Source organism: Mugil cephalus, chromosome 12 (assembly GCF_022458985.1).
Source record: "Mugil cephalus isolate CIBA_MC_2020 chromosome 12, CIBA_Mcephalus_1.1, whole genome shotgun sequence".
Lineage (NCBI taxonomy): Eukaryota > Metazoa > Chordata > Actinopteri > Mugiliformes > Mugilidae > Mugil > Mugil cephalus.
Window position 1 is genome coordinate 15,549,973 of NC_061781.1, and position 129,908 is coordinate 15,679,880.

The 129,908-nt window shown below is 41.0% G+C and overlaps 3 protein-coding genes and 2 long non-coding RNA genes across 6 annotated transcripts; 3 read left to right on the forward strand and 2 right to left on the reverse strand.

Annotated features, from left to right (window-relative positions):
- Positions 1 to 10,445: 10,445 nt before the first annotated feature.
- Positions 10,446 to 14,837, forward strand: dct (dopachrome tautomerase). Its single transcript, XM_047601242.1, has 8 exons — positions 10,446 to 10,959; positions 11,063 to 11,362; positions 11,666 to 11,766; positions 12,152 to 12,318; positions 12,877 to 13,056; positions 13,156 to 13,291; positions 13,402 to 13,603; positions 14,002 to 14,837. The coding sequence occupies exons 1-8, from the start codon at positions 10,671 to 10,673 to the stop codon at positions 14,175 to 14,177; spliced, it is 1,551 nt and encodes a 516-aa protein (XP_047457198.1). The 5' UTR covers positions 10,446 to 10,670; the 3' UTR covers positions 14,178 to 14,837.
- On the reverse strand, positions 14,737 to 92,644 carry gpc6b (glypican 6b). Of its 2 annotated transcripts, XM_047601240.1 has the most exons (10): positions 91,860 to 92,644; positions 74,558 to 74,716; positions 64,764 to 65,155; positions 59,227 to 59,392; positions 44,526 to 44,656; positions 43,729 to 43,872; positions 42,707 to 42,736; positions 19,479 to 19,615; positions 18,357 to 18,532; positions 14,737 to 17,025 (listed from the first exon to the last, which is right to left on the reverse strand). In XM_047601240.1, exons 1-10 carry the CDS (start codon positions 92,008 to 92,010, stop codon positions 16,820 to 16,822), a joined length of 1,692 nt encoding a protein of 563 aa, XP_047457196.1. In that variant the 5' UTR covers positions 92,011 to 92,644; the 3' UTR covers positions 14,737 to 16,819. The 2 variants fall into 2 exon arrangements, with proteins under 2 accessions (XP_047457196.1, XP_047457197.1); XM_047601241.1 differs by lacking the exon at positions 42,707 to 42,736.
- Positions 39,771 to 41,091, forward strand: LOC125017767. Its single transcript, XR_007113883.1, has 3 exons — positions 39,771 to 39,901; positions 40,400 to 40,462; positions 40,546 to 41,091. It is a non-coding gene; the product is annotated as an uncharacterized LOC125017767 (long non-coding RNA).
- A 22,270-nt stretch (positions 92,645 to 114,914) lies between the features above and the next one.
- LOC125017795 lies at positions 114,915 to 118,771 on the reverse strand. The gene is made up of 2 exons (XR_007113884.1): positions 118,424 to 118,771; positions 114,915 to 116,236 (listed from the first exon to the last, which is right to left on the reverse strand). It is a non-coding gene; the product is annotated as an uncharacterized LOC125017795 (long non-coding RNA).
- Positions 118,772 to 122,099: 3,328 nt separating this feature from the next.
- LOC125018244 (FAST kinase domain-containing protein 5, mitochondrial) lies at positions 122,100 to 125,417 on the forward strand. Its single transcript, XM_047602030.1, has 2 exons — positions 122,100 to 122,214; positions 122,772 to 125,417. Exon 2 carries the CDS (start codon positions 122,784 to 122,786, stop codon positions 125,190 to 125,192), a length of 2,409 nt encoding a protein of 802 aa, XP_047457986.1. The 5' UTR covers positions 122,100 to 122,214; positions 122,772 to 122,783; the 3' UTR covers positions 125,193 to 125,417.
- Positions 125,418 to 129,908: the final 4,491 nt, after the last annotated feature.

Sequence of the window (129,908 nt, forward strand, 5' to 3'; positions counted from 1 at the left end):
GGTGTAATGTGCTGGAACAACCATGTGGATGTCTTCGTAATGACAATATAAAGAATGCGAGTGTGCGCACCTTGATGACAGCAAAGCAATAATTTGTGTGGGCACCTTATCACATTCAGCAGAAAATCCCAACACGCGCGAAACACGTCTTTAATCTCGAAAACATGGCTGCTTGGTGAAACGTGCCATTAGTTATACTGATGAAGGAGCATGACTTCCTGCCTTAATTGGGAAGTAATGTGAAGGTCCTCAGAACAAATCTATTATGTATGGTCCTAGCAGAAATCACATGCAGGGGTGCTTTAGACATACCATACTCTTTAGCCACACCATCACGCTGCGCCTAGTCAAATTGTGTTGTGGAAATTTTCCATGTCCTTTGTCAGTGCAGGAAAAAAAAAAGGGGGGGTTACATTGAAGTTAATGGCTTTTGAACGTAGTATTTATACGTGCTTTGTTTGCTTGTGTCTGCGAAGAAAGGGCCTCTATAAAAGGATGAGAAACGGGGAAAGCAATCAAAAGTCTGGCCTTCACTCTCGCTGTGCTGCCAACAAAAACGATACAAGGCTAGGAGCTGCTGAAGTACCTGCACACACAGAGAGACATCTCTGTTCCTCCCTTTTGAGTCTTTGAGAGGTCCCTCTTTCTAAATGTTTTCATTATTGCCATTGTAATTATTGTTCCACAGTGTCTAAGTTACGGATAGCAATTAAAAATATGGAATGAAATGGAAAAAAGAAATGAAAAAAATAACGGCGCGGTGCTGTGACATGTGACATGTGACACGAGATCCGTGATCCGTGATCCGTGGAAACGTCTGCAACTTCCCGCGCGTTGATTCAAGCACACTGAAGTTGTTTGTATGGAAAAGTAAAATAAATGGGTCAAGTGGAACAGTGCCCTTTGACAGTCCTTTTTAGAAAACGAAACCTTGGAATAGCACCGTGTTTTTTTATTTATTTTTTTATTTTTTCCCTTCCCTGTAAACTCTTACAGTTCAAATGAACTTGAACGTGTAAAAGCGAACCTCTACTCTTTGACACTGGCGTAGACAGGTGTAAAAATACACATGGCTAACGCGGAGCAATAATAATAAGAGATTTATGTATGTAGGACGCAAAAGAGACGCCGGAGAAATGCCTGGTGCTGTCAGGTTCGCTTTCCTGTTGCGTCATTCACCGTGCCAGCGCGCGCCGAAGCCAAATATGGCAGAAGCCTCCATTCCCCCGTAACCACGTGCTCCGTGATCTCTTGTCAGGCGAACAGATGTCTGAGCGTAGTGGATTGTTGGATGTTTGTATGCATGTAAGAAATGAGTAAACAAGTTGAAATATTCCCCCCTTAATTTGATGCACAATGGATCCTGACAGCTAATTCGGTTCATGCAGATTCAAGAGCCGGTGTCACGTGTCACGTCTCCTTTCTGCCTCAGATAAATAAGTTAGTTTAGCGGCAGGTACGGCTAATAACGCCGCGTCCGCGCTCGCCGCGATTAATCAGGCGCTTTCTGTTTGTCCTGTAATATTATCACCTCGCTCTGACCCCGGCTAACCTTTTACCTGTACAGTCAATACGCTCAGAGGTGATAAAAGACCACGAGTGAATGGAGTGTGTGTAATGTTGCAGCCAGCAGCGATTACAGAGGTAACATGAAGACTTGGAAGCAACACTGAGACCGGGCTTTTTGTGCGTACTAAATCGCTGGACAGCTCCGGGGCTGACATTTAAAACATAACATCACCAAACAAAAACACATTAAAAGAGAAAAGCTGAGCAGGGGGCTTTGAGGAAAACCTGAAATTCAAGTTTTGGCGACGGCGACTGACCCAAATTTCCTGCCCCTTCTTCTCCTTAACATGCTTCTGCAAGCCTGGGCCCTGGGGTGACGTATCCCTTACACAGGGATTGCCAGTGCATTTACATAGCATGGTTAATGAGAGATCAACACCAGGAAAGCGCCTTGAATATAAAGCTTTCTTGTAAAAAATAATGAGCGAGCGATTGATCCATACTCAAACAAGCCGGTTTGCTGAGTTAATACCAAAGGCAGATTATAGCCAGTGCCAAAAGTGCCCTGGCGTGCGACGCCTTTTGCTTAGAGGGTCCCCAAACTTGTCATCACATTAGCACATGGTCAAGGAGTACATCCTGCCACTCTCATAATCTGCTTTCCTGCACAATTAGCCTTCTATAATAAGGCAGCTGTCTGACAGCCGGCAGGGAGAAAGGAGGAAAATCACTGAGTTTCACATAGGATGGATGGATCATTTGCTGCCGCTGAAATATAGACTCCGAGGTGATCCTCTCTCCTCCTCCGAGTCATCACCGGTCCTCGCATTAGGTCGGAACATTATGACAACACGGAAGGCTTGCTCTCCTTTATTGTGCCGAGCATCTATTGCACTTTGATGAAGCCGGACAAAGGAGGGCAAGAGGGAGGAGGGGGTGGTGGGGTGGGGGGTGTGGGACGGAAAGAAAGAGGGAGCGAGAAAGAGGGGGAACACCCGTGGCCGGGGCAGATGTGTTTTAGCGCGAAAACTCTGGGAGAATCAGATGTTGAAGAGGGTGGAATGGCAGGGGATGACAAGTTTTCTGAATAAAATAATGGATAATTTCATCCCGACAAAGGCGAGGAAACTATGGGCAAGGGAGCAAAATAGCAGGAAGGGATGGAGAAGGGAAGGGGTTTGAAAAGAATAAGAAGAATTCAGTGCTGCTTCTTGCAAGGGAAAAGAAAAAAAAAAACATTGATGACACCCGGTTCCATTCTTCCGCTCTCCCCTTTCTCTGCTCCTCGCCTCGCAGCACGGCGGGCTAAGCTGGGAGCTGTAATGTCATTAAATTGCAAATGCTTTTTTTTCATTTCCGACACACACTGTTTACTTATCTGGCAAAAACATATGTTGGAAGGAATCCGTTAAATTCTGCCCATTGCCTTGGGTGAAAGTGCAATAGAAACGGGCCCACTGAGCTCCTTCTGTCGTCTCCTTTTAGCACTTTGCCTTATCTACAAGGCTGCTTAGCAGCAAACTGGCGAGTTCAATGAAAAATGAAGATACAGTGCGAGATTAGGGAAGAACAGTGAGGGGAGAAATGCTTGGAGAGAGGGTCATCCCATTGCAAATGATTTCACTCCTCTCCATCTGCATAAATGACTATTTTTAAGGCATCTCCAGCGTCTGTATATTTTTCTCACTCTGCCACACATTTAATTTCACGCCCCGTGTTCTGAATATGCTTAAATGCATATCTCTGATGCACCTTTAAGCCAGAGGAAAGAGGATGGGGTGGGGGGGTTGGGGGGGGGGGGAGTGGGGAGGGTACGAAAGCAAAATTAAAGATAAAATGGTGTGATTTGCACTACAAGTCTATTACTTTATGGCATTTACATATAGTTTACCTCTGCAATTCCAAGATTTTTTTTTTCTACCACCTTCCTATCAGTATTTGGACTTGTATAAATATGTATAAATCTTTGTTGAGAAAAATAGAATTCCTAGCACTGCACTGGAAAGTTTGAAGGGTGCACTTTCTTGCTTCAACTTCTTCTGCTGCTCCCGTGAGACTGTCAGCATATCTGTTTGGGGGGTGGGGGGGTTGTTCTCCACCGGCTTGCCCCAACAAAGGCGCAGGCTTCGAGCACTTTGTGCCCCCATGATCCTCAGATACTCCTCCCCTCTGTTGGCTGAGCCGGGGAGAGAGATGCTGGGTCAGGACTTGGCCGCAGCTTTAGAGGAAAGGCCTGGCGCGGGAGAGGGACACCGTCCCTGTCAAACAAGTGGATGAGCGGCGCGGGCTCCTAGCACGTCGGGAAGATCGTCATAGGTGATGTGCGCGGATGATCCCCGACTCCCGCACCGACTCTCGCGCGGTGACGCGATGAGCGGTGTCTACGTGCGCGCTCGCCTGCTTGCTTGTTGTGCTATCAAGTGGATGCGTTGTTCTACGGTGGCGAGGAAGTTTGAGCTGCGAGTGGGAAGCCCGCCCCCCTAACGGCAGAGGAGAAGGAGGCTGTGGATTGGCCTGGGAATGAAAGGGAGAGAGAGGGGCTATTCAGAGCACGATTCCTTTCCGTTATTGTCTGCCCGCTTAGATTTGAATACGTTCACTCAAAGACGACGAGAGAAATGCTTCAGCCCCTCGCATTGTTGGCTTTCTCTCTCTTCTTTTCTATTTGCAATTAAATGCATTTCAAATGGAACAACTGTACAGAAAGCATTTCTGATAAGAAGGAATTCCATTGCCTTTAACCTCCTTTGTAATGGCTTTGCAATTTTTTTAGCACCCCTTATTATGAGAACCGCACAATCCAAACATATCTTTTGAATAGGCAAATGCCATACAACTAGTAAGTATTGCTTCATTGAAAATTAAATTGCATTTAAAAAATCATTTTTAGTCCCTCTGTGTTCCTCACTTCCTAAGCCAATCTCGGTGTTTTCTGTTTTGCCGCTTTGTGCGCGACATTGTGCCTTGACAGGACCCTTGTGTCCTGAGCAGTATCACACACACTGGTCCTGAGCATGGGATGAGATCAGTCAATTAGAATTAATGTCATCTGGTCATTTACAGCTAAACACCCTCCGCGTGCATTGTGTTTGCTTTGTGTGCAAAGCATCAACTGCAAAACCAATCTCATCCTCCAGACATGAATTTTTGAAGGATTTGAACGCTGTAAATAACTCCAAACCCTCTCTTACGAGGTTTACCCCTGGAGCACTTTGTAACTTATCAGGGCTGCCTTGTGCCTCCTCTAATGCTTGCATTATGCTCAAATGTAAATCGGTAAGCTGCCAGAGTGGTGGGCGGGAATCACTGAAGAAAGAATCACTGAAGGGTCTAGCCAATATTCTGATTGGGGCATAGCAAAATAAACAGTATAGTTTTGTTTTTCCCAAGCCAGCAGAACAAAAATAAATCACACTACTCTCTTATATTCGCAAACAATTGTTCTTTAGTGTTGCACACCACCGGAGATATTGGCTCAATAATAAAAATTTAAAAAATTAAAAAAAGGAAAAACGCACGCTTTCGACTTGATATAATATTTTAAAAAGTTTCAAGAGTTGTAGGCTTGCGTATTCAAAATGCCAACTCGAAAGGAAACTCTAATATATTCTTAGTGAATGATGCCCAGGGGTCTGTTTTGTATTTCTAATTTCCATCTCTAATGGTACAAGAGACTGATTAGTAATTAGGACAGACCCATTTAAACGCATGTAATGAGCGTTATAGGTTTTCCATATACTGCGCACTCCGCGCTGATGAAAACGGATAGCATCTGCGTCAATTTGAACGCGTGTTGACCTTTAATGGCGATTAATCTACAACACAGTTCTTCATGCTGCTCGTCCTTGAATTGGCTTTATAGCGTAATGAGTATATCATCGGAATCTCCCCCAAATAATTTGACCTGAAGCGTGTTTCGCAGCATAACTATTAATCTTATTTTCCAGTGAATAATTCGATCAGTTTGCCAGAGAAGTGGGTTACGCGAGTACAAACTAGTGCAGAGGGTTGTGTGGCCCCTAGATATTAATTTGGAGATGGATAGGAGTCTTAAAGAGGATTAAAACTCCATACAGGCTGCTCATTTCTCATGGCTGCATACCACCCAGTCCACTGTATATACTGTCAGTCACTCCTTGGCATGGTTGAGATTTGAAATGGTGACAGTTAAAGTACAAAGATGTCCAATCCTAGACTATTTCATGGCATATTTGGCGGCGCGTCCTGAAGGAAATGCAAACTGTGAGGGCCAGTCATTCCAGCGAGCAAAGGCCACCGGGAACGGCAACACTGCCCCCCTGCTATTGTCTACAGACACTGCATGTACCCCTCTTTTCTCTCAGACTTGAATTAGTGTCTATGGGGAAGAAACTCAAACATATATACCACGATTACCACTAGTTTTTGCATTAGGTCGTTTATTATTTCTGCACTTGTGGTGTCCTTTTGAATGGAATGAACAAAGGGTCGTGCTTGGAAATTGCCTCAGCAATGGAGACGTTTGCATGGTATCAGAAAAGAAGCAAAAGAATCAATCAAACACTAGAAATACTTCAGTGTTATGGGTGATCTTTTTTTTGGGGAGTATGAACATTTTAATCCTGTTCAGACAAATTAGATTAGATTAACATTCTGTTGTAAAGTAGGACACGTTTTTATGAACTAGGTGAAATAGGACGTTTTATAATATGATTATACATTCAGAGTGTTTTATGCAAATGTGTGTGAGCGATGGTGTCTGCCACTAAATTTGTTAGGTAGCTGTCATGAACATATTTAGGTAAATAATATGTCCTGCCCTGTGCATAAAACTGTTAAACACTCACTGCATTTTTGTGGAGCTTTTATTTTGAAATATCATCCTATTTAATTTGTATTTGTTGGGTTTCACAAAAGAAAACTTCAACCAGGGTTTTTTTTTTTTATGTTCATTCATATCTGCACAGAGTAACGTTCACTATTGGCCGATTTAAAAGACTGACATGAATATGGAGAAGAAATCTCAAAAAGCCCAGCAAGGGGCTGTGGAGTGGCTCCTCTCGTTACACGCCATTAATAAAACGCAAAATAGAAACAAGCGAAAACATTTAAATTGGTTGCTTCTCGCCAGTCTCCAGGACGCTGAGGTTTGTTCTCTGTAAATGTAACTGAAGTGGCCTCAATTAGAAATTTTAAAAGCCCCCTATTGTTCTGCCAACACGTATTCCTATAAAACATATGCAGAGTGCAATATCCACAGAGGCGTCAAGAAAATGGATGCATTTCTCCATCCACATGGCAACAATTGGTTAATTTCTCCTCGACCTTTAGTTGAAAGACACAGAGTGGGCTCACTGGTCTTATGCACTTCAAAGATTCATTATGGACTATTGTGCACATCGCTATGTTGAACCTGAGGAGGCTATAACACTCAAACTCCATGTGAATAGAGAAATGACGTTCAATAGATGCGATAAGCTTTATAACTACTAAGTGATATGCAAATCAGTTTCTCTTTCTCCACGTTCTTTCCGCGTTTGCTCCTCAAAATCTTGTTGCAGAATATCGACAGAAATTCAAATGTGACTGTATGATTCCCTTAAACTGATCAGCACAGCTTCAAGATTTGTATATATATATATATTTTTAAACTCATTATTAAATTAGTGGAAATATTTTTCTCACAATCATCTCTTGCATGCCGTTTTATGTACTAGCTTGTTTCTCCACGGCTCTCTGGCTCCATCCTGTGTTTCAGTTGTATAATAATGTATTCTGTTTATTTACACACTTGGAAAAGGTTCAAAAAACAGAATCTAAACCTCTCTAATAGATAATAATGCATTTGTTGAGAGGATTCAGCAGTATTTTGATGCTGCTTCTCTGTGGAACAATTCACTTTAAATTAGTCAGAGAGTGACGGATGTTTCAGTGTTATTACTTTAAAAAAGTGCTGAGAATCTTTTATTGAGATTTGGATTCAGTAATGTTTTTAATCCAGTGTAAAATATATATATTTTAAATATTATAGAATGGACTCTGGCCTGGCTTGATTCTTGTTTATATCCACTCTGACATACACACCTTTTTGTGCACTTTTTTTTTCTTCCAATGTCTGATCAATACAAATCACATTCATGTCTCCCCCCAGTTCACTTCCAGATTATAAACATAATTATGGACACCATACAGTGGGAGCCCCAGTTGTAGACATACTTGTTTTTTCGTCCTATTCCAGTGGTTATCACTGCAATATATGCCGAGAGCTGTACATCTATAGGTCCCCATTCGTCTTCTTCTTTTTTTCTTTTTCTTTTTTAAATTTTTTTTTTTTTTTACACCTGGCGTCATTTTCATGTTATAATAATAGTCCCTTCAGTCAACTCATGACCACGAACCACGCTCCCACCTTTAGGTTTTAAGATTTCCCTTAAGTCACAATGTCTCACTATTAAGTATTTATGAATATTTTTGTCCGTGTTAGTTTATAAACTTTGTCACAACCTTTACCAGCTACGTTTTTCTTACTTGCTAGCGTTTTATGTTATCTTTTCTCTGATTCAATTTAACTTTCTTTATCGGTTTGTGAGAGTTTTTTTTTCACCCCATGAATTTCAAGCCATGACCGTAACAAATAAACCATAACAAAAAAACAAAAAAAAAACACTGGTGAAATTGTCAGATTCTACACATGCTACATGTTCTTTACTGAAATTATTATGGAGTAATTTCCACAGAGAAATTTCCATTTTACTTCCAGGAATCCAGCACTCTAATCCTGTTGAGTGCAGTGAAGCGCACAGGGCCTGTTGTGTTAAGACTCTGTGGTCACACTTGAGTTTTCTCATGGAGTCACATTTACGTCTGCTCCATGTACAGACTCAGGCGTTTATCTGATACTTTACCTCGTATTGTTTTCCGAGGAGACAGATTTTAAATCTGACACTTTTTTTTCTTTTTTTTTAGGATTGTAGCAACTTCCAGAAAAGTCCTTTTGGTGACACGATTAAGGTACGAAATTTACATTTTATGATCTAAAACGAATCTTAAAGTCAAAGCATCTTCCCCTATTTTAATCTTGAGTCTCACATCATATAAACAGCACATTCCTTTTGTTTTACTCTTAATCTCAGTAGACTCGCTATTGACATCTTCCACTGGACCAGCTAGTTTAACCACCGGTTGACCCCCTCCCCCTCTCTCCCCCAGGTACTTAAAATGTCAGCAACCACATGACAAGCCTCTGGTATGCATCAGGAGTATGGCCCAGAGAAATGTAAAGGTCCAGTGGTCTCACTTGTTAGAGAACGTCTGTGATGAGCGCTGCAGTGGGGCCCTGGCTGATAGGGTAGCTGCTCAGGATAGCTTAAGGGCAGCGTGAAACACATCATGTCAGCATCATTTACGCCACCCTACATAATATGACCACTACACATAGGAAAGTGATTGTCTTGTTTTCAGCCACAAGTCACGAGTACAGCCCTTCAACACAGAATGACGTGTAAGATTTGACCCTTTATCATTTAAATGATAAAAGAGATATAAAAAAAAGGTGTATTTCCTGGCTAATTGGCAGTATGTGACTAAATGCAATTTGTGGGAGTGGGTACAGGCTAAAAGAAAAAGACAAGGGATGTGGAAAAACACACACACACAAAAGAAGTAATCCATAAAAACAGTGCCCATCGTGACGAACTTAGTCACCATCCTCAACAGTTCTTTGAAGAGCACTTCGATGAATTTAAATCACAGACTTCCTCTGCCTTTAGGGGTTTTTAGATTCTGGTGCTGCTTTCTAAGAAAGCAAACTTTGAGCTCTCTGTTTTCAGAGGAGCCCTCCATTGTTTATTACACCAAAAAATTACTACTGCATATGCATGCTACGTAAATCGCTGCTGACTCACTCATTTGATGTCGTGTCTGCTTTGGTCTGTTGGCAAACACTATGGACTGTAGTACCATTTAGAGATACGTTAGCTTTGAGCCTTGCTGAGGATTTTTTTTATACTGTTTTATACTTTCCAGCATCACAGTTTAGAGGCAAAAATGATTTACATGTATATGCAAACTACAGTTACTCATTGCAGATTTAGATGAATACTATAAACTTATTATATATTATTGCAGCTTAAGAATTAATTAAGAATTAATTAAGCTACTTTGACAAATTGATTTCCCTTGTGGATCATTCAAGTCAACGCTATGAGTCCGTAATTATCCACATTATCACACGCGTGTTATTTGGAGTTTTTCACTGCTTTACCTCCTTTCCTGACATTTTTGAAGAGCACATGGATAAATCAGATCAGACTCATACGGAACAAAGTGTTCATCGCCTAAAAAGTACACAAAAGAACCACAGTGAGCACTTTAAAGTTTTGAAGCAATACATCTCCCCCGGCTGAATTTTGTTTTGTTTTATTTTAGATTAATGCATTCAGTTCTATTAATATTTTTTGGTGGGTTGAAAAAGAACAGTGAGTGAAAAATAAGAAATTATACTGGATCACAGAGTCTGATTATGCAGCCGCATTGTTCTCACCTCACATGCACAGTAAAGGGTGTCAGCTGAGACCTGGGGTGAAACGATAAGTCGGCAAACTGACCTTCTCCAACCAAAACGCTTCTGAGTATTTCTCTATAAATAAAAGTGATAAATCCATCATTTGGATTTCGCGCGCTTTGAGTGGGAGCACTGATTTAAAGGCTGATTCTCCAGTTTTTCATCAGGATAAGAAAGCTGAGATAGACTTTAGGGAACTCACCACAATGACAATTAACTCAGTGATAGAAAGTAGCTATATAAAACGTTATTGTCCCCTCAGGCAGTTTCTTGATAGCCATACAGATCTCATTTCTGCAGCTCGCAGCTCTGTTGTCAGGTGATCGTCACAAGGCACAGCCTTAATCCTTCGCTGCTCTACAAAAGCAAGAGCAGAAATTAGAGGCTTTCTTAATGTGCATGTAACTGACTGGAACACAACATGATTTGGCTGTAAGTGTTGTTTCCACAGACATTACAACTATCACTGAATCTAATTTAAAGGTACACAGCAGGGGACCGTAGCAGAGTGAGATTCAACGCTCTCCACCAGGGAACTAATTGACTATTTTACAGCTGAGAGCTGATCTGCAAACTGATTTCCTCACCGCCGACTGAAGGAAAACAAAACAGGTGAAATATGGTGATCGCGCTCAGCCTCGGTCTCCTTTGTCTGCTCTTCTGTCCTGGGCCAGCGGAGGCTCAGTTTCCTCGGGTGTGCTGCACAGTGGAGGGAATCCTGTCCAAGCAGTGTTGCCCCGCTCTGGGCTCGGACCCCGCCAACGTCTGCGGCTCTCTATCCGGGAGAGGAAGCTGCTCAGCCGTTCGAGTCGACAACAAACCGTGGGGAGGACCGTACAGGCTGAGAAACGTCGATGACAGAGAGAGGTGGCCGACCAAATTCTTCAATCAGACTTGCAGATGCACTGGTGAGTCTTTTACAGTTTTATCAAGTGTCAGTTAACAGTCAAAGGAGGTTCAGATAGATTTGGAGGGTAGGATCTGGAGTTGAGTGTTCCCTCTGCATTGCAGGTAACTTTGCGGGTTATAACTGTGGCCAGTGTAAGTTTGGGTGGACGGGACCAAACTGTGACCAGAGGAAAGCTCCGGTGGTGAGGAGGGACATCCACACCTTGACCCCCGAAGAGCTGGAAGAGTTCCTGAACGCTCTGCAGCTGGCTAAGACCACCACCCACCCAGACTATGTCATCGCCACCCAGCACTGGCTGGGACTCCTGGGACCAAATGGAACCGAGCCACAGGTTGCCAACATCTCCATCTACGACTTCTTTGTCTGGCAGCATTACTACTCGGTCAGGGACACCCTTCTCGGTAAATCAGCACTTACAGTATTTCTTGACATAAAACTACCGCACTGTGTTGTTTATTTTGCCTAGTATATCTTTGTATGCATGAGTGTGTCTGTATGTGTATAAACGGGGGGTGGGCTTTCTTTATTTTGTGTATGTTTTTAATCCGTTAGATTTGATTTATATGATTTAATAAATGTATTTCTTACAGCAGTATGAGCAGTTTAATGCAAATGCTTTATTCATCCATGGATGAGTGACTGCTGTTCGTTACTGCCACGTGTTCCCATTAGAAGAGCTAATCGGACACTTTGTTTTCCTGCAGGACCCGGACGTCCCTTCAGAGCGATTGATTTCTCACACAAAGGTCCGGCGTTCATTACCTGGCACCGGTATCACCTTCTGAGCCTGGAAAGAGATCTGCAGGTATGTGTTGTTTTATGAGTACGTGTTATTAACTGTTTTGTTTCATAGTAGGGTTGGGGATGAAGGTTCAGTTTTGATTAAAACAAACAGGCTATTGCAACTGACTGAATTCATATTTGATATTTGATATAGTAAGTCAATCATCTGGAGGTTCTGTCCGGACTGAAACTTCAAAAACAGTTTGTTAATTTTGTTGTGCAATGTGTCCATTAAGTCTGTTAATGAATAATGTTTGAACGAATGAGTAACGTTGTATATTTCAAATACTTGTCACATGCTTACGTCAGAAACAGATATTTAAAATACTAATAGAGTTGATAGAGGAGAACAAGACTGAGATTAAAAAAAAAATCTAAAATCTATGACATTTGTCTCTCTCCTGCAGAGACTGACTGGCAATGAAAACTTTGCGGTCCCTTACTGGAACTTTGCCACGGGGCAGAGCGAGTGTGACGTTTGCACCGACTCTCTGCTGGGAGGAAGAAACCCTGACAATCCCTCCCTCATCAGTAACCAGTCCAGATTCTCCAACTGGGGGGTGGTTTGTAACAGGTCAGTACAATCGGTACAACCGATCAGCCCCCAACATTAAAACCCCATTGTTCTGCTGAGAAACTTTTGGACCACAATATTAGGAAGGTGGTCATAATGTTATGCCTGATCAGTGCATTTATTCTCGTTAACGACTGATAAAAGGAAACATCATGTAAAGAGCTAAAAGGGATTCTTATTTTCCGCCTGTTAGTGCCACAAAGTTTCCACGTGAGTGAGGATTTCAGGACTCAGATGACTTTTTCAACTTTCCCGTTTCTCTTTGTGATTTCTCAATACGCCGTCTGCTCCAGGCACATACCACCCACAGAGCCAAACTATGGTCCTCTTTGTGTATTCAGTTCCACGTGTTCTCAGTAAACAGTACACATGGGTAGAGTTGACGACATTCAGTATGCTCCATCTCCCATATAGCCATTGTTGTGTCGCAGAACGGAAGCCGCTGTAGATTTTTTGTTGTTGCATACGTTAGTGCTGTACGCTCTCCTATTTAGAACTGAATTAGGGTTTAATACTGTTTTTAATGTGCCACGTGCTGCTGCTGCTCTTCGCTTCCAGTCTGGACGACTACAACCGCCTGGTGACTCTTTGTAATGGCACCAGTGAAGGTTCGATTCAGAGAGGGATCATGGAGAGAGGCAACATGTCGCTGCCCACCATGAGCGACGTCAGGAGCTGTCTTGGAATCAGGGAGTTCGACAGCCCTCCGTATTTCACCAACTCGTCCTTTAGCTTTAGGTACTGCCCCACCGTTCTACATTAATAATCATTTTAAATTTGACTGTGTCCCTCTAATGACGATTCAAAGGCTTTGACCTCTGTCGCGTTCTCTCGCAGAAATGCTCTTGAAGGGTACGAGAGGCCAGACGGGGAACTGGATGAATCGGTGGATAACCTTCACAACCTTGTCCACTCCATGCTGAATGGGACCAGCGCTTTGTCTCACTCTGCAGCCAATGACCCCATCTTTCTGGTCAGAATCTAATTTCATGGTTTCCTCTGAGATGAAACAGTAGACACACGTTCTTTCCTTTGAAATCACCGTGGTGTCTCTGTTGTTTATGTATTTATTTTCCATCGCAGGTGCTCCATGCTTTCACTGACGCCATTTTCGACGAGTGGATGAGGAGGTTCCTCCCGAACAACGCCACCTACCCCGATGAGATGGCTCCCATCGGCCATAACAGGGACTACAACATGGTCCCCTTCTTCCCGCCGATCACTAATGAAGAGATCTACGTCACGTCCGAGCAGCTGGGGTACTCCTATGCGGTTTCGTTGGATGGTGAGTGAACACTGAGAGAGTTTTAAAGGAATTGTTTGAGAAATGCATTCGTTCAATTTTCAAGATTTATTTCACTCCTGGTCGTGTAGTAAATATGAAGAGGCCGTTTAGCTTAGCTTAGCATAACTGAAAACAGGGACAAAACTGCACAAACAGAATTCTTTTCCCCCACAATACGTGTGTAATTTATACAAAACCAAGCTATAAAATCTGTAGTCTCTGGTTTTATGATAGGATTTGTGCTGGATTATTTCTTGGCGTGCTGCAGTGATACTTACCGGTGTTATCAAAGCGTCTGTAATTCTCCTCTGCATCCTAATAAAACCTACACTGACATTTATATTTCGTTACCCTACTGTGAAAATATTTTCAGCGAGTGTCCCCACCTGTCTTCCCAGATACAGATGGAGGGCCGACTGTGTTTGTGCTGAGCTCCTCTCTCGGGGGAGTCTTCATTGGTCTTCTGGTGCTTCTCCTTATCTTTGTGCTCTACCAGCGTCAGCGGAGAAACAGAGGCTTTGAACCTCTGATAAAAGCGGATTTCACAAATAGAAAGTACACAGAGGAAGCCTAGATTTCACCTGTTGTTCTGCAACGCACTCCAGTGCTCTTAGGAGCGATGGAGGAGCCGGTCTACAATGTTCTCCGGGCTCCACTGTGGAGCGAGAGTAAAATATTATTTTGCTGTGTCTGAATGGCATTTGTGCTCTTTTGATACGAAATTAATTCCATGTAAGAGCCATCAAGCGAATCACATCGTAGCCAATGAATGTACATTTTAACCAGTATCTTCTTAGAAATCTTGCAGAGCTCTTGCGCCATCTTGTCCCTTTTCCAACTTTACCACTAGTACAAATCTAATGGGATGTTTTTTTAATAACAATTTATTCTCAAGAACAGTAACAAAACACAAATGCAATCATGTCAATTGCACTGAAAAACAGTAAGGCATATTTGCTCAACTAGTTCTTCTCCCCCTCGGTTTGAAATGAAATTCAAACTCCACGTCTCTCTCCCTCATAGAGATTTGAAATCATACAGCAATGTGTAGGTTGTTTAAAAAAAAAAAAAAAAAAAGCAAGAAGCAAAAACTCTATTTTTTCCTGCTTACTGATAATTTGTCTGACCAGGCATCCGTTTTCAATATTTTATTGCAAAAATATTAAAAGTTCAATGATACAAAACATAAAAAGGGCATCCTGTGAGATCAATAATAAAGAATCACTTTAAATGACGTATTTTCTCGATATACTTTTGTCTTCGCAATGTGGATGAGTATGCAGACTTAAATGCAATAAAGAAAAGCTCAACAAATATTCACGGATATACTGCGAAGGGGCGTAACACAGGCTAATACTGTGAAGATGTAAGCTTAGCTGGCCTGCTGGTTATGGACCTGACGGGCTCTCAGAGAACAGTGGATGTACATACAGGCTGGTTTTGTCCGCCCTCCTCAGCAGTGCCAGGCCTCTCACATTCTCTGTAAGTACGCTCTACTGAGGAGCTTCACTGAAGCGTTCAGCCCTGTCCGGTCTCCACAGATTCTCATTTCACAGGTGACTGTGGTCGGCTTCAGACCTGTCTGTGCTGCAGACATAACCATTCAAGCTTTCCAGATAAATTTAGGGACCCTTTCTTTGCATTTCCAGTAACCACTGTGTGCTGTTTTGCTGCTTCTTATTCGAATAACTCCTGCACATTATAGAGCTATACTAATAATCATTTTAAAATGTTGTAATTTCTATTTTTTAAATACTGTTTAATGCTAATTTAGTTTTACAGCGTTCATTTAAACGACTGTTTTGATTATTCCGTCATACGCTGAAGTAGCGAACATGCCTATTTGTTTGTGCAGCACAAATATTACTGTAAATTAATGTTGAGATTACAGCAGCACAAGACGTAATAGTAGTAGTAGCTGAATTGATGTGTGTATGTTTACACATAAAATGCAGAACACATTCTTAATTTTCTACTGTGCGTGGCTGTCCTTGTGTGGCTGGCAGACTATTTCTATAGAAACAATTCAGAATCTATTCATCATGTGGAGTGGCTTTGCACTCCTGCACAGTGGTTACATGGAAACACATTGTATAAGCATCCATGTAGACCATGAATCAATGGTTATTTATTAGTGCTGAATGGCATTTTGCCCTCTCTGGCCTGTATAAATTGGTTTTACACCAGCACACGCGCCCAACTTCAGGACACTTCAGAACCATCATCGCTATGATAGCATCAATGCGTATTAGCGGCGGCATCTCTGTATGTGAGTAGCTTCTCCACAATAATAATTCTGTCCAGGCTCCCGAAGCAAAGCCTGAGAAATCAACGCGATATTAGAATACTATCAGATAATGAATTTGTCGCAAGGCAAATGAGTATATAAAATGTCAGTTCGGCTACTGTTGAACAGTTTCGGCGAATAGCCGTGTGGATCTATGACCCACACATCATATATAGCGTACCCACGCTCGCCAGATGACTCGGTTGAAATTATTGAGAAACACAAGCTGAATAAACACAGTTCAGTGGCTGCATCACATCTAAGAAAACAAACATGACAACACAAGGTTTTGAATGAATATTTGGTTGCTTCTCATCACAATTCATTAATTGGCACATGAGTTAATGACAGTGGAACGAGGTTTGAATTAAACTATTATCGCATTTTCCTGACTTTCATTTAGATCCTTATCCTTTGATTTAAAATATAATATTAAACATTTATTAACCTCACTGTGCGTCTTTCAGGTGCATCAAATAACCACATTCTCAACATTCTTTGACACACAACATTTTTTTTTCCTTTTTTTTTGCATTTAAAAAATAATCAAAACAATCAAAGTGCGTGTTATACTTTTCCACATGGAGACCTACAGTACTACCTGCCATATGTGCAAGAAATATATGTGTTTTTAATCTCTGAAGCAGAGTTTGTTGGACTGGCATCAGTGTTAGATGGTGAAGCGACGCCATAAAATATTGAGTCTAAGGATGGCACTGCACGATCTTTGGGAAAGTGGAAAAATCATGTGACTGCTCTCTTTTTCGGAGCAGACTCCTCTAGCCTCGAGGCTGGCAGCCTGAATGCTGTCTGCTTGACTGTAGGGCCAATCTGCCTGGATACAAAAACTTTGGGGCAAAAAAAAACAAAAAAAAAAGAAAGAAAAAAAAAAAAACCCTGCTGTCCATGTTTAGCCTGTTCCTCCGGCATTATCTCCATTGCCGTTGAAGTGCCAGGGCTGAGAGGGCCAGCATGGTTGGCAGGGCTACAGAGGGTGCGTGGAGCTGGGGAGAATCATCCACAGGCCCGCTCCGGTCAGCTCTCACCACTGGCGTTTCAGTGGGAGCGCTGTCCATGTATGTGGGGCAGACCTCAGTGCAGCCGCTGCCACTTCCTGAGCCACTGCCTTCATCACCTGCGATACAGTCAAACACAAGCCAGAGTGAGCACAACACTGGTCAACAACTCGAACAGTCTTTACAAATCTCAGATTCCGCTTTAAAGCGCAAGAGTTTTGTCATTGTGGGATAAAACTGGATAGGCTTGGGAGCGAGATCTGGGTATTTCGGTAGAGGCGTGGGGAGAGAGCCTAACTCGCATTCACACTGCTTCACTGTGTTTGCCCCACGGTTTGATTTAATTTAAGGTAGTCAATCGCCTACATTATTCGAGGTACGAGCTAGTGAAAATCTTTCTAAATACTAACCCTGGTTGTGGACAGAAATGACTTATTTTTACACTGCTGTATTTGTTATACCACCCCCTACTGTAAACTAAATAAACTGCAAGCAAACACAGTAGCGTTTAGATCTTTGATAGCTCATAGACTTATCCTCTTCAACTGGAAGTCAAAGCCCCATCTTTTTTTTTTTTTTTTTATACAGCAGGTGAAGGAAGTACTTTCATTGCTACCGTTGGAGACGCTTAGATACTGAATAGATTAAAATCGCAGGACTTTGACAATAACTTGGAGCCCTTTTGTAAATTTCATTCAAGCCATCTCCTTCCAGTAGCCTTCATTATTCCTTCCTTTTTTGTCTATATCCTCATTTTTGCGGTGAACCGTGACTACTAACACAATCACCACCAGACTTGACCACTTCATTTGAAGTCCACCTCCTCAAGGTGAAGTTCTGCATGAAGTTTCAGAAATATTGCTTTTATTTAGCAAAACTGTAACTCAGCTACAGTTAGCAACTACCTGGCTAACACGGTGGAGCATTTAGTTGAAGATATTTTGCTCACGGGCAGGTGGAGGCCCACAACTGAGCTAAAAGAAGAGTCACTCTACAACTTATAATCACGCATATAATGCACTTATAAGTGAAGCATTCATTGTAAACATGTTCAACAAAAGCTGAACGTATCTTGATGATCTCCCTGCCCCTAAGACGCCGCAGTTGGTTTGTGTAATTGAACCCTCGCCCAGTCTAATCCTCGCCATTGTTCCAGTTTAAAAAAACAAAAAAACCTTGATGAAAACAGGAAATGTCTGCTTTGTTTTTTATTACACTGCCACCTTCAGTGCCTCTTGTGGCTTTACTGATGGCGATCACCTCGGCCTCAAGGCTGGGTAGCATTTCAAACTTGACAGGTTATCAAGATGAGTGACAAGCAGCTGGAGCGTGAACTTGACTGTGCAGGGCGTGGAGGGCACCACTAAAAATACATTCCTGCCCGGAGAAAGGAAGCCGAAGCAACGCGCTGTCACATTTGTGTGAAAAGCAAAAGTGGTAAACGGCTTACTTGAGTCTTGAAAGTAGATATCATTGCCGTTGTAGGCGTTTTTCAGCTTGTTGGTCATCACCCTCAGAGCCATGATTTGCTGACGGATGAAGGTGTCTGGGCGCGTGATGTCGACACCCACCTCTGGGTTATTCAGCTGGTTGGTCAGGCCGTCCTTTTGGACTTCGGGGAAGTACCTTCATAACATGACACATTAGACATGTCATCAGTTTTGACAGAATGATTGCAGAAGGAACCAGCCTAGTGACTCTGACATGCAAACAATGCAAGAGACCAGATAAATATTAGCTGCAGACTAATTCCACAGATATTCCAGTGTTCTCAGTTCAGTTACAGCTTTAATTTCCACCCTGCGCTGGGGGAATAGCTCCGGGAGATTACAACAACACCAGCGAAATGAACGTGGTTTGACCTAATCGCGCAGGCTAATGTTCCGACATACTTGTGAGAAATTTCTCCGGGGAAAAGCGTGTCAGCTGCCTGCATTCTTGTTTGATAAATACGCCACAGGTCGTCATGTGAGGGCATTCCACAAATCATCTGACACAACAGCATATGCTTCCCATAAGTCCAGGTCCCTCGGTGTAATGTACAGCTCTAAAAACTCAGTGAAAATTTTGACATTCGATGTCCTTTACTAATTTAAGTGATGTTGATGAAAAAATCTGCAGCTGATATATCGAGTACCATTATATGGCAATAAGTGATAGGCTCTGAGGCTTATTTAAAGCATTTGTAATATGGATTTTGAATATTTTTTATATTTTAATCACACATTGAATAGGCTCAACATCATTTTAAATGGATCTCAGAAATGTCTTTGGGCATTTGGAGACTTGATGGAAAAGAGGTCAGAATAACAGAGGTGGCTGAAGATTTTAAAGAATGAAAACACAATTTCTTTAAAGAAAAGCAAAAATAACAAAAGCATATTATAATACAATAAGAATCAAAACAACAATTTACTTCCTTTGTTTAATGTTCAAAGTACGTCAAACTCTTGCACAGCAGACTAATTCTGGGATTAAGCTGCTTACCGTCTGGTGAGCTGAACAGACTCTGGACTTCTAAATAACCTTTTGTGTTAGCCTGCATTAGCCCCTGGGGGCCCGGTGCCCTCACCTGCCCTTGGTGTGTCCATTCCAGCACTCCTCATCACTGGCATTTCCAGCAGTCACTCTTTCCTCCACACACACCGCCTCGGGCAAGTTGGACCAAAATTTCTTGGACAGCTTCAGTTTCTGCTTTATGTCAACCACCTAAGAGAAGACAAACACGCGATTGTTACATGAGGAGAAGGAAGCCTTGTTTAAACACATCAAGTTTGTGATTCAGTTTAGCATTTATGGAACATATATGCAGTATTATTTTATTTTCTGTTAACCCTTTGACTTCCACACTAATTAATCTCGATTAATCACGATTAATCAAATATCATTCATTCTTAATCTTTATTAAGCACATGCTTAATAAAGATTAAGCCTGAATATTTTGACATATTACTATTGTATATGTATACAGTATTTTCGAGCTATAGTCATCTGTTCAAAAAGCATTATAGCTCAATAAGGATAAAAGCTACAGCTTAGATATTTGTGGATATAATTTGTTCAGACATGGGCAAGTTTGTGTATCTTGAATGACTAGCAATGATTAGAAAACGTGTACAAAATGAGAAATTAAGCATTTTATTTCCTACTACTACCACTACAAAAAAAAAGATCAGCTGTGTGGTTACAATGCCAGTTAAAACCAAACATAAATAAATGTCAAGCAAGGACTTGAGTACCGTTATTTTACAACATTAAAAACTGTAACAACTGACATGTATTTGTAGTTAATCAGGTGAAGGTGGGTTGTACTATTCCACATGAGCTGGGCAATTGTTAATGGTAAAACCCCACTAACAGGGTTGTATAGACTTTTAATATCCACTGTATGTTGAGTCCTGCATCAGATATGGCCCCCACAGAGTCCCTGTTGTCAGTCTGGGCTTAGCTTTACCTACCAACTATCTGCTCAAAACTTTTGTAAATTCTCATGTATTTATCGCACTTTTCTACCTGTTGGTACTCAAAGGCACTTTACAGTCACAGTGACACATCTGTCTACTCATTTACGCACAACTCGAGGTTCAGCGTCTTGTCCATGGACTCTCTGGCATGTGGTTCATGTAGCATGGACAGAGCCGCTAAACCCTCTGGCTTGTGGACAACTCGGTCTACCCACTGAGCCTGAGCCATGTGTACAGTTTTAGAGCTAATAATCGCACCAGACATGTAGCAGCTGAAAAGAATGTTTTCCCGAAACAGGATGCCCACTTCTTAAATATTTATTTTTCTGAAGCCAGAAAGAATTAAGTGTGCAATGCAAGCACATGACATAACCACATGCCTTATTTATGATGTAGTCCTCAAACTCTCACTAAATATTACAAATGATAACATGCACTCGTAAAACCATCTGGGAGAAAATATGGGCAGTGAAAGCTACCCTTGACATCTCTGACATACTGTGTGAAAAATGTCTGGTTTAAATTTAGCATTTGAGTCAACTTATTTATGCACCAGCTGAACATTGCATCCCATTTGTAAAATTAGACCACCCAGCCTTGGCCACATATTACCACACATTATCAAAGGAATTGTAAATTTGGGGTTTTAACATTTAACACTTGAACTTCTAAAAAAAAAAAAAGATTTGGGTTTAATTTTCCCTTCTGTGTCGACTATCGCGGGTTTGCATCATGAAAAGTAAGACCACGCAGGCTCGCAGCAATAATTTCAGCCTGAATGTCAGACTTAAATGCTCCTTTGCATCCCCGCCATGTGACAAAGTCAGATATCGCTTCCTGACTCGAGCCTGTTGAACTCCAATCTTTCATCAAACACACGGAATTTGACATATTTCACTGAAGCTGAGGGAAAGCCTGATAGCAGCAGGTTGGCCCCCATTATCTTTTTCCGTCTGACTTGCTGTTGGCTTATGTGAAATTGTAGTGAACCTGAGCAGAACATGAAAGGTGCTGTACTGACTGTGTGACGCTGCTGTAGGCCCCGACACTGCTTTTGATGTGTTAATCCTGTCACACTGATGCCAAAGCACTTCGGCAGCTCTGATAATGCCCAGAGGGTCAAGCCTGCACTCAATACAAGAGATTGACTGGCAATGTTTGACTAAACCTCATACATTAAGTTTACTTTAACAAGTGAGAGATTCTTCCTCTCGGGATCTGCTGGCAAAACCAGACCTGTGAAAAAAGTGTAAAGCAAACTGGGAATGGTTCGCGTTTTGGCAAAAGAAATATTCGCAGCAAACACGGTACTGATGCGTTTCACATGTCGGAAAATAGATCAACGGTATTCATATAAAAAGCTCATATAGATCTTTTTGATGCTTTGCTATTTCAGTCAACCACAGGACACTCGTAGCGGTTGCACCAGAAGACAAAACACAAGGAAATAAAATACTCCAAGTACCTCACAGATTTAACAAAAAAAAAAAAAGCGAGAGAGAGAGTAGGATAGGTTTCTCAATAATAAATATGCCTTTGGGAAAAGTCTGCCTCTCATGTCACTGCGCCTTGCCCATGAATAAATAATTCAACCGCAACACCCTGCCCTGGCATGCAACCAACCTCCACGCACACTAGATGGCACTATCTGCCTTTGAGAGATGTGGTCATGAACCAGTCAAAAGAGCCAGAGGAGAGTAAATTAACATGTGTCCAAATGAAACCAATTATGCTCGCTAATGACGCTTCTCTAAAGGAACCTTCATCTCCACGTGGTTTAACAGACATGGAGTGCATGACATGGAAATAGATTTAAGTGCAAAGAGAGAAAAAAAAAAGCAAACAAACAACAATAAGCAACCGGTGTGTTCAGGGAAATCAACTCCTCATGTGATGTGCCAGGAAGCAGAGAGGAGAACCTCATTACAATCAGCTACCGATTACTGACAGTGTTGACATTCTCATTAAAAATCCCAATAAGGATCTCAACGCCGTCTCCCTCACCCCGCAACAGGATATTACACGGCATTTGTTTTCACTGACATCCTCACAAATGGCTATTATCATGATATGCGATAGCTATTCCACCAAAGGCAGCATTAGAGTGTGATACCTACAGTCTATAATGAGAGTCGACGAGGCAGCTGATAGAAGCGCAAGCTCTATAGATGTGCAAGATGTGGTAATTTATTTTATCTTTTTTTTCCTCCCTCCGCTAACTCAAGAGCCATAAAGAAACAACGCTGATGTGAGAATCTCTGACAAAGGCATGAGTGTCTACTAATGGCATTAAGCTTTAAGTGTACAGATGTTTATTTTTAACTGAACGCACTGTAATTATTTAAATAAACTTTGTTGTGATGAAAAAAAAGGCACTTGAAGAATAAGTGACATTATCCATTTGGAAGCAGACTATTATCTTCTATGAAGCTGCGCCACGATATATATGATAATACGTGAAGATGATTATCTGTTCAAACAAAAGCATCTGCTTGTCAGTGCACACAAGTGGAACCACAATCATTGACGTATTACACTGATAAACACTTAAATTCTCACTTTCAGTCATAGACAGACAGATAGACACTATAGATAGATAGATAGATAGATAGATAGATAGATAGATAGATAGATAGATAGATAGATAGATAGATAGATAGATAGATAGATAGATAGATAGATAGATAGATAGATAGATAGATAGATAGATAGATAGATATGCAGTAGCACCATCAATGACCACAGCACAGGGGGTTGCTCACAGAGCACAGACGTGAAATATATATTTTCTACACATACCAAGGTATTCCGACTACCTACATCCGTCAAGACTAATCCTACTGGGCTGTACGTGGCCTTGCTCCTGCTCTGTTTTATGCATCTCATCGTCTGTATTCTGTATTTCTTCGAGGCATAATGTATAGGGCTGCAGTTTTGTGTGGATGATTAAAAAGAGAACTGTCGCAGAACATTATGCTTCACATTAGGAAGTCTGAAGTCACGTGGGATTAGATGTTTTAGTCATGATATATTTATTTATTAATGTGCTTTCATCATTAAACAGAGAGTATAGTTGCCTTTGTTGGGCGACATATTAAATGTTCAGAAACACATGGTACATTTAAGATATTGTGTACTCATCATATGCACGTTTATTGTGGTTAATACGTTTAATGCATACTGCAAGTCTGCTATTATGCTATATTTTCTTATTCTAAGGCTGATTTATGGTTGCCTGTTGGTGTTTGTTTGCGTTTGTTTCCATCAGTCACAGTTGCTGCAAGTGGCAACCTCCAGGGCTGAAATGTGAAGCGCCCAAAATAACTGCAGTTCCTCAAATGACCACTTGAGGCGTCCTCCAAAAGAGTCAATACGTGTAACTTTACAGTAGAAGTAAACGTGTTTACTCCCACGTGTAATACAAAGCAAACAATTAAAAAAACTATTTTGGTCTCATAGCTTATTTCCCCCATTGATTGCAACTGCGCGGGAGGTAGGTTTTTAAATAACACACTCGTTGAAATTACATCCAGTAGTGAATAATTCAGGGCTTGGCGGCTTTGAGTGGCAGGCGGCTGCTGTTTCAGGCTTCAGAGCGGGTATCACACACACTGAGCTTGAAAACCGCTCTTACGGCATCCTACGGAGGACCTCGCGAAGGGTTCATCCATCCTCATCTACAGTCAGTGGGTTGCTCCACATACGTTTGACACAACGGTCAGCTACAAATACACATGCGTCTGTGAGACTCTTTGCGTCACCAACGCAGTGCTAGGCTGGAGCCTTAAGTCTTCTGCTCATTATCCTCAACCTTCTCGGCTATGCCTGTGGCATTTAGCCTCAACCCCACAGCTTACTCTGACGAAAGTAATAATGTATAGCTGTATAGGTAATTTAGTTTTTAAAAAGGATTATCAATAGCCCGCAGTTCAAATGCCACTCAGGCAGCAGTTTATTTAATGGGTACCGTTAAGAGTAGATCATTTTAGATGGCATGCGCTGGTGTGTCCTGCAATAGTATGGTTCAATAATGTGTTTTAATAAGGAACAGCAAAGCCTTGAGGTATAAAAGCATTTACTAACATTTCACTGTTGCTTTTGTTCTTTTTACTTTATTGGATCTGATGAAAACAACAGAAAGATAACCAGATGTCTCCTTTGAAGGAGGTTAAAAAAAAAAGAAGATTCACGAGCGAGCGTCGCATTAAACCTTGAGGATGAAAAGCTGCAGCGAGGTGTACCATTGCCCACTTCTCCTTTTCCTCCTCAGCCATATCCTTTGCTCTTTTGCCCCATTTCCCTGCTTCCTGTCACAAACCATATATTACTTTATTGTGTTTTTCTCCCTCACACTGCCCTCTCGCTATGACTCTGCACGGTCTGCTCTCTCTTTGGTCTTCGCCTCTGCTACTTTAGTCCTAAGCGAAGGTGAAGGTTTCATGGCTAGCTGACCCGTGTTCTCAGACCAGAACTTTGTTCTAAGGAGATTTCTGACTTAAGCCTTTGTTCTCTTTCCACTGTGACATACACTGCATGTTCAGTCTTCTCTGGAGCTGTCCTCGCCTACCTTTTCTCTGTATATCATGATTTAAAACGAGTGGCAAGACAGCAGCTGCTCCTTTGGGACACTACATACTGAATTTATTTTCGTATTTCCTCATATTTCGAAAGCATTGTGTGCCGGTAAACAGCACAGTTAAGTTGACACAGCTTAGCATGCTTTGATCTAAACATAATGTCACCTTTAAAAATAAAATTAAAAAAAATAAATCCACGCAAACAACCTGGATATACAGTACAACGTTTGCTCGCAGTAAAAGGGTAATTGGCCAGATCAAATAGACAAACAAGAGGACATGTTTGCAGAGAATAATTATTTCCAAAAACAACAGTACGAGCCGGCGAGATAATGGCGTTAGCAGGCTTAAATTCTTTGTGTTTACAGACACTCCTTGCAATATTTATCTTCTATCGTGTTTTTCCTGAGCATGCAGCTGAGTGTGCAGACAAGCGGATCATGAGTTTTTGAGGCTTTGCATGGGAACCCTGTGCCATCTTTCAGCTCGGAACAGAAATGTGAGTGAACTGTACTTTGACCAGTGGTTTTCAGATGCCCTTGCCTATTCCCAGATCAAAAGCTGACGTGTCACTGGCTTTGAAGCTGCCGTCACACTCCTGGCAACCGCACAATGTCAGGGGGCCTAAGCTCTTATCTGGCCGTGGGATGATGCCTGGACGTGCTATGTGCCTTTCAATAAAAAATCTGTATGTGGCTAGGCTATCTAACTTTTACTCTCAAAACAAACACTTCACTCGTAGCCCTGACCTACAGCGCTCACTGGCTCCCCTGGCTCTTCTGTCAGCTGTTAAATCTCCATTTCTCTCCTACGCACCTCTACCTTGTTAAATTAACAATAAGTCCCCTTTGGAGCACATATTTGGGGTAGTCATCACTGCCGGACACGGAGCATGTCCCTCTGCTGTGGGTCTGAGCTAAATTAGTGCATGTTCTATCTAATCATAGACTCGACAGCAGGTCTTGCCACGAAAACCACGAGGGGCAGACAACTCCTCGATCAACTTATTTTCCCTGGCAACTGCTCCTCCTGTCTGCGTTAAAATAGTTTTTCATTTGATACGAATGCAGTATTCTTCCTGCATCTCAATTACAGAGGTCAGGGAGTCGGCTCGGCTCATACCAAGACCGTGGCCATGCCACAAGTCTCTCCCTGACCAGTGACCACTTTGAGGACCGACCAAATAGTTTCTCACAAGGAGGAAGGCTGCAGCAAGAATAACTCTGCCTCTTCATCGCATTCTTCACTGAGTTATATTGTTGACACAGTCGGTCCTAAGGACTGCTGCACTCTCTTGTGGTAATGTTGCCAACAAAATCAACTGCCACAGTGTCGAGTATCAGGGGACTGAGGCCCCTGTGGGTGTATGTACCGGACATGGCTATTAAATCTGATGTCTAACATGTCATAAAGTTCTCCTCATTGGATCACTTCAACCCATAAACAGAGGATTCACTCAACCAAGACCTGCCATCTGGCTTTCATGAACATTTAGCATATTACAAAAAAATTACATAGAGTAGAAATAATATTGGCCAGCTCAAAGCGAAGCAAAGGGCCTCTGGGATGATGTTTTGAGCAGCAGTTGTCTCCACTTTGCCGTGTCTCCTTTGTCCTTGTCTAGAAACGTTCACCTCAAAAGTGACCCGCGTTGTTGCTTAAAGCACGCACCTGCCAGAGTGCATATAGATGCGGGCTGCTCTCATCCAATCAATATCCATCAACACAGGGCAAAAGCAAACATTTCTTCCCCCCCCCTATGAGACTTTATAATAGACGAGAAGAGAGAGACATCATCCAGCTGTTTATCTTGCAAAACGAACATAGATGGAAATGATGCACCAGTGCAAATCATGGTCAGAAAACAACGCGACCGCTCGCAAGCTAAAATGCGGTTTGATATGACAGTGCATGTCTGGTTTGTGTCCTCCACTGTCGGGCTCGCAGGCATTCATGATGAATCCATTTTTAGCATGGTTCCGCAGGGCCATCGCACTTTCTCCAACTCCCTCCTTGTTTCCCTTGATTACAGCTGATTATGTTCTAGTGTAACTCTGCCAAGGCCGAACACTGTAACATGATTTGACATGGACGTCTCCGCAAAGCCTCCAACCAGGGCAGCGCATGAGTGGCAGAAATTTATTACATCAGGATAAAACCCTTGAGCTGTATCATCTAGTTTTCAAGCTAGTCCCAAACAAGCAATTCCAACACAAATGGAAAAAGGAAAACAAAAAAAACATCTTATATCTCCTGGTGACAGCTCTGTCAGACTGTCGTTATGCCGCTCCCTGTGAGTGGACGCATAACTTAAAGGAAAACTCTAGCGCTGCACAAAACTGGCCTCTATTCTGTATTTATTCAGGGTTTGCAGCCTCAAAATGCTGTGCGTTCCATCTCAATGGTATAGAAGACAGAAACTGTGTAAATTATACTACTGAGGCAATAAACAAAGCTGCTGAATATTTATCACACATCAGCGTTGCGCATACAGATTTAAGCTCTTGCCTTAAATGAACGCTGCGGAGTTGAGGTAATTGCACATGTGCATTGTACTGGATACGCTACCGAACCGCCTGACTATGTTGTCAAATTTAGTTTTGATTCCATACTTCCACAGTAAGAGAAAGTTGAGCTGACTTATTCTGCAGGCACCCTGGAGGCATAACTTTATTTTCAACTTTCAGCGGCCTTCATAGGGGGAACAATTCATCATGCCTTTAATTTAATGTGACGCCGAATCTCTGTGTACCTTGACAAAAAAAAAAAAATGAAAAAATGCTGCTCCCAAAAATAGCTAAATCTGTGAGGTGCATAATTATAAACGAGCTTCTACTGTGTTTTTAAGTTAATTTGATCATTTTACAAAGGAAAATGTGTTAAATAGATGAAAAGCAACGGAAAAGATTAGTGTCTGACTCTTAGCAATAGACGCTGTCATCCGTTGTGACCTTTGTTATCATGCTCCATTAATTATGAGATAATACACTTAGATATTGGATCTTTGTACAGATTTTGCATTGCATTTCAGGATTTTCCTTTGTAAGTGACAAACTGCTATACGGTTGCAGCTCATGTTGTATTTACATATTGTCAAGGTACAGGAGTGTAGGACGGGACATTCAGTGACCCATTTTACATATTACTGCCTCAAAGCATTCGCCCAGTCCCATGTTAACTACACAGTTAGGCAATATGGTTTATCATGGTGAGCAAAATTTATCACACAATGATCCCGCTGTGAGAAAAAATGACAGCATATTGATGAAACAGTGGTGAGTTTGTGCATGTGGTTCGCCCAAGGCTATGACAGGAAAGGTTTGAGGAAGGGAGATGATTAAAGGGAAGCTATGCTCTGTGGAGAACAGAGCAATCATTGGCATGCCTGCTTTCCCCTGCTGCCTTCGATCCCCAGAGAAGCAGGCAGTCCAGAGTGTAATGGGGCCAATGTGCCTCATTAATGTATTGACACATACTGTATGAGGAGAAGCAGAGCCTTTATGGCACCAAAAGAGAGAATGGTAATAAAAGAAACAAAGGAAATCATCTGGCATTGTAGCTGGGGCTGAAGTGGCGTTTGATTTTAACTTAAAAAGGGGTCAATTTTAATTAAGGTATTGATTGGGATAGATATAAAACCACGATTCTGAAAAACGTTTCGGTATATCCCTTCTTCTTCTCGCCCTCCTCTCTCATTTAATAAACCTGGTTTGTGGTTTCTTATCATTTATATGCGAGAACACAATGTCTAGAGCAACTGTAAAAAGTACAACATTCATTTGTCTGCAGCTCCAGAAACTTTTGTCACTCCAATAATCAATCCATCTTGCCACATACACTATATGAACCTTCTCACCTCATTGCATGCGTGCATCTCTAAGCCAGAGGGTGGGTCATCTATCGATTTTTGCCATACTTGCAAGAGTTTGCAGGAAGATGGGCCATAATGTGACCTTTAACTCGATGAGTATATATCTGTCTGTGGTCCAACTGTGCATTTGCATGTGGCTGAGATCCAATAACTATGATCCAAATGGACAGCCATTGCAGTGCGTTCTGCATGCATTGTTTATGTGTATTTAAATATTACACATATCCAACAGAAGTGGCTTTCAATTATGTGTTGTCAAACCTTGCATAATATTCAGATATTATAATAAAGATCAAATAATTGAATAAAAAACTGACTGTGTGACTCGATACAAACAGTGTGTTTAAGAAGAAACACAATTTCCAATTACCTTTAACCCCAGTTTTTGCCTTTTTTTTATAACAGGTCACTGCTGTTTAGGACGTTGTGACATGTCTTTGTAAAAGCCATAGACAGCAAGGGCTCGTATTCATCAAAGCGGAGAGCAGGAAGCGAGGCGAATACGCTGTTTTAAGATGTTCAGAGAAAAGGATAAATACATCAACCTTTGAGATGAGATTTTTTTTTTTGTTGCACTCAATGTTCCTGTAAAATACGCTCCTCCATGGCCAGCAGTTTTCTCTAAATGTGCTTTTGATGTTTACCTTCCCATGGTACAAATAACAAATACTGGCACTGGTTTTGAAGTAAATCTTTTTTTTCAGTGTTTCTTGTGTTACCATCGTTCCCGTATAGTCCCCTCTTTTATTGTTCCTATAGTTACTACGGTTTCCCTCATTGTGTCTGTCAGCAGCAGACACCGCTACGTGCTCCATTTTTTGTGGCCATTGCGTTCCTATATTTTCATCCCTATCAAAGTTATTTCATTGCTTGAGACTTGCTCTTAATATTAACAGTTAGTCTTTGCTCTAAGTATGATTGTATTTAGGTTTAGACTAATACTTATTTATTTAAGTCACCTAAGAGCAGTCCTGTGTGTATTTTTCTGAACACATCACAGTGGTTCAGGTGTTTTCAACATTTGTTGTCCTTTGTGATATTTCATTTGAACTATCCTGGCTGTGGGTATGATGGAAATTATTAGCAGCAGGTTGGGGAGTGTCGGGGAGGCTGGGGAGTGTCGGGGAGGTTTTGAGAAAATAATCTGGAAACACATCGATCTGCTGAAATCTCATCACTTCTGCTTCTTTCTCGCATATATTCAGAGTGTAGGTTGTGTTCAACACGTCTATCAGTGAGGTACAGCATTCTTCTTCTGTCTTTCTGCTTGACAGCATCACTAGTGTTGCACTGTGAATGACAACAGCAAAGTGTGGGTGATAAGAATTCTATGGTTGTCGCATCTTTTAGCCTAACGCAACCTGTGCAATGTCTTCCTATCACTGTAGTATGGAGATCATGATGTTCCAGAGTACGGTAAGGTTTTCTGACGGCCTCACTGAAGTGTGTCCCTGTAAGATATGTTGCTTAGCAGGTTCATCACACACATGCTTTAATTCACAGGTGTCAAACATACAGATTCCAGGCCAAAAATGGACCGTACTCTCCTAATGTACTTGTTCTCCTTTGCACCAAAACTAATGGAAACAGTCTGGAATCGTCATTGGTAATAGGTTATCATTCTGTTATGTTACTGGTCTACTTGAGATCAAATTGGGCTGAATGTGGCTCCCAAACTCCTGCTTTAATTGTACAAACTGATGGCTCTGTGATAAAAGGAGGACTCTGCTTCATTAACATAAACAACTAATTTCTCCCTCTCAAAGGGAGTATTCACTTGAGTAATTAGGGAGTCTCAGTCACAGTGGAGTCTGCTTTTTGGTAATTTGAGAAAAACATTTATGAGTGCTTGCCCTGGAATGTAATTTGTTGTGTCTGGTAATCTGAAGTGTGTCAACTTGACAGCGTAACCGCACCTTGTGATATGCAAGAAAAGACACCGACGTACATGTCTGCATACACACAAGTTACCCAGTTACCACCTGGTTTTAACTAAGCAAATAGGTACGAGCCTCCTATTGGATAATTACTGCATGGGCAATTATCTTTTAGCTGGTAACAAGTTATTTAACCCCAACAGATGCAACTTCTCATAACTAAGGATAGTGGGGAACCATCGTCTTCGAGGAAGAAATGTGGTCGGAGTAAAATCCGGATTGATCGTGGTCGGTAAACTCAGGGCTATGTTTAATGTGAAATAGTGAGAGTAAGAGCATTTCCTAGGGAACTCAAGGGATTGGAACTGAACATCTGTGTAGCCTTAAGAAATCCACTAATCAGAGAGGCTAACCAAGAAAAAAGGCTTCAAATTGCAAGGGAGCATAAAGATTGGACTCTGGAGCAATGGAAGAAGGTCATGTGATCTAATGAGTCCAGATTTACCTTGTCCCAGAGTAATGGGGCATCAGGGTAAGGAGAGAGGCAGATGAAGCGATGCAACCATCATGTCTAGTGTCTATTGTACCAGCCTGTGGGGGCAGTGCTATAATCTGGGTTGCTGAAGTTGCTCAAGTCTGAGTTCAGCAACATTATGCCCAAAGAATGAGGTCAGCTGACTACCTGAACATACTGAATGACCAGGTTATTCCATCAGTTGATTTTTTCTTCCTTCCTTGATGGCACGGGCATATCCCAAGATGACAATGCCAGGATTCATCAGACTGAAATTGTGAAAGGTTTGCTCAGGGAGCATGAGACATAATTTTCACAAATGGATTGGCCAACACAGAGTTCAGACCTTAACCCCACTAAGAATCTTTTGGATGTGCTGGGAAAGGCTTTGCACAGTGGTCAGACTCTCCCATCATCAGCAACACTGGATGGACATGTGACACTGCAGAAGCTTATTAAAACAATACCACACTGAATGCAATTTGTAATCAAAGCTAAAGGCAGACCAATGAAATATTTTTGGTGGTTACTTTTTTTTGGCCAGGCAGTTTATATTGTCGGTTTGCAATAAATGTTACATTTTTGATACAGTATAAACTGATGAATGAACCAATGCTTCTTAAACAAAACATGTCAAAACACTTGCACACGTTTTGCAGGTATTAATTGTGGGGGGGAGAAATGAGGCGATTTTATTGCAAAATCATGGGAAACCCATGGATGTCAACTCGCGGCATTCAACCGTATCCCACATCAGCTCCACCCAAGATCCTCGGTTTCCCTAGCTGACAAAAAGCAAACCCAACACCAGGCTTAAGAATGTCATTTTAAAGACCTGCGGTTAGACCACATGAGTAAATAATACATCTGAAAGCTGGATCTTTTTAAGCACTAATGCTTAAACTTGAAAAACACAACATACAATAATATCACTGAAGAACACAAAAGCACATGTCTTTAAGTTTGTGCTTGTTGGAAATTACAGTAGATGTGTATGTGATGCAGTGACATGTAAGCACACCCGAGAAACATGCTTGAAAATGCGGTGGTTTCTCTTTACGGTCAACCACAGTAAACATAGCTGTATCAGTCTGAATAACATTAAGACTGCTTACATTCTGTATGTTTTGCTTTTTCACGTTCTAAACAAAAGGCTAACACCACCAGAAGAATGACTACTGTCTGCTGCACATGTAGTTGATTGAAGTTACAGGCGTTTTTTCTATTGGAGCGATTGGGAGACGCCCCACCAGAGGGACCACATTCAACCACAGTGTTTGGCCAACTCTCAGTGCATGTCACTGTTGCGGTCTGTCCATGTGTTTTTGAATATAGTCCAAGCTGTGTCATGCCATGTTCCACAGAGAACCGGTGGCCCTCCCCTTTGGGTCATTTTTAATATGGCTGCATATTGCCCAGTTTGTTCCCATAGACTCTCATATTAAAGTTGTTATCTTAAAATTTCTTAAAATTGTAGCTTCTGGAGGGGCTTGCACCTAACATACTTTTGTCTCAAATAACATCTATCTTGACCACTGGAGTGGCTAGCCAGAAATCAAGGCATTCTTCAAAGAAAAACTGAAATTTCACAGGTACTCAGACTCTGTGTGTGACACTCGTATATTTAACTCAGGTGGTGTCCATCTGTTCTGACCATCCTTGATATGGTTTTCTATCTTCATTGAAGTCCAGCTGTGTTTAATTAAATTTGCTGGACTTGATTAGGAAAGTCACATACCTGTCTATATCAGACCTTTCAGCTCACAGTGTATGACAGAGTAAATGAGATTCATGAGGTCGATGGAACTGACCATAGCGCTCTGTGACAAAATTGTGGCAAGGCACAGATCTGGTCAAGGTTACAAAAGAATTTATGTTCCACTTAAAGTTACTAAGAGTACAGAAGTCTTGATAATCCTGAAATGGAAGACATTTGGGATGACCAGAACTCTTCCTAGAGATGTCCGCCCAGTCAAACTGAGCAATCATGGGAAAGGGGCCCAGGTGTGAGAGAGATAAAGAACAACCCAAATCCAAGATCACTGTGATGAGCTCCAAAGATTCAGCAGGGAGATGGGAGAAAGTCCTAGAAAGTCAACCATCACTGCAGCCCTCCACCACCCAGGGCTTTATGGAAGAGAGTGTCCTGATGGAAGCCTCTACTCAGTGCAAGACACATGAAAGCCCACATAGAGTTTGCCAAAAAAATAAATAAACAAAATAAAAAAGATATGAAGGACTCTACTCTGATGAGACCAAGATTTAACTTTTTGGCCTTAATTCTAAGCGGTATGTGTGGAGAAAACTCATCACCTGCCTAATACTACTCAAACAGTGATGCATGGTGGTTGCAGCATCATGCTGTGGGGGTGTTTTTCCGCTGTAAGGACAGAATGACTGGTTGCAACTGAAGGAAAGATGAATGTGGCCAACTGCAGCGATATCCTCAGACTTGGTCAAAGGCTCACTTTCTAGCAAGATGATGACCACAAACACAAAGCTAAAATTACAAAGGAATGGTTTTGGAACAACTCCATGACTGTTCTTGAATGGCCCAGCCAGAGCCCTGACTTAAACCCAATTGAGCATCTCTGGAGAGTCGTGAAAATGGCTGTCCATCCACATTCATCATTCAGCCTGACAGAACTGGAGAGGATCTGCAAGGAGGCAGAGGATCCCCAAATGCAGGTGTGAAAAAGTTGTTACTTCATTCCCAAAAAAACTGCTTCTACTCAATACTGAGCAAAGTTTCTGAAAACTTGTGACCATGTGATGTGTTTTTGTTCTTTGATAAATTTGCAAAAATGACAATTCTGTGTTTTCCGTCACTATGGGTTGTGGGTTATGTGTGCACATGAGGGAAAAATATACAAATGGCTGCAATATAGCAATGAGTGGAAAATTTAGGTCTGAATTCTTTCCGTACCCTCTGTAAGTGCAATGTCTCGATGACACACATTTGATTCCCAACCATAGGCTGTATTAAATATGGACGATGCGTCTCCACATCCTTCCATTAGTCAAACTGCTGCTAGAAATCCGGGGATATGGGCAGTAAGTTTGTGAGTTTGTAGCAAGAGTCTGTGCAGTACCAAATCCAATCCAAAAGTGGAGTCACACCTACACTAATCTCACTTGAGTTTTAGTTTAATTAATAATTTATATTTTCCTATGGGATTGCATTAGGGAGTGGTTGTTATGGCAACTGTAGGTGATCATGGTGTCCATCTAGTGGTTACTGGTGGTATTGCTAACAGAGCTCAACCAATTTGTTCAATGCAATGTGGCAAAGTCACCTTAGACATCGTAGCAACATTGTTTAACACTGCCAATATTTCCCTCCCTCAGAGATTCTGCAGGAGCTGCCACTAATTAAATACTGGAGGGAACAGATGATGAGCATTTAAAATATATTACGGAGAATCTGTAATATTCATCAAGCAGTGACTAATGGATCATTTCAATCCATGTTCATTTTCTGCTTTTCTCTGGCAGTTAACAAATGCAATGTGAGAGAGGAACACAGAAATCTTTTTTCAGTTCATTTGCAGGTGGTTGCACAGAAGCTGGTAATTTAAAGGTATATTTGAAATCTGTCAGGCTTTAAATTTAGCAGTTAAATATTTATGTCTGAGCGCTACCCCTAGCCCGAGCAACTGTTAACTTTGCAGCCAAACAATGCCCTGAACTATCATGCCACATATGCATAGTTAGACTATTTATTTTTGTGTGGTCTTAGAAAAAGAAGTATCAGTTATGCTAGAATCTGTGGAATCTCCATAATTGCATGTCTTGGGTAAGAGTCAGTACATACAGGAATGGAGCTGTGGATAGGCCCACTTTAGTTCCATTAAGCTGTATCCAAAACAAGAATGTTTCAGTGGCTTGACATGTTCCTGGACTGCAAAAATATAATGCCAGGGTCAAGATTTTGGAAATGAGTGGTTGCGTTGTTTTTTTTTTTTGTTTTTTTTCCTGAACAACTGATTTCACAAACCACGCATTGATGTTTTACTCAGCATTTCCTACTGAACATGGCAATGAATGAAAGGGGAAAACAGATTGTGTGCATGAATATTGAGTTTTACCTAATGCCATACTATTACAAGTTATCCATAAACTATGTAAATTACCAATTTGTACAAATATGAATGTAAACAGAGGAAAAAAGCCACATCTCTGTGTTCTCCGGATTTTATACATGGAAAAGATTTAATTTACAACTTTAGTTGTTTTTTTAGAATTCAGCATGAGGAGCAACCTTTTTTCTTTGCACCTTTCATTCACACCCTTCAAGCCTTCTTAATCATACTCATGGAAGGCTGGAGACCATATGTTGGCTTAAAGCACACAGAGATCCTAGACAGATCACTGGTCTGTCACTAAGCCGACAAACATAGACAATCACATAGTCACACCTAACAGCTATCCATTGACGTGCATGCCTCAGTGGTGGGGAAGTGGAGTACCTTGGGTAAAAACAGCACAAAAATAGGGAAACTCATGCACAAAATTTCCTTGCCGCTGGGCAGACGTCCTAAGAATTGATCCACCGTGCTGCCACCTTTTCTTCCTGAGAGGGCAGAGAGGACATGGTGATAGCCTCTTTTTGAGATAAGGAAAGTCTTATGTCGCGGTGACAGGGATGGCTTTTCTATAAAGGCTTGCTCGACTCAAGGATGTGTTTTGCTTATTGTTATTTCCCTTGAGAGTTTCCACCTTCACGTATATGTCAGGAGTTTGTCACTACAAAGCTTTTGTGCATTCATCTGCTGGGAGTGCTCGGGAGTTCGAAGTTCAGGGCACAAAGACAGCATGACATCACAAATAGCGTGGAAGATATTCAGTATAAATAGGTATTACTTTTTGTGTTGAAACTGTGGAACCTCCCATACAATGAGGGTAAATGCACCGAACATGGACTTATCAGCAACATAGGTGGCACCTTGTGTAGCAGTACCAGTGCATGTGTCCGTGCATCAGTAGGAATAATTAATACTGCATTATAGAAATGCCAGATTAGATTTAGTGTTACATTGTTTGTCCCCCAGCTAGTATTGATATATCATTTCAATAATAGACAAAGCCCAAATAGACAATTCTCTGTTTAGCTTATTAATCCTTATGTGACCACCCTCATATTCTTGTATTTCCAGACTGGAAACTATCGTCCAGGAGGCTGACTGAAGAATATTATGAGCATTTGCTACAGGAAGTTTACACTAATCTCAGGCTCCGTACCCCACTGCATGCTAGACAGCCCCAGTTGATTGTTGACTTTGGTTTACAGGAATGTTTGCTCTATCCAACTGCAAAACATGTCGACGGGGCGAGACTGACAGAGAGATGCAGAAGGAATAAGGTCAGGAGTTAATTACATCTGCACAGATGAAAATGGAGTTATAATTTGTTTACAAGTGCAGCTTTTCCATTTGATGTGTATAGTCAGATTTGTGTGTATAGTCATGGAAAAAAATTAAGCGTAATTGCTGGTTTTGAATATTAAGGAAAAATGTGATAACTGTATTTGATAAAAAAAAACATTTTGGTGACAAATGACATCTTATAAATAGCATTTGTAAAGAAAACAGAGACTGATTAGAGCGACAATCAAAACCTAAACAGTATTTTCTTCTTTTTTCTTTCTTCTGTTTCTAGAAGCATACAAGGTGCATATGGCAACGTGGATGAAAACAAGTCCAAGTTAGTTATTATCTAGTTATGCAGTAGGGGTTATTTGTGAAGCGAGCTGTCTGTTTTCATCTAGGATGTCAGAGCTTGCAATTACTGACTTATCAAAGATAATCTACATGACTGACGTTGCCACATGCGGTGTCTTCATCGAAAATAAATCCATCTGATTTATGCGACTGACATTCAAGAAATCTGTACAGCAAACTTCCTAAACTGATAATCTAAGGCTATTTAAGAGTACACAGCCACGGATAAAAGTTTTAATTTGATTTATTTATTTTACAAATAATGCACCCTACAGACACTTTTTACAGTTTAGTCTTGCCCGGGTCTTGTTTTCATTGTTATGCCATTGTGCCATACTGCAAACCTTTTATAACACAAGGGAGACCAAAAAAAAGAAAGAAAAAAAAAGAAAAGACTTGTTACAAATGTCAAATTAAAAGCACCACATCTTATCTTTAATGTGCCTCAGAGTCTGACAGTCTGTTGTGCCTTTATCCCCTCTTTGGACTTTAAAATCTCCATTTCTCTCGGAGCTTTGCGGGTGTGTGCTCTGACAGAATGTCAGGCAATTAAACAGTCACGGCTCATTGAGCTGGAGGTGGGCCTGCTCCTTCAGGATCCTCTATAGGCAAAAGAAGAAATGAACACAGGCTCTTCCTGCCATCCCTTGCTCATTCTTTGACTTGCAAACTTAGCGGTAAATCACGACAAGAAGTTCTTATCAAAGGACACTTTAAGCTATCGTCAACTTTCACAAGGCAGAGCAGTGTCACTGTCACGGGTAATTATGTCTGCGCCACAGCGTAAATGAGGACAGTGTGTAGGACAACAAAGATGGATTCTCAGAAGAAACCCAGCTATGTCCCTGCTGCAGGATGAAAACATAAATGCTGTCAAGCTAATGATGGCATGAGACAGCCTCTAGTAAAGACTGACAGCTCTACACCTGTTCCTAACGTACAGCACAGGGTATGAAGAATAGATAACAAGAACAAGCAGCAGTTTCAACATACACAGGAGAAGGTTCAGATAAAACCAAAGCCACTGTGCTTTACAGTATTTTGTGATATTTCACAGGCGCAGTAGGCCTCCGAAGCACTGTTATTCTTTGAAATCTATATTTGATCTTCAACATTTTTGTTCATGATAAAAACTTGCGACCAAAACTTCTACCAGGGAAAACGGTTGTAGTACGACACCTGTTTTCCTATAATGTTGATGTGGTTCAACACTTAAGTTGCAGTTGCTTTTGACAAGTACTTGTTAAGTACACTGCCGAGTTCATTAATGATTTTCACATACAGTTAATTACCACATCGGGTTGATGCGCACCTGCTGCTGCTTCACGTTTTAGATCAGGTCATATGTTTCCTCCTGACTCATCACATGCGTCTTCCAAAACATTTTAAAAGAGTGTCTACAGTTAATTAACTTCTTCAGTATTGAATCATGCACTATACATAAGCGTCAAACCAAGATTCTTATAGTTACTGTCTGCTAGTGTAACGGCTGATAGAAACTGTGATATCAATATGCAGGACCTCAATAGAAATGTACTACATTGCCAAAAGTATATGATCACTTGCCTTTATACACATGAATTTAAGTGACATCCCATTCTTAATTCATAGGGTTTAATATGATGTCGGCCCACCCTTTGCACCTAAAACAGATTTAACTTTTCTAGAGAGACTTCCCACAAGGTTTATTGTCTGTTTATTGGATTTTTTGACCATTCTTCCAGAAGCACATTTATGAGGACAGACAATGATGTTTGATGAGAAAGTCTGACTAATCACTAAGGTGTACAGTCAGGTTGAGGTCAGGACTCTGTGCAGGCCAGTCAAGTTCTTCCACACCAAACTCCATCCAGCAGCCCATCTGTGTCTTTATGGAACTTGCTCTGTGCACTGGTGCGCAGTCATGCTGGAACAGGAAGGGGTCATCCCCAAAGTGTTCCCACAAATTTAGGAACATGGAATTGTCCAAAATCTCTCGGTATGCTGAAGCATTTAGAGCTCCTTTCACTGGAACTAGGGGGCCGAGCCCAGCTCTTGAAAAACAGCCCCACACCACAGTCCCACTTATATCAAACTTCACACTTGCCACAATGCAGTCAGACAAGTAACATTCTCCAAACCCAGATTCGTCCATCACTGCTCTAGAGTCCAGTGGTGGTGTGCTTCACAACACTGCATCCAACGTTTTGCATTGCACTTGATGATGTATAGCTTGGATGCAGCTGCTCGGCCATGGAAAATCATTGCATGACGCTCTCTACGCACTGTTCTTGATCGAACTGACTTGATTTTAAACACCTGTGGCCATGGAAGTGATTATAACAACTGAATTCAGGTATTTGGATGGGTGAGCGAATACTATTGGCAATATAGTGTATTTGTTGTGAGTTACTATGGACACACAGGTTTGGCCTGTGTGAGGGAAATGAGTAGCTTGACAACCTGAACAAATGTAATCTATTTTTTTTTTTTTTTTTACTCATCCTAAATATGGACGTTGTTGCAAATTATTGCTAAGATACATAGCTCACTTACAGTTGATGCTAATGAGCATTAGATTCATTGTTTAAGTTGTTTGTCTTTAAGTGCAGCTCGGGCAATGATTTATTGAAATATACATTCTAAATTATTCTTTACATATATATTTTACATGGTATTATATATACAAGTCTTTACAAAACAGGATATATATATATAAAAAAACGAATGTTGTTCACTTTAGGAAAATTGCAACTTCGGAAAAGTTTGATTTCCTGTCTGGAGCAGTTAGTCATATACATATTAAAGCAATTCTTACCTTTCTGGCCTGTTGCACAGCACTTAAAAATGTGAACATGAACAACTCCGCCTCCCTCCAAAGTCCCACCGCTTCCTCCTGGCTGACCTTTGACGCCCCGCTCCTCCCCTGACGCATGCGGTGGGAAAGTGAAGGTAGAGGCAGAGGACTAATGGAGTCCGAGTCAGAGGCACCGGTAAGTGAAAACAGTAATTAAATAAAATTCAATTACATATGCGGTAAAAAAATAAAAGCCCCTCGTAACGCTCAGTTGCCTCGGTAGTCTGAACTAGCATTAACGTTATCATCGGAAGTGTAGCATTTAAGCGTTTGTTTACAGTCACACGCGTCGTTTTTCGACAGAATTCAAACATATTTTCTTGCAAAACTTCTGCAACGTAACGTCTTACCTCATGAGAAGTGTAACTTTAGTCACTGAAGTAGGAGTGAGATTGCAGCTGTTTGTTTGCAGGCTTTAAAGGTTTAGCTTCAACATATATATATATGTAGGCCTATATATTTTTTTTAACTTTATCTTAGTGGTCATTAATTCGCTCTGGTGGCAGCAGTATTCAGCAGCAACAATGCAAATAATTTTATTCTGACCACATAAAGTAATGGTCAGACTTTTAACAGAAATGAGAATTGAATATTTATGAGTTTCAACACCTGATGGATTTCTTTTACATTTTAGTGTGTCTACGTTTATTAGGAGCATTCAAAGATTACTGAAGAAAAGTCAAACTATGGCAGAAAGGTAAGAATTGCTTTAAGGTTGTCACTGACCATATGTGTTTATTGTGTGTTTTTTTATTTATTTATTTATTTATTTTTTTCCAGTTTATCAACTTGGCCTATGAACTGTTCAGCTCCAACTGACTTGTGCCGCCCTGGGACTGTGGAACGAGCTGTGCCTTTACGCTGCACTTTTTCTAAGCTGGACAAGTTGGCTACATCTCCGCCATTGTGTCAGAGACGTTGGCCTGCGCTGAGGGGGATGGGAGACTGCGGTCTCAGCGCTGAGGATGGCCTGCAGAGGATGCAACAACTGTTTCTGTTACTCATCACTGACTGGTAGGAGCTGGTTTCACTCTCTCATTGTTGTGTGACAGTTATGAGATTATACAAAAAGTGTTTGTCATGTCTCAAGCCTCTGGCGAAAGGGGTTACATAAGAAAACCTGAGGAGTGCATCGGTTTAATTGGACAACTGAAAGTACACCGATCCGATCAGATATATCAATATTCTGATCACTGACAGGAGAAGTAAATAGCCGTCTTGTGACAATTCAATGTTCTGCTGGCAAACTTTTAGACCTGACACTTGTTTGGATGTTAGTTAGGCGCGTACCACAAACTTAGACCAGACCAGGCCCCCCGCACACCCCTTAGCAACGACACTCCCTGATGGCTGCAGCTATCCCCAGCAGGATGCAGCCCCGACACAGGCACACACGCAAAAGCAGTTTAGGAACAACTTAAAAACTTGAAAACAGGACAAGGTGTTTACCCGGCTCCCAAATTCACTAGACCCCAAACTTTTCAAGTATCTGTGGTGTGCACTGGAGCAAGTCTGTTGCACAGAGGCCTCTCCCCTCAACCCACAGGACCCAAACCCCCCAACTAACAACATCCTGTTGCCAGACAACACAGGACACCCTCAGAGAGCCCATGTCCATTCTCTGATGAGTCACAACTGCTTTGCAAGCAAAGGGGAGACCAACTTATAAAGAAGTAAATGAAGGACGGTGGTCATAATGTTATGTCTGAATGGTGCAGTTACTACATATAGGTATAAATTTACCATTTACTGCCACCTCTCATTGGAAAAACAGATTAATGACAAGTTTGTTTTTACTTATACTGTTCTATTCAGTACTTTAAAGGGGACATTTTTTTGAAGCCACACATTAAAGCTAAGGACCTGAATGAACAGTCTGTGAGGTACTTTGAGCTTAAAATGGAAAAACACATTCTTGGTCATGTATGGCCCACATAAACTTGTAAAAAGGGGCATAATATGGGACCTTTAATGTTTTTGTTTGTGAGTTTGTATGATATGATAGTATTGCTAGTATCTTTCTTGAAACTGCACTTTCCAAAAGTATTCACTGACGTTCCTAAATCTATATACAGCAGAGTTTTCATTCTCAAACAGTGAATAAAAACTGGATCAAGACAAACTAGGTATTTTCCGTCACCAAGCCTTTCTTTTACTTACAGAATTATCATATTTTGAAGCTTCTTGTGGCCAAATCAGCACAGATTCCTCAGCCAAACTGAATTCTCTATTCATGTAAACTGGTTTGGTTAAGGTGTGTCACAAACAGGCTGTCGTCATTGACACACTTTAAGTGGGTTAATCGCCCAGTTATTCAGGAGCAGTCCGGAGCCTCTACATAACTGTAGCGTTGTAGCAGATACTGTAACGCTCCCACACCACTCTTGTCAGCTCTGACGGAGCAGGTCATTTGCTGATGGGTTGGGTTCCTTGAGGAGCTGACTCCTATTAGCTGCAGCAGCGATGGTCTTGGAATGGGATACGTCTCAAATAGATATGATGATTGACGGAAGTTCATATTGGATATCGGAGAGGAAACCTGAGGAAACCGTGGCGCGCGATCAACATTTCCTGTGGTGTGCGCAACTCGACTATAAAATAGCGTGTTAAACAGCTGACACCTTGGCGCCACAATACACCACATTATCAAGTCCTGAACCCCTAATAAATCATTGTAAATATTTCAGTGAGACTGTGTGGCAGTGAATCCCGTGATGTGATATGAAATTCAGATTATGACACTTAGCACACTGGGTGCAACATATCACTGGGATTTACAGGTCATGACGCTTGGCTGACTCGAAGTGCGTCACAGAGTATTGCCGTACGCATCCCCATCCACACAATATAAAAACATAATTTTTTCTTCCAGTTATTAGACATAAAACGCTACTAGACAACAGTCCCAGCAAAGGCATGATTATAAAATGTTGAACCTTACACTGTGTTGCATCGCATTCCAAACAATCCTCTGGTTTGCAGCGGAAAGGCAGGGGAATAGAAAGTCTTAATTAATTCAGTGTAGGTGGAAGAAAGCATTTATAAACATACAAAGCTAAAAAGGCAACTACTTTGCATAACACATCAAAAATGCATCGAGAATGAATTAGACTGTGCAAAAACTTAATTAGCGCTGAATAAAACAAGTGGCTCATTCAAGGATGGATAAAATGCGTCTGCTTTTCAAAGTATGTACCCATTAACTTAATTATCTATTATTAACCGGACACTAAGACTTTCAATTAAGTCTTGTGTGGACAGTGTGGGCGAGGCTGCCATTCCACAAAACAGATTTAATTGTTTTGCTGCTCTTCAAAGGTCAGTAATGCAAAAAAACATATTTATTGGATTTCTTATATAAATAAATACCAATATAAAACTGAAATGCAATTTATAAAGATTCACTTGGAAAATGACTAGGGGGCGAAAGGAAGGGCACGATGGCTGGAAAGGTAATCCATGATGAGAACTGTCTCTCAGCTGAATTGGACTGTCAGGTCCGCGTTAACCTTTACCCTGATGCAGCATTTCAGGTTTCAAGGTTGTTTGAGATGGAAATCCATGTATCAAGATCCTATCGAACAAACATACAGATAATCTGACGGGAAATAAAGGTGTGCTTTAGAGCAACAATTGATATGGTCAGCCTCACAAAATCTATCCGTCTCCTTTCATCCCTTTCTTTTCTGTTTGCCAAGTACATAGATGAGAGAAGGGCACTGGACGCAGAGCATCACACCTTCCACTGCCCTCTTGGGGTAAAGCCGCTGATTCGTTAACAAACACAAATCGATAGAGGGGTCTGAATGGAGGACAAGTACAAAGAATTAATTTCCGGCTCCGGGGGCTTACGATGGCAAATCACCAGCTTTAATCAACAGTGTCAAGTCAGAAAGACAAATGATGTTTACTCTGAAGCAGTGTCTCGTCTGAAAAGCAGCAGCGTTGGCTTCGTCTCCTTACCAGTCTATCCAGGCTTGTGCCAGCTGCAGTGGTAGGCCGCTCCTCTGGACTGTATGGCCTGAAGCGGGCGTTGAACACATCCGAAACACCACGAGCAGACCTAGTGATTCCTGCGGGTTTTGGCTGGCCACAGCCTTGAAAAACCTGCAATTATAAAAACATGGGCACACAGCTGTCAGCGGTTTAAATTACTTTGGATGCAAAAAATAGGGAAAACATGCTGTTTTGTTAAGGTCTTGTGACAAATTCTCCCCACACAACCGGTGTGACAGTGCTTTACGTCAAGTTGAGGTAACCACGGTGATAGGTGTTTCAGCTCAGAGCTGTGACCAGTGCTATTTAAGATGGTAGAGTTAAGTTTTTACAGGCTTTGGGGGAAAACACCACATATACTTAAACCATAAACAAAACTGCATCTGTAGCATGGGAACGCCAACTGAGCATTTAGCTTTGAATGGGAACTGGCATCCAAAAACCATGTAGGCAGAAAAATATTCTTCACAACCACCTACATTTTTTTTTCTTTCTGACTACAATTTTGTGGGCAAAGAAAAATGCAGTAAAACACAGGAAACGCATTAACTGCTGTTAGTTGAACTAAGATTATCTGACCAAATCGAAACATATAATTCAAATACAAGACCTAAACTTGGATATAGTTAGGACATGTTGTACTACACACCTTAGACACAACTCAGTATGACTCCTTCTTCCATCTGTGAAAAAGCTGGACTTCAGCAGCTTGTCTGACTGGGGTCTTACTTCAGTTCTTTATGAAATACACCTAATTGACATACCCTGTAGGAGACCTGGGCACTGTTGTCTTGCATATACATGATGGCCTCTGAAATCTTGACATCAATAGGCTCCATGACAGATTCAATGTTGAAAGGTCCCTCCAGCCTCTGTGCGACCAGCAGCATGGCATCTGTCATAACAGTGGTGGGGGGAAAAAAAAGAAAAAGTTGTGCTTTTGACGGGCAGAAGTGCAGACAGACACATACTTAGTTATAGAAACATTTTTCATTAGTATCTTAAGAGCATTTCTATTTTCAGTCGGATATAATAATAGGTATAATAAGAGTATAATGTCGTCATATTCACATGTGGCGTAGCCCAGTAGATAAACTGAATTATCGCTGCTATCTGATGTACAAATATACAACTTGTAGTTTAAGCTGCATTTAAAAATTTCTCATTGAACTATGTAGAATATTGCAATATATCACAATGTCATAATGTATCGTATCGTGACTCAAGTATCGTGATATGTATCGTATCGTGAAGTCCTTGCCAATACCCACCCCTAGTAACAGTAGTTTTATCTGTTTTCATAATATTAATTTCTTAGAAGTGTATTTTAAAGGGCTGATAACTCATCTTGCACTTGTGGTTGGAGCTTTGAAACTGACCAGTTAAAGCACTGGGGGATTTTGTGGGATATGTACATGAGCAAATGTAAATGTAAAACACTAATAATCAGTTAATTGACAGAAAAAAAAATCTATCTTGTCGGTAATTGTTTTCTCATAATGCACCATATGAACTCAAAGAAAATCTTCCCTTCTTGCAACCCAGTATTAACGTTAACTGTTACATTTTCATGACAGTCCACAAATATAAAGTATAAATTCTTCTTGAAGTGAATTAAATTTTTATGTAGATCACCTCAATCATGTCAATGGAATTGTGTTACGCTGCACACAGCAAATAGCGCTGATGAATCATTGATTGAATAGAACTTTTGAAAGCCAAGCACTTATTTACATCTGCTGCGAGAAAGGTCAGTGGCTCATTAATATTGTGTGGACATAAGCCAGAAGGCCTCGGTGAACGTGAGACACTTGCCATTATCATCGCCACTTGTTTTCATCACTTTCAATTAACACCTCTGTTAGCTTTAAAATGATGTTTCTTCAAAGATATTTAATAAGTGCAACTGTGAATGGTGTAGATTTCACAGCGGCGCAAACTAATTAACGTCAGGCTAAGTGAGTAAATTGATATTGCCACGAAACAGTGGTAACACCCTCTCAGTCCCACAGGGTTTTTTTTTTATATTAATGGACCACCATCTCTGTAATGACAGGCCTGAGTTTGAATGGCATGCCATGGGGAACTGGACATCACCAAACCACTAACTCATAATTGAGCAAGTCCCAGATCTGAAGACGGGACGCAGATAGTCTGTCAGGACAGGTTTCTCTGTCCACAGACCTCCCAAGACAAGACCTCACCAGCAGGCTGTCATAATGACTCTACAATTACCTTGTGTCTAAATGAGGTCATCTTGTCATTTGGAGACTGCAGAAACAGTGACTTCTTACATGCTCCTGACTGCCCTAACGGTTTATTTATTCTGCACTGAAATGCAGAAAGCAGCTTGTTTTTTGACAAATATGTTGCATATTTACTTTGGCTTGCTCCTTCTACCACCCCACCCATCAGTGGGAAATGTTAGAATACGTTACTAAACTGTCGCAACATATCTCAAAGAACAGACCAAATTATGACAGAAATGTGGAAAAAAAAAACACTTGAAGATGATAAACCTAAACGGGAAACAAATACTGCACAGTAAACAACCAAACAAACACAAAAGAATACAACCTACAATTTACTTCTTTGATAGCAGACCTGTCCAACTATTCACTCTTCTGGGACCTAAGACTGCTAATGGCGGAGGAAAAAAGCTGAGAAACATCAGCTCAGATCCGGCTCCATTTCCTTTCCAATTACGTCGAAGTCTGGGCCTTTGAAGAGCTCTTGTGTTTGTTTACATTGTGTGTTGCAATTAGGCTGTGACGCTTGCTGAGATCCTAATATACAGATTACATCAGTGCCAAATACTATTTTTTTCTACAGTAGCACTATAATTGCACCGCTGTGCAACCATATGGAGTGTAAGTGTAGTTAACACCTGCATGGGCAGAACAGTCAAACAAACCAAAAAAGATTTGTACTATTAACAGTGGATTTTTCGACCCATCGTTAGATTGTAATTTAGTTTATATACTTGTATTTTGTGTGGTTTGTACCATTCAGGTTTGGCATAGATGTTTAATCTGATGTAAATTCATTCAGTTGCCTCAGGTATATCTGCACACAAAACAAACACACGCAAAAGAAAATTCAGGCACAAACTTAAAACTGTCAAATACTGAAAATTTAGGTCAACCGAGCCATCTGGGAACGACTCATATTTCATAATAAGAGAAGAAGAAAAAAAAATAGCGCCTCTAGCATCAGAGACGATGGCAATCTTTTCCCAACAATGGTGACTTATCTGCAACTTATCAGATGGGCTCAACAAACAGAGAGAGCTGGGAACTTTGTCTTCATACACAGCTGAGGGGAAGCACACGGAGGCGTGGGGGAGACAAGACGAGTGGGAAGAGAGGAGGGGAATAAGAAGTGGTGCAGATTGGGTTGAGAAGGCCAGAGTGTGGTTTGTCCCAGAGGGCTCCTGCGCTGCATGCGAAAACCTCTACCTACATGGAGAATTAATGACTCTCATTTATGAGGAGTGCATGAAGTCCAGTCCACTGTGGCACGGCTGCCACTCTGAGCCAATTTTTCCCTGCATCACTTTTGTAGCACTGAGATAGGCCACTGGCCAGCAAGAGGAAATCTTGCTATCATTGCAACACAGCCATGCAAATAGACACATCTCGTCCCATTCTGAGCCGAGGTCTATAAAAACAACAACTGTAACATACTGGCCAGAGACATGGAAAACTAAAACGCACCAACCTGCGAAACCACAGCAAGATACTATATTCTGTTTCCTAAGGTTAATGTTTCAGTTTGTGATATGAAACATGCTTATTTGCTCTGTCCTGCTAAACGGCCGGGAAAAAAAAAAAAAAAAAAAAAAAACTGAGGTGGTAATATGACTCTGGGCCCTGCCTCTTTATCGAGATTGATGTCCACTTAAATTCAGGCTATGTCAGCCAGCGGCAACCTCCAGCAGACAAGGACAAATAAGGAAAGTGAACAGGCCCATCTACGGCTCTTTGGCTGTGAAGAGTTCCACAGGATGAAAAATGGATCGAGTGTAATTTAGATTCTGTAAAGCATAGCTCATCTGTGGTTCAGTCAACCAACTAATAGTGCTGTGAAACATTATAAAAATGGAAAGGAAGGAAAAAAAAAAAAAAAAAAACGCAGGTTGTCCTTTGGTCGCGGTTTGTCCCGAACAAAAAATAGCTGCACATAACAACATAAAGTTAAATGAATAATGGCTAAAAATAAAGATGGCACATTCAGATGATCAAGAACTAATTTCTGTCAACTGTAAACACTTTTTTGTCTATATGATCATAAGAGCAATCGCAGAAAAAAAGGGTGAATGTTGTGTATCCTCTGTTTTCTGCAGCTTAAATTCTGCACTCAGCAGTCAATAGGTGACTTTTACTAACTTGATTGGAGCTAAATCTGTAAAATCAGTGCTGTTGATAGTATTTTATCTATACTTACACCAAGAATCTAGTCATTGGCAACACTCACAGATGCTCCTATTTACACCCAACTCCCCACCAGTCCTTTAAAATGGCAAAGTGTCTTAAAGAACCTCTAGATGTCCAGTTACTCTGGTTTCAGCTTTTTTATTTTTTATTTTTTTGGATATGCCAGGACGTGGTGACTGAAATCTTCCACAGACGAGTTCATGTGCTCTGATTATCCTTTTATTTTTCTTGTTAAAAATGTTACTTTGGCCGTCATTTTATCATATAGTGCAAAATAACAATGTCCCTGGTGTTCCTTGTAGCGTGTGATGATTAATGAAAGTCAGTATTGTCTTACAAAAAATAAAAATAAATAAATAAATAAATCAGCATGTTAGCATTGCCACCGTGCCATGTGTTAGCATTCCCTTCGAAGCACCACTGCGCCTGAGCCTCGGAATGCCACCACTAAAGCCTGAGGCATTCATCATCATTAACTTTCCATTATTATTCTACAATTTGCAATTGAGCGATAACGGCACTCTAAACATGTGAAAGCCATATACGGGAGCATCACGGATGCGGTATGCGCTGCTAATCAAACTAAGCAGCATTATTCAATAATGAGACGTTTTCCATGAGATCATGTTGCTAATGGAGTTGGAGACTGTCATGGATGTTCGGCCCGTAGCTGCTGACAGAACACTTTTAAGTATGTTGCCCACACACATAGAGGAGTGGCCCCTTCATCCTGCCACCATCCTTGTGAACACAAAGTCTAGATCTGACTCAACAAGTGAGGCTTCCGTGTTCTTAAAAACACCACAGAGATTATTTTTTTTTCTCCCTCTTTACAAAAAATTCTGCAGAGTCATTGCACAGGTGGGGAGAGAATTTGTAATTAAATCCGCTCAACCTCATCATGTGGGTGATTAAAAATGCAAATAGCTATAATGCCGAATGTAAATGAATGTTGTGGTTACAGATGTCATGGCAAGTAAAGCTCCAGATGATGTGCCGGAAAAAACACTGTGTCCTACAACATTTGCTTTACTTGTTCTGTTGTGTTACATCTCAAATGTAACTCCTCTGCCTAGAAGGTGAGGTGAAATTTCATTTTCGCAGCCCTCACTTTTGAAATTCACAGTTTTGTCACAGGTGGGAGGATTGTCTCTGCTAAATACAGCCTATTCAGAAACTTTCTTTCTTGGTGGGCAAAGACGGAGTAGATATTGAGTTTGCTCTTGCTGGGTATCATGAATCAAATCTGACTCCAAAAGTAGGACCTAATCCATATTTTACTTTAAATAACAATCCAGCAAGCGGTCATCGATTTCTGAGATTGTCTGCGGATTTGTTTTGAAGCTTCTGTACCATCAAGCATTTAAAAGATCACATCCAAGACAAAGGAAGGGCCAAAAAATACCTTGCATCTGACACAGGAGATTGAAAATCGGGCACGAACTCTCACTGAAAGCCAAATCAAGCCACAGGTCTTTATATTTATTTGGTATTTCAGCTCCTGGGGGTGTTTGCAAGGACCAAGGAGAAATAATTGAGTTTAATTGTATACAGTATACATCAGCTATCGTTGTCATCACAGCGAGAGTGGTGCTGTAGTTGATGTCAAAAGAAAATGAACATCATGTGTCAGATGTGCAGAATCCTGTGTTTCTGTTGGTGTTTCTCCTCTTCCTGTGTGGTCAGAGTTTCCGCTCAGACGGTGGTTTAGTGATTTAGAACAGCTGTGCGTAAAAGCCATTTCACCCACATCTCTGGAGTCAAATGTTTTTATAATGGTCGTCTGCACTTGTCTAATCATTGTGGTTTGTTTCGGGACCCGTGGGCAAAAGGTTAGGAAAATCCAGAGCGGCATAATGCATGGCTACTGGCTATTTCATCTTCCAGTTTTTGTCTGAATTAAACAAATTTTACATTTAGTTTTCCTGGTAAGCAGAGTAATGTTATTACGAGATAGGGACAAGATAGCTATTGTCCCCGTTTCAGTTTTTTCGAGCTAAACCACTTACAACTTAATGGATCGGTAATGATATCTAACAATATAATGCATGACAGTTTACAGTTTTAGTACTTTCCCTCAAATAAAATATTTTAATGTAATATTTTATAGAGGACTGCTGCCACGGGTTATTCCCTGTCTGCCACCAATCAGAAACTCAAGTCTGCGACCGTGCATCCACACTCAGTTTCATTTGTGGAGATAAGTTTCAGCTTTTTCAGTTCTCTTTCACTCGCCCACTCATTACGCTTTCTGTCTCTCACTGCATTTGTCAGATGAATGGAGCGCCGCTTCAGTCCATCTCAAACTATAATAACGTTGAATCAAATTCCAGTGAGTAGCATAAACACCTGTTCACTGAAGGTGAGCATGTCTGAGCAGCACTCGACTCCAGACTGATGGAAGGTCACAGAGCCGGTGTTTGGATGATTTTTATTGATCCATTAACATGGTCGGTAACCAGCACTGCTCTGTTGGCGTGGAAGGGATTGCATTAATTATTGTGAAGTCGAATGGTGATAGAAATAGCGTAAGTGTCTGGAATTAATGCTGGTAAAAGCATAAAATTCAAAACCCTTCAGCCTCCTTGCAGAAACTATTTGTGTGCAGCCACGGGCTGTCCACTCAGTGTCTCAGTGTGTTCGGAAATCTTTTTTTTTTTTTCTTCCAATATTTTATTCATGAGAAATTTTTTCACAAAGGAAAGGATATGTTGCTGTCTTGAATTTTAATAAACAGGTTGTGCCCGGCTCCAGTTACCAATTGAAACAAATCACCTAATTAAAAAGAAATGAGCGGATAGAATCGGTGCCGATCACTCCCAGTATGGCAGCATGTCTCCCCAGAGACAACCGCAACAGCCTGGAAACGCCAACGATTGAAAAAAAATAAATAAAATAAATACATCTGGCACAGCCATTCAGTTCACTTGAGAATGACTTTAGGCCAATGAGTGTGAATTTTAGGAAGGTGCAAGAGGAATAGTTCCATCACACGCGTACGAGCCACCTGTCAACACAAAAAATGGTAATGACGCGTGGGGTGTAAACCGCGGAGGACAATATTTATCACCACGGCATGTGACTGATATTCAAACGAGCTGCGAGGCAGAAGACATCAATTTGCGCCGACAGCCTGGTAAATAACATCAAAGACGGTTAAAAACAGCCCAATTGAAGACATTTTTCAACGAAAAAAAATCTCCAAACGGAAGAGATTTGTAGGAAAAAAAGGAAGACAAAGACGTGTTAACACTGTCAAAGTGATCACCATAAAACAGGTATCCAGTGATCTGCAGGAAGCGTAATGATCTATACATCTCAGGAAACTTGGCAGGCAGACGCTGACTACGCTCGGTGCAGTTCTCAGGTGCAGCGAACGAACTGACAGCTGTTCATCATTCGCTCCGTGCTTTAGCTAATTCATGTAATTAAAATCTAATCCCGCTCTTAATCTCATTAAATTGCAAATAAATGCATGCTCATCATGGTAAACAGAGTATAGAAAGCAGCATTCACTGTGGGTTCCTTTCTAAAACAAATTCTAGCGTTTTCACTGAATATCTTGACAAGAATGAACCCGAGTCTACGGTGGTTAGCATCTTTTTCCATAATGAATACGCTAAATCTTGTCTTTACGAGCGGACTGGGGAGAGGTCAGCAAGGATTTGTCCTCCAGTGGATTAGAGACGGGCTACTCAGCAGAGTCAATTTAATCTACTGTATGATTTATTCACATTTAATTTATTCAGCGCAATGTTAAGTTAGAAATAAAGCTTACAGTGTGACATTCAAGCCCTATTTGGATTATGTTTATTGAAACAATAACAATGTTAACAGCGGCTGCATAAACAATATTATGCAGCTCTTATTAGCGTACTGATGGGTTTGATAGTGCTATTATTAATGAGATGACCCCTCGGAACCAAAGCTGTATTATTTCTCAGTACAGCATCTTTGTTTGTTTATTTTTTTTTTAAAAAGTGACATGAAATGACAATGTCAGACCAGAATTTTTAGCACATTTGACTTTTAGCAATAGCCTGTGTTATAAAATACATTTATTTCGTTGTCTGATTAATCTCTGGCGTAAGGGACAGAAACAACCATATGCACACGGACACGCTCTAAGATCACTGGTAGCGCAAACTTAAAAATCTCCTCATTGAGACACATGCAGACTTGCCATGTGAATACAAATTCAGAGGACTGGTGACATTTAGACCAGTAATTGTTTCCATAATTTATTTTATACATAGGCCTTAACAACTAATAATTATTGTCAAGGAAGCAGAACATCTGAAAATGAAAGTTTCGGTGGGTTATTTTTCTTCCTTCATGAAAGTGCAGCACAGAAGCAGAAACCGGTGAGATAATACTAAACATTTCACATTTCTGTGGAATATAAAGCAGTGCAGCTGCTCTTCATACACACATCTGTTTTAGCTTGCCTCTGGCAATGGTTTAACAGTCCCTTTCTGCCTCGCACTCGCATATCACGGACGGTTATTTTTTTGGGGGTCGGTTCAGATTCTGTCACAAGTCTGAATCTGAATTTATTTAATCAGAGAGTGTTATTTCCTGTGATGTTGTGAGGAAAATTGGTACTATCAGGGGCACGGACTATGGCTTTTGAGGATTTCTCACTCTTTGGTTGGATTAGTTTCCACCTCTGCAATCTCTTATGTTCTCTGGTCAGTGGAGCCTGTATATAACGTTGGTCTGAATGGATGCCACGGGAATCCAGATGAATATCATTGCTTCAACTCTGCACCAGCTACTCTCAGATGTTTGTCCCACTTTCTCTCATGCCAAGCTTCATGTTTTTGACTATTAACAGCACATTTGTACAGTATGATTCATATTAGCATTCTGCTCACATATAAGGCGTTACGTATTGCACTCATTTGTCTGCCCGAGCAAAACATGAAGGAGCTTCCTGGACAATTTAACACCAAGAGCCAAGTCAACACCTTTTTATTTGTGGTTAGACTTCAAGGTAATTGAAAATCTTTCATCTTGTAATGAGCATGAAATGCCAGAGCAAAAAAGATATAGGACTGGCATTTGTTCTGCACCAGGGAACAATAATCCAACTGACGAGAGCTCAGACAAAGACGAGCGAACGTTGGACTCAGGATTAATAGCAAAAATGCTAAACTGCCAAATTCAAGTGAAGCTGTGGCTGGATTTGATTCTGTGTCGTGGTGAAAGTGTACTCACGATGGATGTTTGTAGGTAAGCAACATTTTAGAAACACAGTTGTAATAAAAATAAATGAGGGATGACGAAAGACGTGCTTAATAGGGATACACAATTGGCCGTAGCTGTCTGTCTGTGTTAGCCCTTTGATTGACTGGCGACCTGTCCAGGATGTGCCCGGCCTCTTGCCCAGTATCAACCAATCCTCTCACCATAAGTGGTGATGGATAATGTCTTAATGTCTGTTTATAATGTGTGGTATCACACTGAAATGCTCAGTTTGGCAGCTGTCATTACCTCAAATAGTGGGTTATGTCATGTATGTATAGTTTTTGAAAACACATGAAACGAGATGAACAAATGAATAGATATAGATTGACAGCTAACATCAATATTTTTCGTGGCCTTTTGCAACTATTGTGCATAATGGACATGCCGTTACAGCTTGTGAGCATGCCCTGTGTACTTTGTTGATTGCTAGTTGAACATAAGCTGTGACAGATGTTTCCTAACATTTACTAAGCTTCTGCAGCAGCTGGAGCGATTGCAACAATAGCTGACCTGCAGTGTTTAATTCAACACTTGAATCCCCAGTTTTTAAAATAAAACAAGCCGCAGAGTGCAGTTCTTTCTTTTTTTTTTATCATGGATTAAATGTGATGTCAAAAACGATTGTGGATTCATTTTCTAATTTTGATTTTAATAAGATGAAAACTTAAACAGTATTTTATGACATGAAATATGTGCACAATGTGTTTTAGAGTGCTATTGATTCAAGGTTAGAATTATAACATGGTCCAAGTTTATTACTAGACTTTAGGTTGATTCCCTGCCACTGAATTCAGAAATGAAACGACTGTGAGAGGAAGAATCTGGTCAGTATTAGTAGGTAGGTTGAGACATTTTCTCTCACCTAATGCTATAATAATAGTTCCAGCATCCTCACCACCCCCATAAAAGGTCATGTGCTGCTGCCGTAACACATCACAAGCCTGTAAGATGCTCTGATCCTGCTGATATGCAGCATGAGCTTAATACAATTTTGGCTTAGTATTAAACTAGTATTAAAGTGACAATGTTAATAAGATGAATTTGAAAATGGTTATAAACAACAATAATTAAAAAAAATGAATATAGAAAGTAATATAAATAGCAAACACTGTGTGGTGTAGAAGAAATGCAATAAACGCTACACTAGTATTAATCAACTTGAGTTTATGCAGGATCCACAGTTACCTCATAAAAATCTCATAGCAGTCAAATAATAGCCTTCATTAATGAGGAAAACATCAGGTAACAGTGCTTTATAAAATGTTAAGATTTGGTGAGCATTAATTATCAAACATAATTTTTAATTGGAGAAGGTGGTCTTAGTCCGCCTACAACCCGTGAAAATTTTGCCAAGCAGAGTCTTTTCTGCTACAGCTGATCGTCCTGCATCTGTTGAACACAGATATTTGAACCACCTCAAGTCTTTTGTGGAACAAATCAGATAATTAATGCATAAATCTGCTGCAAGGACAAACTTCAAAATAGTCAAGAATGTTCTTTTTGTCTTCTGTAACTTGAATAACAGTGCTGATTCTTTTATCAAGACAAAGGAATAGGGAAGAATTTCCTCTCTTACCTAGTCTTTTTTGTCTTGATAAAAGAATCAGCACTTATTAAACTTAGTTCCTTTTTTTTATTCTCGTCGTTCGATGTATAGTCATTCAGTGCGTTTACATGCAGAGCTTAATCGAGCTATGTACAAAATTCGACTACAGTCCTTGTCCCAGTTTACATGCAATGGAGAATATCGAATAACTGATGGAAACATGTCCTCCTCCCACACACTAGGTGGCGATATGTGTCTTGTCAGCACGTTAATACCATCTTCATAGGGCCCGTAACCAGATGGATAATAGTACAGCATTTTTAATCTTGTGCGTAATGTGCGCGCTACTTATGGTGCAGATGAGATGGTGCTATCTCTCAGGTGGTTCTTCTACTGTCCCTGTTTACTTTCTTCTGTGACCGGCTTTCTTGGATGTTTTTGTTCTGGGGTCATACACCAGCGCAGCAGCTGTGACACATGCACATACGAATTAACCACTTAAAAATCCGATTAAGCGTTTATGTATATGTCAGAGAAAATTGATTTCCAGTCGTATTATCTGTGTGTCTTAATCAGATAAGGAGAACTTTGGAGGAACGTGTTTACATGTACTTAAGATGTCCAGTTAATGTCGGATTAAGGCAATAATTCAGTTTTTTCACATGTATGTAAATGTTCTGATGGAAATCTAGTCATAATTTACTGTGCTGATATTTGGTCAAATAAGCAGAGCTACCCCAGCCTAAGAATCATTAAGCTTTAGAGAGGAAGAGAGATGAACTCTTATACATATTGTAATGTCCCTGTTATGTTGTTAGTTGGTTAGTCTGTTTGGTTTGAAATAAACTATGTGAATTGAACTGACTTGAATTGAAATAATACTTGTGACCAAGCACATGATCACTTTTAGGGTTTAGGATCACATTTGCATGTTTTTCTTTAAAATAAATGCATGTAACATCAGATGACAGTGATAGTTCATTGGAGAAATTGAGTCAAAATACAATATTAATCCAAATGATCCATTTCCAATTTATTGCACTTGTACAGAAAAAGTGGTGGTGGAGGTGTGTAAGTCGTTCACGATTGGCCCAAAACTTGACTTTTTCTTTTAAAATTGATATTGAGTATCAATAGTATACCATATCGATATTTTTTCCCACCCCTTTTTTTTGATAATAATAAATCCAATTGTGCCCTGTAATGGGTAATGCTGCAGATGTCACTGAAAATCAACACTCTAACCTCATAGTCTTTGCAGCTTTCATCCTTTGAGCTGCTCATTGTTTTGGTTCGCTGGTCCACATAGTCTCCGTGGCTTTCACAAAGGCTGGCACAAACCAGTGCAGCTTTAACAAGGTCACACATTCACGCAAACTGACTGCTCATAACATTCTCGAAGTAAAATGATTAAGTGTCGAAGATATGAGGAGAGCTGATAATCAGCAACATGGCTTGAAAGGTTAGAAAAGGGAGATGGAGCACCAAACAAGGGGCCAAACGAGAAGTGAATGCTGGAAAATGATCCATCAGGTGGAAAGACAAGCGACTGAATCTTGATTAATTAACTGTCACATGTACACTCAATAAGCTAGACAAGAAGCTAAAATATAAAGGTTTCCTCCCTCGTAGTAGACAAATATTATTTAATTTCCCAGTGAAATTCTTTGCAAACATTCTTTAGACACTTTCTAGATTTTTGGACTCCTGTCCATTGCAGTATCTGAAAGACGTCTCAGAATTCATTCTCCAGCATGACAATGACTCCAAACATACGACTAGCATTAGAAAGAGCTATTTTCAGCCCACAGAGTCCTGATCCCAGCGTTACTGAGTCAGTCTGCATTTACAAGAAGAGAGCAAGAGAGAAGCAAGGGAAACGACTTAAGAAAAACGGTGGAAGTTCTCCAAGTTCCTCGAAATGGCCTACCTGCCAAGTACCTTGAAAAAACTGCACAACTGTGTACCAGAGAGTGCACAAGTGGTGTTATTTTAAATGTAAAGTATGGTCATAACAAACATTAACTTTTTTTTTCTGTTTGCTGCACCTCTTATGATGTCAACTGACGAGCAACTATATATAGTATCATTTTGAAAGCGTTCTTACTTTTCTTTTAGTGCCTAAGACTTGAAGTGGAACAGAGTCAGAAGTGGTGGTTTTATTTAGAGAGGGGTATAATCAAACCTTGCAGGGATTTGATTTCTCCAAATTGACTTGTAAGCAGCCATCTCTGGATAATTCTCCACGGTGTTGTTAGATAAGGTAATGGAGATTGAAGAGGGATTGATTGAATTTAAAACAACTTTGTAGGCACGGGGGTAAGGTTTTCATAAACCGATGTCTCAGGACAACGCTGCTGTTACAACCACCATGCAAGTGTGATTTTAAACAATGGGAAGTTCACTGGATGCCTCATATTGCGTGCATGCATAAATTAGCCTCTTCCTCCCAATGGGAACGGTGAGGCTAGAATTCCGTGGTGCCATCTTGCGAGTTTGCAGTGCAGTAGTGTCTGAGTGTGAACTCGCATTATCGATGACCTGGCCATGCTTCAGTTGGACCCACTGCGTTTGCTTTGGTTAATACTGCTCTCGCCTCATAGTTTGTAGTCTACTTAATACAGATACAAGGTTATTTTTTCTACGTTCCTACTCCTTGTCCTACTCTTTACGGAGCGGTCATCAATGATGACACATCCTGTTTATATATATATATATATATATATATATATATTTATATACATGGTCTTGAATCTACATCAGCATTATTTAAATCTAAATTATATAAAATAACTATGAGCCCTTGAAAAAAACTTCACATGTAACAGAAAAAAGCAATAGAAGCTTTGAAATATGCAATGGTAGTCAAAATGAATTCAATTAATTCAAAACTGTAAATTCTACTTTTAAATTTTTTTTAGTTTTTAGTAGGCACTGACAACAACATTTCTTATCTGAGTGGTGGGGATTCAGTGTTGTATTGGGCATAGGTTTGCTTGGAACAACCTGAAATCCTCCTGCTCACATCAGCCTAGTCACGTTCTCACTGGCGGGGCTTCAGTGCAGACCTACAGGATAAGCATATCTAACAGACAGCAGGAATCATCTGCGTTCAGCACTCTTATCGAATATTAAATAAATATATATATACATATCACATTTCTGTTTGCATCCTTTGTGTCTGAGCAGAACAACTTTCCACTGAACTTCTCCTCTAAGCACTTGACACTCCCCACGGTGTACTCCTGCCCTATTAAGAGTCACCATTTAGCCCAGCAGGAGAGCAGAATCCAATGAATAAAATCTTTTCATGCAAGAGGCGCTGATTGAAGAATGACAAATGAAGCACCTTCTCATCCGTGGGCCCAGTATGTGTTAATGAAAGCGATGTTGTCAAAATATGCTAGCAACACGGCACCGACAGCTCTCTTAAAATAGAAAGCCAAATTCTGCAATGCTAACCTCTGTCATCTCGCATACTTAATGTTTTGACTTGACCTCTGTCTCTACATTTTACTCTTCATCATAAAATCAGTATAGTTTTAACACAACTTGTGAAATTATTTGCCATCGTGTTACATTAAGCAAAGAGAAAGAAATCAATACACATTCATTTTCTTAAATGGATTATTCATAAAGTGCATCACATTCAGTGACATTTCTAAATATTCAGTGGCTCCTTATATAATTCAGATTATTACAGCTATTCAGTTGCCCTACCTTGCCCCTAATCATGTGTGTTTCAACACTCTTCGTGGGCATAACTAAATGAAAACAAAAAAAGAAACTGTCGACAACATTGAGCAATATTAAAATTGAATCCCGTTATTTCCTGTTACATAAGAGGTTTGCAGTTTTTGCCCAATCAACACCGCAGTCTGCACCTCTCAGCGTATTATAAAAAACTCCCAGCTCAGCTCGTACAGTTTTAAAACAATGCACGTCCACTTCTTTAATTAAAATGCGTCTCAGTGCAAAGCAGGAAGCAGCTATAAGGTAACGGTGAGTGTGAGAACTGACTCTACAGGCGTTTCATTATCGTGTGTGTTCGTATGATGTAATGTGTTTTCTGTGCGTTTCCCCCCACCTATCTAACACACCCATTGGTTCAACACAGCCACATTGTAAAGCCATACACCTGAATGTATAGCAACACATTTAATTGGCGTGATGGGGAATAACAGCTGCAGAGCCCAGGTGAAAACAGCTGCGGCGGTGCTCGGAAAGACTTACCAATGTATTGGTTCCACTCCGGATCCAGATCGGCTTGATTGGCCAGGCAGCCCTTCATGACATTCAGGCAGTAATTCTTGCAGGGTTTTACTGCCGGCATGGCCTGACAGAAGGGGCAATACAGCATCTTTGTCAGCGCTCGCATGCACGCTGGAGTGCTGCTCACCTGCAAGGACACGCAATGTGACAGCAGTCATTAGTGTCTGATTGTGAAATATAAGACCATTTTAGTCATAATGTGTCATTTATAAATCTGGGATGAGTTTTATGTTTGTCATTTTACATTTTGGATCTGCATACTTTAGCCGCCTCACTTCGCCTGCCTTCACCGTACACTAGGTCTTGGTAATTTTGTAGTGAGTTATCCAAAGAAAACAGTCTAATTTTATCAGGAGGTCATTGTAAAAATAAATAAATAAGGGAATAGGGAGTTCCTGCTGACCATAGACTTAATGCACATAATTTCTGTCATTATTTTGTATGATCAGTCAGACAGTTTGGCCTGCATTAAAGTGTCATTTACTAAAAGAAGTCAACTATGCAGTCATCAGATGTTATAGTTAAAGAGATCAGTTGCATCAGTGAACAAATACAAATCTGCAACTAATAACCACAAAGCCACACAAGCAATATGCTAAAGAGCTACAGGCAATAGGTCTTAAAAAGCACAACATTAGAACTCATTATTGCATTGCACTGATTGGATGTGCAGATAATGAGAGATAAGAGCTTGTATCACTGCTGATTCTATGAAGTCAGAGTATGACCACAAAAATGGTCATATTCTGACTATTGTCCTATTTAGAAGCAGAGGCGCTGTAGTACCTCATTTCAGTATCTCAGGTCGTTCAAGTGGTGTTGACCCGAACCAGGTGATTATTTTGGAGAGTAACTTCTATCTGCACTTTATTAGCTGTGATTAAATTAAATTCATTATGCATCTGAAGGTGGAAAAACAACGGCATAATGAGTTCGTTTAGCAGTCAGTTGTTAACAATAATTGAATGATGAATGAATTGAATGAGTAATGTGAATTTGATTAGTACTACATTCTTTTGTTAAACAAAAGCAAGCGTCCCAGATCACAGCTCATTACACGTGGTGCCTTTCAATCAAAAATGTGTAGCTCTAGATATACTTGCAGCCACAGGCATTTTGACAGTATGGTGTAGATTCAAAGCACGTGGCGGAACACGAAGAGTATTGACTGTTATGGATATTTAGCGAGTTTGTTGTAGTGATTATGGTCAAAGTGGGTGGACACCAATGTGGATTCATCTCAACTTTGAAGCAATAACCAATCTGAGCAACCGATACAGTCCACTGTATGATATAAGCACAGGATTCCCGAAATGTTTACCGCAAGGAGAAAGTGCCTATGACTTTGGTTCCTTCCTCTTCAACCACATTAACCTCCTGAGACCCTGCGTCCTCAAATGGGGACAGGTTTTAGGTTTGTGGTAGCTTCTTATTCTGCTTCATTTATACCCCTTGTCCTCAAAAATGGACGCCTTCATCTGCCATCCAGTGGTATTAAAGGCTCAATACACTAGTCGGTATAAAAACATGACAGCTGGCATTTCAGCGAAATCTTTATATTTATATTTTTATGGTTGAAACTTGTCTATTTATGCTTACTAACGTCTCTAGTTTGACATGACATCAAATTAGCATTCTACAAATTCATGTACAGCGTACGCTAATTACAGTACCATTTGAGGCGTCACAACCTGCTAATGATGCTTAGTTTTTATACTTCTTAGCTCTTTGGAGAAATTAAAAGCACATAACAAATAAAAGCTCGAGTCTCAGGAGGTTAAAATGGTTGCGCATCTCGTCACTGCAACCACCAATACACCCAAAACTGCACTCGCAACTCAAAAACATTATCGGCATTACCCACGAGAGTACATGTTTGTTTCAAGTGTAGATCTGAGCTAAAGTTCATTATGTGAGCTTTCTATGCAGACGTTGCAGGATCTAACGGCAAGTGACAGGATGTGGCCTCTCTAATATTTCTGTAAAATAATCCGACAACACGCGCTCCATGCTGGCAGTGGGCTTCAAGCGCTGGGTGAACTTATGTGGAGTCGGAGATGCTTGTTGCACTCGGAAACATACCTAGGCAACCAGAGCCTGGAACGTTGAATAGACATTCGCGATGATCAAATGGCTTCATACGTAGACAAGATTTATAAATAACATGTTATACAAATATTTAAACCCCTTAAGATAAATTGATGATTTTAGTCTTTTATGATATTTTCTGTAAATTATACAAACTTGTCTGTAGTGACTTTAATTTCATCCATCTCATCCAGGAGGTTTTATGATAGTGAAGAAAAATATTTTGGATTAAATCACATCATCAGGCTGTGTTTGTACCAAACGTTCAAATCTTGTATACCTATTTTAGGGAAATCTATGACACTGAACACAGAATAGCTGAACAACATTATTAACATTATTTCTGAAGAGCACTCAACTTTTTTTTTTTTGTTTTCGGCAAGGGAATGCTTGTACTCTAGAGTCCTGCTGAGCTGTTTGAAATGAAATCACCTGAGTCGCATCTAATGGACTATTTTCTCTCTTCCATGAAGCATCAGCAGACGTATTATTAAACATCTTTTAGTCTGAAAACCTGCAATTACGGATGAAACCCTGATATGCCACGCAAGGCACTCACTAATTTCTTTAAAAAATGAAAAACCTCTGTTGTAGCTTTGTAGTGTTGGGGATGTTTTTTTTGTTGTTGTTGCCGTTTCTTTCGGGGCTATGCACAAACACATTCGCTCACGTACAGATTGAAAGCACATGTTGAAATGTGGTTTGGACAAAAGACTAACCTACATGCCTGCAGAATAAATAATGGAAAGGTGAAATTCAAATCTTACTGCTTAATAATTTATCTCATATCATTTAAGTCCACTAAAAGGGTAAAATTGCCCTGCGAAATGGTTGTAGGCAGCAATCAAGCTGGTGGGGAATTAACAGATCACAGGTGTAAGCCAGAGCCTGATAAGCAACACTGTAAAAACAAGCAGTAAAATCTTGAAATTAATTTCTGACCTGACAGTTATGTGCAACATCGCAAACGTGCTCTAGTTAACGTCAGAGTCCTTCGGATGTGATCACAATTTGACCCGAATGAGTTATAGCAGTCAGGCCTGGACGAGGGAAAAAAACAAAAAAAACAAAACATGGCTGACCTCCCCCAAGTCGATAAATTAGAGAAGTGACCTGATCTTGGTGCACTGTGTTAATTTTTGATGTCCCTGGACTCGCACCTCTTTCTCAGCACAGTGGTAGAAATAATAAAGAGGGGAGTGGATGTTTTTTTGTAGCCACGCGGAGTCACGCGGCGAGAAGGGCTCACGCGCACCTGCCGAGAAAACCCTCACACACCTCGCAGGCTCCTGCCGTCATATCGAAACTTGATACTGAATATTCTAAAAATGTTCCTGCTAGCATCTGTCTCACCTGACAGTAGAACTAGTACAACTGTTTCCAGACGATTTTGGGGTCATGAGGAGAAATCATTTATGCAGTTTCCATAGTATTAGCATCAGCAGAAATATTTTGTATTCAATTTTGAACACGAAAAAATAAATAAAAAGTCACCTCCATACTCTAATAATTCAATTAAATTCGATTTCATTTATATAGTGTCAGTAACAGGCACAGATCTGCTGAATCGATCAAATCGTTAGGACGGGCTTTATGCGGTGACAGACAGAAGAATAAGACGGTCATCTGAGCACCGTAGAGTTGAGTCTGTTTAGAGCAAAATGATTCCGATTGGTTCCAGGATTATCCAATTGTGGACAGAGGTATTTGTTTTCTCCATTTCAGATAAAACTCACCCTATAATAAAATAAAAGTGGTCATATTCTGATAAGAACTGAGTCAAGCTACTGTAACCTCAGATTTTTTCGAAAAAAAAGTTCTAAAAAGCAAATTTTTCCTCATATCTGTCTTTCCAAATAAATAAAATGAATACACTATCACCCTCGAGAGTCCAAATTGCTTATTCTGTAATTTAATTATCAATATATACAACCCATTATTGGTCACCCTGACTTCCATAGAAACGGAGAACATTATCATATCACATCATTATTGTCAACTACTTTATATACCATTGAGTGCTTTCAGAAAATGCACACTTATATAATGCTTTACATAGCAGCAGTTACATAATAGAATAATCAATCTAATTCTAATATTTTATTTTATTGCAAATAAACAGACACAGACGTACTGATTTGTTAATGTTTAGTTGAGACCTCCTCGTAGCCCTGTCGCGTTTTGTGCTTTGTCTCTTGAAAGACATAAAGTGCTACTTTAATTCGGTATACTGTTTATCGCAGCAGCAATAATCATGGTTGTCAGATCTTAGAGGCGCTGTGAAAGTGACACCTCTAGCAGGGTGTCTGTTTTCATTACGCTCACACCCAATCTCTCATGATGAGTTTATATCCTGGGGATCAAAGGGTTGCAGTCCCAGACACATGACCTGGATCTCGGGTGCCACTGAAATGTCAAGAGGTGAAGCTGGGACATTCTGGCTTGTAAGCAATGCGGCCTGTAACTCGGTAAACGCGTACTAACAACACATCCTCTGTGGCTGCTTGTAAATGAGACTCACCGCTACTGTCTCAGAGGGGAGGGCTGAGGGGAACGCGTCAAGGTTCAACAAGTGCACCGTGGCTGAGAAAGTGAACGCTGGATATCTTAGAGAATGGCAGCGTCTTCACCATTGTCGTCTGTGATGATTGAGGGCCTCTGTGTGTTCACTAGCTTCTGGTTATACAGTGTACTGTACTGAGGCCCTATAAATATTTATTATAGTGCTGATAATGAAGTTTCATATCAATACAGTAAAAAAAAAAAAATGGGGATTTTCTCTATCGGAGCTTCTCTTAACCTATAAGCCAACATGAAAACAACCTCAAAAATACACACTCTCCCAGGGCAGTGTGATGCACTGCAGAAGCCGCATTGAGATTACCGTGGATCAAACAGAATACTAAGGCAACGGCGTGATTAATGGCTCCTGTACGCTGGGCGAACAAATATTAGGCAAGAGAGCAATAAACAGAGATGGCACAAATTTCTTCGCCTCCCCTTTTTCCTCGTCTGGGCATTCCTCTTGAGAAATCCACAAACCTTCAATTCTTTTTTTTTTGTTGTTGTTGTTGTTGTTTTTTTCTCCAGACCGCGACTAAACAAGCCGTCTTGAGCACCAAATTTCCTGAAGACATGCACCAAGAGAACTCACAATAGACAGAAAGGGTACTGGGGAGAGGATTGTTCTGGGGGAAACTTGCGCTTACTGCAGAAGCAAGCAAAACTTTGGGCTTGTTAAAACTGGTTGAGGATGGACAGGATTTCAGTTGAGATCAAGTGCTGAATATTTTCCACCAGAACCAGCAAGTGAAGTTAAACTAAATGTAGCTATATCTGCACATTGGTGTATAAAATAAACATGCAGATGGTTTAAATTTGAATTTTGCTAAAGCGGGTAGAGCCTTTACCTTTGACACTCTCTGTGCCACCTCCCGGCCAACGGAGAGGCCCTGGACGAATGTGCGTGCAGCGATGAATGCGCGGGTAACCTGAGCCTTGAGCTTCCTGGGCACATCTCCAAAGGGCTTGAGCTGGTCGGTGTACTTACTGATACACTCCAGATAGTCCTCAGTGATGACATACTGGGAGTTGAGCAGCGTGAACATGCGCTCCAGCAGCCGTGACCAAAAGTCATTAAGCATCTCCTCCAGGTTAACGTTCCCTCCTGTGTAATAGCGCTTCAGCTCAGCAAACAGGTTCTCAAAGACCTCTGAGTTCTGCGTGTAGGGCTTGCCGTAAGTCCTCACAAACATCTCGTTCAGGGACCTCTCTGTGTTGTCCAGCAGCTCCAGGAAGAATTCTGGGTTGAGAAAATAAAATAAAGCATTACTTATTGTCTGACTTTCTTTCACGTGTGACAAAATTATTCTGCATGCACAGTATATTTGCTTTGATAAGATGCCCTGGTAACCTTCCCCCACATTTATGATTAAAATATAAATACGACAAAATGACATTAAATGTGTCTGATTGCAGAGTAGAGCATTGCTTAAAAAAAAAAAAAAAGGAGCGTCTCTGCTTGATTGCAATGCGACAGCAAATCCGCAAACAAACCAAAAGGGACAAAATAGGAAATCAATTAGAGCGTCTGATGTTGATTGTTGATTTGTATTTGCAGTAAATTACTTGAGACATGGCAATGGGAGCCTTCCTCATATATTCCTGGGAGGCAATAAGTCCTGTGCTTGCAGTGCAAGACGACTGCCTCGTCCATGCCTCACCCCAAACACATCCCTGGTCCTTCATAGAAAGGCTAAATACTGCTGAATGACTTCCCACATTGACGTGGACGGTGCAGGTTCTCTACGGTTTGTAGCGGTATTTTTAGGCTCCACTTGTGCGCCTCATGACCTCTGTGACTCCCCAGAAATTGGGCTGAAATGATAAAATTTCTGACCATCTGCTATCCATAATGGCTTTGCTGGCGTTCAAGGGCCAAGATAAAAATTTAAATAGGCTTCAAAATTCAGGCATTTCTCTGTAAATGACTAGTCTGAGCAGCCTCTATAAAGGATAGTGGAGAATTAAAGAAAGTCTTGTATATTTCTCAGAATTGAAACCATTTTCCCACATTGAGAGTGGAAAAGACTGTACCCAGAATATCAACATATTATCACTTCATAAACCTGAAGAGACCCCGTTAGTGGCCCCAATACGTCGCCTCAGGAGATGATGATGATGACGATGATGATAATTTCCTCATAAAGCTGATATGGCAAACACTTAATACATACACCAGACAGATAGACCGTTTAAAAAGAAGACTTGTACTATAAATTTAATATAATTTCATTATTCAGTCTCTCTTCTGGCAACTCGGTTCACCACTACCTACTTCTTCCATGTAGAGATTGGCCACGATCGGTGACACAGGTGACCCCATCGCACAGCTGTGTTTTTCTCTGTAGAAACCTCCATTAAACTGGAAATAGGTGGTGGTCAGACACAGGTCGAGTAACACGCAGACTTGTTCTGGGCTGAGGTTTGTTCTTGAGGTCAAGGTGTCATCCTTTTGTAGTCTTTCCCGTACTACATCCGTGGCTTCTCTGGTGGGAATGCAGGTGAACAGGGAGGTCACATCACAGGACACGACGGATTCTTCTGGGCCCAGTGTGACGTTCTTGACTTTGTTCACAAAATCCCTGGATGTGGCGGGGGCTGTTGCCTACCAGCGGAGACAGGATGGATGCCAAACGCTTGGCGATGTTGTATGTGACCGAGTTTATACTGCTGACATTGGGTCTGAGCGGGGCTCCTTCCTTGGCTTCCCCTGGGTACAGATGGTAATAAAGGAGTCTGTCTATGGCCTTCTCCTTTTCCAGCTGTTCTAAGTAGTTTATTATTCTGGTTTTGCAGGTGTTGGTTAGGTCACGTCTTAGCATCTCATGTGATGTCCTGGTCCTTCCCTCCTGGGAGGTGATGGTAGAAGGTGGCTTTTTCGCACTGGCGAGGGCTGCCGTTATTTCTAATCTAAGTTGTATTTTTTTATACATTGCCCGTGTAAAAATACTTGCGCTCCTTAAAAACCTCTAATTCCGAGGGAGCATCAGTTGTTGGAAGGAGGAGTGTCAGTGTGGACAGAGCCAGCGATAAAACTGAATTAAGTCGGCTGCATGTAATCCACTTTAAGCTCTGTGACTATCTGTGGTTTATCTCAGTCTGAGTTCTGAAGGCGGCGTAGACTCCTAAATCTAAAACAACCGCCATCTGCGTATATCTCAGGAGGATGCGCTCAAAGCAGCAGTTCACGGGTGCTACTGTAGGTCACATCTGTCCCCTCTGAGTCATGCCCATTACAGTCACTTATCGCAGTGGCCTCGGCAGAAGTGTAATGGATGTGAAGTGGTTATTAGTTCTCAGCAATGCAGGTAAAATTACAGATTACAGCAGCAGAGAAGCAAAATGGCTAAACCGTCCATGATACCAAGTCAAATCTGACCGGCGATGTGAAGAGCTGCGTATGTTGTATACCAGCAGGGAAATATGGAAAACAATGAATCTGTTGAGAGGCTGAGAAACAAATGTATAACAGCAAATGTTATTTCATAATGTGATTACACAATTAGTGTATTTTTAGCTAGAACCAGCTCCTATTATATTTCACTTGACATTAGCTTGGGGGGTAAAATGTTCCAACTCTGTCTTCTAATTATTGTTCATTAGCACATCTCATCAGGCACCAGTGAGTATTAACTGTAATACTTGTTCTGTGGATTGGATAAAATGAGCTTACCTTTATATACATCTTGCTGCTTATCCCAGGAGGATTTCACTTTTAAGTAAACTTGCTGTGTATTACTACAGCGCGTCTTTCATAAATATGTACAATATGATGTAAGTCAACGTGTTTTCAGTATTTTTTAGACAACATATAGTGAATGACTACAGTTTTTAAATAAGTTTTTGGTAATGGGAATAGTCAGCAGTGCTGATTAATGACAGCTTCAAAGCTCATTTTATTTAAAAGGTGCATTTTAGGTTTAAATAAAATAAATGATGAAGTCCTGTTCAGCTGAGATATTAATATAACATAACCAATGTCATCAAAGCACAGTTTATCATCAATGCGAACGTGATATTTGCCACAATTTTAAAGTCTGTTTTGGAGTGATTACAATAAACGGTTTCATTATGGGCGGTCTGATTGAAGCTGGAGTACGAGATTAAAAAAGACATCAAAATCAAATTAGGGAAAATGAATGTGAGGGAGCATATTCTCTACAATAAAACATTTCGAGAAATGTCAGCGATTAAAAAATGGTGTACAACACACATACAATTAATTAAGGCATCTGACCAGATGAACGGCTGCAAGAGCTGCAAACAGAGGATAACGATGCTGAGACGTTGGACAGCAGTGATTCAAGTACTCCCAACTTGCAGAGAGTTCATTACATTTCGCTGATAAAGCTGAGCTTTGCTCCAGCCCCTCGCTGTGTGCACAGAGCTGTGCAGAGGTTACACAGAGACATTCTCTCTCTGTGATAAAAAGAAAGCCTGTCTTTCTCTGCTTCTAGGGAAACCAACTGATGGACGGTCTCTTAGATGTCAGAGACGTCAGTAGTCTGTTTCAGCAATCTTAACACATAGCATTACTATTTTATATTCTGGAGCGAAATGATGGAAAAGAGTTAGTTAATTCAATTTAATAGCAGACAACACAAACTATAAAGTCATCCTGATTTGGTCTTAACACACAAAGTTTAATCCACGCTGCGGCTGGGATGACATCCACTGTGGGCACTCTCATGGGAAGTGGCCTGCAGAATTAATTACAAGAAAGTCTCCTGAACTGTGACCACCCAACTAAAGAGGATAAAAGGGTTGGTTATCCACCACCATGCAGCCTTCTTTATTTAAGTAAATGGACTGATAAAAAAAAAACAGATGTGGTCGGGACAGTGTGACTATGTCGGCCACACTTTAACTAGACCACATTCAGTGCCTGTGCAGACGGAAATGCAAGTATTTTTGTGCACAAACAGCCATCAGATCTAACCAAGCTGTAAGCAATACCTAAAATGAACAGCCCTGTTTCAGACTAAAGCTTGATTCCTAATCTTTTAACCAACTAATTATTGTGTTGTTTAGATGCTTTGAGTGAAATCTCAAAATAGGGATTAAAGAGTCCTACAAAAAAATCTGGATAATTGAACATGCAAGTATATTTGTGTTAAACTGTGAATCAGAAATATATTTAAAATAGTCAGAAGTTGGGGAATGGACATATTTATACTATCCTAGCAACACACAGTGTGTTGTACATAGTATAAATATGTGTGATAGTATAAATATGTCTGAGCTTCGTGTGATTTATTAGCAAAGTTCCTGAATATAAATTGTTATTTGTTGACCCTCATGCAGTACAGTAAACAGTTGTTATCTCCAGCAGAGCACTCCTGTCCCGTGTTTCCCACCTAAAGGATGACAGACAGTCAAATAGAGAGCCCGTTTTCTCACTTTTTGACCATAATATAAGAAAGAAATTGCTTGGTATTCTGCCTTCTTGAGCTCCCACAATTGCACATGAAACCGGCAATTCCACTTCACTTCAAATTCCACATGTCATTCATGGGGTGGATCCATTGATCGTTCTGACAGGAAGTAGCCGTCTACAGAGAGCTGCTCTGAGTGCCTCGCTGCCGGAGAGAACATGACAGGTTGACCTTTTATGTCTACCATTTCCTTGTGTTAATTCTGATGGCCGGACAATTGAGAGTCACACAATGGCAGTTAAAAGCGCAGGCATTTTGTGTCAGGTCACAGCTGGGAAATAATAAAGAAATGGTTCGGCTTTTTCCCCATATTTGAAAATGAAAATTACACTTATACTGCGGCATTTCTTCCGGAATCACATGCTAGGTCTCAGATTTAATGGCTCAGTAGTATTTCTTGACTAAAGAAGGATTTCATTAAGGTCGCACGCCCTTTTCAGCAGAAGCCAGCTTCACATTCATCTAGTCACACATGGCCACACCTGGTAGCTGGCCTGCACTGCACTGCCTTCTACAAACTGGTAGCTTTTGAGGAGGAATTTCAGGTTAAGCGCTTTGCTCAAGGGTACTTCGATAATGGCTACATTTAAACGATGACATTTCTTTAGGACAACTGGAATCGTTCTGATTAGAAATTACAAATGTGCTGCAACTCAGCTGAGTTTACCTCCCACAAAACACCACTCAGCGTAGAACTTTTTTAAAGTGTGCAAAGTGGATAGTACAGTATCAAATCCATGGTTTCCCATACCCACCTGGGTCTACTTTACTCCAGCATTGGTCCCATAACAAATCGGATATATTGTTGCACGTTTCCAAACAACGTTGTGTTTGCGTTGTGTTTGTGTTTGTGTTTGCATGGAGATTTAGCTTAACTTTATGAGAGCTACGTAGCTAGCAAAGTTTACTAAGAATTAGATGTATTTGGTGATCTTGCATGCGCTGTCCACATAATGCCACATTTGACGTCTGGGATAGCATCATAATTAGGGACTGAAGATAGTAGAACCTCCCACCACCACACCCACACACACACGGACACAAAAAAAATAAATAAATAAACGCCAAGGTCTCATGAAATCTTGTGCTTGTCAATAAGGATGTGCATCAAGAGAGCGCATTCCATCAAGGATCAACGAATTATGAAAGGTTTACATCACCCCTCTCAATAAAATAAAATCATGCATTTCTGAATGCAAACGTCAATGTTGCCCGAGTGTGGAGAAAATTAACTATCCATTATTCAGCGTAGTGTAAAAAAAAGAAAAAAGAAAACAACCTTCCAACAATACAACTGACACAGATGAGTTCCTGCAAAATGCGTGTGTGAGTAACTCCATAAGGGATCAATCGCAGAGGGTGGACCACATTAATATTCTGCAAGGCTACCCGGCACCACCGTGTTTGTGGTCAGGCAGGCCAACAATTGATTAACAATTACACACCCTGACTTAGTCTTTAATGAGCGAGGTAGAAAGGAATTCTCTGTGCCAGCCGTTATTTTGTTCCTCTGTCCGGTTATTTCTTGCGGTGTCGCAATGTGTTGAAACCCGTAATAAAGGAGCAGCATTTATTATTAAGCATGGCTGCATGGCTGCATGCTTGGCACTGATTTTTACAGATGATGCTATTTCTCTCTTCATGCATCCGTGTTGTGCCCCTCAGTTGTGGATATAATGTGCGTGGATTGACTTGACATAGTCTGTGCCCTCTCACTGTGACACATGCAGTAAGCTGCGGAGTCAGGAATGCGTGGGCTGCCCATCTACTATGAGCTACAGTAACACTCATCACGGTCTGAATAAAGAAGACAATATACTAATACATCAGCTCTGTGTAGGCTGGAGCCAGGTGCTAAGTAGATAAGTAAAGGATAGAAGATTTTCATCGTTTAGATCTTTGCATTCTGTCTCAGTTATTCATTATTCAGCAACGTGGAGTCAGAGGAATCCACAAATTCAACAGAACCAAAACTAAGATGATCTCTGCTAATATCAAACTAATATTCCTAATGTATAATGAGAGTGGGGGGTGAAATTTTAATCTGGGAAACAATATTTCAGATTTCCCGCACTAGTTGTCAGTGGAGACTCTCGGCAGACACACAGTCTCCTGCATAAAACCTGCGTATGGCATCTGCTTTGACTCTAATGAAATCATGGAGAGTGGCAGCAAACCCCAAGAGAAAGCAGGGTGCCTGGAGTCATGCATCTAAGTGCTGCTGGACAAACCCCTCCTTACCGGAGTCCTCCCTCATGATATTCACTATCTTGACAGCGGGTGATCAAAATAACACTTATTTATTTATGCATGCTTCCAGGAATCACATGTGAGCTTAAGAAGTGTGTCTTCCTGGAAAAAAAAAAAAAGAGCAGACACACATCACCCAGGCATTGTGACATTGAGTTTCTGGGCAATGTGCAATCATCTGAGAGTTGCAGGCTGTAACCTAATAGCATTTGTTTCATACAATATGTTGAATTGTTTGAAAAGAATGGGGATGGAACGACAAGACATTGAGTGCTGAGGATTATGTTGCACTATTAGTCACTCAACCATTATTCAGTTGTTGACACTGGATATATTTAGATCAGCCAATATGAAACGTTATGATACAAACACCCCTACTTTTTATTACTAAAATGACTTTTGTATTAAGTAGATCTTTGGTAGTGTGGTTCATATTTGAAATGTAAAAATATGCTTTGCTCATATCTTGTGTAGGTCAGTATAATCTACGCATATTGAGTGGCACTCTGCACAAAGCACTTAGCGGTGAAGGTGGTATCTTGTCAGGGACACATAGAGAAGTGATGACAGATTAGGTCAAACCACTTTAGTGTGCATTATGTCATCAACAAAACCTGAAGTGTTGCATTGCATGAGAGTCTTAGGAGATATACAATGTTGAAGTCACCGATATTGCTGTAACCGCATGATGAAAGCTTAATGTCATACAGAGCAAGCACAATGCACTTAGTCAGCACCTTCTCTCTGCTCACGTCAGAGACGGTAGGAATTCTTTTAATTTAGTTCTGCTCAGATATTGTTATACCTTGCGTTGTGCCATGCCAGTATTCTCAGTTTCAATCTCATTCTGTTCACTCGGCACCTATGATATCCCTGAATCAGGCCTGGGTGATATGTCAAGATAGTTTGATTAGCTGAGTTTTTGAACAAAAATGTCAAAAATGCCTGATGCAAAATTGAGATGGGTGCATTTCTTAAAATCCACCAGCACTTCTGAGTTTTGTCACCCAGCAGCAAGCTTGACCAAAGTCAGCGGCTGAAGACAACGAAATAAAGGTGCTCTTCTTACTTCACTGATATGGAAACTATTGGGTTATCCGGAGGGTCGCCAGGTCAATCTCCGGTATATGTGCCACATGCTGACGTGTCCTTGAGAAAGACACTGAACTCAGATTTGCTCACAGTACTAGACACTGGTGTGTGTGTATGTGAGTGTGCTTGTGTGAATGGACATGTAAAGCACTTTAAGTACCAATAGGTAGAGAAGCGCTGTATAAATAAAAGGGCATTTACCATTTAACAGACAGTTCTGGAGTGTAAAGCTTGTAAGCAAGTTTGTTTAAACCAAATGTAGCAGCCTGTTGTGTGTGGGTGTGTCTCAGTGAGATTCTGATGTGAGCTTGCAACCCACCTGCTACTAAATGGCGGTAAAAATTTTGTCACCTCGTGACATTTGTCACCCCAACAACTCAGCAACAACCCATCTCCTGACCAGCAGAACCGTGCAGGCTTTAGTTCAGTCATATCAGCAGTGGTTGTATTATTACTAATCTAAGACCCATTTTTAATTCATATATATTTCAACATAAAAGAAAGTAGAAAAGTGTCGGCAGGAATGCTTTAAAATATACTTAATTTGCACACAGCACTTGAAATTAACATGTATTCATACATGAAAGCTAGTTTGTTTTTCATGCTTCATTAAATGGAAATCACTTTGCAGGAATCTCACAGTGAATGAGATTAACGTACAGTATTATACACTAGATTATCTTATTTTATTATCAAGCCTACACTTACTAACATCTTGGGCATTTAGTGCCATTATATTAAGCTAATTACTTTTTTTCTAAGTTGTTGATCCTTGACTGCATTAAACTCGTGAATGCCCCAGCACTTTATTTCCTTAGGCTTTTTCTAAAATTTATATTTGTACTGTGAAATTTTCTCTCTTGAAATGCTCTCGCTTACTTCTGTTCCATTGCAATAAATAAAGCTTGCTTGGACAGGCACTGATAAATTACCCATTATTTCAGTCAAGTTTGCCAAGGTTTGGAGGTTGCAGGCAGCTTTGATCATTCTTCACAGTTTGTGAGCATTTTTCAAATGCGGGACGGAAAATTTAATCCAGGGTTTAAGTATGTGGTTGTGTACATATTTCTGTAGTGTCTAATTTATATATTGCACAGTTAACGTATAAAAATATCAATATTCTCTTCTTCTTTTTAAGCAACTGTTTGGACATCTTATCTTGGGAATGGTTCAGCTTTGGATAGACACAAAAAAAATTCTGCTAAATATCCTAATAAATAATAATGATAAATGAAATTGTGGCTACACTTGACAAGTTTCACCTCTACCACCCTTCACCATTGTCTACAATGATAAGCTGCTGCCGCTACCCACACAGTCTAATGTTGGGAACTGGAGGGATTATTATTTTTCATTAAATTGTAACTAGAAAGAGCAAACTCCATAGAGAAGGACACCAAGAGGGACAGGTAGAATGATAGATTGAGGCTCGGTTCGGTAATGAGCACATTCCCTCCCCTAGACAGTCTTTGTGGATGCGCTGTGGTCAAGACAGTCACAATGAGGCGAAGTGGGATCACACACAGCACAAGATCACCAAAGAACCTTAATAAGGCAGAGTTTGATTCCTTTGTCGCCGTTTAAGCTGTCAGTCTGCGGTGCAAGAAGCCATGTTTGTCTAATCCAACAAGAGGGTTCTCCAATCCGGGGCATATTAATTAGATTTTCACGTCTCGTCTCCTCTTCAGGGAGTACAGCTACATAACTTCAGTGAACCACTTCACATCAACACACACGATCTCGGTGCTTTGGTTTTTTTCCTTTATGCAGCATTTTGTCCTACAGTGGCTGACCATTAAATGTGTTTTAAAAAGAATGAAAAGAAAAGAGAGAGGGGTGAACAAAGCTTAAAAGGGAACACTTACCATCAAATCTTTTATGCCTGGAAACAAAGGTGCTTCTCAATTCATAACTCATTTCATCAACCAGGTTCTCAAAGTCCTGTTTACTCTGTTGGCCAAATTTGTCTTCCATTTCCTGGGTGCAACATGTATTTCCCTGAGGACATACACGAAGATGTTCACCTGCAAAATGGACAAAAAAAACAATGTTGATGTATAAAAATGGAATATTTCAAAAACTACTGCATATGTTTTTGTGTGATCACAAACAAGACAGTAATTGTGTTACATGTGTTGCTGACATTATGATATAAGTGGTTTTCAAAGGTTGCTCGACATTCATTGATTGAGATCTTGCATGTCCTTGTGTGTAATGAGGTAAATGGTGAAGCTTCCATTGATGGATCCTTGTGGTATCCCATGTTTAATTTGTGACCGTGTAAAATCAATGTGGAATTGGTGGAAAACAAAAAACAGGAATTCCAGTAATACCATCCCACTGCTTCAGTTGGTTGGTAAGATTCAAGTGGTGAATTGTATAAGAAACTTCACGGAGGTCAAGGAAGCATGTGTAGTATTGAGCTAGCAACCAGCATGTCTTTCACTGTCCTTAGCATGTAACTAAAAACTATGTTTTAATGATTTTTCATATGACATTGAGTGAACATTTGTTAGATCTAATCCCTGCAGCAGAAGCGGAAAAACAATCTCACCAGAGGACAGAGAGCTATTGATGATGACAAGCAGAGCAGGGTTGATTGAATCTGTTATTATGTTGTATGGATAATGCAAAGCTGTGCAGAGATATCGGTCTGAAATAATTCAACAGATCCAAAGAGGGGCAGAGAAGGTCACCTATAGAGCTAGGAGGAGTGATATCTTCTCTAATAAAATCAGTCCTTTCATCCTTCAAGAAAGAATTTGTTTCAGTGCACAAAAAGCACACACATTCACGTGATTAAGTTAAGGTTCTGGACAAAATACGGTAGCTTTAGGGAAAGAAAGAAGAGCCTGCACTTTTGTATCACTGCTAAAGAACATTTAACAGGTCATGCTTACTATACAATGCGTCCATGCACTTTCTCAAACAAACCACCTCTTACGAATACAGGCCTGGGTCACTTAAACATAACAATATATTGCACAATACACTCATGCATGTATAAATACCAGATAAAGCGCTTCAACTATTTCTGTTTTTAAAATTTTAATACATTTTCGCCGAGGCTACTGCAGTAGAAGAAGGAGCTGGTTCGTGCTGGTCGGCGCCATTCAAGGTAGTTTGCTAATAATATGCTAGCCCATGGCCATGAAGTATTTTAATAGCGGGTTGTGTTGCTGAAGTAGGTAGTAAGCTAGTTAGCCAAACACGCTGCTACGGTCGCAGCTTATGTCAGAGCAGATAAATACAGTGCCTTGTTCAAACCACTAACAATTTTGCTCTTGCTGCCTTTTTTTTTTTTTTTTAACATAAACAAAAATGCCAATTTTAAGCAACTATGGTTTGTAAGAGATGCTTTGACGATGATTTAATCATACACAATTAAACATAATTACAAGGTTTGAGAGTAGGTGTACATACATCACGCACCAGTGAGTTATAGTTATGAATTATAGTCTCCACATGATTTCCAGAAAGGACGGCCTTAAAGGATCTTTAACACGAGGTAGTGTTTTTTTTTTTTGTGCCTTCGCTTCATCTGACAATGTGTGACATCACCGACCAAGAGGTGTAGGGCGTAAATCAGACACAGATAATATACTCTTTTAAAATATTCTCTTGCATGTTAAATAATTGATGGTATTGAGGAAATACTGGGGGGAATCAAAAGTTTATGACCCACGTCATTTCATTTTCCCCAACGTCCTTTTATCACAGAGTCACGGTTAATGCGGAGCCAGCCGATAACAGAACTTAGCTTCTGTCGTCAAGTATGTCCTGCCTGGTGCTTGGAGATCAGAGAATACAGAGACACATATGCAGAACAGCCTGTGACGGAGAAATATCAACCTGAGCTCCACTTTTTTTTTTTTTTTTTTTTTTTTTGGAGCGCCCCACCAAACCTCACAGCCGTCGTCATGGAAGTAGCTCCGAGGCGAGTCGCTATCACAAAAGAGCCACTTCCATTCACAGCTGGAAAATCAGGGAGGTGTTGAAAGCTCAGAAAATTGTCAAGAATATTGATCCCAAGAATGTGCTCCTGTTTATTTTGGCCCCTCATTAAGCTTAATGTAGGTTGACTAAATAAAACAGAACACAGGTGCAATAATGGTAATTTCATGTAAATACGGTTCGTCGGCGAGTGCGTGACAGAATGCTTCGGCTGCTGGCAAGAGCAACGCCGATTTGTGTGAATTACAAACAGTTCAATTAATTCCACTTTTTTTTTTCCTCCATAAACAGAACATAAGCAGAAGTATTATCTGTATAAAATGACTCTCGAGTGTGTGTGTCTGCACACAGTGGCTCTATTCTGAAAACACTCATATAACACCTACTTGACAGTATTTCATCGTTTTCAACAGTGACGTCTGTTTCCCATTGAGAAACTACATGCCGAAAGTACAAGTCTGTGGAACGAAATATGGAAAACGAGAGTTTCATAAATCTGCCTATGGATGTCGGTTTATAATGAATGAACCCTTAATGTGACTTTCCACGAGGCAGCGCGTCAATGGGGAGTGACCCGCGAACGACCCCTGAAGTGCCACAGTAAATAAACATCTCACGCATTTCATTTCCACAGGAGGCTTTTTGTGACCGAATTTTAACCACCGCGGTGAACATTCGTACGTCTGTTTATATATTTAGTGTCCCTTGATAATACAAGAGTATGCAGTCAATATGGTGTGAAAATAAGAGAACAGAACAGATACTGTCATACTCTGGATGCCTCTACATCCTGACGGCATTGTACATGTAGACACTTTTACAAGCAGTGAAATCTATGGTATTGTACCTCCTCTAAAAGACAAAAAAAAAAAAAATACCTAAAGGAGAGAGGGACTTATGTCTTTTGAGCGTTCTGGTGGACCTCCCATTACAAAATGTTTCGTTGAATAATGCACATAATCCACTCTCTTTCCTCCTCTAATATGGGTTGTTTAAAAAATTTAGTTCTTAAGGAACCTCCTGAATCCATGTTTTTAATATCACAAACGCTCTCTCAGGAGCTCCAGCTGGGCAGATATTTCTAGCTAGTTCTACAGACTACAACTTTGGCATGCAGTATGTCAAGAAAGGGGGAAAAAATCCATCTTGACACTACAGCTCTGCTATGTGTGTGCTATGGGCAGTCTCAACAGAGCAAAACATCACTTAAAAATAAGCCTGTCGTACATCAACATATGGGAAGGAGCTTTCAGGGGACTTCGCCACTCAGCAAAGTGCCATGACCTTCCAAGCCAAGGTTAAAACAGCACTGTAGCCTCACTGATAATCTATCTGCCGAGGCACAGATCACACATTAGCGACAGACGAGGCAGGGGCACGGGCCGCCGTGTCCTTTTACACCACTCGTTCTAGTGTCATATAAATAAAGGCTTCGTGGCAATTTCATTTGCTTTACTTGCAATTTTAGCGATATTTTCTCGAAGACAAAAAAAATGAATCCATCGCTGACTTGTCCTCGGGACGGTAGAGTGGTGTGGTGGTTAGCACTGATGCTGGGGCCTTTCTATGTGGGGTTTGCATGTTCTCCCTGAGTCTGCTTGGGTTCGCTGCAGGTACTCCGGCTTCCTCCCACTGTCCAACGACATGCTCATTAGGTTAATTGGTGATTCTAAATTGGCCGTAAGTGTGGGTGTGAATGGTGGTTTGTCTTTCTGCGTTAGCCCGGCGATAGACTGGAAACCTGTCCAGGGTGTACCGCTCCTCTCATCTAATGACAGCTGGGATAGGCCGCTCCAGAGGTTACATTAAAGTGTTCCCATTAGCATGATTATAGCCTAAGAAAATTCACAAACAGCCAATTGTTGGGCTCTTTCTTTGCAGTGCGAACAGGTACTATAGAAAGGATGTTGCACCATGTCGCCCTACTGTTAGAGCTTCCTTTGAACCCATGATCTCTTCTTGAATGTTCAAATCTTCCTGCTTCACTTCCAGTCGCTGCTGCAGTTTTTCTGTGCCTCTGTACTTTTCAAAGAAGAATCCCTTCCGTCATGTAATGAAGCCGGTGTAAGCTCTCCATCACCCACCTCACAATTACCAGGCCCTCGTAAGTAACCCACAACATAGCAGAATCTCCATGTCACCATAGCAACCAGCCAGAAAACCTCAACAACCACTTACCAGCGACTCAGAGAAAGGTGAGTGTCTTAGTCGCTGTCTTCATCCTCGCAAGTACCACAACTACTAGCATTTGAAGTGCATCTGTCGAAGATTTTCATAGAAATAAACGTCGGTGCCTTTTTCCAAAATTAACACGGAGGTGACTGAGCCCAGGTCCTTGAATTTGGAAGTTTTTGTTTATTTTTTTTCATTTAATCTTTGTTTAACTAGGAACTAGGAAATGAAGAAGCCCCTTTTCAATGGAGTCACGGCCAAGATAAGATTCAATTCACAAGGATATTATAAAAAAAACAACAACAAGTGCATATTGTGGAGTCTCCCACCCTTAGTTTGGATTTAAAGGTGGTCAATGAAATTAACTCCTTTTGCAGCATCTTCCACGCAAAAGGTGCAAAGTGGATAAAAGCCCTTTTACCCAATTCAGTACAGGCTCGTGAAACAGAAAGCAGTAAATGATCTTGTCAACGAAGAGCGTAAGGACTTCTTCATGAATATGAATTGAGTGTCTGTCCATGCGAAATCAGCCGTGCTTGTTAGTTCCACCACTCAGTGCCACTATCATTCTACTATTAAAGGTGTGGCCCAGGTGTCATCTGACTGTCACAGTTCGGATCTCCAAGAACTGGTGTCCAAAAACACACAGTAATTACTGCTTACCACTGCCGATGCCGCAAAGGAAACACAGCGCAAGCCCTAGTTATTAATCCTTCACTGTCCAGTTTAAATCAAACGTATTCTACAGCTGCAGTGTGTATAACCGGTCTGAAGCAAAAAAATTAGAAACCAAGAAGGACAGATTTATATCTTCTGATTTCTTTGCAGTGCCCACCGATTTGCATTCATGCTTACGGCTTTTCCAGTAATGCAGTTCATCAGTCTTCTTTCCAATCAGCTGATCTCCTAGCAATTACACATTTGCATTCAGAATGTGCGGGTATTTTCTAGTCGGGAACATTGTCATGGGGCAAAATTTCTGCGGTCACTGATAAAAGGCGATTTCAGCCCCAAAAGATCAAAGAATAATGACGCGAAACCTTTCAAACCAATCATGAGCCATAATCCACTTTTCTGACTGTATTAGGTTTTATATCATCCAAGTGTGTCGCTACAGTTATACACGTACAGTGTGAGAGATAGTATAAGTTATCTGATGATGCAGATGTGGCATCGAACAGCATATTGGCGTTTCTGTACAAAAAGCACCTGTAGAAAAATTAATGCTTCTCCCACTCACTCACCTATTTTTGTAATATCTCAGTACTTCAGATTTAGATCTTTAAGTGACAAAGTTTTCAAGTAGCTTTGAGCCTTTATGAAATTCTGTGCTACCCCACGTCCTATTTTTAAAGAGAGAAACAGAGGGAAGTTATTGTGACCTGTGAAAGTTGCAAAAGGCTTTTGGAAACAAAAATGTTTCTCAAGCAAATGTGTTAGCCGAGCTCCGGGACAGCCTTCCTGACTCATTGGATCTGCACCGAGACAGCTCTTATGTAGATGGGGATTTTACTTTGTTTGTTGTGTTGGCCGGTACAGTAGCAAGTATCATTTCTAAATAAAAGCCTTCCTGTGATCCTGTGCGAGTCGTACTTCGGCAGTAAAGGGGGATTATTCCTCACTCATAGGCTTGTATCAAAGCTGACCTTTGGCAAGTCATTCAGTATTAAGAGGACTGTCCTCACCCCGTACTCTCGCTCTGTTTGTCCAGGGGGATGTATAAGTTCACTTTGCACAGAGCCACAGGACCTGGCTGCGTTTAACATGCATATGGGGGGGGCGCTGATCCGACCTACATTAACATATTAATAACAAAACAGCGACAGATTCAATACATACTAATGTTACATCAGTTATGTTAACCATGCACCTACACTACGAAAGAAATGGAAAGCCGGGTTTTAATGAGAGAGCTTTATTCATGCACTCGGGAGATTTATTAACACCTATCCAAGTTGTCATCATAAGTCGCAATTACATCATGTCACTCCCGTGTCTGTAATCAAATGCAGTGTCAGTCAAATCAGGTAGCTTCTTATCACTGCTAATGAATCTCCACAAAGATATTTAAATTGCCCCCTTTTTCCTGCTGAGATGAGCTCCCATTTTACAACACGCACCTGCCATTTAACGGTATAATTGACTACTATTTAGGAATGGACTGCAAATACAATACGTATGAGATTTTTAAAAAAAAAAAAATTGTGCTAATCGTTCTTTAGGTTTAAGTAATATGATGCTCCTGGATCTTGATGAGGGAATTTCTGTATAATAATAAGCCTACACAATAAAGCCTCTGTCTGTTTATATACACATGCTTGTTTCATGTTAATCTACCTTCCCTTTCAGACATTTCTAGTCCCTGTTAACTTTCAAAACCCCTCTATTTTTATAGTTGTTCAATTCAAAATCCCTCCGTGCTCTCTCCATGTTCTACTTCCAGCATCATTCGTGCAGCAAGTTAACATTTCAGACCTCCATGTATTAACACATGATTGACCATGCTTAAAGTCTGCCAAATTTTTTCATGCGCTTTCAAACCTGCCCTCACCTCAGCCTTTCACCAAAGCCTGTAGTTCATGTAGTCTAATTTTTTTGTATGCATGTATTTTATTCCTTTTTGGTACAATAGAGAAGCAGATTTACAACAGCATTAAATACAAATGCAATCATCAAATAGTTAACACACTTCATGTAAGTAAAATAAGAACATTTTTAAAGGTCTCATAAACTAATATGCCGCAGTTCAACGTGTGACTCAGGTTGTCTTAGAGTGCCCTGCGCAAACCAGCAAAGGTAGGCCAACTCTCAGAAGTATTCCTCAGTGTACCTGGCCAAAGACACCCACAGCATATGCGCTCTGCCATCTGTTGTGTCCCAAGGTTCCCCCTGACAAACTTTTAATGGATTCACACTTGAAGCCACACTCAGCCCTAATGAGATCAACATTTCTTGTGTCAGCGCGGTTTCTTCTACCCTGTCACATCGCTGCATAATGTTTTTCATTTTCTTAGTATTTGTAGGCATCTCTGCACGTCTTGCTCTCATCTTAATCTCATCTTAATCGCAAATAAATTAGTCCCCCCGGTTGTCCGATGCTGTCCTTTCAGTTGTATCTGCCATCTCGTGTTATCCGTGCTCTGAAAACGTTACAGTTAACTACTGCGCTGGTGCGCCGGGGGATATTGAAATGACTCTTGTTTGCAAAAATAGTTTGACCTCTTAATTGCTCTCGCGTAATTTCTATAAATGCGATTCTTGCCTCGGCCTCGTACTCAGTCACGTTGATGATTAGTCCAGCATTGACACTAACTGTCTCTGACTGTCCCGTATATTTTCATGTACAGGGAGTTGATTGTGCACGCTTAAGAAATACTCTCACATTGTGTTTGGCAATGGTACTGTTTCAAATGAAGCATGGTAGGTTGCCCACTCACCAAACATAGCAATAAAAGAGACTGACCACATGATCTACTGCTATATTTTGCAGAGCCAAATTATTACACTTTCTCAGCGTCACTTTCACAATTTTAAAAATGGTTTAAGGGTCCCTCCCCCTCTGTTACATAACCAAGATGGCTACCTTTAAAGGTGGGACATGTCCAAAAGCTTTACAGTTAAGATATTGGTACCCATACTGCACTGCATGTTGAAATACTGTGTGAACACAGTTAGGCAATCACAACAGCAAGTATAAAAATATTTATGGATAAATCTATGTCAGTTGTGATACAGCAGCTATTACTTGCATGATAAAAACCCTACATGACTACACAAAAATAAGCACAAGAATACGTTCAATGTATTAATTTTCACTTTGTGTGTGTGTGTGTATTGACAATTATTAATTCACCTATTTAATACATCACCTTAAGCCATTGCAGCAATTATAATTGACTCCCCAGAAGATTGAGTGGGAGCCATCCCTATCCAGTTGATATTTGCTTGGGTGGCTGTAACCCAAGCAAATAAGCCACGCAGGCCTTTCAAGAGCTAATCCACTTCCAGATGGGCTACCATTCAGTGCAGCAGGCAAAATACTGCACTAATCTAATTTAAATCCAAAGTACATTTCTGTTGTGACTTGAATAGATTTTGCTTGAACCAAGAGATTTCATCCGGCCCCTTTGTCACTTCATCGAAGGCGAGCGATTAAAAGCAAAGTATGGGCACGAGCGCAGATCCAAGTTCACAACTGCATTTGAATTAATGGACCTGGATGCTGAGATGTCTCGAGAGGCAAGTATGAGTGAGTGAACAAATGCACGCAAAGAAGAATTAATGATTCAGCCGAGCTGGAAGTAACCGTGGGTGAATACAGCGTGAATAAATTAACATGCAACGGGTTATGCTCTGGCTGATGCTCGTTAGATATGACCCTGCACGGACCAAATTAGCTCACTCGTTCACCTCGTTTTTAAAAATAAATCTATAGGTTCAAGTCTGCGGTTGTTGGAAATGACTGTTCTGACACTGAGGCACAACATTACATAGAAAAAATGTAAACTGACAGCATTGGATATATCTAGAATAAGACTAACGTTAGCTCATGTCTAACGCTTCCATACATACAAACGCTTTCTCTGTATCCATACACTGACATGCACCGCCAGACAAAAGTTTGGACACACCTTCTCTTTGAATCGAATGAGAATGTGTGTCCAAACTTTTGACTGGTGGTGTATGCCCTCTAGCTGATGGATAATCAGACTCTGTCAGGAGAACTACGCGTAGAAATCAGATCATCAGGAACTACAGTACAAAAGAATGACATTCAATGCATATCAACCCCGGCACGACTCTATAGATCTGTGTATTCCACACATTCGCTCCTTTAGACTTTTAATAATGTCTCTAGAGGGCTTTGTGTACTGGATAGCCAAGTTTCTCACTCAAGTTCTCACTCTAGTCCCATCAATCAAAATTGAATGACATTATTCCTATCACATTTTGGGTCATGTCAGAAGTCAGAATGAAAGGGGTGTTCATGCTTTAAATAACTGGGAGGGTATATGTCCTTGGGTGAATGAGGACAGGTTCAAGAGGAAATGAAATCTCACTGACATAAAACACTCTACAATAAAAGTGGCGCGGTACAACGGTATGACGGTATTCTCCATCCTCAGGAGAGTCGGCGTGAAGGGAAAAGGGACAGGAATAAAGATGTTGGAACAGTTTCATACTCCCAGCAAACGTGTTTTTTTCTCTTTTTTCTCTTCTTAATATGTCAAGATATTCCACACCAACATGCCATGCGCAAGGCTACGTGCGTGATAAAACAGCAGTGTGTTGACTCAACGGCGTGCCGTTTCATATTGAAATATTTTTAAATGTACTATAAAAAAAAAAAAAAATCTCTTCAAGGAGAAAAATATAAATGCATACCTGCCCTGTCACTGTAGAAGAAATATTTTTAAGAGGCTTTGAAGGAAAAAAGCGCAGTAGAGAAATAGATTTTCTAGACAATGTATTTGTTTCAGAGGGTTTGTTGCCAAAAACTGAGCTACGATTTCAACATTTCAACATAAAACTGCCTCCAAAGATGCTCCTGACACACTCCTCTTTGGATTCAAAATGAAAAATAAGGCAGTAGCACAAAGAAGATGAGCACACAACTTAAACTTATAGCACTCGACTCTTGTTAATCACAGTTTTAGATTAATAACAAATTAACTTGTGCAAAAAAAATGCACAAGATTTACAGGCTTCAGGTCATCAGACATGAGGATTTGCTCCTTTTCTTTGCAAAACACCTATTTTTCACATCCAGTGTCACATTTGGCTGTAGGGGGTTGTAAAATGCATTACTTACTTGAAACATTCAAATGATTAATTAAGACGACAACCCCGGTACAAACAAGCACCAGCAGTATAAAACATGCAGCAGAAAAGAACATATTAATCCCTGTATAATTGCTGCCAACGTGATAAATATACAGACAAAAAGTACAATATGTTTGACCTTGGGGGTAATAGCTGTGGAACATTTATGCGGCGCATACCTTTCTGGAAGGTGCACCAATATCATTACAGTTTAAGATTAATGTATGGATTTCCCAACACCATGTGCAACACATTTAGGAATGATGAGCGCAGCATAATCAGCGTATGCGGCACTATGTCTGCCTTTGATATTGGTTGAGCGGTATGTAATAAGGAGCCTGGTGCGGAGGCATGAGCAATCCGGTGTGGACATTTGATCCATGTGGGAAGCCCCTGAGAATGAGAAGTGAGCGGGCGAGGCCGTTCTCGTCTGCATCAGTTTGCTAAGTGGAGCATGGCAGGCGGCCGCCACACTACAGGTAGCAGCTGGTGACTGAGAGGCCTGGAAGGCCGCGAGACCAGCAGTGATCATTACCTTTCACTCAGCATGTACAGTTTAGTATACAGGCGCCGGCCATTATACCTCGTCTCAGTATGAGCGTTCTCTAACCAGCGCGCTGCTAAATGGAGCGGGGAGAGGACACAACTCAGTTGCACAACGCATACAGTAGCTCCCAAAGGCGGATCGCTGAGAATGCGCCGCCGCGATTCATCCGCGGGAGAAGCGCAAGAAGGCAAAAATCCTCTCCAGTTGCACATCATGTCTAGTCAGACGTTGTCAACAAGACAGAAGTGGCAGACGCGCGGCTAAAGATAGATCCAACGACAGCGACGAGGCATTCGAGAGGGGCTTTGTTTCATGATGGCTAGGTTTTGACAGGCAGATGAGATGTCAGGGAAAAGTACCGGCTATACGTCACAGCCAGGAGCCACGAATTTGATCCTGATGTCAATGAGAACCTCACGTTTCTGATCGTTTTTAGAACACGGGGATGTGGACGGCTCGAAAAGAGGCTACAGGGAACTGTGTGAAGAGTTCTCAACATGAAAATATAAGACAAACAGATTCGTGCAAGGCAGTCAGACGTGAGAGGTGTGTGCAATAAATGTGTGGACAGAAGCTCCAGCCATCTGATAAGCTTACACAAAGAGAACGCTGGCAATATTTAGAAAATGGAATTTGATGGGGAGGGAAAATGTCACAGACAATCTCACAGTTTATCTGAGGTAACACCAATAAACTACTTTTTCCTTGAATTTGAGGAAAGGAATAAGTTCGATCTGAGCTCGGTAGAGTGGTCTCATCTGTATCAGTGGAATCTGAGTAAAAGAAATTATAATAATAACACTTAAAGGCTTCTATTTTTGTCACACATCAGACATAAAGTACTGCAGTATGTACGCGGTCTACACTGGTCAGAAAAACATCATCAGTGACTACTGGAAGTGTGTTTATGCCGAGTTCTTGAAAGAGGAATGAGACAAACTCTTTCTCAGTGGCTCCAGGTTAGAATTTAATTGGATAGCTGTTGACAGGAACTAATAGATCAAAATAACATCCATTCATTCTCTTGTTGACAACAGGCGCGCTCATTCTTTCACTTTTCATGATTCTTAAACAGCAATCGCCACGCCATCTCGAGAGAATCACTTCAATCCGTCCCCTTGTTTTTCACAGAAGATTAATCTCAAATGAGTTTGGCCAGCATTAATTCTTCATGGCTTTTGTGTGTGTGTGTGTGTGTGATTCCTTTGGTAACCTATGTGACAGCGGCTTTTTGTCAGCAGCATAAACAAGGCGCACCAGGCTTACGATATTTGTCCGAGCTTCAATGAGCCAGCGTCTCTTTCATGTGTTCTTTTTTTTATTTCTATTCTTGAATATGTATGCATTCAGAAACTAATTTTGCCACGAAAGCGACACACTGTGTTGGTACAAAGTGTATTTGAAAATATCTTACTCATGCACAAGATATGCAGTGCAAATTAGCAAAGCAAACGGCATTGTTAACAACTGCCAACACAGGCGGTTTTAAAAATTTCAGCAGCCGGGGCTGCGAGCTACAGAAAGTTGGACATAAACCGCACTGGAGGCCGCGGAGAAAATAAACAGAAAGTTGGGGGGTCACAGACGGGATTAGGGTTTGAAAATATCATCCTGAGTACTTTTGGTGTTGGAGAAAATATCAGTAACCCCGAAGATATGAGCTCAACCCCCGCTCCTTACCCAAAGACACGAAATTTGACACAATCTCAGAATATTGTTGCATAAACTGAACGCTCCAACTGGCAGAAGAAGATAACACGAGTCTATAATTTGAACAGATCACATAGTCTGCACTTGACTGACAGCGTAACAGATATGCAACGAACACAAAAAACCCCCAAAAAAACGCAAAGTAGAAATGCATTACTAACAGATTTGGTGCATTTAATACTCCTGACCCCACTGAGCGCGTTTAGAAGTGTCAGTATAATAAAGTTCATTACAAGACAGCTTCAGAATGACATCTCTGTGAGGTTAGCGAAAGCTGCAAGTCTGCTCCACAATAAAAGGACTTTAAGGCATCGAAAACCAATAGACATAGCCCCCGAGCAACATTAAATAAATATTCATGACTACATAAGAATAAAAAGTTAAAGTTGGGCTGAAAATATTCTCAGTCATCAATTATTTAGAGTTTAACACTCCTACTTGCTAATCCGCTTCGGGGTCTTTGATGCAGGACTATTGTTTTAGATTATTAAATCGTTCAGGTGTGTGTCCTCACGCACGCACCAACATATTTTTTTTTTTTTTTCAGTTGTGGTGTTGCTCTGCTCCCAGAGCTGCATCCCTCCCTGAAAACACTTGCAGGACACAGTGATTCCTGCAGCACTCAGAGGGAACACCCGCAGAGAGAGCCCATCATGAGGCCATTTTGGCATTCATAAGCATGATTGATGACACAGGGAATGGAGACAGCGTTTGAGAAATCCCTTCTGCCACGAGAAAAGGGATTATTGTTTGGATTTGTCTTCGCTGATAGTACCCCCCTCTGCCTCTCAGTTGGACACACTCACATTACATTATATAGCAGAATGCTGGCTCAAATATTGGACCTATTTTTACAAAGTTAAAAAAATAACCCTCAAGTCTGATTGTCTGTACTTCTATCGCCACTTTTTTTGAGGTTTTCCAAGCGAAATGCGAAAGCATTTTACGAAGACACACTGAAAGCTGGGAGCCCCTCCGGGGCTTCGCTCCCAGATATATTTCCACACATGTGACTGACATTAAGGTCACAATGATCTCACAATACATCATAGCGAGTGTGTTGCAAGGGCTAACAAAGTCACCCGGCCATTCCCTCTGCAGGCGCTTCCATTTAGCCCTTTTTAATCCCCTCCATCCCATTACATGACTGTTGAAAACCTGTGCACATTACACGGTTCAGCAAAGTTCATTTGCTTCGTTGTGCAGGCAGCCGAAGACCACGTAAAATATCAGCGCCGTTATTTGTGTCTCACCTCCTCCTCCTCCTCCTCCTCCTGACTGGCAGTAAACAGAGCCGGACGTCAAGTGATAGCATAGAGTATGACATGTTAAGAAGTTGCATGGAATCCAGCAGTCTGACTGTGTGACTCACTTTCCATATCTTGTCTCAGACGTTGGGTAATCCACTGAGTGGAAACTGAGACAGCAGGGACGAGGCTGGGTGCAGCTCTGATCTCTAACGAGGGCAATGAACCGGTGGATTCAAGAGGCGCAAATATAATGAACCTGTTAACAGTCGAATTTAAGTGTGCCGCCGAGAAGGAGACTGTCGTTTTTTCGAAAGACTTTTAAGAGAGATCAGCGAGTTCATCCTCGCGTCGTTCAAAAGGCCGTCAGCGCGCAGCCGCCGACAGCTCCCAGCCTGATCTGGTCAGGCCGGCCAGACGCATCGTTTGAGTCTTTTGGAATTACCGTTCCACCTGAGGCTTCAGGCTTTGGATCACGGCAACATTTCTGCCAATAACACTGATTCAATTCCTTCTGACCGGGTTCCTCCTCTGTTTGCCAACAACAGTTAAAATGTGGGTCTGTAGCTGTGGTTGAGCTTTTTTTTTTTTTTGTAGTGCTCTCACATTTATTGTTGGTAATGGCTATAATGAGTCGCCATTTATTTGAATAGAAACTGTAAAATCTGAAAAAGTCAGTTGCATAGGTGAAATATTGTGTTTTCTGACTAATTTCTGTCTGTTGCCAAGAAAAGCAGCAACACGCGCGCATCTGCCTTTCACTGCAATTTGATGTTTTAGATGACAACGAGAGATTTCAAGAAATCACGCACCGGAGCCATCATTTTTTTATTTTATTTTTTTAAGAACGTGAACGCATCATTTATGGATGAGGACCAGTAACATGAAGGTTGACACTTCTCCGAAAACCATCAGTGAGTTAATAGAGTGTGACGGCAGCTGTAAGGCTGAATGAAACATGAAGCTATACGACAAGCTTCTGGAGCCACTCTACATCGGGTCCCATGAGCACCAGCTAATCTACGAGCGCTGCAATATTAACTCCAAAGTGATGCTGTCACTGAAGATGCTTCCCATCTGCCACTTGGATGCTCCTGTGCCAGCTCCTAAACATATTATAAGGCTACTACCTTTGAAACAGTGACGTGAATGAAGTTCACACTAATCTGCAGTTTAACTATCCAGTACAGACACAAATGACTACTAATGCGGGTGCAGGACAATTCAAAGCAACTGTTTGATTTATTACTAAAATCAACTATAAACTTTCAACTGATTCAGTGGAAACTGTACACAGAAGGAATGTAGTAGCCATGAGATAAGGTTTTATCTGTTGAAACTTGTAAGACTCTCCAGACAGAGCAGAAACAGAGTGAAAATGGAAGATCTCTACATGTCATGTATTTCTGCTTCTGACACTTGAAACTATTTTCAGCATGTGTATCATTTTCAATGGGCAAGGTGTTGAGTTTTTAATCTAAAGCCACTTCAACTTTTACTTTAGTCAAGATTCAGCTCTGCCGGAGTGTTGTTTGCATGGGTGAGAGGCATTAAGTCGCGAGGGCTGAAGGGCATGTCAATCACCGGGTGAATTTGCTGAGTTGTTGATAACGTGTTGTATCTCCTGGAGACGTGTAAGGTTGTGACTCATTCCGGGGACCGGATCAAAAGACGCTTATTCGTTTTGACGTGAGTCACACATGAGAGAGATTGAATGTTTCACTCATTTGGGAGATTAGTTGTGATGTCAGGGACACGGATCCAAAGGATTTAATCAGTTAGTTATTCAACCCATCTCCGAAACAGGTGTGCCTGTTGTCAAATGTGCAGCATTTGACTTGTGCCAGATTTCCTGCTTTATAGAAATAATTGTTGTCCCTGAAGCATGACAGAGAGGGCCTGGAGAGTTAACCCAATAAGAACAATGAAGACGGGGAAAAAAATACTTTCAATGCAAATATTCATATTCATTCTACTATGACAATATCATAAAACACTTTGGTTTAAAGTGATTAGTTCCGTATACACTTTATTGCCAAAAGTACTCAAATAACTGAATTCAGGTGTTCCAATCCCTTCCACAGGTGTATAAAATCAAGAACCTAGGCATGCAGACTGATTCTACAAATGTTTACGAACAAACGGGTCACTATGAGGACCTCCGTGAATTCCCGTGTGGTACTGTGATAGGATTCCCCCTGTTCAACAAGTCCACTTTTGCAATTTCCTCACTACTAAATATTCCACTTTCAACTGAACAGTTTGGCCCCTTCCTGTTCCAACATGACTTTGCACCAGTGCACAAAGCAAGGTCCATAAAGACACAAGCTTGGTGGCCTGCACAGAGTCCTGACCTCGACCCGACAGAACGCCTTTGGGATGAGTAAGAGCGAAGACTATGAGTCGGGCCTTCTTATCCAACATCACTGTCTGACCTCACTAATGTGCTTCTGGAAGAATGGTCAAAAATTCCCATAAACAGACTCCTAAACGTTCTGGGAAAGCCTTCCCAGAAGAGGGGAAGCTGTTGTAGCTGCGAAGGGTGGGCCGACGTCATATTAAACCCTACGGATTGAGAATGGGATGTCACATAGTGAAACTGAATACCATGCGTTCGTTATTTTATTGTATTTGCATCCAAATTTGAGGAAAACCCAAGGATAAACTGTTTCACGTTCACTGAGAGCTACTTGGCGCACATGTTGTGGATTCACAGCAACAGTTTCCAAAGGCAAATACCACACTTGTAATCAACCCCTGACCTTTTACTCGCTAAATTGAGGAAGAATTTAAGTCACTTTCTGAAAAAAAAGGGAGCTACGCATTACAGAACATTAATTCGCAACCCCCTTCCTCCAGTGTTTAAGCGTAATGTATATTATATTTAGATAGTACTTTAGTTTCCATGCGGGGAATCCAACAAGTAATATGGTTTAACATAATTAAATCTGTATTTTCGCGTACACATGGGGGCACAAATGGGCCTTATTCTACAAGGTATTTGAGATAATTGCTGTGCAGGGCTGTGGCTTAAAACGTGCAAAATTAGTGGCTTGTGGTTGTGGACTGCTGCTGCTGCTGCTGCTGAAGCACTGGAAGAGCCTGCACTTATCTTATCACCTAATTTTCGCAGGACAGGAGTTAATCTGCAGTGCTGACCACTCATTATCTCCGCTTGGTTAACACATTCAGAGAGCCGCTTAGCAGAGCCAGATCATACTACAGATGAGTGGGGAACTCTTTTTCACGTTCAGCGGTGATGCCCACGGTCTTCACAGCGTGAGCTTGCAATGGAAAGCAGCTCGTTTTGAACTGATCAGCCTGTAGTTGTGCGGCATGGCCTGTCACTTTGCTGCTGCAAGCTGTGTGATGCAGGTGGGCTGCTGCGGTTATCGATCACTATTAGTCAATGAGGACTGCTCCCTGGCAATCGCCGTGATGTGCGAGGTTAACTTTGGCTACTCGCGGCAACTTCGTGAGTGACAGGTGGTTGGGGTGCTGTGATGTGTTTTCATCTGCAGTGGCCCTGCAGCGTCCGGGCAGCTTTTTAAAAGCAGCGGTGATATGAATGACTTTGCATCTCAAATGAGTTGCAGTAACGAGGTGTGATTGTGAACTTCTCCGCCCAGAGCTGAAGGTTTTAAACCAGATGCCCGTTCCATTTCAAGTGTGTGTTCCCTGCTGTGTGATGGGTCGCGCTCAGTCCGGTCTTACCTGGGATCTCCTGGTGAGGAACATGTGCGAAGCTGAAGCCCTTCGCGGTGCAAGCCTCCCTCACCTCGCTGCAGTTCCGCGCTTTAAAGTCTGCCCTTGCTGCAACAGACAGCACGGAAAAAGTGCAAATGATGGTCTCTAGCCTGAGCATTGTTCACTTCTGTAAAGATCCGTACTGTTAAAGGTTTTCTGCAGTGTAGTATCCCGCTCGCTGGCAAAACTCCCCTGCAGCAGATCCGCAGGTACTTAGTGACTGGACGTTTAGTGGTTGCAACTCAACTATGAATGTCTACCAACACATTCCCAAAGAAGAAGAAGAAAAAAAAACAAAAACAAACAAGAAAAACAGGGGGGGGAAAGGGAGTTTATATGACAATATTAAAAAGTCCCCCGGCGCCACTGAAAAGAGGACCGTGCGCATGGAGGTGCCACATGAATCCAGGCGGTGCGTTTTTCCCGGCGCGTTGGCTCAACTTCTCTTAGCAGACGGAGCCCATCGTGGCTGTGCTGAAGTGGAAATGCTCTGTGGAGGGGAGCGCTCCGTGCTCAGATCAGATGCACCAGCGGGGAAGAGCCAGGCACAAAATATGGAGTGGATTCCAGCCTCATCCATTTCAGTGGTGGGCTGCGGGTCGACACCTCCCACCGAGACGTGGTGGAAATACTAAATAATTCATGCTTAGAAAAGAAAGCGCCATGGGATATATATAAATATATATATGAAAAAAAAACATTTGAAAGCAGCAACTTTTTGTGAAAATGTACCTGCCGCAGCACATATCTCTTTAAATCCCAACGATTACAATAAACCTCCAAACCCTTACATGAATATTTAGGAAGTGAATGAAGATGAATCACCGCTGTAACCCCCTACAGGTATAAGTTATTGTTTACGGAAATATTTATTTGTTGCCGTGAAATAGTCCATTTCACTTTAATTGTAGTTTCATGGAACGTGTCCAGCTTTTATTTGGCAAATACTAAGGTTCTGCTGAATTCACAAAAAAAAGAAGAAATGATAAAAACAACCAAATAGTTGTATCAAACTGTATAACTCGGAGATGTAAAGGATGTGATGGAGACCAGAAGGCTTCACAGCTTTATTGATTTTGGAACAGCTTGATCCCGAAGTAGATCAACAGTGGATTAGCATGGCTGCCATCACTGTGCAAAGAATTCCTATTGGTATGGGTTACCAGATTTTGAATGTACTTTAAACTGACATCAGCTTGTTTCACGGGTTCTCAGGGAGGATATACAAATCCACTGTAGAGGCCATAGTGGAACTGTAATAAAAGCGTTTATATTCTGTTTTTATGAGGTCAGGATGCATTGCCCTTGTGAAAGACGTCATTGTCATTGTAATAAAAATATTAGTGTTTGGTCACGGTGATCCTCTTGCTCTGAAGCAGCATTGTGTTTCCCTCACAGGTCACCATCACATTTAACAAACCTCCAAACCACAAGTTGATGGTGGTTTGATTAAACTCGTAAATCTGAACCTGAAACTTTTCCATGTGTTTCTGTCTCCAATGATTGTAGCAAATGCCCTTGCAAAACCTCTATTAATATCATGATCTGAGGTAGATATGTTGCCATTTAGTTCAGGAGTAATATCAATGTTAGTTAGTCTTTTTGCCATCCTGCAGCTCCCTCCGTGTATTCTACCTTTAGAGTGAGACTCTTTAACCTGTCACACGTGATTAAGGTCTCTGACTTTGAGTCCCTGGGTATGGATTCCTCCAAAAGAAATTACAGTTTTGTGGGAAATTCAAAATGCCAAGTCCTAATCAGACTGCTTCAGGGAGTCATGTTTTTCTCCAGCAACTTACTCCAGTTATCCTGGGATTCCCAGACACTCTCTGATCTGCTAGTGATGTACTGTACTCCCTCCTGTGTGTTCTCAGTGTGTCATGGGGTCTCATACTGATTATACTCCTCCACCAAAGAGAGGTGTGAAAAATGCTGCCATTAAAAGACAGGCAAACACTTAGGTTTTATTATCTTGGCAAAACCACCGAAGCTACTTGTCAAACTGTGGACACTGCAGTCTTTTCTGGTGACTTAAATATAACTTTGGCATACGGTCGCACTAGCAGTGCAGAAGGCAACAAACAGCTTAACAGAATAGAAATAGCTGTGAAACTGACAGTACTTACAATGAATCATTAGAGCCTTGACCGTAGCCTAACCAAACCAAGTGGCCTACACCATTGTTAGCATTTATGTTTGTGCGCTGGTGTGTCACTCATTCTCTACTGAACCAGACCAGTGATTCCCAACCTTTTCCAACTCAGGGACCCACTTTTAAATCTCAAAAAAAAATTGCGGCCCACACAGCATCTGTAACATGCCTTCAACACCTTCAGTATACAAGTTACAGGAGCTATCAATCATTCAAGGAGCTGTCCGTCAGCACCACACAGGTGTCAGAAATGACTAGCAAGGGGCTGTGTGTAACAGGCTAATTAACAAATGATTCATAAGCAACAGCATCCTTCAACAATGGAGAAATACAGTGTCATATATAATAATTTGACATCCAATATCAGATCCAAACAAAATACAAATATCAAAAGAAGGCTTACAAATAAACCCAATATAAAGATGATGTAAATTCTGCTCAGGTCTAGCCAGATGAAACCTCAATTTAAGCAAAAGCAATAACATCAAAGAAACAAAATTAAAACACTGCACTTATGGCTTTTCCGTTTTTAAATAAAACTGCAGTGGATCATATTAACATGTCATGGTTTTGTGTGTTTGACATACAATGTCGCAGAACACAACCAAAACCCAAACATCAAATGAAATGATTTGGTGGCCCACTTGCCATACCTTTACGGCCCACCAGGGGGCCGCGGCCCACAGGTTGGGAATCACTGCACCTCACAGCATCTGGTCAACTGTGGGTTTCTATGTGTGCTACCGACACTGGCAGTTTGAACTAAACGCATAGCACGCGGAGAAGTGAATAACACTGACCATCTTGTGACAATACAGCGTTCTGCTGGGAAACTTTTGGACCTAGTATTCGTGTGGATGTTACTTATACACTTGACACCCGCCTAGATCAGATCAGACACCCCCACCCTGTAGCTATGCCGTTCCCCAGCAGGATGCATCCGTTGTTGCCGTTGAAGGCTGCCTGTGCAGCACCTTGGAGAGCGCCACATCCTTACCTGGACTCTGTATCACAGAGTGTGACAAACCACCTGCACAGACTCCTACACGGACTAGTCCCACTGGCACTCTGGAAACTCACCATGATGAGTTGTCCACTTCATACTGATGAGTGACAAAGGTCATCTTTGATGACAGGTTATGAGATTTTAGCACATGTTTTATTTATTTGTATATTATTGGTTCTCTGTGTTGCATCTGGCTCCAGTACAATGGCATCTCGGAGTATGAGTAAAAATCATCCATAATCCATTCGGTTCAATTGGTCTCTATGTGTCTATTGACATTTTAGCAGGTCAACAAAGTGAGATTTCCTCAGAGGAGCTCCGAGGGATTCATATTGTTGCACGTAAAATGCCTACTGATGCCAACGATGTGGACAAACAGCCCCGGATGACATGACTCCATATGTACCTCATTGCATGCGTCATAACGGAGATTTGATTCCCCCTCCATGTTCTCACCGCTCATTCAGCTGGGGGGAAAAAGATCCATGTTTAACGTGTGTCACATGAGGTTTGAACAACACAGATCTGATGCCATGAGCTAATCACAGCAGAAGGTTAATGTGTGCAAAAGACACTGACACTCTATCTATAAATACGAGCAGGGTGATACAGTATATACGGGTTTTATTTCAAATATGTGGCGAGCGCAATACATGCTTGACTTAATCTCCGGAAAATGAACATCCCCCCCAGTACACTAAATGACACCATCCTCTCAAGATCTTCATAACATTAGAAATGGCAGTAATACATAATACATGATTAATTATTATTATTATTGGATGGCAACGCCGTCTTGCGCCGCAGTCTGATATTGCTCCCAAGCCTTGAGCAACACAAATCTCCTCCTCAAAAAGTACATCGTGGCATCGTTTTCCACCTATTTACGAGCCTCTTTGGAATGTGATTCAGCTCACCGTAACATCAGCAGACAGCTCCCTGCTACCGAATGTCTAATAACACGATCTCAGGTCTGATTAAATAAAACACCAAGCAGATTACTGACAAGCAGCCCTGCAGCGCTCGCAAACCTGCGCAGCTTGGACTGTTTTAACGTGGTGTTTGTTTTCCGTGGGCCACACAAACAATCAAACACCTCCGGTCGCAGCCTCTGTGATTGTGGTTATGGTGATTGCTGATGATTGTCCAATAGGGTTATGGGGTTGATCAGCGGCATGCGGGGATCAGCTGCTTTCAAATACATCCAAAAACGCACAGACTAAGTGGTCGGTGAATAGTTGGTGCTGTTAGTGGCTGAAGCCATTTCCTTCCTTCCTTCCTTTCCTTCCTCCTCCCTTAATCTCATGAACAGACATACTTACTACATACTACATATTGAATATAGAGGTGTGAAACACAGTTTCTTCTAGTCCCACTGTGCTGCATATATACTGTCTGGCAACAGGATGTGTTGTTAGTGGGGGACTTTAAGTCCTATGGGGTGAGGGGAGGGGTCAGAACTGATAACGACACAGCCAGCAGCGATTATGAATTCCATCTTCGATCCACTTCCAGTTTTGCATTCTTCATAGGATTTTTGTGCTATAGTGCAAACATGCGGACTGGACTGAACTGACCTCGCAGGAAATGTTGCTGGGGCGGACGGTTCGCACGGACCTTTGACTCTTTAAACACAGGCCATGAAAGGCTTTCATCTATTCTCCACCAGTAATTACACCACGGCGTCATTGTCTGCAGATTCTATTGTGAACTCAAAATGCCCGGCCGGTGTTTCATACAAAGCTTCCCAGATGAGACAAATATCCATTGTGAAGGATATGATGAACGTAATTGGCAGCGGTTTCTTTCTTTTTCTTGAGATTAAGAGACGATGCATCTCGGGGGGGCACTCTGGCAATTTAGAGGCGGGGGGGGGGGCACTCTGGCAATTTAGAGGCACTTCTTACGTGGTAAAACTGAAGCAGAGAGAAGAAGCCAAGCAGCAGCCGTAAATAACCGCCGCACACATGAATGATTGTATATTAATGTGAACTGCTCACACTTTATAAATACCCCCCTCTTGGAGTACAACAAGCAGCAAACTTGAAAGAAAATCACATAAAAATCGAAATCTGTTGTTTTTTTTGTACTCAAGTTAAAATTCACCACAAACAAACTTCGAGCCTCTGGGGAGCCAGTTACAAACCATCTTCTTACGACTGTTTCATGCAGTGAACTTCTCAATCTCAATCTCAACCAGCCAAACCAATCGTCCCCTCACTTGGGGACGCTCGGCATTTATAAACTGGGAAATCAGTGCACATGAATAAGTTTGTGTTTGGATTCGTTCCCCCCCCCAAAAAACCATCCTCTTAAAAATTCTTCCAGCATATTTGATGTCTGTTTTTTTGGGGGGATTTTTTCCTTTAACACTCAAAGGTTTAAATATATCCTAGAATAAACAGTCTGTCACTTTGTGTTTACATCCTCATTCAGATTTCTGCGAGATGTGAATAGACCCTCTTGCGCGGGCTGTCGGGAGCTGCGGGTAGACACAGCATCTCCTGCTGCACTGAACAGATGCTTAGAGGAAGGGGACTTCTAATCCTCTGGTGGAGAAACGAGCTGCTGTGTTTCGGCGGAGTGGGGAGGCAGGAGACACACTGAGGGAAAAAGTAAACAAACACTGGCTTCTCCGGTGCTAAATTAGCAATCAAAATAATTAGATAGTTCTTATCTAGTCACCAAACCCACGAGTGCACCACTCCCCGTTCTGCACAGGAAGTGGACGCCGCTCCAAGTGGGGGTAACTCAGTTCATCAAATCACTCGTAGAGCTCTTTGTAAACGGCTTTTTGCGTGGGCCTCCACCTGAGACCACTTTACACTGCAGGTTCAATGGTAAAAGTAGACTAAATTTCAGCTAAAGGGTAAAAAATTGCTTTGAGTATCTACTGACATTTTGGATGTTAAAGCAGCTGAAGTGTCACAAATTCGTAAATCCAGTCGCTTAAATTCTAACCCTTTGTTCCTAGCCAGCCCAAAATGAAACACAAGAGAATGAAACGCACAAAACTGAGAGTCAAATGAGAGTTACATATTTGTAAAAATTAAACAGTGAGAATATGTGAAACCTGTAAAAAATCCCCGGGCACAGTCAAAATGCTAATTCTACAAGGAGGGAAATTAGCAACTGAAGTGTTATTATAAGCGTCCTGTAAGTACATACCAGAACTTTTTTTTATTTTTTTATTTTTTTTGTCATCTGAAGACATTAAAGCAGTGAAATGTGAAAAGACGTGTGACAAAAGCAAATTACTTTTCAAGCCAAAGAATAAAAATGACTTCAAGTGAGATGTGAAAGCAGCTGAAGCGTCAGAGAGGTGTTAAGCTTGGTTTATTCTCCCGCAACCGGTCTTACGCGGAGCATATGCTGTTGGGCTACGCCGGTAAAAGCATTTCTAACTGTGCGCTGGTGTGTCACCATTCTTATTAATATCCTTTGTAACAGATTGTTAATTATGGCACCAGGCGACGTCTAGTCGGCTTTGCTGAGTTTCGCTCTGTTCTTCTCACAGTGGAACTGAGCGGCGGATGTTGGACTTTAGTTTAATAAATGTCGATCAGCCGTTACCTTTACTGAAATCGCTGCAGCGCAGGACGTGTGAGCAGGTGGTATTTAGGAAGCTGAACAAGGGACAAAGCTTTGTGTTTATCCGGCAGCTGCAACACCTGAACAAGACGAGGCTTTTCAGACCAATCACAGCCTTTACGTCTCCGTGATGCATAGTTACGTTTCTGGGTAGAGGTGCACGGCAGATACAGTGTACCTATGTGCGTAAAATTGGCGTATTACTGTAAACTAAGCTTGTTTAGACAGTAATCTCGGGTGCTTTTTTTGTTTGTCTTTTGTTTTTTGCGATGACATAAAAACACATTGCTACCAGTGCCCGAAAGCAGAAAACTTTTGATTAATTACAAATAATACAGAACATTACCCTCATAAATGGATGAAATATCTTAATTGCTTTAATGGTTTAAGTCTCGTCCAGTTTATTATTGAACATGTTAATGTCTTGTCATTCTCAGTACTTCTCCGTATATTATATTATATTATATTATATTATATTATATTATATTATATTATATTATATTATATTATATTATATGAGATTAAATTACATTAGATTTTGATTGATAATATAATATGATTGAAGCTGATTTATTTAAACACCTCACTTGTACGCACTTCTTTTACCTGCAGACCATAATTATGACAGAACGAACCAACTCAACACCAGACTCAGAGCTAATTTTCGTCACCTGAAATGAAATTAAATCATTCTAATAAATTGGTTTAAACCGCAAATTAATGGAGAGTATCCTTACATGCATATGTTATGAAGCAGACTCAAGGCAAGAGTAATAATAATTTGTTCTTGATAGAGACGTCGCGCTTATGGTGATATTTCGAATGAAATCAGATTTGGAACTTCTTTCGCAGGCTTAAATCCAATCTACAAAATGACTGAGAATGCTAATTAAGTGGAGGAATATTGCAATATTAATTTAAGGTTGTGCTTCCCTGATGGGTGGCTGTGCAGGGAAGAAAGTCATCATCAAACATTAAACTGAACATGGAGCAGTTCCTGTACAAGTAAATATTTTTATTTCTTTTTTGTGGAAATGTGAACCTATGGTGTTGTCATAATCATTTAAGATGACAGTTTTTAAAATGGTGCATTTTATTTTAAAAACACACAACAACGCATTGTTCACCTGAAATATGTGCAATGGGATTGTTTCACTTGGACGAGTACATACTCACCATAATACATAATGCCATTTTACATGATATCTTCATTCAAACCTCAGGCACTGCTAAAGAAACATAGGGTCTGTGACAATTTGACAAAGACGTTGCACAATCAGATGAAGTCTCACTCCTTTGCACACTGATTCTTGTCACATTTGTACCTACGACACCTTCCACGTGCAAACAGGAGCGTGAAAATCATCTCCTGACATGAAGCGTCTGTAAAGTATGGCCATAAAAGGACCCACGCGTTCATCACCAGCCTGGGGCCAGAGGAGGGCGACTGGATGTATTTCCATTTTTCATTCTTTATCACATAAGCAATTGTTCATTGCAAGAGAAACAAACGTGTATTCAGCCCATATCTTGGACTGGGGATGACAATCCATTATATAATGAAGAATGATCAGCTGTTACAGTACCAAATTGCAGCAAGCAAAACATATTCTCCACAGTAAATCCTGCGGCTGCTACAGCCGCGTTGAAACTGTGTTACGGTTTGAAGCGAAAACAAAATGAGAGCTTAATATCATTATCTTCTAAAAGCATAGGCTGAACTCCTTCTTCCCTGGGGCTCTCTGACTAAGGAAATTAATTAGCATTCTCATAACACTGGATTGCAATCTAATCTTTATGTGGACCCCTGTAAGGAGAAGACTTCCACGACGCTAGCAGACAGCCGGTTAAAGCAATAAAGCTAGGTAATTCAGCACAAAAAAATTTAAGTGCGGCATCATCAGACCTGTCCATTCCAGTGATTTATCTTTATCCTGATCGCCTTGGCTGCCCCAGTCCAGTCCGGTGCTCTGTTGTGATAGTGACGTTTTAAGGGCTGCGGTTTGATTCAGAAACTGGTCTTAAGAATGATGCTGCTTGGATTTTACAAATGCCAGATTGTAAATTACCGAAACACATGTTCGCAATTAACTTTAAGTGATGAGTAAATAACTTAATGATGCTCTAAGTGTTCAGACAATGTCACTGTATCATGCGATGCAGACTGAAGATAAAGCGGCGTTTTTTATCATCGTTAATGGCAAAGAAACAAAAATCCATCCGTGCATTCGTAGAGCAAGTCACATTACATTAACCTGTTTGTTTTTTTTAATTATCTCTTTTGTATCACAGCCTCTAGTTTATTCCACCTCCCATTCACCAGCATTGCATGTGAGTTGTTATTTTGTATCTGCATTTGGAACTTCATCGGATTTCTTCATTCTACTGATATTCGCCAAGACAGATTTGATATGCCGCGTAATCCTTCAAGCTTTGCCCCGTCCCTCCTCCCAGGGCAGCTAATGCAGCATAATGAATCAGTGGCAGATACTCTCACATGAAGCCTCCGTCAGTGTCGATGGTATGGATGTACAAAACTTGCATAAATAATACAAAACACGCTGTGGGTTTGTATAATACGGGGGCCGCTCGCGCTAAATGTCAGAGGATTTTCGGTGACGTGCACTGAGCTGACTTATTATTCCACGTCGATTGCTCAGAGCAACTGAAATGAATGTGCATCTAAAAATGATGGTTGTGCAAACACAAATGCCAGGATGATAAACCCAACATGAAATCAGTCGGCCTCCGGGCAAGATTAGGTTTAGCCTTCTTTCCTCATTCATAGTCATTCAGCTGGTCATAATTGCCTTGTATTATACACCGAGTGCTTAACGGTTAGTTAGTTTGGTTTTGGCAACGCTGGTATGTTATGTTGTTGTCCTCAAAATAATACCACGGTCCGACAAACTGCGGCACCTTTTTTTTGTTTAAATGTCTACTGAAATATTCGAAATATACTCAATTTTAATAAATACTTACATGGTTCCTGAAGTTGTTTAAAACCTTCCAGTGATTCAGAACTTCAAAGCAGAGCTGTGATGGTGTATTTTCCGCCGCTGAAGTTTGATTCTTGTCTAAATGTCTCGAACCGAACAGGCACCAAACGTCGCCGTGGCGACCCTGCAGGACTCGAGGCAGTGTTTGGCCGGTTTACCCAAGGTTTTTATTTGGCACAGCGGACTGACATTCATCATGACTGTGCCTTCATGATCGGGAGCTGAATGGATCAATACAACCCAATTAGAAACACAGTATCTCTCAGATCAAAGGCTTACTCTGATCTTAGGAATCCAACTACTAGACAATACCTTAATATAGAAGCCTGTTGTTCTAGTGACAGCCGCATCCCATCCTTTGACACTCCTCCGCCGCCACTGACAGAATACCAACGCGATGGTCATTGTTATAGAACTTATGCAATCAATTTCAATCTAAGGCTAGTGGTCAATCACTCCGAAAGCGGACACATGGAGCCTGCAGATGAGCGCGCGGGGAGAGAGGCTTGACAAAACTCCTGAAGTCCAGTGCCTCTCTGCTGTCTGCTGTGCTGCCTCTGAGCAGACTATAGCACAGAGGGTTGTAAACAACACAGCGGGGACAAACATACCAAATCCTGACACTCCTAGGCTCCTCTCTGATTTAATCCTTTGCTATAGCTGTGTATCTGCCAGGAACCATAATGATTTGGACTATTCTGAGCACCTGGAAGATGTTCTGAAAATATATTGAGAGTCAAATTACCTGTGGGAATATGTGAGACACAACACACCTGACGGCTTATGAATACAGATAAGACAAGATGGATGACACCAAAGAAAAAAGATCCAAACTGTGCTGTTGCTAAAATGTCCAAGTTAGCACGCTGATAGCATGTGAGACGGGATAAAGTGGGAAACAGCGTGTGCGCGTGCCATTATGTGAGTAGAGGTGTGTGTGTGTGTGTGTGTGTGTGTGTGTGTGTGTGTGTGTGTGTGTGTGTGTCAGGGGTTTGGGTTTATTTTTGCCACCAAGATCCATGAGACATATTTCAAAAAAACAAAACAACAACACTTCACTGCACTTAAAAAATTATCGATTTTACCCTTAAGCAGCACAGCAGTCGAGGTCAGACTATTGCAGGTATTTCCTGAACTTGATTTGCTTTGGCTTCCTGTAAGCAAACCATCTGAAAATGATTCTTACTGAGAGTCCAACCTACTAAAATATACATAAATCAATGTAAACAAACTGTATACTGCACAGTTTCTGCTTTTACTATTCTAGATATACCCCGTAGAGCTCTAATCTTGGCTGGCATGTTCCCCATGAGCCTTTCACACTGTTGAGGGGTGATCTTGTTCCATTCTTCAATAATTGCTACTTTTAATTCTTATTCTTCTGAATTCTTTGGTTTTGCTTTGAAACAGACCTTTTGATAATTCACATCAGATTTTTAATGGGGCTCATGTTCGGGGATAGAGCTGGCCACTCTGAGACCTGGATACTGTGCTCCTGCAGCCAAGTTCTACTGGCCCTGGATGTGTGGCGAGGGGCAGTATCTTGTTGAAACATCCAGTTTGGACCTCGATGGAGCAGTGCGCGTGCAGAAGGCAGCATGTGGGTTTGGAGAATGGCACAATATTTGGCAGAGTTCAATGTGCCGTGTGAAACGACCAACACCAGCAGCACTCATGCATCCAAAAACCATGATACTGCCTCCACCGTGTTTGACAGTAGGTGCTGTACATGCTGGCCTTTTAGGAGGAGGAAGACAAAGCTGGAAGCTGGACTCATCTGACCACAGAATCTTCTTCCAATGCCTGACTCTCCAGTTGTTGTGTGCTTGAGCCTAACGATGCCAGGTTAACCTCTTTCTCTCATTGATCAGGGGCCTCTTGACAGCCTTGTAGGATGTTAAGCCATGATCTAAAAGTCGACTCAAACAGTGCGGGTGGAAACACTGGACACCAGTTTGGTTTGACCACTGCTGTTGGAGCTCCTGTGATGCCATCCTGATCCTGCACATGCTGATCAGGATGTTGTCATTCCTTGCTGAAGAAACTCTTAGATGCCCAGATCTTGGTTTGTCTTCCAAACCGTTGGTTCCTCTTTATTCCTGCAGAGTGTGTCCAACTGCTGAAGGACTGCATCTGCACGTCCTGCTGATGTGGCCGCACTGTACGATTCCTGGGTGAGAGTCTGTATCTTCAGGCATTTCAAGGTTTCTTGCGTTACGTTCCTTGTTTTAGACATTTTTGTCTCTGAAGAACTTACAAATATACTGGCTTTATATATACACGAGGTATAGCAACAGAAAAATGTGTCATTTAATAAGAAGCAGGGCCTTTATTACTGGATCTCTAATACCAAAATGACCCAATGCTTAAAATCTGTTATGTATTTTTATGGAATCAATCAATTTTAATTTTTTAATGGCTGTTGGCTAAAAGAAATTGCCCTTGAAGACCTAAGAGTGATTCTAAATGCAATACTTCACAAATGCATGGGGTGTTTTTTTTAGGTTGAATCAAAGCACGTTTCTAAATCTGACTAAAAATCCATTCCTGAAATATATTTACATTGTCACCAGAAATACCCACACCATGTTCCCTCAGATGACAGCGTCTCAATTTCCTTTGCCACAAATTTCAGAAAAAAACAACAACAAATCATTGTCTGCTTCTCTGTGTCTCAACGAAAGCTGTATTTCACAGTTGCAGTGGCAGGAGAATTTTCCCCCAAACTGGCAGAAAACACTGCCTGAAAAACACAATCGAAACAAAACTGCTTCAGATCCCTTTTGTGTATACAGCTAGACATGTCTGAGGTGCTCCTAATCCATGTAAATTAATTGTATAGAAATTGTACACATTTAATGTCATATCAACTATAGACTGTCCACAGTCATCTGTTAAACTACATTTGGCCTGGTTCTTTTGACATAGTTCCACATTGCTATCACACTGCTGGCGCATGGTGCAACATCAAAGTACATCCGCCCCCTTCTAGTGTTCAACATCTGTTGAAGTTGGTTTTAACAGTCAAAAAAACAACCCAGTTTGTGCGCTTACACCGTAATAATACCACAATGAACACGTAGAATAGGTATTTAATTGATACATTTCTTAGCCGCATGAAAATGTGCTATCTGACACACCCTGAAAACAAATCAAAAAGCAATGAACAAGTCCAGAGGGGATGTGAATCTTCCTCTGATTAAAGTGAATTTCCATCAAGGAAGTGACACGCTCTGAGAATTCAACACTGCCAGTATGCAAGGGTCCAGGCACCTTGGGGACTCCAAGTCTAATTTGCTTCAAACCTAAAAGGCAGATAATAGTGCTGATCTGACAGCCAGCCAATTCCCAACTCCCCTCACCAAGAATACATTCAATTTCAAACATCAAACTGCTTGCAACAAAAATGAAAAACCCTTTGAATGAATGAAAGTTGGACGCATGTGCGCGTGTGTCGGGGGGCCTTAAGAAATCCTTGATATACTTTACAAGTTTGAAGGACTATTAGCCTCAGTGCTCTGAACTTATGCATGGTCAAAAAATTTGATTGAATTATTCTTCATTCACACTAAAAAAAAAAAAAAGCAATTATTAATTGAAATAATAATAGGCAGATTTTTAGATTTAAGCATTAAATAGCTTGAACATCATGCTGGGGCCATGTGCTGTTGTACATTTTCAAGAGTGTTACATAAAGTTGCATGTGTTAGCAGGATACTGAAGCACTCATACTGAAGAGTGGCATTTATGCGCCGTGTTCTTTTTGCCCTTTTGTCAAAATAACTAATAATAATCGCTCCAATCATCGTTAAAACATTTCACTGTAACTAAATCTCCTGTCTTCCACGATCTTAAATCTTATCATCTGGCACTGTAAATTGAGTTTTGTACCTTCATTGTATTTATGTGAGTTGGTTTATTATACATTGTGTGTACAGTATTGACTTTCAATTATTCTGTATTGGTACATCATGATTTTTAAATGTATTTACTTGTCATGCTTTTGTGTGGACCCCAGGAAGACTAGGTGGTTGCTATGGCACCGGCTAACGAGGATCCTTAATAAAAATCAAATCAAATCACTTGCATTAAGCAACGACAAAGAACCCAGTCTTGATTTGCTATAGATCTCTGTCAAACACCTCAACTATTTTAAATCCATCAATCAGGCATAACATTATGACCACCTTCCTAATATTGTGTGGGTGTCCCTTGTCCCTCCAAAACAGTTGTGACACATCAGAGAATGGACAAGGGCCTTCTGAGGGTGAGGGTACTTACTTGATCAGTTTGGGAACTTTTGAGTTGCTCCTGAACCGTTTCTGTGTGTGTGTCTGTGTCAGGCTGCATCCTGCTGGGAATGGCTGCTGCCATCAAGGAACGTCATTGCTATGAGGTGGAGGTGCCTGGTCTGGTCTAATGTCTAAGTAACATTCACATGAATTCCAGGTCCAAAAGTTTCCCAGTAGAACACTGAATTGTCACAAGATGGTCAATGTTATTTACTTCTCCTGTCGGTGGTCATAATGTTATGCCTGATCGGTGTATATTGTGCAATCTGTAAAGACACAAAGTTCAAGTATGCACCTAATATCCCTTCGGAGATGAATAAAGTAATCTATCTATCTATGTATCTATCTAAAGCAAGAGAGAGGAGCTCACATTTCTTTTCTTTATGGAGCTTTTAATATTCAACGTGTGGTTTAGTATTAAAACTATTTCAGTCAGTCAACTCACAAAGCGCGGAATTTATTTGTGTCAACTCAGTAAGTGCGGTTAATGATTATACACGTTCCGACCTTGTCACTCCCAAGCCAGGGCCAGCACTGATTGGGAAGTAGCAATAATAAACACTTTGTAAGCAATTGCTGCACTCAGACTAAACACAAGCAAATCAGAAGGTTGGATTTAGGATTGCTGCTCGGTCGGGGCGTTGCTCTACTTTTAGGTAGCGGTAAACACTTGCCTGAAGTTTGGCAAATATCTCAGTTTAATTAACAATACGGTAAATAAAGTTAAAGGTCAGTCTATTTCAGTCATGTCCAACCCCAGCTCTGCAAGTTTGTTCTAAATGGAGATAACCATCCGGATAAAAGGTTGGATCATTCCACACTGTAGGTGAAATCAATGCGGGTGCAGCCAATGAGAAAAAATGATGTAGCTCAAGGACAATAAGATAATGCAATTAAAAAGTAAAAGGTACATTAATCGACTTCTATTTGTAGCTGAGACGCCGCATCTGCAAATCGACAGATTTGGAAGTTACAGTGGACTGTAATTGAAATAAATAAGCCAGCCGGTAAACCAGCTAATTAAGGATGCGACCCAATGCATCAGAGCAGAGATTTACATAGTCATGCACAGTACATCCTTTATGAAAATGAGGACACGTGTCATTCGCTGGCCTAACACATATTGTTGTCCTTCCATCTGTAAGCCTCATTTCTTCACTTGCACTGGTGTTTTGGAGGCAGGCAATGGTCGTGGGGGGGGTAGAGGTAGAAGTTTTATTAAAATTTTGGTTCGGTTGTGGTATTTTTATTTTTAAATCTATTGTTGTAATGAATGATAATCAGGTGCAATCATCTGAAAATGGCTCAATGGACATTTAATCTCGGTTTGAACATTTTGTTAAATTTTGCACATCTGCTTTTGAGCGCTGAAGCCAGTTCTGCATCAGTGACCGGTAATCAGTTTTATGGTAATGAGCTAAATTCGCAAAATCCCAAATCCGTTTGTTTCACGTCAAGTTAACCTCTCCGTGCACCTGTTCTTATTAAAGGACTTGTCCCCGCGTGACTCTGCTCAGCCTTTTCTACACGAGACTTGATCTTATTCCGGATTTTCCTCTATAATTTGGGATTTGGTCTGAATTTCATTGTTTTTCCTGAACATGATAAGCTATGGGTGAATGAGTTTAGAATTTCCATGTTAGCGACAGTTTTTTACGTGACTATAGTTCTACCTAAAACCAATATTAATAACACAAAGAAAGCCTCTGGGGGGGACGTGGACTGTAAAATAAAGCAGCCTCAGTTTTAAAGGTGCTTTAAATTTTAATAACCGTAATTTGGGAAGCGCAGCGTGGCAGTTCCTACGGAGGTTAACAAAAAAAAAGTCATCATCATTTTTCATCCTCCATACATTTGGCCATCGTAACCTGAAGTCATCTAAAGACTCACTTGATTTCCATTGGCTTTTTGCTTAGTTACAGTGAGATAATGTGAACTTGCTCAATCCACACTTCATTACCAAAATGACACTGCCCTAGTGGTTACAGCTCATTAATTCAAAGCCTGTATTACTCGCACCGAGATGATGGAGGTTAGTACAGAAGCTCTTTATTTGCAAATAGGCATTCCAAGAGATACAACACCCTTAAGGTACTTTCTATTATTACGTTCGATTGTTACATGTGAACCCACCATAAAATACAATCTGTCTTGTCACACGGAGCTAAACATTATAGATGTACATGGGTTAGATATGCCTGCAATCCACCCACCCATTCATCAATAAGCTCTGCAAGCCTCCTGTTTTCATGTAATCCCACGCACTTCTTCTTTGATTTCCTCTGTTCTCTTACAAAGAGATGCGTGCATAAAGCAATTCAAATCTCTACAGTTGCGTGCCATTATGGGGTGAAGTCCGTCATGAGGGGAGTGCAATATACTGCATTTTCTGGTGTGCTATGAAAAGAACGCAGCATTGTGCCAGAGAGGCAGCAGGCCATGATAAACATTCCTGAAGTCTTCACAGTGTCTGGCCCAATGCAAAGTGATGGCTGTCTCTGGTGGGCAAGCCACTTAAGTCCCTCAGAATTCGGCCTGGCAACATTGCCAAATTCTTGTCAAAAGCGCGCACGACCAATAAATCTCAACCGCACTTTTCGGACTGGAATAATGTAGGATAAAAAAGCAGGGTGGTTTTTGCGTGAACCAGTCTTGCAGCCAATACAAAATGTAGTGGAACAGAGAGCTGTTGCTGAGAGGAAATATTAGTTTATTTCTGACAAATGGAACATCTTTAGCAGCAGTCGGTGATGTGTGTCATCCAGAGTTAGTCCCAGCTGTCTCATTTGACATTGCCTGCAGGAGTACGAGTGTCATGTGTGATTTTCAGACAAGCAGGGTCAAACAGTCAATTCTCTTGACTGAAGTCGGTGACAGATAATTGCTTGCAGCTTTACTTTGCAAACTTTTAGAGGATGGCGCTGAAACATTATGCAAATTCCGACTGAGTAATTAGGAGACATCGTAATCTAATAGTAGCTCAGAGGGGAATCACTTTCGTGATGACAAATTATGTGATTCATTGGCCACAGCGGAACTGTAAACGCATCTTTACCCAGCGACTGAAGTGGAAGGATTATTGCAGACGCTGAATCTTGTCTTCATCAATGTGGATTTACATGTAGAACGCACGACGTCAGTGACAGGTCTTGGTTACACTAGTCGGTTTCTGGTGCTTGGAACATGGCGTGAACCAGTACACATTTAGAAGCACCTGCTGCACTGTACTATATCATTTCACAATTGCTCCATTATGAAGATGTTGCTTAATGGTAGTTGACAAACTGACAGTTAAATTATAAATCACTCAAGTGTTCAGTTTCTCAGCCACGGTACCCGCAACAGCACGTAAGGTGCAGTGTTACAAGACCACTTCTTCCGCACTCTGAGACCGTTTATTAATTAATGAGTCGCCGCTAAGAGGCTCATGTCTTTCTCCTCTCGGTTGGATTCCTTGGAGAAAATCAATGTGTCGTATGAGCTGTCAATGAGCCTCACGCCACAAGGTTTTATGACCTCTGTGTGAAACGCTTCGCACTGAAGCCAGAAAAGCACAAGGAAAATGGCAGGAGATGAGACAACGTCGCTGGACCCCACACATGTGATCCACGGCAAGATCAGAGGGCTTTAAATTATCTTTATGCTGCTCCACGTTTTCATTATAAAACGTGATACAGGATTAAATTACTGCAATCTGCAATTCTTTTATCTTTTTTGTCTGAATATAAAAAAAAATAAATAACGCTTTTATATCTTGCAGTCATGCAGCTGCCGCCGTAGCACACGGTGTACTATCATTTATTTAACATATCAGTGCTGTTGGCCAATAATAATGGTGTAAAAGAGAACAGATAGTAAGCTGAAAAGACACCAGATGTGAGGATGTGTCACTTCAAAACAGACACAGAACAAAATGTGATATATTGGTGCTAATCCTGTGCTACGAAATCTGATGTTTATGTGATAAATAAATATGACTCAGTGTGTGAGGCTGCCACCGTCTCATCGGAGCAGAATGGGCTGTTAGATGTAAGATCACATTTACCATAAAGGGATTTATAGTTTTGATTTGATTTTCACTTATAAGATCATTTTTTTTCTTTGCTTTTGAGAAGGAAATGGATTTCGGTAAAAAAAACATGGTGGCAATACACATTTTAAGCAAAGGTATTCTTTAACTGAAGCTGAATTTCACAGTGATGGCTGTAATCGTGTCGTTTGAACCAGCAGCTAAATTCCCTTTCTCCAAACGTTTCTCTTGGTCTTCAACCAACATGTGGAACAACCTGGCCAAACTACAATCTAGTTTCTCGCTGTCATCGATTACGATGCATATTGTCCGGGCTTTGGCTCTTTCGCAACACCATTCTGCAGGTTAGGCTGCAAAAATACATAGTTGCATTTATTGAAAAATCTAATCTGTACTTGTTCTACAGATTTATCACCCAGCCCTGCTGTTCTCCTTGATCCTCTGGAGAATTTTATGGTGTTTCCTTCACTGTATTAGTTTTACAGCCAACAAATATATGGTTTTGGACTTTTCGCATCTAAGCAAAAAAAAAGAGTTTTCATCTGAAGTTTTCTGTTAAAGCAGCAAACCTTTAATTAATGGCTACTAAGCACTATACGACTTAGTACAGGGGTCTTCAAGGTTTTCCCTGCCACGGGCCCCCAAACTACAGTATTATTATTACTTTGCATACAGTGTTAAGTTATTATCAAAAACTATTTTTTTTTTATTTCAAACATGTACAACAGTAATATACATATATATATATAACAAATGTCTAATCAACCAAAGAGTGCGACCCCCCCTGCAGTACCCCCTGTTGAAGACCTTCGCTTTAGTAGGTTGGCTGTGATAGGAAGACACAGATCAAACTGAGGTATTCTGTCAATAACAATCTCCTCTCGTTGGAAAGGTGAAAAATGTCCCACTTTGAACCATTCACACCATTTAATATTGATGGAATACACGCAGATGTTTCATCACCGTTTGCCCTACGTGGCCCCTTCTATAACCCAGACCCGGGAGACTGTTGTCACTTTAATTGTCATCCAGCCTCGCTAAAGCCATTAAAAAAACATTATGTTCCTCCATACTGAAATTTTGGACATAAAACCCAGACAGCTGCCGCTGCACAGCAGGTGTAAAAAATACATCAAACGATAGCATCATTTAATACTTTGAGGATTGTGTACTTGTTGTAAAGTACACAAATACAGTAAGACACACTGCGTAGCACCACCCGTTCTCTAACAAGCCTGAAAACGAACTCTCAGACGGCAGGACCTGAACGCTGTGGAGCAGTTGGTGCGTCAACATCTGCAGAGCTGAAACCTCTTGCCAGTTCATCTCACTGGCTGACCTACTGGAAATTAGTTGAGCAGATGAAGAGAAAAAAAAAAAAAAAAGATTGGAGAGGTTTCCAAGCCAAAGGGAACTCTGACTCCCTTAGGATGGGAAATGAGAGACAGGTGACAGTAAGGTTGAGGGAAAATAGGCCATAGATTGGTAGCAGTCAAATAGTGTGGTTAAAGACATTTTATGTGATTTTTGCAGAGCAGTGTACACTCACAGCAGTGCACACGGAGCCTTTAGGGCTTATACTTGATGCTCCAGCTTCTCAGCTTCCCCGTGATCATCCCCAAATTGGCCTATATTTTACTGGTGCAGCTTTAAGTTAATTTCGTTAATCAAGGTCCAAACACGTTCCTGCGCAGGATGTTTCTGGGCAACAGCCTCAGTGTTAAACACAAAAGCTGCCCAGTGTCTATGTGTTGACATAGTATATTGTGTAACATTTAAGTGTGGCAGATCTTTTGCTTTGAGAGGTGTAACTCCGAATCGCTATCAAGAATTAACAACTTGGAATTACTGGTACAACTCTGGTATAAATCGCACAGGCCCATCTTGGCTTTGCAAAAGGTGTGTACAGTATATTAAGCAGGCGAGAGATTGGCTCCTAATCTCGAGCCTCGCTTCACAAGCCACAACGTCAGCAAGTGTTCCGAGCACAAAAGATTGTGATGGAGCTCGTTGTGAGAACTCCTCATCAACCTGCTCGGAAAATTAATTGTTTTCCGTGGCTAATTCAAAAGTGCATTAGCATAAATTGACAGCTGCGGCGTGCCATGTGCATACGTAAAGCTGGAGTTCATTCTCCGGTCGGGCGCGATCCCAGAGATGGAGTGGTGGTTAACTGACTGAGGTCAGCTGAAGGAACAGACCCCCCCCCCCGTCAGATTGAATGCCAGCGGTGAAGTGCAGCCTCAGCAGCGTGGCTGACGCGGGCTCTTTTTGTGTCTGTTAGCAGAATTAAACAATCCCCCGAGATGTAACATCAACACACACAAGGTCCCCTCTGAATATTCAATGAGCCCCACGAGTGCTAAGGGGAGCTGACCAGATTCTTCCAAATTCAGTCCCACCCTGAACCATCAAGTTAGTACATCCGCCGTCTTCTCCAGATTCCACTGGCCAATCTATCTTCTGACAACACGACTGCCTCGTATTACTCTGTAGTTACAAGTGGACAAAGTTGGGGCTGGGTAATTACTATCAGGCCGAGAGTCTGTTCAGGCTTCACGTTGATTAAGTGTTTGAGGCCGTCTGCAGTGAGCTGGTCGGGTTATTCAATGCTGATGAAACCAGCTAGACCCCAACCTCCACGAAGAATGACTCACACTCGAACTCATACATCCTCCCTCCCTGTAATCCTTGACAAATTCACAACAATAACTCCACCGGGGAACCCGAATAATTCAAGTGTGCACAAACAGGCTCCCATCAGTTGATCCTCAAGAAATCATAGCGTATTGATTTCTGGGGTGCATCTGATTTAATTTGTTAGCCAAAGAATGAATGGATGCCTTGTTAATTCACATTTTCCCCTCTTATCCAGGATGGGGGCAGCGAGGGCAATGACTGCGCACAATGAAAGGTCAGTCTTGCGTGAGCTCAGGTAGGAAAATACCAGTCGTGGGTTAAGGGGTTAGTAAAAAAAAAAAAAAAAATCATTTCATTCCATAAACGGAGAAACGGAGGAAGAGAGAAAGAGAAGGAGAGAGGCAGGGAAAGACATAGGGGCTGAACTCTGAATACAGATTAGGCAGGTCCACAAGATGAACGCCACAATCAGGCACAAAGGCAGAAAGTCCAACACATCAAGCAAAGAGCACTTCTGCGCTGAGAGGACTGCGTCTTAATTAGAGCTGCGAAGAGACAGCCGTTTATTTCCCCAGGCAACACACAGATAGCTCACAAACAGATATTTACTTGATACCATCTTACAGCAAATGTAATCCAAGTAACACATTGAAACTTTTAATAACCATTCACAGGGTGATCACCGCTCCGATATGGCAAATCAATTCAGATTTTTTCTAAAATTAAACCATTTTTCCATTAGTTTGTTATTGAAATCAGAAATCGTTGAGTTTTTATTTTGTAGTCACTTTAAATAATTCCGCTCATATGACAAGACCGAGCACAGTGATCACTATATTCACCGGGGGCTAACATTTGCTAATTGGCACCAAAACAGAAAGTAGCCGAGGTCGGTGGGAATGACGTAGTTTGCACGAATAAATGATCTACGGCTGTGATAAAAGTGTCTTCGGTTTCATGGCGCTCCACCCTGCAGTTTCTGACATTTCACTTACAAATATTAACCACATCATAGGGGAAAAAGTCAGTTTTAAGGTTGGATGTGTGTAGCGCAGGACCAACTATCAGACATGTCAACCTGAAAAACTGAAATGCATTCACGTAATGTGTTTTATGCATCCATCACGAGCGTTCCTTCCATTTGCATTTAAACGTTCTATATTTGAAGCAAGTAACAGGCCTATATGCACTTTATATTGATCTCCATCACATACATTGCCGCAACAACTTGGGACAAGCCGAGTGCCATCTACCTGACAACCCAAAATCATGCGGCATTGTGTGTCTAATAAAGGCGTACGATTTTCTACACATCAATGTAAATAGGAGCTGCTAGAGCAATCGGCGCAGACTGACAGGTGGAAATGCATCTTGGAGCTCGTGTCCTATGTGGATGCTTCCCATTTATCTTGTCTGTCAAGTAAAGAGGACATGATAATGAAAGGTGAACACTCCAGTGAATGGTACCCGCTGCCAGCCTACCATACAATGCAGAATAATGGAGACTCTGCCTGGAGGTTTGTGTTCAGCAGAGGTGGAACGTTCACTGTCTTTAATGTCTGTTACACATACCTCTGTGACACAAAGGGATTAATGTGAAAGCAAAAAGAAAACATGATTTCTGTTTGTACCATGGGGCAAATCAAAAGATAGTGTGTTGAACCATGTGTATAATTAAAAAACAAAACACAAGTATCATCTTGATTTAGAAAAAAAAGAAAAACTGTCTGGCTTAGCCATTTGGATCAACTTTGTTGTCCTGTATTGCAACTATATTGAAGCCATCGTCAGAATATGTCGAGTTTAAGTGTGTTCCAAGTTTTTATCTGGCTTTATAATATGTTCGACACCTTGGCCACTTACACAGCCATAAACAGACACTTTGAGTGTACGGCTAACTCCCCCTGCTGGCTGAAGGCGTAATTGCATTACTCAACTTAATTCCTCAAGTTAAGAAAAATTAAACATCTCCTCAAAGATCTCCATTTTGTTCAGCTACCATCTGATTAATAATTACCAATGTTAAACAATATTGATTCTTTTTGAATTCTAAATAGAAATATAATATTGAATATCACACAGTCTTATGTATTAAAAATGTTTAAACAATGTCAGGTTGAGGATACTTAAGGAAAAATTGACAAAATTGGCAGTAAACTTCGAGACCTACAATCCTGAGTCCAATAACATGGGGGAAAATGTCACCAAGAATATAAATATGTCGAGGCCCACCAACAAACAAACAAAAAAACATTTTTCCCCAATCAGTTTATCAGCATGTTATGCATTTGATGAGAAATAAAACAAGCAACTCCAGAAGCCAACAGAAATATTTATTTACAAAACTAAACATGTAAAAAAGAGTTAACCGAGTTTTTCCCCACTACAAACTGGTAACTCAGCATAATAGCACATCACACAATGTGGAGATGGCAACATAAAGATGAGAAGTCCAATGTAGAACTGTTGATGGTACCTGCAGACCAATTCCCCATTTCCTCAACAGGCCGGGACAAGTGCAATACCACACATGTGCAGAGCATTGCTACCTCTCCCAACCTGCACAGAAAGGGATCACATCTGATTAAGATTCATTTCAGCTCTATGATCAGTTTTGCATGGATTTGCACAGCAGTACTTTGAAAAGCTGAAAGCAAACCAGCAAAACTGACCAGAGACCCATGTACAGGAGCTACCGCTGCAGTTTTGTTTTTCCCTGAGAAGCAGAAGTCTAGAAGTACTTTAAGTGCTCACACTGCAGTAGAATTTCACGAACTACCTGCACTATAAGCACTTTAATACTACTGAAACCTGTTAGCCACATTAAGAAGGGATGCAGCTGAAACCTGCTTGGACGTCATCCAGCGAAGAAACCATATTCTCAAGGAGGATTTGGATGGAAACACAGGCCACTGTCAGTTTTGCATAGATTTGCACAACTTATTTCTTCTTGCAGCGCAACTATGCAAAACTCACAGGGAACTGTCACAATTAAATGTATATTTAGAAAGAAGCAACATACAAGGCAGATGACAGTCCCAACTTCTTATGCCAGAAGGAGCACTTAGGGCAGTAGGTGCTAGTCTACTTCACTATCTGCACTAGATGCACCTTAGCATAAGCACAAGCGGAAAACATGCTTACATTTAGCCCCATAATCATGTAACACTTTGTCAGAGGAGTTCTTGCGCATAAAACAACTAAATTAACCCTAGAATCAACAAATATTTAATGCACAGCTAAAATACCCCCCCCCCCAATGAAAGTATGCACAGTATCTCACAAGAACCAAGCTTGCTCCGTGCACTGTTACTCTGCTACAAACCAGCGGGATGCCGAGCCTCGCAGCAGGACGACGAGACCCTGAATGTGTATAAACAAGTGCACTTGGATTCGGGACTGGCACAAACCAGCAGTGTTCGTGAATAAGCCAACTTCTTCGGTTTATATCATCAGAAGAGTGCTGAAAGTGCCTTCACTGCAGTAGATTTTAGAAAACTACCTGCACTGTAAGCACTTTGACACTACAGTGACTCAAAACTGTTCGGGTGGCGTATTCCCTTTGCAGACCGAATTAAGTTGCCTTTAAATCTGCAATGAGGCCTGCCCAGGAGACACAGACGTGCACAGAGCCCTGCAAAGATAAATGAGACATAGTATTAAGTGTATGTTGGCAACAATAATTCTCATCGCCTAAACATCACGGTTTAACAATCCATACATGTAAGTGTAGAAAATATTAAGACGTCTAAGAGGAGCATTATCTTTGACAAAACTCACATTAATCAAATTTCCAATTATATATAAACACATGGAGGGTTGACCTTTTGACAAATGTGAATTAGAAAATGTCAGGGATTCATGATCAGGTTAGCAAAGGTTTCAACATACAAATAAAACTATTTTTTCAACCACAATGATCCTCGTAAGACTGTAAGCACCGTCTCCTTGATACAGGTTGTGTCTATGTTACTGTGCTACTTGATGGTTTGCATCCGTTAACCGTACACACAAATCATAGAGTAGTCTTTGGTTTATGAAGCTCTCAACTTATCTGCCTGCAACATGGGCATTTATTTCACCTGTTTCATTTATTCTTCCATACATGACACTTCTCTATCCCCAAATTCAGTTAGTGGACATGAGAATTTCTAAGATTTTTACTTGATATGAGGAGCAGTAAAAATTAAAAGGCTCTTGATGGAATTGTTAATAACAATATTGCACCTGATAAATGACTGGGGTTTAGAACAGCTTATATCATAGGTGTAAAACATGCGTCCCATGGGCCAAACGTGTCATTTTTTGGAGGATGGTTTATTAAATGCAAACATTTTCCTAATTTACTTATTCTTCTATGCACTAAAACTACTGGAGAAAATCTAGAGTTGTCGTTAGGTATAGGCTATTATGCTGCTCTCTTACTGGTCTGGCCTACTTAAGATCATACTAGGCTGTCTGTGCCTTCCCCCCCAAAAAAACTAAAATGAGTTTGACGCCGCTGGTCTATATGATGCATGGGGGCAAAATATTCTACGTTGAATGGGAAACCCGCGTGTGACCCAGGACTGCTGTGAGGATGGCAACACTTGCGCTCCAGCCACATTTCTGCACCCCTCCCCCACACACTAACATGGCGCCCAGGAGTCCACAGTTTTTAACGTTTAATAATCCTGCTTGTGCCCACCGGTGGAAAAAAAAAAAAAACATAGCACAACTACGTTATGTGAGGGGTCGGGGCACATCCTCCGAAACTGTCTGCCCGACGCGTCCACTCAATGATTAGACGCGCCGCGTGTGGTCCGAGCTACTACAAACTTATCTCAGAGTCCAGCACACAACAAGCTGGTGGTAAACGAGCTCCATCAAAACAGAGCGACGCGAGCATGCGCTAGCAGCTAGCCAAACACGCTAACGCATGTAAGCTTTGGGAGAAAATGTCGTTACGGCATAAATGTTTAGACCACACTGTAACGGCTCTATTAAACGACAACACCTGGGCCAACCGCTGAAAGGGCTAGTGAAATGTGCAGGCTAACGCTAGTCTGCTAGGTGCCACCATTGTATTCTCCTATTTTAGCAAAGTTAGCCGCTTCGGCTAGCTCGCACAAGCTAACACATTAAATATTAGTTTGGTGGTTCTCGGGTGCTTGCAGTCATAAACGGCGACGCGTGAGCACTCATAAAATGGACAGTTTAATCTGCGCCAACGGTGTAATTTATTATATATGTAACGTTATATATTTACATATTCGACAACGTGTTAGCTTTAGCAGCTAACACGCCAGCCCGCGGGATAGCAAAGGCGCGCGGCCTGCTGCAACCCCATGTGCTGCTGCTTTGTTCTGGAGGCACTTTTTGAATTTAAACCACTGCGCAGAAATAAGACCGAAAACTTAAAACCACGTCGACATATGAACGACAACATGGACACGCGCGTCTTTAACTCGCAGCCACTATCAAAGCGTGTAACGCGTGATTTTTCACGAGTCAGGCTCACTTCCCCGAAGAGCCGAGTAGAGGTGCAGCAGCAACACATGCTTTTCAAATCTCCCTCATTCTCCAACCATGGAGGAGAGGTTGCCATGCGCCCTTACAACATTGTTTTCAAATGCGGAAACTGACGATTAAAATGGTTTTCCCCTCGGTGTAACCGTTAAAGTGTGCTCCGGCGTCGCGCACGATGCCGAGCGGTACACTTTCCTGGCGTTTACCGCATCTCCCGAAAAGGCTAACAACAGGTTTCTTGCCAATAACACGCGCGTTATAAGACACTAGCTTCTAAAAAATCCACCATCTTCACTCACTTGTTCAGACTTACCGTATTCTCACAGTTTCTGGGATAGCTGCAAAACTGAGGAAAGAAAACACACTTCACGAGTAGAATAAGAGCTAAGACGCGGAATCAAAAAAGTGCACAACCATGTGCTACTATTATGATTTGCTACGAGTTTGGGTATCGTAGTAAGATTGCGAAAGTGGCGCGAGTAGAGTCTGGGTTTAACCATGTGGTGAATGAAGGGCGGCTCCCAGTCAGCGTAGCTCAACCTCAACTCCTTCATTAGCATAAATCAGCTACTTCCTCTCCAAGTGCGGTACTGAAGTTCCACCACTTTATAGATACTATTGATAAACATGCAGAGGTATTGAAATACTCTTAAAAATTCTATTAAAGACGAGACAGAGTGGACGCCAGTAAAGTTTATATAACACAATTTTGGTTGTGTTTACATGTGTAATACCGTTCTACAAATAATAAATGCATCCATTCTTTCGTTTTAACGAAAAATAAATTTCATAAATATACATTTTAGTATTAATTTACGTCACTGTATTTGTGTTTACCGAATTAAGACTTTTTGTAATTACAGATATATTTCATTTTGCGCGATATTGTCTAATAGATGTTTTAATTTAGTGGGTTAATTGATTGTAAAAATGGTCAGAGTCAGAGTTGAACGAGACTAACAAATAAAAACTAATTTGAGTTTACTATTTGGATTATAACTATCAAAAAAAAATATTGAAGTCATTCTGTCTAAAGATAAAATGAAGATCACAGTTATTGTAAAAGGTTACTTTCATGCAAAAGAAAATGAATGCTAAATGTGTTGCCTTCAATACAAAATTATTTGATGAATTATTATGCTGTGTGATCCTGTAATACTCCGTTCATTGCAGCATATCATGTTAATAAAATATCACACACATGACATACAAGATTTTAACATTTCACAGAAAGCTACAACTTCTTTAAATACATATATGTCTTAATTGTTAGGGTATGATCATTTCTATGGTATGTGTGATATTGTTTTGCAGTTTGTATCAACATTTTATAACAAAATTCTTCTACAGTGTAGCATCAAATAAAACTGAAATGTTTTCCTATGTTGAGAGCACACATAACTCCAGTTTATTAAAAAAAAGAAATAATAATCTATCATGTTAGTGAACTAAATGTAATACATTCATTAATGTAGTAAATTCACACTTACTGCCACCTTCGTGGTTTAAAGTGTCTGTGTCATAGGCTCTTCACACTGAAAGGCCATGCAGAGTGTTCCCAGCAGAAATGAGGGGATTGCCATAGGTCAGCAAGTTCACCTTTCACCCCTTGATTCAGTCATGGGTGAAATCGCACAATGGAGCCACAGAATTTGAAGTTGCCTTCCTGCTCACACAGAAGCTAAATGCAAATGGAGAATTAAAATGTGAAAAGAGGCAAAGAAAATATGTTAAATACCCATGTGTCTTGTTTAACTTTCATTATATTTGGCAACTTTAGATGAAACTGTAAATACACATGTATGCAATGCTGTTCCAAGGAGTTAAAATTCCTGCATCAAATGTGACCTCTTTCTACAACATTTTACAAGGATTGCTGGAGACAGTGTGTGGAGGAGACCAAGAACCAGGAATGTTTATTTTTATGCATAAAGTAAAAACAGGAAAGATGAACAAACTGAAACAAAAAAACAAAAAGTAATTCAATACACAAATTGAGATGAAAAAAAAAACATACATACATACATTTAAAACAAAAAAAAAAGCAGCTGTAATGTATAGTGTTGTTTCATGGTTCATTTCACTATTAGCATTTTTGTACACTAGGAAGGTAAACAACACATGGTAAATTTGTTTAAAAAAATGTAAAGAGAATATGTAACAAAGAGATAAGTGTGTGTGTATATGTTCCAGTATTAAATCATATTTTACATCTGATCTATCCAAAGTATTAATCCGTTTCATTAATCCCAATTGCTCTAATATAAAGGAGCCTTCTTCAGTCTTGAATATCAAGAAGCTAAATATAGTTATTTGGCGAGATTTCTTATCCCATTTTTCATTTTAAAACAAAGTTAACTGTTGCTCAGATTTAAGAAGAGATTATTGCTTGTTCCTACTCCTACAAAAAGTTATGAAACAGATAAATACTGGCTTCACAGAGATTAAACAGGCCTCAGCTATTGCTTCCCATTTACGTTTTATCAACACACGCAGAGTAAGATGGTAGATTACGATTTTCGTGCAAATACCAAAAAGCACATGCCCACTGATTACAAAAGTATTAAGGCATGCAAAAAACCCAATACAAAACAAGAACAACAACAACAAAAAAAATTAAAAGCATTCGACCAAATTGAAATGGGACAAATAGAGAATAGTTTGATGAATAATTAGGTCCTCAGAACTCCTTACCTTCTAAACCATAGCTTTCTTAATTGAAACATGGTCTCAACCCACTTATTCACTTAATACACAATTTTCTCTGACAACTATTTTCTCTTTTCACATCAACAAGAAGCAATGATACTTGTTGAGGTAAGAATATTAATGATGACTAATATTAATGATGAATCAGGTGTCCAAATGTGACAGCTAACAGTTTTAAGCACTCTGAATCTGATGCATCTAAATAGAATTTCACTAGTATAATTTTTTCTTCACTCAACTCTGTAATAAAGCTTACATGTGCTCTCCTCTAATGGTGAGGATCTGCAACTTACCTCTTTACTGTTTGCTTAATCAGTACCTCAGTTGCAATCATGTTCAAACAGAAAAGATAAAAAATTGCACCTTTCGTACCAATAAATATAAAATTATACACAAAACATTTATCCTGTGTGAAAATGTCCCGTGTTTAGTTGAAACACTGACTAACAGTATTTTCCAGGTGTAAAAGGGTAAACGACAAAGAAAAATCAAGAAAAAAAGAACACATGTAGTATAAACAGACTACTCTCTTTTGTTAGTTAAGAGTTGTATCTTTTTATTTTTGTTTTGTTTATGTTGCAAACATGTAGTCATGTAGTTTATTGAAATGTATAGGACAAAACTATTTTTAGTATAATAGTACATATTAAAAATAATTCTCATTATTACATCATCATTATTTGATAAATTATTAAATTCATTTATTTTTTATTTACTTATTATTTTTTTTAAAAGGTAGTAGTTCTGGTGCTTTAGCTTACATCGAAAGTAAGTTTGTCATAAGTTTAAAGCCCAGCCATAACTATCTGCTTGGCAATAATAATAATAATAATAATAATAATAATAATAATAATAATAATAATAAATAAATGAAAATAAAAAAAAATGCTTTAATCATGATTAGAGAGCTGATCGTTATTATTAGGCTGCAGCTTGTTTACTAGCCTAGTTGGTTGTTTTGTTGTTTCTTTTATCAAATTGCGTTTCGTTGTCCTGACGTTTGAACCTACCCAGCTGCCATAGGTCACACGATCTTCAGTTACGTCTGCTCTCTACGGAAGCCATGTCAACCCGCCATAATAAGACATTAACACAGGCCAAGCGCGTTGGTTTTGAAGTACTTTATAATTCATTACAATTCTAATAGTGAGTGTATTTACTATAATTAAAGTGAATGGAAATTATAACGCCCTCACGATGTCTTAAATCGTTTTATTAGTACATTATTGGCCTTTCAATGTCGTGTTTATTTTATTTTGGAAATCGAGTTACATCAGTTCCGGTAATGGTGGTGGCGTTAATGCGGAAAAGTTAACGCTTGTTTCCATAGCTGTTTCATGCTTCCTTCCACATGAGGGTTTTATCCAGGCTGATGTCAGTGAACGAGGCTAAAAGGTGAGTCCAGTTGAGGTGCATACCGACGAGCTTAACTTGTTTTATAGAAGAGTTTATTACTAAGATTAAGTTAACCCTGAATGCTGTTTCAAACCATCGCATTCATTCCAGTAATGTGACCGCTGTCGGATATTAAGACAACTAACATGCTATGATATCTACTAATTTAGACAATAAAAACACTGAGAGCACGTTGACTACACTCACAATATCCGCATTAAATTCACGTATTCCACAGTCATAGTTTTAAGTTTCTGAATGGGTGGTCAGCCACACAGAGCAGAAATATGGTAATGGTTTAGATTGAAAACGACTGTAGCTAGGCCTTGCTAGTTTCTTGCTCTGTGAAATAATGTCATAGTTGTGTTCAAAGTTTTTAAAATATAATGCAAACTAATTCTTATGTATGTATTCATTCGCACAAACAAATGGGTGTTTTAAAAGTATTATACAGTACTGCTGTCTGCTGCCAGTCACATCAGAAATGGTATGTTTGGTAGACTTAACACTGTTATTTTGGTGGAATATTTATTAAAATCCTACTTTTGTCTTCTTAGTCTGGCACATTGATGGCTGCCTCTGTGTTGTGCCGGCGGGTGCCCAGGCTACGCTACCTCCCGTGCTTGAGAACAGCCTTTGCCCAGGATCATCGCATGCATGTCATACCTAATACTGCAACTGATGATCAGGAAGAAAAGAAAAAAGAACTGCAACCTCAGGAAGCCATTTTCCCTGAAGGATACAATCTACATTACAACCCTTCATCATATCATCACTCAGCATGTAACTCTGAAGTTTCCCGCAGCCAAGCAGAGGATGATGAAGATGAACAATGTTCCCCTGCTTATGCCCCTTCCTTTTGGCAACAGAGCAATCGCTACAGTGTGAGTTGCTCTCGACATCTCTCAAGCTCAAAAAACACACTGCTTGACTTGGCTTACGACAAATGCGCAGAACCCGCGGTATGCTCAGTGTCGCCGCACGAGAAGGATCCCATACCACCTTATGCTCAAGTGGACTCGCGTGCCTTCTATAATTGCAGACCGGAATATGCCTCTGTTTCACTTAATCTAACAGAGAGGCCTCATCCAGTCAAATGGGAAGAGGCCATTATGCTGCTCAAGAAAGTGAATGTTTTAAAGGGCAACATGAAACCATCTGATGTGTCACGTTTCTTCGTGGAGCTCAGTCGGCTGGACCCGAACCAGGTGACATTATTGCAGAGTGACCCGCGCTTCATCATGCTCCTCAGGTATTCTGCGAGACACCTTCATCTCTTTACTGAACTTGAGCTTATGAAGACGCTGCAGTCGTTTGTGTGGTTGGACGTGCCCCCTGTCCACCCTGTACTTGAGCTGTATGAGGCCGAGCTCATCCGTAGGGTCGACCAGATGAGCTTACATCAGTTGCTATTTGCTGCTGACTTATGCCGCTGTATTGGGAAACGGGTTCCCCAGTTCTTACAGCACCTCTACGACTTAGTCCGTTTGCACCTGAGACAGGTGCGGGTCCATGAACTCGTCCAGCTGTTGTATATAATTGGAGAAGGTAGGCACTGCCCAAAAGAGTTGATCCGTCCTCTGGAGCAGCTTCTCATGCACCATTTACAAGAACTACACCCTGAAGAGGTTGGCACTGTGTGCTTGGGGCTCTTTAAAAGCCAAACTTCCATTTCCAAAGTCTCAGTGACTCACATTATTGACAAGGCACTCTCTTGTGTGAATGAGATGAGTGACTTAGCACTGGTGAATGTGATGAAATACTTGCGTTTCAGTCACCTGTATCACAAGGCATGGCTGGAGGCCATGGCACAGGAAGTTCCTCTTCGTGCACACAGGATGGGTGTGAAGGGCCTGATGCATGTGGCACTAGCCTGTTCAGCACTGCATTACAGAAATGATGGCATCCTTACTGCTATCGCTGAGAGAGTACCTTTACTAGCTCCACACTGCAGGTGTAAAGACTCGGGAAAACTTCTTTGGGCCTATGGCACATTGCGGTTTCAATCCACAGAGAGTCCAAGCTTCTATTCAAGCCTTACACAATCCATGAGGCAGAGGAAAACTCAATTCCGAAGAAGCCCAGAGCACCTGCTTACTGGTCTTATTGGCTTGGCGTTTGTCTCACTTTTCCCAGAGGACCTCATTGCATTTGCCTTGAGTACTGACTTTGTGAACTTGGCAATGAAACAGACACAAGAACTGAAAAAAGACTTGTTCACTTTAGATGAGACCGTAGCTCTGGAGGTGCCTGAGTGGAATGGTCCGCGATTAAGCAGTGAAATCAGAGAAGAGGTGGCAGAAATGCTGTGGAAGTTTGCCCAATCAGATGTGTGCCTGAAACCAGAGGTTCTGGAGGCAGAATCTTGCCTGCAAGATCTGCTTGGAGGAGAGAGTTTTGTATGGAAGAGAATGATCATGCCCCACACTCGCTCCATTGACCTGGAAATACATCTTGACCACACTGGACAGCCCATCCCTGTGAACCAAAACTCCCCGGAACAGACTGCATCTACATCACCTTCTGATCAGGGCTGGGGGAAGTTAAACGTAGGAGTGAGCATAACCGATGAACTTTTAGCACGGATGATGAATAAAAATCCCACCACCAGCCCTTCAACACCATTTAGTGTTAAACCTAGATCTCATCATAGATTACAGTCTAATGGATTTGTGAGACTGTTCGACACAGACCTGACCAGTGAAATCACAAAAACTCTGATCAAACCTAGAGATACAGTCTCTGCACATCAGGATAACGAAGGTATAATCAAAATTGCTGTCCAGGTCCCGAACAGGAACCACTATTGCCTTCAGTCAGACCAGTTACTGGGACTCCATGCCATGAAGAGAAGACAGCTACAGATGGCAGGCTTTAGAGTTGTAGAGCTTGATAATAAGGAGTGGTTTCCCTTGCTAAAGAAAGGCAGGATTGAAAAGCTTGCTTACCTGCACTACAAAATCTATGATAGTTTGTAATTATTCTCATACCTAGAGGAGCCAAAGTCCACATAACTCAAACTGCATGACTTCTGGGTAAAATCTGGTTATAAATGAGTATGTACAAAGGACAGAAAACAAGTCTGTAACCTCCGCCCACCATTGACATTTTTTAAGTTTAAAAAATCAGTTTCATAAAGATTTTTGTTTTGAAATAGACATTTGGAAATAATACAAACGAAATAAATCTTGTTATCCAGTGTGCATCTCTGTCATGTGCTGCTGTGTTGCCACCTGCTGTGAATGTGGAATGAAACATTTTGGTTGCGAGACTGTTCCTGAACAAATTAACATTTCCTGAACAACAAATTTTGATGTTAAGAAAATACTAATTTTGACACTGGAAAAATTAATATTGCAATCCCTAACCTGATACCAGTGGAAACAAATTGATTCATTTTAAATTGTCACAATTTAAAGAAACATTCATTCATAATTCAGACTTTGTGTATCGCTCAGAGAAACTGATCTGCTTTGTCTGTGTCTGAAATGGGGAACTTTCAGCTGCTTATTATTGGTACGTCAACAGCGTGGATATTTGAGTTGCGTTCTTTTTAACCCTTCATATAGGTAACTTCAGCACACATTTTAAATTGCATTCCTGTGCCACATAGTGATGTCGAGAAGCATTTGATTTCCGTCCAGCCAGTCGGCAAACGTCAGCATCCTCAGGTCAAAGCAGGTTCCAGCGTGGTCTGCAAGATCCACCTCCGCACGGATGCCGAGCCTAACCTGCAAATTAATTGATCTTCATTTTCTACATGAAAATGAAAAATTTTGAAAATTTTCACAAAGGTTAAAAAAAAAAAAATCTTTGCCATACATGTGTTGAAAATTTGAAATTCAAGTAAATTCAAAGTGTCAAAAAGGATTAAATTGGTTAGCAAGATTTGTAACTTCTCCAACAGCTCCAAATATAAGGTATAACATTTACAAGGTTTCACAAAAGTATAATACTTAAATACAGTGAATGAAATACAACCGTCGATGCAAAAAATGTTTTTTATAGCAGATCAAGCCACACTACTGAAACTGTTGGAGCGCATCGAGAGAAAGAGAGAGAGAGGGAGGACACATATCCACCAATCCTGTGAAACTAATCCTTTCACACTGGAACTGAATGATGTTCCCAGACTGAGCCATGTTGGACTCCTCCGAGTTGTTGTGAGATGACTTTGATCTGGAGGTCATGTCATGCCTGTGTCTCACTGGCTCACTGCAACAAGATTAGTGTTGTTCACGGTGTCACTGTTTTCATTTGTGTATGTATTTTTTTGAAATGGAAAGAAAATATTGGGAGCGTATTACTTAGACCCGCTGTTAGGACGTTACCTTATATAGTCACAAAATGGGTAGCGTTAGATGTTCGCTGATTAAACATGGTTTGACAGTAAAGAGCTGACAGAATAAAATCACACATTTACTCTTCGTAAATGAGAGTGTGAGTATTTCTGACAACAGAGCTCGTGAATACAATAGTCCATAGCCTGAGATGCCTCCCATCAAAACACACTATGCGTTGTTTTATAAAGGAGTCTGCCCAGAGGAATATATTGCAACTGGAAAAGACTTCACATACTTAGGTACTTACATATTTTTTTGTGGTGAATTGTTGAACTGAAGGTATGTTTTAAGACTGTGCTACCCACAATGAAGACGTATGTTTTGCTATCACGTCCAGGTCTTTGGAGGATATCCAAGGCAGAATGAGACCTCAGAGTGAAGACACGCCGGAGAAACAACAGCTGTGTTGTGTTCCCTTTAGAATGTTTCTCTTTTCCCTCCCTACCCTCTCCTTGTCTTTATGTCCCTCAAAATTTAATCTTGCCAGCTGTCTCGATGATGTAGGAAACAGACACAGATTCAAGGTCTCCTTGTTGGGAGACGGTGCCCAAAAGAAAATCCTGCTGGTAGAAACATTTGAACAGCTACAATGCTTAGACACGAGGAGGATTCTTAAAAGCGTACAGTATCTGGCTATTTGGATCGTTCCACCCAGAAAACCAGAGGATGGAGGATGAAGGTTGGCCATTGTACATTCTTGTACATTCATGTATTCACTTTTCTTTGTTGATTGTGCAAATCAAAAGAATAAGAAAGAGCCATAAATTCTTGGTTCTATGATATGATATGAAAAAGAAAAAGAAAGTTTAAGTTAGGGCCACAAATAAGATTATTCTCCTCACTTTTCTCTCCCTTTGTAATTTCCTTCAAGTCACTTCCTGGTGAGAGACAAGTGGCACAAAGGAGGTTATGGAAATGAACAACAGAGGAGTTCAATCAGCTCGACATGTGTTCCGCGTCTGTGGGAGCGCTTGATGATCCCCCGGGAGGACTCGAAGGAAGCTGCAGGCCATCTCAGGGGAACGAGAGCAGAATGGATAGGAGGTATGATGTGCTATACTCAACATACGCCAGTAGGTGGCATCCTCTACTTAGGGAACTACACACCACTAAACATCTGAATAATAAACTAGAAAAACTCCCCGGACTCCAGGATATTTTTAATGATTATTTTCACATAATTGTATTAATAGAAATTCAGATTGTGCCGAATCAGCGGGAAAAAAAACTGTTTTAAGCATGAATAATATACCAAATGATTTAATTTTAAACATTTTCCCAAAACATAATTAATTTGCAGACCCATAAAATACAAAATAACACATTCAAAAGCGAAGATTGCATTTACATAAGTTGCAAGAGTCAATAAATACATTTGGCATTCTTCAGATCTGGAAAACTCTAAATGGGAATTCGCATTTGGACACTTTCAAGTCAGTGCCATGCCTGCAGCTATGAATTTCACAGTTCTGGGTGTGCAGGAAGCTTTTGAAGTTCGGATGATTCAGTTTCTCATTTGCTGCCATTTTCTTTGGATTCAAACCCACCTTGCCGTACAGTCAAATAGATCTCGTTATCAATATTATGTTTCGCGGCTGACGCTAACAAGGGCAAACATGTTTAGGGAATAGGGACTCCCCGCCACCGAGTACCAGTTTATCAGAGTGCATGGAATAATGAGAATGATTATCGCCTTAGATTGGATCATTATGCATATTGTATTCTGGGTGATCTACTAGGCAAGGTGCTAAACGTTCTCTTATTTGTTCGTTGTGCCACTGATGACAAGAAATTTATCGAGCTATTAACTTGCTATGAACAAAAGTAAGTAAACGGAGAATAATCATTAGGCTCAGACACTTTTTCTCCAAATGCGCCCAGTATTTCAGCAGTTAATGGAGGAGGCTCTGGTAGAGTGAATGCTCTCTCAGTAATCCCCGTCTTATTTGCATTTCAATTCTTCTGCTTTTCTCAGTTTGGAAGCTAATCCAGCACGGTCTGAATGTGGCCTAAGCTTGCATCAACATTTCTTAAGTTATCTCAGCATAGAGATACTACTGTCTGTCTGCTATAAGTCTTTAATTTGGCTTATTGTATAAACAGACAAATCCCATTGTCGCATATTCTTTTATGCGTCGCCCGTACTACTGCTTGACACCGAAAAACTCCACATGAGCCGACTCCTTGATGTTCACATGTAAAGGGGGAGTAGGTGCGGATTAATCAGATATATGCAAATGGTTTTGTCCCGGAGAGTTATGTCAAGTGATCCTCATCACAGTTTCGCAGCGTTTTGGCGTTAACGACTGCCTGCGCGCTGACGGTTGGTATCGCTCAAGGGCTGCTTCCTTTTTGACCTCGTCTCTGGGATTCAATGGTGAGCCTGGATCCTTGCCTTTAAGATTCCAAACACACAAACTGTGCTTAACCGACTGCTCCAGGGGCGCGACTGATAGAAGGACGTTAGCATTCAGCTTGTGTCTTAGCTGCTATTGATAGACCTTAAAAACCTGAAACAAGTTTAAGGGTTGGCTCCTCATTTATTGGGGGATAAACCTTATCACCTTAAGAGTGCATTTGGCTGGATTTCGATTATTAGTCTATTTATTGTCTGGCATAAAAAAAAAAAGACAATATTTAATGCGCACTGGTCGTCAAAGCTTTAATCTCTCGTGGATAGTAAAAAAGAATACACTACGACCATCAAACCAGGGTTGCTTTTGTCTTCTGATTTAGAGGTTTTGACAAAGGGATTCCATTCGGTCTGTTATCTGGTTTCTTCTGTATAATGCCTGCACTTAGTTAATTCTTTACATTAGCAAGTGGCCCGTGAAAAGATCCAGCATGACCAGGAGGCATATTAAAGGGAGAAGGTTGAACACAAACAACAGTAATGATACTAATACGTAGCATTGCTATTCAGTTCAGAAGTTCAGCAGAAACAAACATTTGCGAAGGAGAAATTCAAGTAATTAAAGCGTATGCCGCTGTAATTAAAAATTCCCCTCGACCATACAACAGGGACTATTTTTCGTCGGCTTGCAGAATATGGAGGTACTGGGGGAAACAGTGCTGTGCTTTCATGCTAATTAACGCTATGTGTCTTCCCCGCACGTGTGAGATGAGTTCAAAATGACACTCGTGCATCAGCATTACCGCGTGGCCTGACGTAAGCTGTTCCTCGGCACCCTCGGTCTGGTCACGCAGATCGTTACGGCTCAAAGCAGGATTGATGTGAGCTCGCTGAAATGCAGCAGAGACGCTGTGGTACAGTTCCACTGCGGCATTTACAAAGGGGTCATACCGTTTTAAAACTCCATAATCATGCAAATCGTGGCGGGCAGGCATATC

What these genes read in the sequence shown, in the direction of transcription:
- LOC125018244 (XM_047602030.1), top strand. Translation starts at nt 122,784, where the DNA reads ATGGCTGCCTCTGTGTTGTGCCGGCGGGTGCCCAGGCTACGCTACCTC.
- dct (XM_047601242.1), top strand. Translation starts at nt 10,671, where the DNA reads ATGGTGATCGCGCTCAGCCTCGGTCTCCTTTGTCTGCTCTTCTGTCCT. An exon ending in TCAGACTTGCAGATGCACTG is followed by an intron (nt 10,960 to 11,062) that starts GTGAGTCTTTTA and finishes TCTGCATTGCAG; the next exon opens with GTAACTTTGCGGGTTATAAC. An exon ending in CCAATGACCCCATCTTTCTG is followed by an intron (nt 13,292 to 13,401) that starts GTCAGAATCTAA and finishes TTTCCATCGCAG; the next exon opens with GTGCTCCATGCTTTCACTGA.
- gpc6b (XM_047601240.1), bottom strand. Translation starts at nt 92,010, where the DNA reads ATGCTCAGGCTAGAGACCATCATTTGCACTTTTTCCGTGCTGTCTGTT. An exon ending in CAGGCATAAAAGATTTGATG is followed by an intron (nt 65,156 to 74,557) that starts GTAAGTGTTCCC and finishes TTCTCAACCCAG; the next exon opens with AATTCTTCCTGGAGCTGCTG. An exon ending in TGGCACAGAGAGTGTCAAAG is followed by an intron (nt 59,393 to 64,763) that starts GTAAAGGCTCTA and finishes GTGTCCTTGCAG; the next exon opens with GTGAGCAGCACTCCAGCGTG.